The 139,504-nt window shown below is 44.4% G+C and overlaps 2 protein-coding genes and 1 pseudogene across 2 annotated transcripts in view; 1 reads left to right on the top strand and 2 right to left on the bottom strand.

Moving 5' to 3' along the window:
- Nucleotides 1-29,734: 29,734 nt before the first annotated feature.
- LOC120845911 lies at nt 29,735-45,723 on the bottom strand. Its single transcript, XM_040217474.1, has 5 exons — nt 45,619-45,723; nt 41,023-41,038; nt 33,024-33,165; nt 30,913-31,294; nt 29,735-30,165 (listed from the first exon to the last, which is right to left on the bottom strand). The coding sequence occupies exons 1-5, from the start codon at nt 45,667-45,669 to the stop codon at nt 29,887-29,889; spliced, it is 870 nt and encodes a 289-aa protein (XP_040073408.1). The 5' UTR covers nt 45,670-45,723; the 3' UTR covers nt 29,735-29,886.
- Nucleotides 45,724-61,918: 16,195 nt separating this feature from the next.
- Nucleotides 61,919-80,503, bottom strand: LOC120845912 (annotated as a pseudogene).
- A 53,648-nt stretch (nt 80,504-134,151) lies between these two features.
- LOC120843754 (fibrinogen-like protein 1) overlaps nt 134,152-139,504 on the top strand; it is a 32,659-nt gene continuing 27,306 nt past the window's right edge. The window contains exon 1 of the mRNA XM_042289717.1: nt 134,152-134,311. Within this exon, the coding sequence (XP_042145651.1) occupies nt 134,152-134,311 (160 nt within the window). The remainder of the gene's footprint in view (nt 134,312-139,504) is intronic.

Raw genomic sequence — 139,504 nt, 5'->3', positions numbered from 1 at the left:
GAGGCGATGCTTGCACTGGGACCGCATTGTCAGGCCCCAGCAGCCCCAGCAGCGGCTTGTGGTCCGTGACTGCCTCGAACTGCCGGCCCCACAGGTACTGATGGAAGCGCTGGACCCCGAAGATGAGGGCCAAGCCTTCCTTGTCGAGCTGGCTGTAGTGTTGCTCCGCCGCATGGAGACGACGAGAAGCAAACGCCACAGGGCGTTCCTGACCATCCTGACCCCGGTGCGACAGGACGGCTCCTACCCCGTACGGCGACGCATCCACGGTGAGGACCACAGGCTTGGCCGGATCGAAGTGCACAAGCACTGGAGCCTTAATGACCAGCTCCTTGCTGCGCTGGAAGGCCAAGTCTTGCTCGCTCCTCCAGGCCCACTGCTGACCGTCACGAAGCAGGCGATGCAGCGGCTCTAGATGCGTCGAAAGGTTGGGCAGGAACCTCCTGTAGTAGTTGATGATGCCGAGGTAGCTCTGAAGCTCCTTCTTGCTCTTGGGCTTCGGCGCCTTGAGCACGGCCTCAATCTTGCGGGGTGCCGGGGCCAGGCCAGCCTGGGAGATGATGTGTCCCAGGTACTCCACGCTGGGGGTCAGGAACACGCACTTGTCCAGCCTCAGCTTGAGACCAGCGTCCTGTAGTAGTGTCAGGACTTTGCGCAGGTTCTGCAGGTGGTCCCCGTCGTCGGTACCGGTAACCAGGATGTCGTCCAAGTACACCGCCACGTGCCTCATGCCCCTGAAGAGGTTTTCCATCTCTCTCTGGAAGATGGCTGGGGCTGAGGCCACGCCGAACGGTAGGCGCGTGTACTGCAAGAGCCCCATGGTAGTCGAAATGGTGACATACTTCCGGGCGGCATCCTGGAGCACCAGCTGCTGGTAGGCATCTCGAAGGTCGAGCTTGGAGAACGTCTGTCCCCCGGACAGAGCCGACCAGAGATCTTCTACCCGAGGCAGCGGGTACTTCTCGACGGTAGCGACGGGGTTGATGGTGACCTTGAAGTCCCCGCAGATCCTGACGCGGCCGTCTCGCTTGAGGACTGGAACGATTGGTGCAGCCCACTCGGAAGACTTGACGGGCACCAGGATTCCCTCTCGCTGCAGCCGTTGCAGCTCCTGGGTGACCCCGTCCTTCAGGGCAAACGGCAGCGGGCGTGGCTTGAAGAACCGAGGCCGGGCTCCCTCGGGAACGTGGATGCCGACCGTCGTGCCGGCAAAGGTGCCCACCCCCGGCTGGAACAGGGACTGGAAGTCGGTCAGGAGGCTCGGGACGTCCTTCACCACGTGCAGCGCAGCTTCTTGGTACTCCGGCAGCCGAACACCCAGCGAGTGAATCCAGTTCCGGCCCAGCAGCGTCGGCGACGACCCCTTGGTTAAGTAAAGGGGAAGGATTGCCTCCCTGTCGCCAAGGCGAACGCTGACTTGGGCCCGACCCTGGACCTGGGAAAGCTGCCCGGAGTAGCTGCGCAGCATGACGTCCGACGCCTCGATGGACACGCCAGGGAAGGTCCGCTTGAACAGCTTCCCGGGCATGACCGACACGCTAACCCCCGTGTCCAGCTCCATGGTGATGGGGTGGCCGCAGATTTCGACGGACACCAAGTATGGTGGCACAGACGAAAGTTTATTCAAATGCCACACGTCGAAGATCTGCGGCTCGTCGACCACGACGTGGACCCTGGCTGAAGAGGTACCCGGACCTGGTGCCGCTCGTCCCCGCCGCGTTTTCTTGCGACGACCACCCTGGCCGCGGGCTTGGCTGGAACCCGGGCTTGAACCAGGCTGCTGCTGCTGCTGCTGCTGGCCGCCGCTCGTCCTCCCCCCTCGGCAGACACGTGCGAGGTGCCCAGTTCTCCCGCACGTGAAACATTGTACGTGGACGAACTGGCACTGTGACGGGGAGTGGGCAGCACCGCAGCGGCTGCAGGCACCGCTCCTTGTCGCCATCTTGTGCACCGCCGCTTCCGTCGACGGTGAGCCGGCCGCACGCGCTATCTCGCTGGCGTCCTTCGCTGCTGCTTCCATTGCCAGCGCTGCCTTCACTGCGTCGTCCAGCGAGGGATCGGGGAGCTCCAGGAGTCTCGTCTGCATGGCGGAGTTGTTGATGCCGCAGACGAACCGGTCCCGGAGTAGCGAGTCCAACTGGTCGCCGAAGGCGCAGGTGCTCGCTAACCCTCGTAGCGCAGCGACGAACTGCCCGAGGGTCTCCCCGTCCTGGCGGCTCCGGTTGTTGAAGCGGAACCGCTCCATCAGCGTGGACGGCGCCGGGCTGAAGTGCGAGCGCAGCGTGGCGAGCAGCTCACCCAGCGTTTTGACGTGCGGCGTGGCCGGCTTGAGGAGGTCGAGCAGGAGGCTGAAGACGCGGGTCCCGCAGCTGGCCAAGAAGATGTCCCGTTGCTTCGCCTCGGGCGTGTCGTTCGCCCGGAAGAACACGTGGACCTGTTCTTCGTAGACTGGCCAGGCGGACTCATCTCCCTCGAACGGCTCGAGCCTCCCGTACAGCGGCATGGCGACAGGAGCGGGGTGCGGTGTTCCGACTCTCTCGGCGGCGTGGGCCGAACCGTGCACGTTGGTGGCCTCCAGTGTCACGATCTTTCTCGAACGTGGACGAAGGGGCCGAAGCACCCGCCGAGGAGAGACGACACGCAGCCTGGTTGAGAGGGTGGACGATGTCTGACCGGAGCGGCGTGCGCTCAACGGTGTTTATTGGTGTCGTGAACAATGTTGCCCGCCGAGCCTGGCGGCCGCAGACGGGCGGACTGGAGGGGGGCGCCACTAACTTGTCACAATCACTACGAGTCGGGCGAAACGTGAAAGGAACCTTGTGAGTAAAATAGTCACAGAACGTAGAGCGCGCCAGAGAAAGCTCTTCTCTGGTGGCGCTCTGGAAATAATTACTAACAAGTGAGTATAATCCTGACAGATTGAGCTCAGGGTTTTCGAAGTAGAACAAATCGGAATCGCGACGGCTGTAGTGGGATCGGTTGTGTGGGATGCTCTTGCAAAAAGTGATGATCAGGTCTTTTACGTCTTCAGATACCTTCATTGTCTGCAACGCGTGTTTTCCTCTGCCATCATTGAGCGCACGACCTTCCAGTAGTTTACCTTGCACTTTCTGCACTATTTCATTCGCGATACCGTAAAGCCCCAAAAAAAAACTGTTCGCTGAGTCTATCGTGCTTGATTTGGTCAGAGGTGTCTTGGTAAATCCACGTGCATCTCTTTTCTTGATCTGCACTTGTTCGTCTAATTTTCAGAATCATAATTTTTCATTCTATTTTGAAATTGAGTGGTTAGCTTGCGGAAATTTCCCAGCTTTTATAACGTATCAAACTGGTTTCTCTGCTTTTCGCAGGGCACTTTCAAATGACACTTCTTTTTGCAGCACGATCTCATCACCTCGAACTTTTGTGTAGTGAATAGACTTCCCGGCAACGCTCGTGTATTAACATCCTTAGAACAATAAAACAAAACGTTTTATATCAACTCGCTGTCTTCTAAATTCATGCATCATTTACCTCATTTCGCTTCTTTCTGCTCACGTTTTGTTCCCACCGGCGTGCGTTTCGGCAACGTTTGCGGCCCTTCATCTCAGGCTTTGACACTTGAGGGTTCTCACTTTCGATAAACACGCCACTGCCTGATTCACACTGCATTCTCAATTGAAGAATGTTGAACGAGCAGAACGGAAAGACAAACGTTAAAGTCGCTTGAAGAGAAGGAAGTCTGCATATGTTTTACGGAAACGTCTGCTAAATCAGTGCACGGACGCCTGTTCTACGCATACGTCGGATAAAAACGGGTGTAAGCGCAAGTTGTTCTGAAACGTCTGTTTATTTATAACATCAGCTAATGTCGCACCTCAACAGCTTCCAAAGTCTCATTTTAACGTTTACTAGTGCGGCGGCAGTAGTAAACGTTAAAAGTAAGCACATCGGCAAAAAGACGCGCTTAACCGCCCGCTAAAAACGCGGTACTGGGCAAACATTATACTTGTGGCGCCATCTCACGGCGGGAGGAGGGAGGGAAAGGAGGAAAAGGAGGGGAGGAGGAGGGAGGAGAAGGAGGGTAGGAGGAGGATGGAGGAGGAGAGAATGAGGTAGGAGGAGGAAAGGGTATGGGGGAGGAGGCGAGGATACCCTCCTCTCCGTACCCTCCGCTCCTCCTCCAAAAGAGCTGCGCTCTAATTTAGCATTAGAAGGAATTGTAAACGTCTTTCATCTTTTGACTCTGCAATCATGGCTACTTCATTTCAACTTCCTGTTGTTCACGTGTTTCCCGTTCGTGTACATTCATTTTCAGCTTGCGACTGAAACTTCGACACGTATGCCAAACGTCTGAAGTAAATGGAAGTAGTGGAGTGCCCGCAGAAGTATGTGTCCACTATTGAGGCACCGAGGAAGTTACCATTTACGATGGTTGATGCTGAGAGAGGCCCTTTTAATTAATTATGAAACTATCTAAACAAAAAAAAAGATTGGTTCAACCGGACAGAAAAAGCAATATTTCCGAAGCTTGCGTGACGGAATATGGGCAGAGCACCAGGAAGTAAATACGAGAGTAATCGGATTACTTTTGGAAGTACTAATTTTACTTGCAACCGCTGGTATTTTCCCCTTCCCTTCCTAACGGTGCCATTTGTTTTTACAAGATTTCTCCCAAGGGACCTTCGAGCGAAATTATCAACAGGATGACCTTTTACTGAATTGGTCGATTAAGAAGATAAGTGGTTTAGAGTTCGGTGCTTATAATGTAATAATTGACAGTACGAAAGGCAATTGTCTTCAATCCGGCGGAAATATCCGTTGTTTCGAACTTTCGAAGAAATCGCAAAAGCTACGGTGCTTCTTCATGTAAAGCCAATTACCTTTTTTAAAGGAGCCCTGCAATCATATTTAAGCGTCTACCTTTTTTGCGGTTTTCACGTCTCTTGGGGTTCGGGCGAGCCAGCGGGCACGGAGAGAGTAACTAAATATCAGTTCGTCATATTTTAACCGGATGACGCGGAAACCTCCATCACCTACGGCGGCGACCCGCGGTGCCGAAAGCGCGTGATATGTGACGTCTTAGGTCCTGGGCTTACTACTGGTCAGAACCGCTAAAAGCTTCTTTTTAGTCGAAATACAAAATGTAAGTGGCGCAAACCGTTTCAATTTTTTATAAAAGTAGTTTTTGTTCACTTTTTTAGATCAGAAAAGAAACTAATGCAGTTTATAAAGTACGGAAACAAGAAATGACACGTCGACATACCCGCCACCAAGTGGTGGAAAAGGCGGCGCATACTAGAAAGGTGTAGTGGGATCAGGCGCCAACGAGCGCGAGCGTACAAAGGTCCGTGATGTACGCGGCGGCGCAGCGGTCGTACGGACTGAAGGATCCGACCGGTTCCGAGCGTTCCCAAGGCCCTCGACGAGCAGCTTTGTATTGCGGTTTGGCCTTTTGGCGGCATGGCAGCGCGAGGTGGCTTCCGTTCTGAACCGATCTTTACCCCGTGTTTGCTGTGGTTTGTGGCTCATGAAGTGTCATGCCGAATTAGTGTTTAATCTCGCAGCAAATGCAATGCGAGCCGCCTTGGCTGCCCGCTGCATACGGCCTATCCAGAACATGCTTTAGTGGCGCCCTCTCGAGCCGTCGACACGGAGTGCGGCAGCCGTGAGTGCTCGCTGAGCTCACTACCCCTCCTCTAGTTCACGGCTACTCGAGCAACCAAGGATGTCATGAAGGAGGTTATTTTCTGCTTGTTTTTGTAATTCTAATTTGCCTAAAACTTTTAAAGTAAAGCGACATTCGAGAAAAGAAAGCTTTCATTAGGTTGCTCCGTTCAGTGCGCTCAGGTTCGGTGGAAACTAAAAACCAGTAAAAAAAGTCCTTGCAGGGCCCCTTTGAGTAAGCAAGTAATCTAATTGAGTACATCTGAACCAAGATATATCGCAATTGCAAGCGATTACGTTTTTCGAGTAAATCGTACAAGGCTGAGCATCGGAAACAAATGCGCATGTTCTTGTCTCCTGTGTTGTTGCGCGTACCTTTTTGTGTTCTGAAGGTATCGCGGGCTTTCAGCGTTCCTTTTACCGTGCAGCGACATACGCCGTACGCGTAACCGTTTTACAATGCTTCCGGCAACTTTAGGACGACCGGTGTTAAGACAGTATCGCAAGAGGCCAGTTGGACAGCACCGGCGCCCCAGGGCCCTTTTCGCGATGGTAAAAACTGCGAGAAAGGAACGTGGGCTTCCTCGAGAATGAACAGTGGACACTGGGAGTTCATGAAACGGTTGGCACACCAGTTTAATTATTTTGGGTGAACATGCGTCCAAGCGCATTTTTTTAGATAACTAAGATGTAAAGAGTCTCTGTGGGGACCGTGTGCCACGACTCCTATGTGTGTCTATACGCATGTAGATTTGTAAATAAATATTTCTCTCTCCTGCAAATCTCCGCCCATTGGCTGAACTATAGGGAGCTCTGGTTGTGGTGCCCGTGTGAATGGGCCCTTTATCTTTGAACCCAGTTTTCCAGAAGGTGGTGCCAGTTCCATGGGAAATGATGTATTCTTGTTTTGTGAAAGCTGCTGTGCGGCGCTTTCACCGGTACTGGCACTGCGGGTGTCGTCTCCTCGAAATGAAGGATTTTCATGCTCGTGACATCCAAAAGTTAGACAACATAATTGACAAAAAAAAGAAAAACGTATTGCTATTCCGCTTTTTTGTTTTTGAGAGTAGTGAAATGGCATGACGGTAAATCCACATAACGATCTAGCGTTTGCTGCAGTTGCGCCATAAAGCTAGAAAAGTTATGTGTACTGAGTGACTGCTTGATGAAGCCACTGACACTTCTAGAATTCATATTTTTTTATGGTCTAAGACGTCTTAGGACGGCGCCGGATAACCAAAAAAACAAAATCCATGGGAAACTCTTTTCCAAGTTGCCGATGGCTCATTCTTCATTCGTATATATGTAATCACCTTCGGCCTGAAGTACACCCTAAAGAAACCTCTACGGTTCGGAAGTTACGTTTCGGATATACTTACTGGTCAAATGTGTGAAGGTGTTTCACAGCTCCTTGGAATACACTACCTCGCTTTTATCAAAATATTATGACAGTGTTATAAATATTATTTAATGAGGAATGATGGGGGCTCGAAGCTGCGAGATCATGGTCCGCCAGTTGAAGGCGCGCGAAATTTGCCCTATCGCCTCCGCTTCGCTGTTTTTTTCACACTTCATCGGGGGGGGGGGGGGGGGGGGGGGGGGGGGTTTAAAGGGCCGATCCACTTGCCTCGACATGTTCACTCGTGGGGTCCGTTGAAAGAATTTTTTACGTCAGACATAAAAATAATCACGTGACTTCATGTGGCGACCTCAACGAGGTGCGACTGGTGGTACTTCGTAAATTGTAGAATAGAGTTGGCGAGAAGGCGGAACGGGAAAAAGTAGTTCTGAAGCAGTTGCACATATTTACCAGACTTGCGAAGCGGGGGTAGCGAAAATATATTCGTCCCCAACGTCATAAGATGATTCCTCGTGAGTCTGTGCGTGACGGAGTTGTTGCTGCAGCTGATATCGTAGAGTTTGGAAGCGTGCAAGTCGTCGAGCATGCGCCGCGAGTCAGATCACCTCTGAGTGTAGCACACCTGAAATTCATGAATAGATGGCAACATGGTAATGTAGTCAACATACCGAGGGTCGTTGGATAATATTGGGAATTGTATTAACCTCCACGACCCGTAGGAGTGTTAAAAGGGTGATATAATCAAGAATTATGAGAAGGGTTGCAGCGAAAGATCGTTGACCATCAGCTGAAGGTGCACTCAGTTCGCACTTTCGCTTCTGCTTCGTCATCTTCTCCCTAGCAATATAAGTAAAAAAGAGCTAGAGTTGTAATTCAACCTATTGATGAAACCGTCACAGGCGAATTGAATTCTACTAGAAACACAGCTTATGTACAAGTACAATATTCGTTTTCCTGTCACGGGCCGCCGCAACTTTTGGAAACGTCGCTTCGTCGCTCTTTCTTTCCCATGTTTTTTGCGATGACACGAAACTGCGCGGCAGTTTAGCAGCTGGTCCAGCTTTAGGTCCAGCTGGGCCAAATCTGTCACCTTGCACGTTGCTAGGCTACGGCCGACGCCCACGGACGCTCAAGAAATCTGAGGTAGCCTTGGAAATAATGAAATTCTGCCATAAAACGCAGCTACCAAGCTAGATCCAAGAATTTCGGTACTAGTTTTATAGCCTAAAAAGAGACGGTAGCAAAGTCGTGTGCGCTCAACTGTTGAAGGCAGGAACCTTTAAGTCTCGTTATGCTAAAGTACGTCATTCTAAGAACATCTTGAGCTGCTCCACATGAGGGCGAAGAGGAGGGCGACATAAAAATGCAAAGTAAATTTATTAGGTAAATAACAGGATACCTCTGACTAAGGTGCGTTCGCTGTACGCCAACGCACAAGCTTGTCGAAGGCAAAGCGCAAGCTTTTGGCCTTTTCTCTTTCTGAATGGTTTCAGCGATGATGGCAACTGTACAGAAGCATGCGGAAGACCATGATGGTGCGCTTTTCGAGCTGCCTGATTGGTTCCATCAGCTCGTGAGGTCGGCTGCGTCTGGTCTTAAGATAAACCGAAGTATAGCTTTGTAACTACCCACCAATCATTCCAATCAGAGGTAGGCGTAGAATTCAATTCGCCTGTGACGGTTTCATCAATAGGTTGAATTACAACTCTAACTCTTTTTTGCTTATATTGCTAGGGAGAAGATGACGAAGCAGAGGCGAAAGTGCGAACTGAGTGCACCTTCAGCTGATGGTCAACGATCTTTCGCTGCAACCCTTCTCATAATTCTTGATTAGATCACCCTTTTAACACTCCTACCGGTCGTGGAGGTTAATACACTTCCCAATATTTTCCAACAACCCTCGGTATATTGCCTACATTACCATGTTGCCATCTATTTATGAATTTTAGGTTTGCTACACTCAGAGGTGATTTCACTCGCGAGGCATGCTCGACAACTTGCTCGCTTCCAAACTCTACGGTATCAGCTGTAGCAACAACTCCGTCCCGCACAGACTCACGAGGAATCATCTTATGACGTTGGCGACGAATATATTTCCGCTACCCCGCTTCGTAAGTCCGGTAAATGTGTGAAACTGCTTCAGAACTACTTTTTCCCGTTCCGCCTTCTCCGCTATCTCTTCCACAAATTACGAAGTACCACCAGTCGCACCTCGTTGAGGTCGCCACATGAAGTCACGTGATTATTTTTATGTCTGACGTAAAAAATTCTTTCAACAGACCCCACGAGTGAACATGTCGAGGCAAGTGGATCGGCCCTTTAACCCACCCCCGAAGAAGTGTGAAAAAAACAGCGAAGCTGAGGCGATAGGGCGAATTTCGCGCACCTTCAACTGGCGGACCATGATCTCGCAGCTCCAAGCCCCCATTATTCCTCATTAAATAATATTTGTAACGCTCTCATAATATTTTGATAAAAGCGAGGTAGTGTATTCCAAGGAGCTGTGAAACAACTTCACACATTTGACTAGTAAGTATATCCGAAACGTAACTTCCGAAGCGTAGAGGTTTCTTTAGGGTGTACTTCAGTCCGGAGGTGATTACATATACGAATGAAGAATGCGCCATCGGCAACTTGGAAAAGAGTTTCCCATGGATTTTGTTTTTTTGGTTATCCAGCGCCGTCCTAAGACGTCTTAGACAATAAAAAAATATGGATTCTAGAAGTGTCAGTTGCTTCATCAAGCAGTCACTCAGTACACATAACTTTTCTAGCTTTATGGCGCAACTGCAGCAAACGCTAGATCGTGATGGGGATTTACCGTCATGCCATTTCACTACTCTCAAAAACAAAAGAAAAAGCGGAAGAGCAATACGTTTTTTGTCAATTATGTTGTCTCATTTTCTGGAAGCCACGAGCATGACAATCCTTCATTTCGAGAAGACGACTCCCGCTGTGCCAGTACCGATGGAAGCGGCGCACTGCAGCTTTCACAAAACAAGAATAAATGATGAAAATAATCCCTGGAGAAGGGGAACAAGGGGCCCCTTGTTCCCCTTCTCCAGGGATTATTTTCATCATTCTTGTCCATCTCGCTTGCACCTTTGCATTAAATTGCATTATAATCACCAAGAATAAATCATTTCCGGTGGAACTGGCGCCACCTTCTGGAAAACTGGGTTCAAGGATAAAGGCCCATTCACACGGGCACCACAACCAGAGCTCCCTGTAGTTCAGCCAGGTTTGCAGTAGTTTGCAGGAGAGAGAAATATTCCCCATTGTTTGCAGGAGAGAGAATATTTTTTTACAAATCTACATGCGTATACAAACACGTAGGAGTCGTGGCACACAGGCCACACAGAGACTCTTTACATCTTAGTTATCTAAAAAAAAGGCTCTTGGACGCATGTTCGCCCAAAATAATCAAACTGGTGTGCCCACCGTTTCATGAACTCATCTCCCAGTGTCCACTGTTCATTCTCAAGGAAGCCCACGTTCCTTTCTCGCAGTTTTTACCATCGCGAAAAGGGCCCTGGGGCGCCGGTGCTGTCCAACTGGCCTCTTGCGATACTGTCTTAACACCGGTCGTCCTAAAGTTGCCGGAAGCTTTGTAAAACGGTTACGCGTAAGGCGTACGTCGCTGCACGGTAAAAGGAACGCTGAAAGCCCGCGATACCTTCAGAACACAAAAAGGTACGCGCAACAACACAGGAGACAAGAACATGCGCATTTGTTTCCGATGCTCAGCCTTGTACGATTTACTCAAATACAGTAATCGCTTACAATTGCGATTGCTCTTGGTTCAGATGTATTGAATTCGATAACAGATTGCACAACAAATGGACACTCGTCGTTTTGCTTAGGAAGTGTCTAATACCAGGCTTCAGCTTGTGCCCAGCCTTGTCGGAGCTAGGCTACCGTATCAAGGGAAGACAAACTAGACACCGGCAGCCGAGGCAACTGCTTCCAGCCAAGGTGTCGTCTGCTAAAAGCGCCACCTTGCTCTTAGCAGACGGCAGATGGAGAAATGGCATCATCAATTGCAGGCTTCAGACGTTGGGCTGCTCAATGCGTCCATTTAGCCAGCTTTTTGTTGCCATGGTCTGACCTTATTGTGCAGAAGGATACTGTCGCGGTTAAGACAAGATTGGTTCAACCGCGTAGGTTTATTCTAACATAGCAATACAGGTGTGAATAGTGCCATGTCTGGTCGCGATCTGGTAGAGAGGGTCCTCGCTCGGAAGCGGTGGGCAGAGTCCAGGGTCACCCGGCGGCGGTGGTGATGATGATGATCTCCCAACATATACGGTGTAAGACAAAGTGCCCTTTCTCCCTTTCGGGCGAAAGGGGACCTTGTCTTACACCAAAGGGTTCGAAATGAGAACCTAATGCTGAGGGCTGATTTTCTCCTGTGCCTAATATGGTGATGTACCTTACACGACAGACATGTTTTTAGATTCGAGCATGAGCATGTTCCATTTTATTGAGAATGTGGGCCTAAAGTGTCAATGTGCTGATTTTTGTCATCTCTGTCCGCTCCGTTTTACCCTTGTGATGTACCGCAGGAACCCATGTCGTGTTTGGGTTGAGTCGTCTTTCAGGTATTGAATCATTACTTCTGAGTTGGAAATCAAGAATGGGTCATCAACTTGGAGGACAGACAAATGACGCAGAAGGTACCGCGACATTTCACCATGCCAAGATCCCTTGTCCCTAGATGTTGAAGACTTATTTTATTCAATACCACACAAAGAATTGTTTGACACCGTCAGCGAATGCATCGACTCCAATGGAGCCCTAGGTTTTCAAAACGCCTGAGGCATACCAGTTGCGTCTTTCCTAAAGCTTTTGAAGTTTTATTTGTGCTCGACGTTTTGTCACTTTTTCAGGAGAAACTTACGTACAGAAAAAACGAATATGCATCGGGTCATGCGTAGCTCCCATTTTGTGTGACATTTTTCTTTCAAAGTGTGACAGGGGCGTATTCCAGGGTTTGACGTCCTATCCGGTCGCACGCATATTCAGATACGTTGACGACTATCTTGTGCTCATGACAAAAATCCCTGACGCAAACGACATCACCATCATCAAGAACATATTCCTAGGTCAGGCCCAAGGATTGAACTTCACCCACGAGACTCCGACTAACAACAACCTCCAGTTTCTAGATACGCGACTCACCTTTCAAAATGACCACGTCCGTAGGATGTATTCATCCAGATCCAAGAAACGAATAGTCCAATATGAATCTGCACACTCAAAACTTGTCAAAAGGAGCATTGTGTCTAGTTGTTTGAGCGCTGCCCTGAAAAAGTCTTGCATTCATTCAGCAAGGGAAAGCTTTGACGCGCAAGTATCAAGGCTCAAGGCGTTAGGCTACCCCACCTCCATCCTGTCTGACGTTGTTGAATGCATGATAAAACCAAAGAGAACAAGCAAGAGAAGTGGAGAAAGAAGAAGTCGACCGGCGGTCGACCCTTATATACACCGCATCTCTCACAACTTCAAGAGAATTGCCTCTAAATACGAAGTGCCGGTTGTGCTTTCAGGCCCCGACAAGCTTAAAAAGCTCTGCCCCAATGTCAACACCCCACGCACAAAGCCTGGCAAATGCAGTGTTAGGCACGGCAACAAATACGACAACTGTTGCAGCGGGGTAGTGTATCTGGTCCCGTTCACCTGTGGGAAGGTATATGTGGGACAGTCGGGAAGATGCATCAACGTAAGGCTCAAAGAACATGCGCTATCTCTAAAATCCTCTCTGTCGGGGCATCTCGCTCTACGTGTGAGGGACTGTAGATGCGCCCCGCTACTGTCCAGCACAAGGATCCTGAAGAGGTGCCCAGATAAGCGAACTCGAGAAATCCTTGAGGCTGAAGTGATTGCGACCAAAGGAGACGCCTGCATCAGTGCTCCTTCGATGACTTTGTCATCAAAAGAATGAAAGTACATGAAATATTTTCCTTAGATTTTCTTAATTTGCTTTACCTTCCTCTTTCTTTTTTCTTAATATATTTACTCTCATTTCTTTCACTGTTACTTTAATCATGCCCACCATTTCCTATTGTTTTTACTAATTTCCTATTTTTCTTTTTTCTTTTTCAATTCTCAGTCTTTTCAGATTTTTTCACTCCTTTCTCATAAATATTTCTAGCATTTAACGTTAGGGTTCTTCATCTTCCTCATCTTCCGAATTAAAACGTCAGTTGCGAGTAAGCGCTTGTCCTGTGTTGTCTCCCTCTTGTCCTTGTCTTTTGCGCTTTTTAATTTTCGTAATGTTTAACCAACTAGGCCAACAAATCATTTTGCTACCGTCAGCTCTGTGCTGCTCGAACTGGTCACTCGTGAAGTGGTCCTATAAAGACAATCATTGGCACAAAGCAAGAGCGTAAGCAAAAATTAATATATATTTAGCCTCGGGGGGCCCTTGTAGGCCCATCTAGGCTAAATATAGCCTCGGGGCCTACAATATAGAGAATTGAAAAAGAAACGCACAGGACATGACAAGGTTAAAAAATATTAGCAGCCCCATTGCATGCTGATATACACGACTATTTTTTTTTTGTTGTAAATATTGCACCAATTGGAAACAGTTATCACACAGTTGTGAAATATAATTTTCAGTGGATGGAATATTATGTGCCTGCATTTCATTCATGAATCATTGATTAAAGAGGGAGTTTTTTTTTAATGTTTGAATAGAAGCAAACGTAGCAGTTTTAATGTTAGCATTATTGAAACAAACACATTCGGCGGCTTGTACAGCATGTTCTCGGTGATATGGTGAATAATTACGACAAACCTCACGGGCCTGTCAGTCCCGACACCCCAGGAAGCATTTTGAGCGCGGCTACCACGTCATTTAATTTGGCACTTTCCTTATATTCAGAGCATTAAGGTGGTGATTACAACTTGGTGGATTAATGTTATGTTTAGGAGGCTGCCACTTTTTTATCGTAGTACGCGGTGCCGATCTCACTCAACCCTGCAACGTCAAATAAACCCGCATTCCACTGTAATCATACTCGCTTCGCAAAGCCTCGAATTTGGCGTCGGCGCGAATCCAACCCTGCTTATCTTGTGGAGCCATTCCTTCCGTCGTGTTTTGTTCCTTGTCCCGGTGGGAATCAAGAACAGTGTCTTGCCACGTCCAGCTCGGCATCACGACCAAAGTGATCTCGACTTCGCGCCGAGGAAGCGCGCCACAAAAGCGCGCCAAGTGATGCAGTGAAATCACTGTCGATCGGAATGTCTTAAACAATTCAAAGGGTGCGTAGCTAAACAAGTTCCAAAAGTTCAGAGTGCAGTCATATTTTCCTTTTAGTAAAGTACTGAATATCGTATAACGCTTTATAGTTGCTCTGTTGAACTCGGTATTTTCCTTGGCGACGACACTCCGCCCGAGCACCCCGAAGCCAGCCTTGAGCCAGAGCGGAGCGTCGTCTGCTACAATCTTTTCTGAGCCAGAAATGGACTCGCGTTGGCTGCGGCCAATCGGAACGCGCGCGGCACGATCAATCATTGGCCGTACTTGGTAGAATACATTATACCCAGTGCTTTAGTAGGGGGGCGATTGGGGCTCCATCTCTAGAGAGATTCAAGAAGCAGACGACGGAGTCGTCGGGTTTCGACTTAAGTGCTTGCTGTGACTATTGGGAGATGGAACCACCAGCACAATTCTCAGTTACGTTGGCAGTCTGCATTGGGGAAGAGGAGGGGGGGGGGGGCGCGAAAATGTGGAGGTTGTTCTCTTTTTCTATTTTTTTCAGGAGCAGAAGTACGCCGCCTTTCTGTTTCTTTGAATGGATCAGAGTACCTCTCTTTTCAACTGACTTTTTTTGTTTCTGAATATGTTCGGTGATGGTCATAGAGTGTTTTGACAGTTGTTGTATTCTATTGTTGTTTTGTGTTGGATTTCCTGTTTGACTGATTTTTCAGCAATACCTCCTATGCAATGGCCCTTGGTCCTTAGGGCTTCTGAAATAAATGAATGAATAAATAAATAAATAAATAATTAATATTACTTGGTCAAATCATCCACCAAAAATTAGCTTTTGGTGTCAGGATGAGCCCATTATTCAGGCCTTTTGCTTCGGGAGTCTTTGTTCAGCGTTCTTACCGTAGGATATGCTGCAATCTCAGTGGCTGCGGAGTGATAAGGAGATGATTGTCAGTGATTGCAGGATGGTATTGAAGCGAAACCGACCACGGTCGCATGGCTCGATCCACTGCACTTAAACGCGGTATGAGCTAATGGGACATATGTTTTATTTCTGACTTTATTTTTCTATCGCATCGTCAGTCAGATTTTTGTTTACGCGCCATGTTTTATTCGCCACTGCCTTTGGTACTATGTTTTTGGTTACCATTTCAGTGACATAGTTTTGGGCTCAGTACCGTTGACCATCAGCTATCGCAAGCCGAAAACTTGATGTGTGTTGTGAAATTATGAAAATGAAATCAAACTATTTTGTTTTTCCGTTTAAGAAGAATGTTGGATTTATCGTGATCGATACCGTTTCAAAAGTTGCTACTTTAGTTTCCCTCTGGCACGTGACGGACACGATTCAAGCCAACGTTCTTCTTTGGTTTAGTAACGCTAGTTCACACCAGGGTGAGTAGGGTGCACGCTCGGGTCGATCACAAATAACCGTGGGGAGGGTCACCAGACACTGATGGGAGTATTTAATTTCTAGATATTATTTATAACTTATAAACAGCGTCCTGCGAATGTCCCGGCAACCACCCACGAACGGAGCGCTATAGGCAGCGCGAGTGTAATGGCGACAGCTCAGATACCCACTGTACTCGCCGATGGTCAGCATGTAATCCTCCTTCTTGGAGCCGACGTAATATTTGTCGTAGTGTGCAGTGGCGTACCAACTTGTTTTTGAGTGGGGGGGCAAACCAGACCCTCTCCCCCCCCCCCCCCCCAAATAGAAAATTCGGCGCAACTTTTGTCCAACTTTTCTAAAGATTTGGCAATGATTCGGCAAAATTACAACGTTACCAAACTTAACATTGATATTTTGTTTTTTCTAACGAAAAAAATTTTGCTTCTTCTTCTTAAAATAAATACAACTTGTAGTGCCTATTGAAAGAGTTATGACTAAATAAGGTGATATTCTAGAAGATAATTGTATCGATGTCGCTTTTGTGTGTTTACTTGTAATTTTGGTGTATGCTTCCAGAAAGTGGCGTGACAACGAGGTTGGGTAGTAGCCGGCACAGTCACGAATCACACTACGAGAGCTTTGATTTTGAGGCTTCATCAGCGCACGCCTGCAAGTGTGTTTACATCGTTAAAATAAAGGCAATCACTGCGTTCTTACTTTCTCTGGTAGTCGCCGTTTCGTGCGCGAAAACGGATGCAACGGTTGCTGAGCCTTCACCAGAAGAGATAACAATATTGTAAATATGCATGTTTTTCAATTTGAGTCACTTGGCGTCAGCTTTGCATGAAAGTGCGCGTTCCATATTCGCAACGTGCCGTTTTTAACCTTTAAAATTCCGGTTTCTGGTGTTCGGACACACACGGACGTTTAGGAAGATGGGGAGAGTTAGGAATGGTCGGATGTGCAACGTCGACCATGATAGTTCTGTGTTTAACGAATATTTTTCATCAGTGTTTATTAACGAGTGCTTGGACTCCGTCCCCACTCTCCCTGAAGAGCTTTACGAGCGCTTGCATCCTATTAACGTTAACTCCGCCGGTATTATAACATTGATTGATAAACTAAAACTTACTTCGTCCGCTGGAACCGATAACATCAACTCTAAAATTTAAAAGAAACACCAGTGTTATTTCGAGTGAGTATTTAAAACTTATCTTTATTCAGTCCTTATCTCAAAGGTGCCTTCCATCTGACCAAAAGGTGGGAAGGGTAATTCCCAGTCTTTAAACAGGGCAGCCGCTCTTCCGCATCTAATTATCGCCCTAATTCATTGACTTCAATTTCTTGCAAACTACTTGAGCATATCCTCTACTCCAATATCATGAGGCCCCTATCATCCCATTTCTTTTCTTTAAACAGCAGCACGGTTTTCAAAAAGGTACACTCTCCGGCAATATGAAAGACCCACTGGGAGCGCGTGGCCGAGGCGGTGGCTGGCGGGGGCGCTGCGAGCCCTCCGGGCAATTCCATTCTGCTTCGAGGGGAGGACGCTCACTCGGGCTCAGATAAAGCGAAACGCGCTTATCAGTTTGTGCCGATTGCCGAATGAGCGTCCTCCCCTCGAAGCAGAATGGAACTGCCCGGAGCGCTCGCAGCGCCCCCACCAGCCACCGCCTCGGCCACGCGCTCCCAGTGGGTCTTTCATATCGCCGGAGACTGTACTTTCCTGCGAAACACAACTCTACGACTTCATCCATGACTTGCACACTAACCTTGAACCTTGAACCTTGAAATGAAAAAACTGACGCAGTTTTTTTTTTTTTTTTTCCAAAGCGTTCGGCCGTGTTTTTTATCAACGCCTTCTTTCTAAGCTATCATCTTTTTGCCTCGACCAAATAACCGTTTGCATAGATTCGTGACTTTCTTTTTTCCCGTGTACAGGTCACGTCCATGATGATCATGAATCTTCCTTAATAAATGTATCTTCTGGTGTTCCCCTGGGGCTCGTACTTGGGCCCTTACTCTTTTTAATATTTATTAATGACATCCCCATTGGGATTTCTTCAAAAAACCGCTTTTTCGCCGACGACTGCGTCATCCATAACAAAGTAACTTGTGTGCAAAATAATAACCAGCTTCAGGAAGATCTAAAGAAAATTAACAATTGGTGCAAAGAGTGGATCATGTCATTAAACAAGTATAAATGCAAACTAATCCACTTCACCAAGAAAACAAACAAACACTGTCATTTAATTACTTCTTGTACTCCGATCTGATTGAGACCGCTACTGTGTATAAATACCTTGGTGTAAGACTAACATATGACCTTCCCTAAAATAACCACATTGAAGTCATTACTGCCGGTTCATCTGGAACTCTTGGACTAAGCAGACGTAACTTAAAAAGGGCTCCACCCTTTGTTCGTAAGCTAACCTTGGACACGTACGTCAGACCAAAAATAGAATATGCTTCAACCATCTGGAATACCCATCGACTGTACCTCATCAATACCCTGTAGAGGCAGTTCAGAACAGAGCTGCTCGCTTCATTTCATCCACTTATGACTTTTTTTTTCAGTGTCTCAGCGCTAAAAACTGAACTAACCATGTCCTCTTTGCAGCTTCGCAGAAAAGTCTCTCAGCTGTGCTTTATTCACAAAATCTACTACCACATTCCCGACCTCAAAACCACTTTGTTATTACCCCCCGACCGAACATCTTCTAGCCTCAACAACGTCTGCACCATCAAGCACATTTCTGACTCTACTAACGCTTTCAATTGGTCATTCCTTTCTCAAGCCATCAGCCACTGGAACAGTCCCCCATCCTCCATTGTCACCATCTTGGACCCTGCTGATTTCTCCTCTGCAGTAAAACTACACCTTTCTTGGTCCATGTGATGGTGTGCGGGGCTAGGCAGATAGGTGAAAACCCTTACGCAGAGCGCCTGCCGGGCCAGACTTGTACGTAGTTCAACTACTTTACTCAAGTTACTGTAGTTTAACTACTTTTCTGGGTAGTTTAGTAACTTTTAATTACATTTATATTCTAGTAATTCGTAGTTTACTTTAACTACTTTTCCGAGTGACTTCCACTCAAATTACAAATTACTTTCTAATTTTAGTGGTTGTTTTGCCTATCAACACAGAAAAGATGCCGGAAGGTAAGCTGATATTTGCAGAGGGGGAAGCATGCGGAGTAGAAAAGGGGGGGATGGGAAGGAAGAAAGTGATTTAGATAGTCCAAAAAACCCCAAAATTTTAACAAGCCCCTCACTGCAACAACACTGCTACGAGGCGCGGGGAGCGAACAGACACGACGCAGGAGAGGTCGAGTGACTGTGGGATTAGCTCCGAATAGTGGCGTTTCTTTGTATTCCGAAGCTCAAGGAGACTTGACGCATTTGAAGAAAGGGCTTGTCCCCGCTTCTCTCCAATGTAGGAGTTCTTGCCCACTACAGGAGGTGCACACACTGCTCCTTTTACGGTGCAGGCGATAGAACCCCTAACAACGACGCTCACGCCGGATGGGCTGCTCGTGTATCACTCGAAGCGCGTTAACCCACCCCCGCGCCTGCGTTCACGCCGCTTCGCGGTGACGGTGTGCGGTTGCTAATTACAAATCTATTGACCCACCTAGCCCCCCCACCCCCCGTACACGCCGCTTTGCGGCGTCCGGTCGGCAACCCAAGCCCCGCTGCCCCCCATGCACTTCCGTAAATAGAGTCGATACGATTTAGTTTAGCGATGTTTCGTCAACAACATTCGTTTTTTTAGTGTTAATGGTAAAAAAGAAATGTAAATATCGCCAAATGCCTCGACAAAACAAAATGTTCGAGAAAAAAAATAAAAAGAAGTAAGCCCGCCCACACCATAAATAGAACCCGGGTCTGACACGTATGAGGCAGACATCTCACCACTAAGTTACGCTACCTCTTCGGAAACTCGCATTGCATCCGCTGCCTATGTTGACGGCGGCAGCGCCTATCTCCAAGCAAGCAAACAAAACTTTATTTTGTGTAAGGGCCTACGTCCTGGTCTGGACGGCCCGTCCGGCCCATGTCTCGCGGATGGATTCCGTTAGGTTACCGTGTAGCCTTGTTCGTGGGGCAAGGCTCCACAAACCAGCCAATCCGGCGTGCGTGAGCAAAGTTGCTAGGGTTTGTATCGCCTGTGCGTTAAAAATATGCCCGCGCGGGTCGGGGGGCAGTGCCCTTGGTATTCCTTGGGCGCCGCCGGCCTGTGTCTGCTCTGCCCAGTGGCGGCCGTTTCAGGGGGGGCAAAACGCATGCCTTGCCCTTCCACTCTGAGAACTGGGGGGGAAAGTGCCCCCCTTGCCCCCCCGGTTGGTACGCCCATGGTAGTGTGCAATTATTAATTCTCGTCCCTTTCTTTTTCAATTCAATTCTCAGAACTTGTTTATTACCTTAATAATTTGTAACTGTATGAACATTTCTGTTTCCTTAAATGGCAGGTAAGAAATGAGCTCAGCAAGAAAACAAAAACGTTCCTCATCAAAGATAAAACTAACACACAAACTCGTATTGCAGTAGAAGCACAGATCAAACCAAGCTAAAGACAGTGCATTAAAACGATCAATATTTGTCGAAAATATAACGATTTATAGTTCCTTTGTTTAATTCACGATACCTTGTAATGATATGCTCCGATAGCAGAAGGAGTGTCTTTACATTTTAATGATTGTTTGCATTCACGAACAAGATGAAATGTCAAATAAAACAAATTGCGAGAGCTTCTTTTTTATGAAGAGAACCATTGCCAATAATAAACTAAGTACATATAAGCTACATTGCTTTTCATCGCAGTCAACCGACAGTATTTTTACTTTCTGGTTTTGTTCTACGCGTGGTCCTTATCCGTAAACGCCACGTATACGTTTTTTATTTCTTGGTTCGGGTGTGATTAAAAAAACGAATTGTGTTGTGTGTATTTTTAGAGAGCCTGAAGTTAGTTTGCTTCCACGGGCGACTTCACTCTCAACTGTAGCTGACTAATTTAGGCAGTGCAGTACAACCGCTAGCTTAGAGTCTTTAACATGCACCACGCTGTAGTGATGCACAAAATCCTGCCGGTAAGACGCTCATCCAGATAGAAACGGTCAGGAGTAGGGCTTCAACCCAGGATCCCTCAGTTCTGCAGCGGGAGCTTTTGCTCCAAGTGCTCCGAGCTGGTGTGCGCTGGCCCAGTCGACCACCTATCCCTGTTTTAAAATTTAAACCATTAATTTTCCTTTATTAAATATTATACATAACACTTCATTTTACAAAATGGTTACACCCTTGGGGATGATTCTAATGAGACATGTAACTTCACTTACAGATCTGTCTGACGAGAGGGACGTTATCTGTTCCCCACTAAATTTAGCTGTATAATCTACCATGTGACGTGAAGCCATGTTGTTAGGGGACAGTTAGACATCTTTCAGCGTACACTAGGTTCACAGGAGTTTGGCGGGATCCGAGACATTATTTAAAAATCAGTTCTGGGTTACCTTTTTTAACAAAGCTATTGATGAACACGATTCTTGATATGTTTGTATTTGTCTATCCATTATGAACTCGCGTCTTAAAATCCAATCTCGTAGTGTCTTTTGGATTTCTCGAAGTCGGTGTTGCGGCATTCGTTTCCGGATCGACGTTGAATCACCTGGAAGTCAATTGAAGTGTCAGCGCGAAGTGAAGCTTGTTTTCAAATTCTTTATGCTCCGCAGAATGGAACCTTGACATTTACGCCTGAAAGTAACTGCTTTCTTCACGCTCGGCTTGCGGAAGCACGCAAACATGTTGAAGCCGCCTAACAAGGGCAGCCTTGGGTCTTGGGGCGGCAATCTCGATGCATGCATATGTTCCTGAGTGACATTGCGCGGAACAATGAACACCTCCAGTGGCTTGCTGAAGGGAAAAAAATGATAACGCCGTAGCAGAGAGGCTGATGAAGAGCAGGATAATCGCGTTAAGTTAGAATTAAAAAAAAATAATAAGAACAATGACCAGCTGGAAGCAAGCTCGCAAACCAGTGCGCACACGACGAACATCTGGATAGAACGTGCAAGGCCGCCGTTTTCGCTGAAGTGTTCGCATTTCACCACCTGCGGGTTTGAAAAATGGACTCTTCGAGAATCTCAGTTTGCGCTCTCAATTTTAGGCATGTACGTTTAGGAAATACGTTTAACACAACGCGAAAAAAAGAGAATTAATTCCAGGGGCTAGGCGTTATGAAGAATGACTTGGAAGAGCTGCAGATTGCCAGGCCCTTTTTTGGATTTGGCTAAGAACATGAACATGTCGGTCGATCGAAACTAACGGAATAAAATTAATATATTTCAATCTGACTTCTCCTAGAAACGAAGCCTTTACTACAAGTTCTGATTGTTGGGCGAGTTTGTATTCTACCTATATTGAAAGTTTTCGACCCTTTCGCCGTTCGCAAATTAAAGTGAACGAATTACACTATATTATACGCTCGTGACCATGGGCATTGAAAAAAAAGGAAAGCTCGCTATTCTCCATTTCACACTAAGTCCTGGCAGAGCCGTTACTGCGATCTAATGTATCCAATCAAGCAGTGCCAAAAATGCATGGTCAGGGCGTCCGTTGTTTTTAAGTTTGCTTCCAGCGGCTAAACCAAGCACGCACAGTGAATGCTCCGTGATCCTGTGCTCTATTCTGTTCATGATTAGTTTAACCGGCGTTAACTTTCGCGGAGAGACGACGACCGCCGTGACGATGCGATTTTGGCGCTGCTTTATGGCCCCTTGGCTCCCATCATAGGATACGTTAGGAAAAAAGATGTGTATACCTCGTATGGTGCTAAATACGCCAGGAAAACACAGGGACAGAGAAGGAAGTACACAGGACGATGCGTAAGTAAGTTTACTGAAGGAAATATATAAAAATAAGAACAAAACCGCACTGGCGCCAAGATGATGAACTTTCATTGAACACTTGGAAAGCCTGCCGTCACTGTTGGGTGAGCGTAGCTTGACCGATAAAAGCCTGCTCCTTAACGGATAGGGCAACAGAAGGAGCACTGATACACACATTCGTGCCTGGGCACTTACCATGAATGCCTCATGTGTCTCGCGTTCCAATTTTTAATTTGAATGTTCCCACAATCTTGGTGCTCTTGAACTCGGCCTGGTACTCACACATATCACAATATGCAGATAAGTGGCCAGACAGGGATTGCCTGGTGGCGACAGAGTGTTCTCCGATTCTATCGTTAACGTGCACCTCCCCGTCTGGCCAACGTAAACCCTACCGCAAGACAGGGGGACCTCGTAGGTAACCCCTAAGGCACATTGCCGAACCTTGGTGGACTGACGCTTGCCGCACACCCCCTCCAATAAGGAGCAGGCTTTTATCGGTCAAGCAACGCTCACTCAAGAGTGACGGCAGGCTTTCCAGGTGGTCAATGAAAGTCCATCCTGTTTGAGCATGTGCGGTTTTATTCTTCTTTTTATACGTTTCCTCCAGTAAAGTTCAGTTGCAAGTTACGCCTCGTCTTATATACTTCGATCTCCGTCCCTGTTCTTTTTTGTGCCGTATTTACCACCATACATAAGTAACCCAACTCGCAGTCTTAGTATACGTTGTATTCGGGCCACTTCCGGCCGCCATGACAGGGAGCCGAGAACCGTTATGTTTCGCGTGTTCCGCAATTGAATCGGTCTTTTGTTACGTTTCCGCTTCCGCTGGCTTGAAGTGCCGTAATGCATCGCAATTGACTGGGCAACTTTGGTGCAGCAGACCTCCGCAAAATAAAAGATGCGGCGAGCCACGGACGTCGAATGCGAACAGCCTCTGCCACGCGAGCCTCAATTTAACGCTCAACGCTAGGAACGCTTTATTTTGAAATCAAAGATGCACACATTCGACTCGTCCGGACAACGAAGATACTTAATCGAACGAATCACACTTGAGTTCTTATGCAAATGCAGATTGAATGAAATTTAAATTAATGTTCGCCCAGATATAGCTTTTTATTTTAGCCTCAACGTAGGATTTCATAACACAAACGAACTTGGTACTGCCTAAAATATTTAACACATAAAATAGTAGTTTTTATAGTTGTTTTTTAAAATCTGGGAGCAGAATCTTTTGTTGACGTTAATTTCCGCGCGCATGCGAGCTTGTGGACAGACGGTTTATGTGGGAGTCCTGAACAAACTCAAACAAAAACTCACGGACAAACTGCAAAGAAAAGGAAAAAAAAAAGAAACGTAAATTTTGAGAGTTTGCGTTAGCGGAGGATTTCACAATGGGAGGGATCTTTTTGCATGGAACCGCACCTGGCGTACGGCTTCATTTTAATTTCAAACTGGTAAAGTTTCAAAGCTCGAGAGCAATTTATTTTTTAACGACGTAATAAGCGTTTGTGCGTGACACGAATAAAGCAAGACGTGAAGCAGCATGAGCACCATCCTTTTGATTTGATTTTACCCAAGTCGTCAAACACAACAGCACTTGCCTTTGTCTGCCCAAACAGAACAGTTCGAACAAATGCGATATTTCCCCAGGAGTGTCGCCTGATCGTGAAAAGTGGGACGCGAAACTAGTTTTCTTACCTTATCGCCTGAGTTCTATAGAATCTAAAATTGCCTTTAACGTCCTCGTCTGCACCTGTATTTACTTGAATATGGTTCGCGGGATCGCTGCGGTTGGTCGACGTTGTCACAATCACAATAACTCCACTCGTGGTCGAAAACGTGCCGCTTGATTTTTATGGGAAACGAGCGGCGCAAGCGTACTACACACTGCGACGGCTTTGTTCCAATAACGGTTACTTTACTGCTCGTCGAAAACGCACCGCTCGCTTTTCACGGGGCATGATCGAGCACGAGTGGCACAATCCTTCGCACCCTCCTTCAACCACGTCCGACAGGCGTAGAGCAGTTTTGCTTTGACCAGCTCGAACACTCACGGCGACACCGCGCAGTCGACAAAGCGATGCTGTTCTCACACCCGCTCTTCGGTGCACGAAAAACGGGTGTGAGACGTGGCCTCACGTGTACGCAAGTTTCCACTGGACCGTAAGGTGGGGCCACATAATTATCGCCACGGAGGCCAAATGGAATGAGAAGCGTTGCTTTTTCTTGGCACCATTTGGTCCAGAAAAACATATCGATCTACGGGATGTTCCGAGAAAACAATTACAGGGTTTTTTCCACCGCGAAAATAAAGTACGCATCGCCGAACCCTAATTCTTCGCCAAAGGGGGCCCCGGTAGAGGTCGGAACCAGATGTAGGGAGGCTGTAGTTAGGGTGGGCCCAACTCACATCTTGAAGAGCGTTTGCAATTTAATGGCGGCGCCTGAGGAAGAGGATTGGGAAAGGATAAGAGCCAGTGTTGCCTGCACGAGTGTAGACGCCTGCTCTGTTGCAACTCTGCAGCCCCATGCGCCTTTCCTCCTCTCGCCTCCCATTGCAAGCAACGGACGCCTTGGCGTAGCCTTTCTCGCTTCCTTCTGGCTCCGGGAATAGGTTACCGGCGTTTGAGCCGGAAGTTTCGTCATCTGAAACGAAGCGTCACGTGATCTGACGCTTCCATTTCTTCCGGTGCCGGTCGTAGTTCGTTCAGCTGCATCGAGAGCCCTTCTAAACGTGGTAGCCGTGCTATATTCGCGGTAAAGATGGTTCACTGCTCCACGGTACGTTGTTCTTACGCGAGCCATGAAGAGCATAAGATGTAGAAAACGGCACGCTGCGCCCGATTAAAGATAAGTTGCTGGCTATAACGGGGTACCCATCCCTTCACGACGTCAAGTCTACTGAGGTATCTCGGGATGATTGTGTTCTATAGAGATTTTTTTCTGCAATGCGCCGGGATAACGAAACATTTGAACCAATTTCTTTGCAAAAAAAGAAAGACAAAAAACAACAACAACAACAAAAAACGAAGTTTTGGTGGGGTCAACAGAAGCAAACCGCATTTGCGTGTCTTTCAAGGGCTCCGACTGATAGGCGTGTCTAAATCTGCCCGACTTGAATTGTCCGTTCACCTTGCAGACCGGCGCAAACGATTACGGACTAGGAGCAGTTCTTCTGCAGGAACATGACAGCGTTCTTCGTGCCGTACTGGTCTCCAGTCATACGCTAACCGGAGCGGAGTGAAACTAATCAACAACCAGAAAAGAGTGTCTGTCGACTATTTTCGCGCGTTAAAAGTTTGACATGTGCCTTGACTGCGTTTCGTTTTGCAATAAAATAGACCGCATGGCTCTCTCGTGGCTCAGAGGGCCTCAAAAACCAGCAGGACGACTCGTTCGATGGGCCCTTTCGGTCCAGCGCTACAAGTACACAATCGAGTACAAGCGCGGAGTGGCTAACCACGTTGCAGATACGTTGTCTCGTGCTCCACTTCTCAGTCATAAAATGCAAGTGGATCCCGACTTTGTGGCACTGGCCTATGCTGCGCTTATCACACCAAATTCGTGATGGGGAACCCTGGAGAGCAGAGAAGGGCTCCGGGCGGTCCAGCTGCCCAATGCACTTTGTCAAAACGGGATGCACCAGCTGTCACTAGAAAACGCTCCCGACGCCGGGAGTCCCAGATACTTGGACTCATACAAGTTGAGCAGCGACGGTATCCTGCAGCGCCACATACAAGAGGCAGATGATGGGTCCTGCGGCCCGCCATTCCGAACTGTAATACCTCGTAAACTGCGAAAGTCATTTATTATATATGCATGATCCCTCCTTGGCAGGCCAGAGCAGTGGGAGGAAACCTCACGAAAAGCTATCCCAAATTGCAACGTGGCCAGGCACGGGGCAGGATGTAATGAGGTACACATAAAAAGGGTATCGATAGTCCTCCCTAAGTGGAGGAACGGTCTTGTAACCTATGTTCCTTTAGAAAGGGAGAAACTTTCGCCCCTGAAGCAGGGGAGCAAATAGTTCCTCCGTCGCGTGCAGCTCATTATGGCGGCCCTGAATCGAGCAAATCGAGCTCAAGAAGGCTTAACGAGGACGCTACGTCTCTTGTAAGGGACGAGAGGAGCAGCAAATAAAAGCGTAACACGAGCTTTCCGCGAACTGTGTTTATTTCCGAAGCCAGATTCCCCTCGCAGGTACAGAAACTTGCGTTTCGAAGGCAGTTACACAGTCTTCTCGTCGTCAGCACTACGATGTTAAACGGAGACAACCGATACCCAGTTACTTCGCGCCCTTTACGTCTTACCTTTGCTGTTCCTCGAGTCAAAATTCCATCGTCGACCGCATATCACGGAGGAATGGAAAACCAATCCGCGAAACAAAAAGCCGCTCTCAAAAGAACAAACTCTAAGCAGCTCAACTCAAGCAGAGTAATTGCAAGTAGCTAGGCTAGGTGGCGCTAGGTACCGCCCAATTCATGTACTACAAAAATTATTTAATTTTCTTCCGCCACCATTGCACTTCGGGATCCTCTTATAAACGCATGTAGACACATTACGCATACTACAAGCATCAGGTGAACATACATTGAGCGCATACACATACATGGCACATAAAAACATGGATGCAACGGCACACTAACTCGACAACTACAGACGTGCTTTGCGTTTCCGTCTTTGATACTGGTTGTTTTGAACGCTCGGAATTTCTCGGTGACTGGCTAAGCAATAAAAAATATTCCCAGCATGTTGATTTTTTTCCAGCAATGTCGTACCTCTGAGAGTATTTTGAATGGCTCAGGAAATGAATCTCCAATTAAAAAGTAAACACTCGATCATGCCGTAATTATTTGAAAGCCAATAAATCAAGCCGCTCCAATGCGGTTCGAAGCCATGAGTTTGTTTCCCCGCACGGCGCGTCGTAGCCTGTGTTTCTATTGTAGTGTTTGTTTTTCTATTTGTGCTGTTCGCGCACGGCTGCTATTGCATTCTTAAATTGCTCTCTCTAGAGCGGATATTCACTCAGCTGGAAGTGATGCTTCACGGGCAGAGAAATCGCTTTTCGATCAACTTGAATGCAGTCAAAAGCCTTGACTTTCGTCCTTCGCAAATTAAAGTGAACGAATTACACAATGTTACAGGTTCGTGACCGTGGGCATCGAAAAGAAGGAAAGTTAGATATTCTCCTTTTCACACCAAGTCCGAGCACAGCCGTCGCTGCGATCTAATGTAGCCAATCAAGCAGTGCCACAAATGCATAGTCAAGGAAGCCCGTCTTGTTTTTAAAGTTTGCTGTCAGCGGCTAAACCAAAGACGCGCAGTAAATGCACCGTAGTCCTGCGTTCTTTTCTGCTCATGATTATTTAAAACGGAGATACCGTTCGCGGAGAGACGACGACCGCCGAGACGATGCACGTTTGGCGCTGGTTTTTTGGCCCCTCGGCTCGCATTGCAGGATACGCTAGGACATAAAAGGGGAAAATAAAGTATACGTTCTATTCGGGCCACTTCCGGCCGCCATGACAGGGAGCCGAGAACACTTCCGGTTCGGGTGTCGTTTGCATGCTTTTAAAGGGCAACACAACCTCTATGTTACGTGTGTTCAGCTATTGTTTTTTCGGAAAATATGCTTTGGACCACGGTGCTTTGGACTAATCATGTTAAATATCTCTGCGCTATACTGGGAAAAATCGTGGGAATTATTAATAAACACAGACATATTCTTCCAACAAATGTAAAGAAGCTTTATATATTTCGTTACTTTATTATCATATGTGTTACTGCAATCTTGACTGGGGAAATACATATTTCTCGAATTTAAACACATTACATTTACTGCAGAAAAAGGTGATTAGTATAATTGCAAATGTCCCCTACATACACCCAACACAGCCATTGTTTAAATCATACAAAATTCTGAATATGCGACAGGTATATGATTATCGATTAACTATGGCGTATAAATATGCGGCTTTTGGGTTCTCAGATATTGTTCTTAAACTTTCTGATTTAAAAAAGAAATCTGACTTTTATTCATGTAGACGTCACCAGCCTTGGCAGAATCCGAAGTGTAGTACCAATTAGGGTAACCAGAGAATGAGTTACACTTCGCCTGTTTTATTCAATAGCTACTTCGATAGAAATATTGATGTATTACATCTATCCAAAACACTATCCTTGAACTGTTCATTTAGCCTTGCACGTTGTCCATTATACGTAATACTCACACACTTTGTATATAGATTTTCCTGTGCCCTGTCGTAGCTGCTGAAGGGGGGACCGGTGCTTAGTCTCCGGCCTCCCTTTCACCACATGTATCTGTGGTGAAAAATAAACTCATATCGTATCGTATCGTATCGTATCTTTTAATACGTTTCCTCTTCCAATGGCTTCCTGAAGTGCCGTAATGCTTCGCAATTGACTGGGCAAGTTTGCTAGGGCAGATCTCCGCGAAATAAAAGATGTAGCGAGCCGCGGCTCTCGAGCGCGAACCGTCTCTGCCACGCGAGCTTCAATTTCACGCTCAACGATAGGTTCGCTTTATTTTGAAATCAAAGATGCACACATCCGACTCTTGTGGAAAACGAAGATACTTAATCGAATGAACCCCACTTGAGTCCTTATGCAAATGGAGATTGATTGAAACATAATTTAATAATCACCCGGACATAACTTTTTAATTTAACCCGAACGCAGGTTTTCATAACACTGAACAACTTGGTACTGCGTAAAATATTTAAAACATAAAATAGTTTTATCGTTTAAACTAGAAATTAACGTAAATCTCGTGAAATGCGAATTCTAATCTTTCTTATTGTACAAACATACTTTTTATGAAGTAGCGCCTGGCATCGCGCTTCTGGTGTTAGTTTTTGTTGAACTTTTAGGTCTACCGGAATCTGTTTTATAACTTTGTTGCTGAGTTACCACGCGAAACACGAGTTACAACACTTTGCCTTTTCATAAAAAAACACTTTTTAAATAAATAGGGCAAAATATGCATGCACCAATTTGAAACAGAAGACGTGAACACAAAATTAAACATTTCCTTCTTCCTTCTATAAATGGAGAATGCCACTTGTTTGAAAAACAACTTCAGAAGCCAAGATTGCGTAGAACCATGATTTTAATAATTCCCAAACTTACATTTTATGTTTTCTTTGTTGCAAGCTACATTTTGCGAGATAACTATTGCATCATGCACACACACACACATTTTTTTATTGGAAAAAAAGTAAAGAAAAAGAAAAATCGTAACACACGCCTAAACGGCATATCTTCGTCGCGATGTTGAGCACAGAAGCCAGCAGTATTGTCGTTGCGGACTTGGCAGCGTCGCTTTAATATGTCGAAAGCACCCGCCTGCTTCTAACGTTTACCCAACAATCCGAGACCTTCCAGAAATCGTCGTTATTTTGTCCTTTAAAGTGCCCGTCACATCTGTTGTGTAGATGTCAGATTCCGGCACGGTGATTTTTCTTAATATGCCATAAGCCTCAAATTGCACGTGCCTGTCGCCTACTACTGTCATTGCGGGGTTGACAAGGGCGAGGTAAGTCACTGGAATGACAAACACGCTGGTGTCTTTCAAGGGGGTCGCGAGCCCCATAGCAAAATATCCACTGATGGTCACTTTGCGGCGCCACACATAATCCTGAAAATAACAAGAGCAATCAATAAAGCTTGAATAATCAGTTGGTTGCGTCATTAAAAAATACGTCTGTATCTCGAACAGAACCCGGCCATTTTCAACCGGCGTTCGGTGTTACAGTAATGCGCAAGGAGGTTTTTCCCGTAAAATTGAGGTACATCAAATATGAGCTTCTTGATTTTATAAAAATACTTGGTGTACTGGAGGTCTTCCAGTCTTAGTCAAAATATGCAATGGCATAGCAACACACGCAGTGATAATATCGTTACATTTTTTTCAAGACATAGCAAACAAGAGCTTACCTATTCCGAAATATTACTTTTTCAATTAAAACTGCTTCAAACGCTTGCCTCACAACATTCATATTGATCACGCGTTACCTCTCTTACAAACAACTGGAAAACAATTTTTATTGTGAAATATTACCCAGAGCAGCTAAATCGCGTTTCGCACAGATAGCGTCAACAACAATTATTCGCTTTGATTAAAACATATTAGACTTCTATACAGGAAAGTATCAAAAAGGGAAGACTGATAATAAGGGGCTGAACAAAGTATCAGACAAACATATAAGAGGGGTAAAACAAAGCGGCTATGATGAAACAAAACAACAACCTACAAAACAACTCAGAATGTTTAGTGCAACCAATTGATATCGTCAACATTTATGATGCGGAACGTGCATTTCTACTTTCCCCGAAAATAGAAAGTTGGCAGTGGCACCATGGATAGAAATCGCAAATCACGTACTTTTTGGGTGGTGGTGGCGTACCACTCCACTTGAACGGTCCTGTTAGGAGGAACGGTGACACCCGTGGAGACCGAAAACGTCTTGAGCGTCGTTTTAGAGTCTGTCTTGGCAGTTTCTCTTTCGGTCTTAATTCCAACGCTGCCACTCACTCCTAGTGTTTCTTCGAATGTCAGACCTCCCGACAACACAAGGCCGAGGCTGAATCCTAGTTTAACCGTGTAAGATGATTTTTCTTTGCGACTGGTAGAATGCGTGACGGTATACGTTTGACTTGCATTCGCTTCATTGTCATAGAGGTTTGCGTAGAGAAGAGTGCTGATATTCTCCTTTGCTTCTGGCTCACCAATTGTTATCGGGCCGCTTTGGACACTTACCTGAAATCTTTGAAACAAAAGACATATTTAAAATAATTCAATTACAGTCATTGACAAGGTAAAAACGGCCCCATGTAGCACGTCAGAGAAACGCAGAACTTGGCACAAGCGTGGCAATCTTAGGAGCCTATAGTTTCGGCCTTGTATGGTTTTAGTTGAAGGCGTTAGTTAACGCCTGACCAATTTCCTTTGAAGTTTCTATGGCTTTTTTCTCGCTCGCCATATAATTGCTGCCCAAGTACCAGACCTGAGCCAAACGATGTGCACATATGAACCGAAGTCAAAATTCTAGCATTTATTTGAATATTTAAGCCCAAAGTTGCCAGATAAAGACCGAATAACAAGAAGTGAATCCTATATGCCTGCCAATTGTTTGGCGATTTAGAGCCAAAGATGTCAGATGACAGCCAAATTACCGACAGTAAAGCCCAACTTGTGCACTTGTTTGGAGATTTAGGGCCAAGAAATCCAGACTCTAGCCAGAGAAGGTGAAGTTTGGCTCTTCTTATACTACTTTGCGCTTGTAAAGCCCAAGTTGTCCAGACAAAAACATAATTTTGGCCTAAGGAACTGTGTTAGCTAGAGTAGGAGAGAGAGCTTCAGTTGTCCCGCCTCCAGAGCGAGCTTCCTACCCTCGACTATGCTTCGGATTTTCGTGCACCTCGAGCACGCGCACGCAGTCAAAGCACGGTGAAAGGCGTGAGGCGCTTACTGGAGGCCGCGCGCATTCGGAAGACGCGCCCTGCTATTTTCACTTTGTCGGTGACCATATACATTTTTAAACTAACGCAGCAATTAATAAACCGTCGATCAGTAATCGCGCGATTAGCTGGCCAAGAGGGAAGCGCGCACGGCAATATCACACTCTCTGGCAATACGCGGGGGGGGGGGGGGGGGTCGTTTTATCGGTATATGTTAAATTTTTAAGTCTATAACAGTCAAACGTTCTCTGAGTTACACATCTGTCTCTTCCTGCTGAGTTTCTCCATTCCAGTGGGCTTTGTTTTCCGGTAAAATGTTATCTCGCCTCATATTAGGGAGCTTTAACATATTTGTTTTTGTTGTTGGTTTCAGTGGAAAACAAAAATCAGGTGCTTCTATGTTGTGGCCGAGTCACTCGATGTGAATATCATATAGGAAAAACACGACTGCTGTTTCGCTATGTTCATAACACCGTGTTGCAAAACCGGAATAAAAAAAAATGAAAAAGGTTCGAGGACACCTAAGCATGAATTTGTTATGAGCTGTGAATGCGAAAGCATGAATGTCATTCTTCCGCTCCCTTAGTTCGTCTGCGGCGTAATGGCGTAGACGGCCACGTTTTGGAAGAGCTCGGCCGTGCGACCTCTACGGAGTCTGCCCGGGCGGGCTCTGGCTCCGCCGCCACCGCTCCCTCCCTTTACCGGCGGCCGCGCCGCTGCGAGCGCTGCGCCGCAATAGAAAGGGCTTCTCTGGTGGATTCTTTTTTAAGCTTACGCCGCACGAGAGCCAATGGGAGCCTCGTTCCTTGATGACGCGCGCCTGCCAATGGGAGCATTATCCGTCAGAAATCGACTTCAATCGGGAAAATGGATTTTAGGTGCCGTTTGGCCAACGTTAGGCGTGGTTTCAAAGCTGATGACGTCGGTTCGCTCCATAGAACAGTTAATGCTTTCGCATTAAAAATACATTATGTAGAATAAAAATTTCGTAATATACTTCCAATTGCGCGAAAGTTAAGCCTGAGTTTCAGTTACTTTGAAGTTGCGAAGAGATTTTTCATTTCCCTGCCCTTCGACCACAAATCAGTCCACTTCACTGGAGTTTTGTAGACTTTTTCAAAAACGCCAACAAACTTCTTCAACGCATCCTCGAGATTGAAGACTTTCGGGGTGGTCTCTGCAGAGAGAAGCAAAGCGAGCAAACAGGTCGAGGTGGTCAGGTTTAAATTGCTCACAAATGTGTCTTAATATAAAAATTCCATTATCAACTAAAGAACAAAAAATGAAACTCAATATTCACACCAGAAAATAATGTTGGTCAGGATGGTGAACGCTCCTGCTAAAGACAACGCGAACAGAAACGAGGACGAAGGGATACAAAGGGCAGGAGCAAGCGACTCGGCTCTGCATTTGAAACAGACCCACCATCAAGAAGGCTAGTTGACGCATAATATACCGGGTTATATTTTTTATTCGAAACAGATTTTTTTTAAAAAGCGTCTTTACTGCTACCTGAATGCCGCTTCGCTATAGGTTTCTTGAGCTTGGCGGATACTCGAGGGGCGAACAACCGTCACAGGTTGGTGAGTAACTAACTAAGCTCGTTAATTTACTTTTTAATTGGTGCAAATAAACTTATGGTTCCAATTAGAAACTTACTGAGGGTTATTGAAAACCACTGAATCAACTCTTTTTAGAACGACTTGAAGCTTGTGGGAAAGTCGGAGGCGCGCCAAAATTACCACTCGCACAGCAGGCGCAAAGCAAGCAGTGGCGGAACGCGATAACGAACTAATCATCTGCGTTCTGCCACTGCTAGCTTTGCGCCTGCTTCACGAGTGGTAACTTTGGCTCGCCCCCCGACTTTCCCACGAGCTTCAAGTCGTTCTAAAAAGAGTTGATTCAGTGGTTTTTGATGAGTTCAGTAAGTTTCTAATCGAAACCATAACTATATTTGCACTAATTAAAAGATAATTAACGAATTTTAGTTAATTACTCTCCAGACAGTGACGGTTGTTTGCCCCTCGAACGTCCGCCGAGCTTAGAAAACATATAGTGAAGACGGCAATAAGGTAGCAGTAAATACGCCTCTTTTTTTTTTTTAAGAAAAAAGACTGGAATAACAAATATCACCTGGTATAAAAATAGGAGTCCCTTTGTGTAAGCCAACCTTCAATACTTCTGCTAAAAAACGAGTTGGCACTTTTTTTTTTTTGCATTTTGATTTCGTTTTGTTATTTTTTTCCGGTACTTATTTTGTTAGCGTGGTCTCGAGTTCGGAAATAATGTCATTATACCATGTACTATTCGGCGACAGCTTAAAAAACGCACGGCGTGACTGCTTGCCCCTTGATTCGCTCTTCCGCGTTCTTATCAGCTAGCGTCGCAAATCTTATTGGTTGGAAAGCGACGTTAACGTGTTCTGCACTCGCCAAGTCATGCGTTGGTTGACAAGGACCTCAGGAATGTGCACGCTCATCCGAAATAGTAGTGCCGTGTTTGTATCTCTTTCTTTTTTTCAGAATAAACTTTGAGTTGCCAGCGGACAATTCGTTCTGTCTCTTTTTCTTTTTTACTTTTTTATTCGCACCTGGCGTATGAACATTTCTAAATACTGCACTGCATTTCGCCGTAGGTGAAAGTGCAGCCGATACTACGAGACCGAGTCCAATCAAGAAGGACCTAAAACTCAATGTCACGGTGTTTGTCTTTCTTGTCGGTACATGTTAATCCCCGCTAAACTAATAAAGCGCCGTGAATGTGCCTTGACCATGTGCTTTTTCTTACTCTTCTGTGAAGGGTAAGGATGTGTAGGGATTTGGCGGCCAAGTGTACAGCCTACTAAGCTGGCTTGTTCCTTCGTTATAGAGTCAACTCATCTTTATCTGCCTTGTGCCGTCGCCCTTTCCACCACCCGTCAAGCTCGGGTCGTGGCTGGCTCCGGGTGGTCGACTTTAGAATCACACAAGAAGTGACATCTGATGGACAAGACGTCTCAGTGCTCAAAAGGACTGTCGTCCATCACAGACGAGGGATTAGCGGCCAGGTGTACACCATACTATGTTGGCTTGTTCCTTTGAGGGAACAGAACTTAAATCTTCCTTTTGTTTCAAAATATTCTTCAAGTTTTTGTGTCCGCAAATCCCTCTAAATCCGTGTGAATATCTGTGATTCCTTTGTACTGTCGTGGGGGTTGATTAGGGCACGTACAGAGTTGGTATTGGATGTTTTGTTGCGCGAAAAAGTAATCGTCCCTTTTAGTTCGCAGCGCCATGTTTTGAACGTCAAATCAGTGTGTCCCAGCGCGAAAATCCTGCTTCTGTCATTATGCATTGCGCAACTGTTGCTTTGCGCGGGAGATGTTAAGGCTAATCCGGGATCTGACAAGATGGATCTGGTCCGAGAGTCCTTTCAGGGTGGCATTTCTTCGAAGGAAAAGGACCAGAGAGAAACTACAGCTACACTAGCGGGCATTAACGCAGGAATTAAAGACATATCACGGCATGTGTCGTATCTTGAAGAATCTCTTCGCGAGGTTACTCACTTAAAAGAGGAAGTGAAATCTCTGAATCTGACGGTTTCTAACCTCAAAACAGAGATCAAAGGCAACACCACCAGGCAACACAGAATGGAACATGTAATTGGATTCGTTCACGACTTGAACAATCGTCTTCGTAGAAATAACCTAATAACGAAAGGCCTACCTGAACAAGAACACTAAACCTGGAACGACACAGAGAAAAACGTTCACGTGTTCTTCTCAACCCATCTAAACTTCACCTCCGGTGAAATCGAGCGCGCGCACCGGATTGGGCGGCCTAGGGCTGCGACAAATAGGCCGAGAGTTATAAAATTTCTGATTTACAAATGCAAGTGCAAGGTCTTAAGCAATGCTCCCAGGTTGAAAAACCTGATTTCCCCTAAAGTCTGGATTGAAGAGGATTTTCCGCCCAGTGTGCAGCTTGCCCGCAAAAAACTTCGTGACTATGCAAAGAAAACCGAGGTACAAATAGATTCCGACTATCATACGATGAGCTTACATTGAACGATGTTGTTTACTCCTATGATGCAAACAGTGATAAGGTTATCTAAGTTTCCCGAGGCAGTAGGATAGACCACCGCCCATCACCTCAAAATAAATATAAAACAAACTCTTGCCCCACTACGCAGATTGGCCCGCTCTCTTTCCTGGTAGCCAACTTCCGCAGTCTATTGCCAAAGCAAGATGACTTGATGGCTTGTATTGACTCTTGTTTTGTTGATGTTGTTTTGGGAACGGAAACCTGGCTTGCTTCGAATATGGCGAAATCAGAGCTGTCTCTTGCTAACTCGTTTACTATTTATTGCAAAGATCGAACTGGTACCAGGGGGGGCGGAGTTATGGCAGCTGTCAGAAACACCATTCCATCCTCTTTGCTTTCCTTTCATAGCTCTCTCGAAATTTTATGGATTACCGTTAAACTATCTTTTCAGACGGGGTGTGTTACAGGCCCCCTAGCTCCTCCAGCCGACTTTATTGAAAATATGAATACAGTTATGAACGAAGTTCATTCTAAATTCCCTCACGGCCCTCTCATATTAGCTGGCGATTTTAACTACCCCGGTATTGATTGGGCTGCATGTGCAGTGTCCGATGAATGAACCCCCCCCCCCCCCCCAAAATGAGTGCCGGAAATTGTTGGAAATGGCCGACTAATTTAATATGCAGCAAATGATTACCACGCCTACTCTTGAAGATGCAGTTGTAGATTTAATTTTCACCACCCATCCCGAGCATGCATCTGTACGCGTCATCGACAAAATTAGTTATCATTGTATTATCCACTGCGCTTTTGCCCTGACTGTAAACAAACGGGACCACATTAACAAAGAAATCTTTGATTACAAGAGAGTTGACACGGAAACTTTGTATTCTGTATTAAGTGAATTTTCTCGTACATTCCTGAGTGGGTTTGATGAACGGTCTCAAAAACGACAATTGGATCCTTTTGGGATAAGTAACTGGAGGCTCAGGCTGTATATGTGCACCCACTATAAAAATCGCCCCTAGCCTGCACAATACGTGGTTTACGACAAGAATTAAACGCTACCTACAAAAAAAGAAAAAAAAGAAACGTCTGTAGATTTTTGCCGTGCTTTCACACAGTCAGCACAATTGGACCATTTATCATGCTCAATAAGTATTCTACAAAAACATAATAAAAATTTCAAGCAACGTTTTTTCGATGACGCTGTCTCAAACATGCTTCGATCTGGCGCCAAAAAGCTTTTGAACGTAATAAATCCAAAGCCAACTCCAGTATTACCTTGTATTATTTGTGACGACCGGATCAGTACAAACTTCACATCAATTAGCTGTTGGTTTTAATACTTTTTTAGCAGTGTTTTTACAGAGAAACGTGTTTCCACATCCTACTTTTATTTCCTCACTTACCGAAAATATAGTGAACGATATTGTCCTTTTTAGTTACGGAGTTGAGTGTGCCATTGTTCGCTTGCGAACTAACTCTAGCCCAGGTCCCGACGGAATATCTACTAAGCTTTTAAAATTAACCAAACACACATCTGGAGTTCTACTGCGCAGGATGTTCCAACGATCCCTCTCCAGTGGTCAACTACCTGATGACTGGAAACTCGCTCATGTCATTCCAATTTTCAAAGCCGGATATAAAAAATAAATTCAATAACTACAGACCCATATCGCTAGCTTCCGTTTCATGTAAAATCTTAGAACATATACTTTCATCAGAGATTATGACCTACTTATCTTCAAACAGCCTTATTTTTTCAAATCATCAGTGGTTTCAACGTCGTCATTCCTGTGAAACACAACTATTTGAATTGATTACTGACCTTCACATCGCTGTTCACTCCTCTTGTAATACCGATGCTATTTTTATTGATTTTGCTAAAGCTTTTGATCGGGTTCCCCATAACAGACTAATATACAATTCAGAAACTATGAATATAAACGCTTTCGTTATTCAATGGATAACTGCTTTTTTTAAAAAAACAGCTTTCAATCTGCTTTAATTAACAAGTATGTCTCCTCCCCTTTCCGGTGAAGTCTAGCGTCCCTCAGGCCTCTGTCCTCGGTCCGGTATTGTTTCTTTTATATATATATATGACCTTCACCCTAACATTCAATCTACCATACGTCTCTTCGCGGACGATTGGGTCATTTATCGGGTCATTTCTAACCCCTTGGATTTTCGCATACTCCAACGGGACCTAGACATTGTCCAGCAATGATGTACCACATGGTTAATGCAAATAAACACTAACAAAACTAAAGCTGTCACTTTTACAACGAAATTACAAACCACTCATCACGCGTACATGATTGGAGAGGACCGCATTGAAAACGTTACGTCGATTAAATACCTCGACGTCCACCCAACAGTTAACTTATCATGGAACCTTCATATTGAACATGTAATCCGCAACGCTTCCAGAACTCTTGGTTTTCTTAAACGCTCTTTATTTCAAGCCAACAAAGAAACTAAACTCCTCGCCTATACTGGCCTCGTCAGGTCACAGTTGGAATATGCATCCCTCATATGGCACCCTCATCAGCTTTACTTAACCAACCATATTGAGGCACTTCAAAATAAAGCTGCAAGATTTATAACGCGCGACTTCTCCCGTACTTCCAGTGTGTCTAACACAAAACGTAACCTCAACCTAACCCAACTGCAGTACAGAAGATGTATTGCTCGCATGTCATTTTTCCACAAGCTCTATCATAGATCATCTCCGTATAGGACCTCATTCATTCAGCCTGCTCATCGTGTTTCGTCTCGCGTTGATCACACTTTAAAGTATCGCCCATCTTTGCCCGCCCTAACTTGTTCGAGAATTCCCCTCTGGTTCTTGCCATCTCCGAATAGAACAGCCTGTCCAGAGAAATCGCGTTAATCACTTCACCCGATACGTTCATTAGTTCTATAAGTAATATGGACCAACTTATATAGTGTTGGTTTGTGTCATGTTTTCATCTAGTGTTCTTGTTATTGATTTTCACTTACCCAATTGTATTAAAATTTGTACTATCGCTACCCCCCCCCCCCCCTACGTAATGCCCGTTTGGGCCTTTAGGGTAAATAAATAAATAAATCTGTGTCACCTGTGCTTTGACTTTGCTCTGACATACGCTGAAAAAAAAGAGTACCATATAAGCAAGCTCGTTTAACATTACGTTATGTATTAATCGGGGCTGAGTAGCGTAATGTCACATCCACCTGAATCTTAATATGTTTACAAGAATTCATGATTTATCTAAATAAAAAAAAAATATTAGAAAGGTTTAGGCTCAAATACAGGCTGTGAAAGTGGTTGGAGAGCAAAGCTGTGGTATCCCCTGCAACGATTGCCCACTGCACTGCAGACCCTTTTTATGGCAAACGCCACTAAATGGTGCTACAGTCTGACGTCCCAGAGAACTACCAGTTCAGAAGAAGACAGGGCAGAGGCCACCTTAACACCGCTGCTTGAAATGTAGATGAAACGTTTAACCACCCATTCTCCAGGTGAACGCCAAAAGAACGAAGGAGTGCGAGATCTGTTCAAATGTTTCGAGTATTCTTGTAAAACAACTCGCGTCCTCCAAGATGTAATATTGTATAGTCGAAAGCCCTCGTTAAATCTCGAACTTTGTTGTCCGTGTATTATCTATGCTTTCTAGCACTGGTGACATAAGGAAGCTCAATAGGCTTGCAAAGACGGCGCGACCGGAAGTCGCTTGGGACGCAAGCGGCAGTTCATGTTTTTAAACGGTAAAAGGGTCTATACCAAATGATTGAAGAAAGAAAAGAAAATGCACTGCACCAAAACATTTTTTTTTTATATCTGAAAGACTTGGTACGCTGCCGTTACCGCGGCAGCTTATGCAACCGCAATTTTTACCGAGAAGCGTATGTGGGGACCACTACGTGTTTGTCATCGTTCGCGTGCGCCTTCATGATCTATCATGTGCATTTCACACTTCATTTGTGGTTTTCTTATTGAAAAAAAGTGTCAATAATAGATGATAAGGAGCGCTCGAACAATGATAAAACGCGGGCGATGGGTTTCTGCCAACCATACCGTCAACAGACAAAAAAAAAAAACGAAAAAAAAGAAAAGAAAAAAAAAACGATTAACGTGTTATATACAGCTTCGCTGTAAGAATCTTGTTTGGTATTTTAAAATTGCCAAGAAACTTTGAAGCTCTTTTCCGACAGCAGCAAGGTGATGCGAACTTCCATCGTCTTTGGGTATACGCGTTCACTCTAACCCCCCCCCCCCCCCCCCAAAAAAAAAGAAAAAAAAAAAATATGACCCTTTTTAGGATGTGATGAAGCTAGTAGTCAAGCTATATGTTACTGACACCTTAAGAAACAAAGGGCGTAGCGGGTTCTTAGAGTATTGTAATTGCTCAGCAGCCGATGAGGTTGCGGCATTAGAATATAAGAAGAATGGAGGAAGAATTACGTATCAAAACGCGTAAACATAAGAGGTCACGCCCAGCGTTGTTTAGGCTGTCAGTGACTAACGTGTTAAATTTTCCGCATAATAAAGTTTGCGCGAGATTTTCATTATTTTTCTTGACTGAAATAGTCGAAGGTGCGTCGTTACGTATATTGCTTCCACTCTTTACACGCATAAAAAATCGCAGTTTCATTGCGGTTGAACATTATCTGGGCGGAATCATCGCCTCATCAACTGTCACGAATAACAGATGATGAGGCGACGAATGAACAGAAAATAAAAGTTTAATTTGGCAAACTTGTTCCGAAATCAAAAATACAAAGATGTAGCGTCACAGGCGTCGAAGGTCGCCGGAGTAGCACGATCGAGCGCAAGGTTTGCGAGCTTACGAGAACGTCAAGTTGAAAAAATAAATAAAAGAGGAGTCCTTTCCTTGGAATCGAACCTTGCACCTGCGCGCGATAGCCAAGCATGGTAAAAATTCGGCAGCGCACGCGCTCACTCTGCGACGCGCGTGGCAATATGTAAATAGATTATAATAATAATATTGAAAAAAAAAACTCACCTTCACCTTTCCAAGCCTGAAATTGATAAAAAAGATAGTGTAGTGGCAACTGAATAATATATATTATATTTTACACACATGGCAGAAGTTTAACGTTTCTGCGAGTAATAATGCGCCCATATAAGTGATATATCCAGAATATAAGCTTTCTTTGTGATAATAAACTTAACAAAAATATGTGGAATGCTTTATTTTTTTAAACAAATGTTGCCTACCGTAACACATGTGCAATGTATTTGCCAAGTTGATGTTAAAGTATTCGTCATATTGTCATATTCGATTTGTCATATTCGATTTGATCAATGTTTTTTTAAACTATTTTGTGAAATAATGGTTTTGAAAGACCAGGAATGTGCGTTGTGAAATGAATGTTGCAAGGCGTCGGTTCTCCATGTTTGTTTTGTTTACTTCCTCCACCAAACAGAGCCTTTTTCAAAAGGCCACCAGGCAACATTGACTGTCGCCATTACTTGGGCACGAAACATGGAACTGAATCCGAGTCTTCGCCAAACACTGACCCAGCACTCGTTCTCGATACGGCCAGAGCTGAGTCAACGCCAAACGACAATGGAACCATCATGTTGAATACGTGCTCAGCATACGTGCCTAAATAATGGCTGTCTCGAAGAATTGGGTCATTCTCCCGAGCAAACTTTTGGTCCGAGAAAAGGATTATGTTCCGACATCATTTTAGATTTGAATATTTTGTTGATTATTAGGTGAACCATTTGTAATCTTGATAAAAATATGGCTGTGCTCCCAGATGTTTAATTTCTTTTATTAATAAACAGTATATTGCAGAATGTACCCCACTAAAATGAATAACGGCATTCTACAATATTATTTTTTTCTCTCGCGCTTATGACAAGATAAATATTGAAAATTTTGGAGTGATCTAGATCTGCAATATCATGCTATGAATATATACAGTCAGTTTTGTTTTGAGGCAAAAAAGTATTTTGGTGAGATCTGATATTTTGTAAACAAATGAAAAAAGTGGCAAATGTGTCTGAAAACCAAGAAATGTAATCACTAAGAATATTAAGTTTTTTTTATTAGCACATACACTTTATGTTACACAGTTAGATATATTTGCATAAACTAAAAAAAGTAGTATAGCGCCGGAGCAGATATACAATCACTATTTTTTTAAATCTCTATAAAACCCTGCGACAATTTGTTTTATTGACGTGGGCGGCGGGGAGAACCTGAATAATTGCACTTGGGGATCATCAAAGCTAATATTGTTGTTAAACATTTTTTTCTTCTGGGTCGTTTATTTCATATTTATAACCGTTTGACTGAGCGTGCTGACGCACAACGTAAGAACAGCTTTAACAAATCTGATTTTGATTGCCAGGGTCGCTCCTCCAAACTGTAGAGCTACAAGCCTATAAAAGTCAGCCAAGTATAAAACTGACGAACAAGGCAAACCCCGTTAACAAAGAAGACGGACACAGCAGATGGGCCCTATCTATGGTCAAAACGGAAAATAATATATTAAATATTCAATAAAGCAAGCAAACAGAAGTAAGGCGTGAAAAACAGTAAATAAATAAACTGACAGGAGAGAGGCCAAAAATTAACTGGTGAACGCAGACTAATAATGAACACCAAAACGTAAACCTTGTGAAGAAATCAGACGGATGAAAGGATTTATCAAAAACCAGACGGATGTACACCTTCAACCCGAGAAGACGGTCAAACCAAGCGTAAGGCTGTCTGCGTCAGAACGCCGGTTGATGCCTTTTTTTAGAGCGTCGGTCTCTTCTGCTTCACAGCGCCGGTTGATGTCTTCTGCTTTCAAGCGTCGGTTGTATACCGTCTGCCTAACACTCGGAAATAGGGGGAGGGGGGGGGGGGGGGGGCAGGGTGTAGTATTTACACCTCTTGTCCCATATAACGCACAAAAACTACCTTTTGACGTTCAGTCCCCTGACGTAGAAGAGACGATACCAATTTTTTGGAGCGGCTTGAGAGATGTGTGATATAACTTACCAACAGCTAATCCATGTATCAAAGACGGCAAAAAAAAAAACCCGGGCTTTTGCAGCAGGGTCAACAAAAGTGTTTGCAGCAGTGTTTTTCTGTAGTCTTTAATGGGTACATTAGCTATTTTAATAAGTTCAATCACTCCACTATGAAGCCGCTCGTGAAAGTTAGAATGGTCGGATCGACGTCAGTGGACTGAACGTCGAATAGTAGTTTTTGGGGTGCGATATATGGTACCAAGGTGTGAAAATAGTACACCCCCTTTTTTTGAAAGTGCAAAGCGTCAGTTGATACCGTCTGCTTCAGAGCGTTACTTAATACTGTTCGCTTCAGAGTGCCGGTTGATGCACTTTGCTTTAACGAGTCGTTTGATACTGTCTGCTTCAGAGCGCCGGTAGCAAGTGCGGATAAATTTTCAAGCACGGAAGCATGATTGTGTGCGTTGTTTGCGTGGTATAGCTTAGCATAAAGCGCACTTGTTTGTATTTATACGCAACAATTTAGAACCATTTACTATAGTTGAGAGGTTTCAATTTACCACAATACTCCTGCCTTTATTTAAAGGCTTGTAAAATACCCTATTAATTTCTTTAGCTTCTCGATCGTCTCTGTTTTGTTTTGAATCCAAATAAAAAATATTTTGGAGAAAAATACAAACAAATTTGTAGCGGCATCTGTTTCTAGAAATAAAGCCGAGCGCAGTATTCCCGAGTGTTTACACCATCCTTTAATTATATGCGTATCTCTGTATTACATAGTGCACTTAAAAGACAGTTAGCACTTACCGTTCTCATATGACTTTGCTTATTGATTCCGAGCGCGCACGGAACTACGTCGTTTAAGACTAGCAGTGGCGGCGCGCGCCATCGGCAGGTGCCACTGATCAATCCTTAACCCGACTGACGCGCCTCGTGGCTGACCCGTCACACGACTGACCCGTGAAGCGACTGACTCGTGACTCGACGGACTCGTGACACTACTGACATTTCGCGCAAAATTGAAAAAAATGTTTAACTGAACTCTCCGCTGCAATTGAATAGTTTTAAAACTGTTGGAAGGCATATTTATTTGGTCAATCCTCCTTGTTTCATATCAATAAATTAAAGGAAGTGGGACATTAGTTATGTGTGACACCACTGAAACTTAAAAAAAAGCGTATGAAATTGTTCCTACTTAGTCTTTGACCTATAAGATCGAAACTTTTTGGCCGAAGCGATCATCGGTTTTGGTAAGGCTGCCATGAAAGGGGGTTCAATAGTGGGCTTGGTTACGTACTGAATACCGTGGACAAAGCAGCTTATATTATTCATATCTTCGTTACACCATTGATATTTTAATAGGTTGCAGCCGTTTTTTGTTACTAATTATGAGAACATAAATACCTTGGCAACACTGAACAAAGTGCTCATTTCATAAACGATGACTCACAATTTCTACGTCTTTTTTTAAAATCAGGTTGCTAAGAAATCAGTTTGCTAGAACTAAATTAGAAGGCTTTGAAACTTGTGTGATAGTTAACAGATTCAGCCTAATTTCCGTCATTACCCACAGGAGAGATTCCAAAATCAATGTGCTCCAAATATGTGCCAACTAGAAATAATCGAAAATATTTGTTCTTATGAACCTAGAGCGTCATGTTGTCCCAACAGTGAATAAAAAATGATCACAGCGAACAATTATTAAAGCCAAAGATCAGTTGCACCAATGTTTGACTTTTCGGAAGAATGACCCAATTAGCGAAGCAGCTACGCGAATACGCTACACTTTTGAAAAGTGTCCGTTGTCCGTGACCAGAAACGGCCTTTTCCTGCGCACTGCATGATGGACGTATTGTCGCCCTATATTAAACATTAAAACGCGATACCTTAACATTCCTTCGCATGGTCTTCTTTATTGTATTCATGGTCTAATATTTGTCTCATTCTAGAATCTTATGAAAGATTCAGTGGAAGCGGGTCGTTCTATTTTATTCACTTAGGCAAGATTATTGAAACCTATGGTTGTGCGAATATTTAAGTTTAAAATCAAATCAAGTAGCGGTGCGAAAAGAATGCAATTTTATTTAAATAAGGGAAGAACGTAAAAAACGAGGACAGAGACGACATATTTTATGTTCTTCCCTTCTTTATATTTTACCCCTACCAGCACGATCTTCATTCCAAGAATGCAATTTTATTTTAAAATGTCTGCCACTGAAGTTGTGGATTACCAAATACTTTTATTTTTTCCCCAATGAAGATATGCACTCAAATGCTCGCAATAACTAAAGTATAGCAACGCTCTAACATCTTAAGCATTAAAAAAACAATAAAACGCTACTCCCCTTCGCACTCCATATCTTCCGGGCGCTACTGACCGAGTACCGAATACACTTTTTCTAGCACGTTTCGCGCACGAAGGTTTTACAATGAACTACTTAGGCGCCTTTAAGGCCGCTTTCACACTGGCGACTGAGCCGCATTCGCTAAGCGGCTGCGAACCCGGTTGCTTAAAGAAGCTGTACAAATTTACGTGCATTTGATGATGACGACCAGCGAATCCGCTTCGCGGTTGCGATTCGAACACCATTATGAATGCAGCATAAAAGTTGTTGATTCGACTTACGAAAGCTGCAGTAAAGAGAATGAAGCCATACAGCAGCATTTGGACAATCATTGTACTGCGTCCGGTCAAAGCTTGACACCCACGGCAGAAACCCCGGAGCGGCAATGAAACTCAACCGGTGCACCCACAATACATTTATAGAGACTGGAGACATTGTCTACAATTCAGATTTTACATTGTAAGGCTTAATATCATCCTTGGACCCACCCTCGTAGCCTTGCGTAACACCAAATGCGTCGTACAGAGTTTCATATTTCAGTTCAGCTCACTTAAAATCTGCCCCTGCTCAATAAATCATGAGCCGAAAGATATTAGTATATTTTTTTTTAATTCGCGCTCTCAAGATTACAAAAAAAAATATTTTAATGTAGAGGAAAAAACCACTGACGTAGACAACCGAAGCGGATATTTACACTTTTAACATTTATTTTTCGAAATATTCTTTTCGACAGTCCTTCCAGAGTAATTCTGCTCTGTTATACGAAACGAATACTTCCACCTAGAGCCCTCGCCTGGTCCAGAAAATAACAACGACATAGATGCATTTCGGCATCGCACTATTAATGAGGAAACGCTAAGAACTTTCGGCTGCTTTATGGAAATAGAAACGTGGTATAACGTTTACGCTGAGTGCAACCCTAGATATACCTATAAAATATTCCCGATGAAAGTCCGACAGTACAATAATGCAGCTTTTCCTCTTCAGGAACGTAGAGTGAAATGTAAAAAGAAAAATGAGATAGCCTTGGATGACTAGAGACCTGTATGGAAGAATAAGGCAGAAAAATGCCAAGTATCATGCCTTTATTCGGCGTCGTGATCGGCGGCTGCTTATGGATTTCAAGAAATGCAGAAACAAACTGAATGCCGACCTAAAGAAAGCGAAATGCGAATACTATGAAAAAGAACTTCTAGGTATACACAATTACCATAGAAAAGTGTGGGACACGGTAAACAAACTCACGAACAGAGAGCAGGCCCGATGTAATCTGAAAGAAATACCAATAGATGATAAGCGTGAGACTGGGAAAAAACTTGGCGATAAAATGAATATGTATTTTATTAGCACGAGTGCGTACACTGGGAGGGCTTCCAAGGTGACTGTATTGACGCAGGAAACCAAATTGGGTCGATTATACTTACTCCAACGCAGACATGTACAAATCACTCAAAAAAGGTAGTTAAGTTAAGTTACTGAGTATCGACGCCAAAAGTAATTGGAGTAGAGTAGAAATTACGCATTTGTAATAGTAATTGACTAAACTACTAACTACTGGAAAAAGTTGCGAGTTACTTTGAAGTTACTTTCGAAGTTACTTTTTTACTCGGTGGCTCCGAGGCGAGAGCGCCGGCCTACGGATCCCCAGGTGGCGGGTTCGAATCCCGACCGAGGTGCCCGCAATCTGACGGAGGCTTATTTCGGAGAAGGCGCCGTGTAACCGAGCTTTCGGTTGCACGTCAAAAGATCCCCAGGTGGTCCAAATTAATCCTCAGTCCTCCGCTGGGGCGTGCCAGAGGCCCGTCATAGGTTTGGCACGTAAAACTCCCAATTTTGACTTTTGAAGTTACTTTTTTATATCTTTGTGGTAGCAAAACAAACAGCATTTTTGATCAATGAAAAACCCTGCGAGCCTAAAATAAATGCAGTCTATTTATGGCGTGCGTTTTCGCCAAAATAGTTTATTCGCTCGCAGAAGCAATTGACTTTCAAAGTTCTTGATAAGAGAGTTTTCCCCTTTTCCTTCTAAGGACGTCCCCAGCCAAGCTAAATAGACGTTCCGCCGACGTGCTGGATGGAACGGCAGCGTTGAATTTGAGAAACAGGCTGTGTAGGGTCGGGTAAGCGAGTGACGGCATCTTAGGTGTCCATGACTAAACATATGAGGTTTGCCTCGGGTAGAGGGTCTTTTATAACAAACTTTCCTCCTTTTTTCTTTTTTCTTCGTCAAGTTGAGATTGTTATGACTGGCCCCTCTTTATTCCGACGTTGTTCTGAGAGTACGCTGAGCGAGTGCACCAGACCGTCAAGGGTTCAAGTCTCGCGCCACGACGATGAGATCATCCGGACGACTGCGCGTCCCGTTGTAGTGCTAGTGCTACGCTACTGAAAAAAAATTGTTTTGGTTTAAGCATCTCTTCCTGCGCTCGTGCGTGCCGGTGTTATGTTTTGGCTGCTCGTCGTCACCTTGGCCCAAGGACGCCTTCCCGAACAAGGGGGCCCCTTGTTCGGGAATGCCACTTTTGTCACATTCAATTGGGGCGCACCACACCGCACCGCACTGCACCGACGGACGCGTCGCGTTCACGTGGTCGTGTCGGTGCGGCTGCACTACGTTCATTTGGGACTTGGTGCGGCGCACGACACTGGCGCGTTGCTGCACCAGCTGTACCGTCGAAAGGAGACCGTGCAGCTTCGCGCACTGCGGGCCGGCGCGGCCTTGAGCTACCGCTCTCCGCCTCCTTCGGCCCCTTCTTTCCCTCGCTTAGTCTTCCTCGTCTCGGTAAACATGGCGGCTTGGGAGACTCTCGCTAGATGGCGCGCGCCGCTGCCCCACTCGCGGCGGATTTTGTTCAGTGGTCCACCCGTTTATGTTTTGCCCTTGAAGTGACCGCGCCAAGCGCGTTGCACGGCGGAATTCTTCGTGTTCACTTGGTAGTGCGTCATACGCTGCACCCGCGCGGTGGCGCGGCCATGGGGGCAGCACTTTCTCGGTGCTGCGTGCGCCCCAATTGAATGTGACATTTATCTGCCGGCGTCTTATTCATTTCTGCGCTCAAACTTTCGTGATGGGCAAAATTAGCACCATATAATTTCGAAAGTAGTTAGTAATTTGAGTAGAAGTTACCTGAAGAAAGTAGTTAAATTAAACTACTAATTACCCAAATCAAGTTGTAATTGAAAGTTACCAAGTTACTCGAAAAAGTAGTTAAACTACAGTAGTTTGAGTAGAGTAGTTGAACTACGTCCAAGTCTGCTCCAACGACACCATTTGAAATTCATAAAATAATCAGGAACCTAAAAAATGACGCCGCCGCTGGAATAGATGAAATAATAACCCTACCTATGAAGTACACTGTGACCATAGTTCAGTTCTATCGAATACAGTAAATAAGATGCTTTAGTTTGGTGATTTCCCTGACGAGCTAAAAATAGCCAGGGTTACTCCAGTGTGTAAAGGAGGTGGTAAGACAAGCATTAAAAACTACAGATCTTATTCAATTCTCCCAGTTTTTTCTAAAATATTTGAGCGTGTGATTGCTGATAGATTAACACCTTTTTTCGAGAAGCATAGTATAATAACGCAGTCCGAATACGACTTTCAAAAGCAAAAAATCGGCGGAGCTAGCGGTTCTTAACATAAAGGATAAAATAGTTGAAAATATTAAGAACAAATTATTTACTCTTGGTCTCTTCTTAGATTTAAGTAAACCTTTTGATACTGTGCAGCACAATATTTCAATTACAAAGCTTGAAATTTACGGTGTACGCGGAGTAGCTCTAAAATTATTGGAAACTATGTTGCAAATCGTTACCAATATGTACTAATAAACGGCGAATTGTAAAAAAATACTTAAAAATGCATCATGGTGTTCCTCAGGGGTCAATTTTAGGTCCATTTGTTTTTGTTATATATGTCAATAATATAACGACTATATCCGGTTCCCCCGATCTATTAATGTATGAAGACGATACCAACGTATTCTTCTCTGAGGGGACGAAAACATGCCTAGAAAGTGCTGCAAATGTCTACCTATTGAAACTATCCATTTGGTTACAAAAAGAAAATTGTTTAAAACTAGATACAAGCAAAACTAAGTATATTATTTTTAAGCCGATAAGTAAACTCGACTGCAGCCCCATGAGCTTAAAATTTGAAGACACTGTGTTTGAGCAAGTGTCTGAACAAAACTTCCTCGGTGTATGGTTTACTGAGGACCTTTCATGGAACACTCGTGTGAATAAACTCAAAGGTGAATTATCTGGTGTTACCGGAAGTATTTATCAAATACGAAACTTGCTGCCCACTTGGCTAAAACAGGCGTTGTACAATTGTGTGTTCTACTTTAAAATCAGTCACGGCATCTTAGTTTGGGGGGCGACGATCAATTCAAACTATGTCAAACTTATCACCTTGCAGAAGAGGATTCTTGGCATGTGCGAAAATTATAAAGGAGATATTAGAAACATAAGAACCCAAACACTATTCGTCAAATATAATATGCTTCAGGCAGACGAAGTACACTATTTTAGAGTCTTGCAATGAATTCACATACACAAAATATACTCCACACCAAAAGAGAGTTTGGGTCTTTACCAACTGCGAGACCCAAAGCGATATATGCCTTCAATAAGAACCAATTATGGCCGCACTACTTTGTCTTTTCAGATAACCAAATTGTTAAGCAGAACAGATATGACTATAGATTACAATAAAACAGTCTATGCCTTCAAGAAACAGTGCCATAGCTTTCTCGTGGGCAGTGGTATCAGCTTCTCAGTTGTGTAATATATAGGCTTATTATTTTTATTATGTACATATATTTGACTGCAAATGTGGCTCTGGACATATATTCGATCATTCTTCATCTAAACGAAATGGCGGCCATCAGTCCTATTTTATGCTGTCTCCTTCTTGTCTTTTTTTTTCTTTTCGTGCAAAACCTTTTTATTTTATGTTTATATTAGTGATATGATGCTTCTATGTCATACGACGTTACATTTGGTCTACGATTCGAATGATGCTTGTTGTGAATTTGCTAGTTTCTTTATTGTGCCGTTTTATTTTATTTTATATTAGAATTCATACTGTTGAATGTTGAAGTAATCGTTTCATTGTGCCTTCTTTTTTATTTTTACTGAGTATACCAATTGCTAAATGTATTCATTGCACTGTTGACGGTTGAACTGTTGGGGGGCAGGGACTCTGTCAGATTTCACGCCTTTATCTCTGCCCCCTGGGCGGAAAAACCCGCGAAACAAGTAAAGAAAAAAAAAATACGCATGTGCGGGAGAGTTGTTAGTGTGTAAATTGAAAAGGCAGAACAAAACTCTCTAAACGTCCGGGCAATGAAACCCACGACGTGAAGGTTGTGAGCCCGACACGTAACCATTCAGCCGGCGGGGAGGCGTGTGGAGCGGTGATTAATAAATACGATAGCATTTCGTTCATCAGCCGACACCGCGAAGCGTGCAAGCGGCAGAGGTGGCAGTAATGAAATTACTGTAATTGAATTACTGTAATTAAATTACATCTGAGAGTAATTTACGGCGTATCTCATTACGTTTTGATGCAGGAAATTTTGTAATGTAATGCATTACCCTACTGGCGGTAATTGGAATTAAATTCGTAATTACTTCTGTGGGGCCCAGCAGGAAGATGGACTTTGTCGACACGTGTGCGAGAGGCTTGCGGCACGAAGAGCAAGCGGCACCGGAAGCGACGTCGAGTACGACTCGTACCTTCTGAGCGAAGACGGACTTCTACGCTACATCCCCCAGGCAGACGATGACAGCGATGGATCGCCTTTCCGGATCGTGATACCTCGGAAGCTGCGCAAATCATTCATCAGGTACTTCCATGATTCAGCTTTAGTGGGGCACAGCAGCGGTAGTAATACTTACGATAAGTTATGTCGTGTTGCGACTTCGCCAGGAATCAGGCAGGACGTACTGAAGTATGCTCGCAGTTGTCCAGTGTGTCAGAAGGCGAACCCTCGCGGAGGTCAACCACCAGGATTAATGCAGCCAATCGTTAACCAGTCGCCTTGGCAGATTGTCGCATGTGATGTCATGGGACCGGTTCCACGTAGTCCTCGAGGAAATCCGTACCTACTTGTTGCGACTGACCACTTCACCAAGTGGATCGAACTGTTCCCCTTACGGAAGCTTCTTTCGCAGCGGATCTGGGACTGCCTTCTGTCCGTCTTCATCAGATTCGGCTTTCCTGCAGAGCTCATCACGGACGGTGCTTCGCACTTTCGAAGCAAGATCTTCGTCGACACCTGCGCTGCGCTTGGGATACGGCACAAGCTGACTACGCCGTATCATCCGCAAGCCAACATCACGGAGAGGATCAACCGCAACCTCAAAATGATGTTGATTTCCCACACAGCCCGCCACATAAACTGGGATGCCAAACTCGACGAGATGGCATTTGCAACGCGCACCACGGTCAACCGACCGACTGGTTTCACGCCTGCTCGTCTCAACTTTGGTAAGGAGCTAACCTTCCCGATGGAAAATTCATTTTTATACACAGATGTTGCGCAGAATGGACGCCCATACGCGCAGTTCGCCCAGGACGTCCATCACCGACTCTCGTCGGCCGTTCGTGAAGCACGAGAGAACCTCGACATCGCTCGTCTTCAACAGGCCGCCCAGTACGACAAGGGCCGCCGCAACGTGCACTTTCAGGTTGGACACTTGGTACTTCGTCGGACACATCCCCTCAGCGATGCGTCGAAAGGCTTCGCAGCATCCCTAGCCAACCGTTGGGATGGACCTGTTCGTATAACGGAAACAGTTTCTCCGCTGAGCTACCGCCTAGCACGACTGCATGGTACACAGCAGTACGGCCAAATTCATGTGTCTGAACTAAAGCGCTACTTCGAGCCAGCAGTTATTTCGCAGGTCCCGGACTTCCCAGCTCCCAGCCAGCCCTTGGACCACGGAACTACACACAGGCGGTACAACCTGCGCCCTCGGTGACTCAACAACCGTTCTATTCATATCCTTTTTTGGCTGGCTGCGTCTCTTCGCGGAGAGGGGGAGGGAGAGGATCCATCTCCTTCCCGCGGGTCTGCCCTTTGTTTTCACAAAGGGATCGTTTTGTTCGCGAGTGCCTCCGAACTTGTTTGACGTATCACAACCAGACCCGCTAATTCGTCTTTTTTCTACGTGTGTCCGTTCTGTATTTCTTACGCAGGATCGTCACTTCCACCAAGAGCGGGCCCGCCACGCTCTCCATTTTAGGCGCTTGGCGGCACGCTTCCCGCCGCGCCGCGAGCGTGTCTCCGTCGCAACCTGGACCGTGCTAGTGGAGGACCGTCCGGTGGACTGGGCGTCAGCGCTACGCTGGAGGGAACAGCCCCGGCCCGAGCGCGGCGCGCTGTTACGTTTCCGGCGGTTCGACGACGGAACGGCTGCCGAAGGAACAGACAGACTCTCTCTCTGCTGGGAGAACGATCTGTCTTTATTACAAAAGGAAGCTCGCTGTCAAGGATCCTGCATCCAATCAGGAACGGACAAAAAGAAAGAAATGCAATATCGCGCCGCACCAATTAATCTTATCGGAAGCGAAGCGTAGGCGTAGCACCGCAATTGTTACAGCTCGGCCAATGCTACCCAGTTCGGAAGTTCATCAACAGGCTGACGCCTCTTGAGTAACTGGAGACGTAGGAGCTGTCGAGGCATCCAAAATGGCGAGAGCCGATTTGCGGCCGTTTCACCTCGGCGTAGTTCGTGCTTCCTGAATGAGTAGGAAAGAGGCATGTAGCACGCTGCAGGCCTTGGTAGCCGACGACTTCCCAGAAGTACGCTCTTGGCAAGTGACCAGGCTAGAAGGCCACAGTCGCCAGGTCTTGGAAGGGTCGCTCGGGCCAGGGCGCTGAAGTGCGGACGCCGCTCTGTTCTCGGGCAAGGCTGCTGAAGCGCAGACGCCGCTGCGCTTGGGAAGCTTCGAAGAGGCAGGACTGGGGCTGAACGAAGAAGGCAGCTGGAAGGGACCCAGATATTCGGGCAGTCTGGAGTTCGGGCAGGATAGCAGCGAGCCGAAGAGCTGAAATGACTTGGTAGACGAGCGGCAGAAACGACATCGGAAGCAATCCGGCGCCACAACCTAGCAAGGCCAGAGCCTCAACATCGCAAAATCTCCAACTAAAATTTCCACAAAAAAAAAATTCTGTGGGGACTTTCTCGCAGAATTAGAGGAACACTAAGGAATGCGGCTCAGGCAATCGGCATTGGCGTGATTTTTGCCCTTCTTGTGCCGCACCGTGAAAGTAAATTGTTCGAGGGCCAGGCTCCACCTCATTAAACGACCGTTTTTGTTCGACATCTGATTAAGCCACACGAGAGGGCAGTGGTCAGTCTCGAAAATAAATGAAGATCCTTTGAGATAGTACGAGAGTTTTTCGATAGCCCATACCATACAAGCACACTCCTTCTCTACTGTGCTGTATGCCTGTTCGCGTGTTGTTAGTTTTTTGCTGGCGTATACAACAGGATGTTCCTCGTCCTTCTCGTTTACCTGACTGAGGACGATCCCAAACCACGGTTGCTCGCGTCGCACTGCACTATGAAGGTGCGCGTGTAGTCTGGTGAAGCCAGCACAGGATCGCTCGCTAAGAACTCTTTGATTTGGAGAAAGGCGTTCTTACGTTTCTCGGTCCAGCGCACGACATTTGGCTCTGTCTTGCGAAGAGCGTCTGTGAGTGGACCAGCGATATGCGCAAAGTTAGGAATGTAGTTCCGGTAATAATCAGGGACTAAACCGATGAAAGAACGCATGTCCGTCTTTGTTTTCGGTAAAGGAAAATTCTTTATGGCCATAACCTTTATTTCGGACGGGCGTCGCTTCCCTTGGCCCACAACGTGGCCCAGATACTGAACTTCAGCCTTGGCGAGATAACATTTGGCCATTTTCAAAGTTAAAGGGATCGTCCGGTCGAAACCGGAAGTACTTAAGTTGTTGCGTTCGTTACATCGAGGGAGCCTTCATATAGACAAACGTCATTTTTATTTTGGTATATGATCTCCCGTTATTAATAAAACCTTTCATGAGCCTATGTACGAAAGTGCACCCCAAATTTCGCCAGTGTCAATGGCTGACATCCGTAGGTGCTGCGTGACGTCACAAAACACAAAGGTTTGTCGGATGGTGGGGATAACAAACGTTGGTCGACGGGTGTCTTGTATTTTGTTTCGAATTATATAGTCTCCTAGGCAGTACCCTACTGAAACACGGTTCTTTTAATGCAGTTCCCAAGCACGTGCAGAAAAAGTCCCGCCTTTTAGCAGGATATTACTCGCAGACAGCCATAAGCTTCGAGCAAGCGTATGCTGTTTCGCGCAAACACAACTGCGACGGACGCCGATCGAACTAGGGCGCGCTTGCAAAGCAAATGATGCAGATTTCGCCTCTGAAGTGGCACAGCTAGATACACGAAGCGGCATCTGGGCACATATTTCGGCGGATCCACTGGATCGGTGATGAGGCTGCGGGTCGTTCCCCCAGAGGCGATGTCCGCGGGCCGAAGGCAAACGGCGAACCGTTCAAATGCATGTCGTCACTTGACTTGGACGAGCCTGGTGAATCGTAGTCACGCTCCATTTTCACACGCGGGTCAAACAGATATCGGGCTGCACGCGTGCTAAATACAAGTTCTGGTATCATTTCGAGATGGCCTAGATGTTGGTTTCGGTTTCGCTGCATAATCAAGGTCTGTTCGATTCGGCCAGGAAGTTCTGGTAGCGGCAAAAGCCCCTCAAAGAAAATGTTTGCATTTCGACGATAGGTTCGCGGCACCAGGATGATTTTACGTCGGGAGTCGCTGGCGGCAGCGCGCGGTCGGCATACCGGTCACCTCGAAGAGGAAGGCCTGACGGTAGCGTCTTGTTATCGACCGTAACTTCGGCGTCAAGTTGAAGCGAGAATCGGCAAAAATGCCGATTCTCGGCGTTTTCCACAGGCCCGTTAGCGGGCGTCCACAGATACCAGCGGACAAAGCATGCAGTATTATGCTCAGCTACGGGGACATGCGAGTGTCAACGCACTAAATCCAGACCTCTGAAATGTATCGGATCTTCAGTATGCATCCAAGAGCAACTGAAGGCGGGGACTATCATGAGGGCAATACCTTTCCTGTGTCTGTAAGTAAGAATATCAACACTGTGGATCTCCGCATAGCATCAAAAAGAAACAATTTACGTGAGCCAATATTTCAACACTCACCACAGGGAGCCAAACCTACGCGAGCAGGTGCCCAGAACGCTTTCAGAATATCATAATCAAGCAAATTCCTACCCCCGATTATGATCTCAATTCCGCATCCACCGCGGGTACGTTATTATCATAAACGAGAGGAAATACAACCTCCGTATCGGCGTTATTGTTAAACATTGCACATTTGAGCAAGAGCTGCGAAAAATGGTACCGCGAGCAGAGGCGGACGAGGAGTGTCGTCTGCTATCGCCGTCTGCTCTTGTCGTCTGCCTCTGCACGGACGCTGAACTAGTTCAGCCAGTTCAGGGGAATCGAACAGACCTAAATTGACTGGCCCGATTTGGGCGAGGAATGGGTAGACGTAGTTCAATATCGTTGGCACCAGCATCACACCTCAGCTTACAACCCTTCTGTCCGCTTAGAGCTCAGCTCGTACCTTTCTTCTGTGAGATGATTGCTGCATAAGCGAGATCTCGGTCTTGACGGGAACCCAGTCCCTACGCACGACGACGATCCACTTTGCTCGTCACTGCACGTCTCGCGGAAAAGTGCGGAACGTCATATCTTGGCTCGCATGTGCTGCCCGGTGGATATGGCACCCAACCGCGCAACAAAAATCTCACCCAACCACGAAACAAGTCGAGCACAACAACAAAAACGAAGCACGCTGAGGCGTTCACTCACAGGCAATCGACGAGACAAAAATGCTCGCTTTGTGTTTTGTGACGTCAGAGCTCCAATGTTGCCAACGAAAACCGCGTTTACGCTAGAATGTGATTGGAGCAGTATAAATTCAATTACTCACGCAGAGGGCCATATAAAATTCAGATATTGCACGTACGATGCGTTTCGAGGCAATAACAATGATATTCAATTGTTTTCTCTAATACAAAATTTGACCGGACAATCCCTTTAAACCTGCTTTCTATATTCTAGCGAATACTTCCCGTAGGTGCTGCAAGTGCTGCTCCCAGCTACTGGAAAAGATAGCCACGTCATCGAGGTAGGGAACTGCGAAAGACTCGGCACTTTTGAGCACTTCGCTCATTAGCTTGGAAAAAACAAAGGGCGCGTTGTTAAGTCCAAAAGAAAGGGCAAGCGGGCGGAACGTTCCGAGAGGGGTAATGAAAGCTGCCAGCCTACTAGCGTCCTCCGTGAGAGGCACTTGCCAATAGCCCCGCACGAGGTCTAGTGTTGACACATACCGCCCCGCCGACACTTTTTCAAGGAGTGCCTCAACTTTCGGGATGGGAAACACTTTTGTCTTAGTTATCGCGTTGAGTTTGCGGTAGTCTATGCATGGCCGCGGTTCTTTACCAGCACTCTCGACAATGAACATCGGAGAGATGTAATCACTTTCTCCAGGCTCAATTATACCCAAGTCCAGCATGTTTTGGACGGATTCATTCAACAGTTTTTCATGACGGGGTGAAATTCTGCGCACTCGTGTACAGAAAGGTTGATCAGAGGTCAACTCGATGTCATGTTGCAACAGGTTAGTTTTACCTGGACGCGGGCTAAACAAGGCCCTGTACCAGTCTAGCACCTCTCTTAATTCTTCCTTTGTTGTGCCTTCAAGCGCGCACCTTCAGTTGTCCCCGTTAATATCTCTTCTGTAGAAGGAAGCGAGCACGGGGATGGGAGTGGTGGGATTGGTATGACAACTTCTTCAGGCTCATTTAGAGCGATACTAACAACCTCGGTGCGTTCGAGAAAAGGCTTCATTAAATTACAGTGATAAATTATCACCTCATTCTGTCTGCCAGGAGACGTCACCAAGTAGTTAGTGTGTGAAATCTTTTGTTGCACCACCACCGGATCATCCCATGCCACTTCCAGCTTATTTGCTTTTGAGATCTTGAGAATAAGTACTTTGTCACATTCTTTAAATGTTCGTTTCCCAGCGTTCCTGTCGTAGTACTTTTTTGCACGCTGCTGGGCTTGTTTCATGTTCAGCTCCACTAATTCCTGCGATTCGCGCAAGCGCTTCAACAGGGTGAGCACATACGCGACGACCGTCTTGTCGACGAATTTGTCTTCCCACTTATCCTTCAACAAGGTTAACAGAGATCTCAGTGCGCGCCCGTAAACCAATTCTGCTGGAGTAAATCCAGTCGCCTCGTGTCTGACAGAGCGCAATGCGAAAAGCATTGCCGGAACAGCTGTGTCCCAATCCGCTTTCTTTTCGTGACAAAGCGCACGCAAAATGCGCTTCATTACGAAGTGAAACTTCTCCACAGAATTGCTCTGCGGATGGTACACGGAGCTGTGGTGGATGGCTATGCCACATTTCTCTAGGAAGGTTGTGGGCAGCGCAGTGTGAAGACCGAACCCTGATCACATTGGATTTCGCCTGGAAATCCCACTCTGGAAAAGACGCCTAGCAGCGCTTAACGACTGCCGTAGAGCTTAGCTCGGGTAAAACGACCGCTTCCGGGAAATTTGTTGCAGGACAAAGTAGCGTCAGCAGGTACTTGTTGCCAGCTGCAGTTGGTGGTAACGGGCCAACAAAGTTTGCCACCAACCTACGGAATGGTTCACCAATTATGGGTACCTGAACCAAAGGTGCCTTGACCTTCTCATTTGGTCGACCGGTCCTTTGGCAAACATTGCACGAACGTACCCAGTTCTCAGATTCTTTGAAGCACATCTGCCAGTAGTAGTCGTTTAGCAACCTGTTCTTGGTTTTGTTTATCCCTAAATGACCAGCCCAACTGTTACTGTGAACCAAGCCCAAAAGTGCTGTACGACACTTCTGCGGCACAACCAGCTGTTCGAAAGGGGTCTAGGAAAACTCGTCACAAGCCAACTCGTCACAGCCAACTCGTCCTAGGTAAACTCGTCAAATAGGGCAAGTCGTCATAGGGCATCTCGTACACGGGGAAGTCATAACAGAGGGCAACTGGGCACTTGTCTGCTTCGTCACAATTTACCTTTTTCGCCGATGCTGCGTTTGCAATAGACCGATCTCACCAGCTAGTTTGAGTACGCCACCGCTGCCGACATGCATCGTGGGAGCTGTAGTCTTTCTGCACGTGCGAAAACGCTGCTGGAGGTCTGCGCGAGCAGAGCACGAGGCGGCATGAGCTATCTCGTGAACTGGCGTCTGCCTCCTACGAACTACAGTTATGGCGGCGTCACGCATGCGTGGAACGCTTGGTGGGATCAGTCTATTCAGCTTCGATAACTATAACAAGTAATAATTTGCACCTAAAAAAAAAACATCTCGCAGTTGCAATTTCGGGAGTTCGTGCGTATGGCGCGTGCTTTTCTCGCTTTTCGAAGCGACAAACACGCACGTGCTGGGTTGTAAATATCGCACGCTGTGCCACCTGAGAATGGTGTATTGTCGGCGACAAGTAAAGAACGCGCACGTTAGCTTCCGCCGTGCTTTGGTTGGGCGTGCGCGCTCGTGCTATCAAGGGAGCCAACTCATTAGCCCATGACTGACTATAACGACAACTCTGAAACATGAAAATATTGGGTCTAGGAGGACTCGTCCCAAGCCAACTCGTCGTAGGGCATCTGAGTACGGTGATTTTGTCCCTGCAAAGTTTCCTATCTCTACAGACCCATTACAGAGCGTCGGAGTCTTCTCGGCTACGCGTATACGAATACCCTTCGTACAGAAGCATAAAAGATGGGAGCGCCACGCTGGGTTTTAATTCGGTCAATCATACGAAATGCGGTCGCGCTCTCTGAAGGTCCGCACATTTCGCCCCTATATATAAACGTATTCGAAGCCACTTTGAATGAAAAACCCCTTTCGAGGAGTGATAGAGAACTGAGAAGACGCCACTAAAGACTAAACCTAACTGCTACACTTCCTAGCACCCTGGTGCGGAGGTCTGCATACCACAGGGTGACCCCTGTTTTGCCACTGCGAAGTAAGTTCCCGACCTAGCAAAGCGTCCAAAAAGGGTGAAATAACGAAGGGACGTCGAAAGTAAAGACAACACCGAAAAGCCGACCACAACCACCCCCTTCAAACAAACAAAAGGAGAGGCCAAGTTTGAAACTCCGATAAGTTCGATGCAGACACTTTTCAGGTTGATGCCACCCCCCCCCCCCCTCCCACCTTCTTGAAAAAAATCTGTGACGAATTTTCCAAGAACGAGATGGTCACTGCTACCACTTTCCCTACTACCGGATCACCTAAAACGAGATGCCCTCTTTGATCAGTTCACCTATGACCAGTTTACCTATGACGACTTGGCTGTGACGAGTGGGCCTGTTCCCGTTCGAAAGAACGGCCTTGCTTGTTCCTGAATATTCGGTACAACAGACCGTCTTTCATAACAAAAGAAATTCTGCCTTTGCGTTTACATCCAATTTTTTCCCTGCACGATTGCAGTGATGCATCTTCTGCCTATTCCTTTGTTAGCGTGTGTTTTTTTTTTATCAACCTTCGCCAAAAGCTGAAAGTTTTCGCTGACTGGGCTTATCAGCTCTCGATTTGATCCAGAAGTTGCGGTCTCATTTTCGTCGAGATCTGGTTCAGACGCAGACGGAACGGCGGTGTGCTGCCCGCACTCTCAACCATGGTGGCCACAGTCGACGCAGATTATGCTCTCGAAGACGTACAATACAAACGCGACTGCACGAGCGTCATCGTAAAATGCAAAGCGTTGTGGAACAAGTAGCATCACTCCAGCCTCTCCTTAATATAGTGAAAAGCCACCTTGGACGGTTTCTCCTTGTACCGTATTCGACACGATGGAATTGCATCTACCGAGAATTGGAGCAAATTCGAGGACTAGGAAGCGGCATCAACACGCTTCTAGATGACCTGAACCTTCCAAGGATCGCCGTTGAAGACTTGGCCTTTGTTTAAGAGTTCACGTCGGGAAGTCAAATTTGATATATTAATATCATCGTATGGGCTGGCTATTACTCTTGTTCCCCATTTCCTTCATTGAGTGTGTTTAGTTCTTGGGTAATTTACTGCGTTTCCATGATATGTTTTAGATTTTGAAACCAGTGGTACAGTCCCTGGACATTCTGCAGGGTATATGTAAATGGGCGTTCTGCTCCCGACGCTAAGGTCGCTGCAACGTCCTCTACATAAGAGGTGGGAGCTGCAGTTCTGCAGGGCCCTCCTTGATGGTCCAAAAACCGGTGTTGCAAAAAGGTACCTTCAGAACTATGTTTCCTTTTATCTACAATGTGACTGATCCCTTCGCTTGTATCTCGAAGTGACTGTACTGAATATCCTGCCTGTTTTTGTACACGCTCAGAATGGTGTAATTCTAAAACCGAAATGAATCAAGTGTGCATTGAGTGACCTACTAACGTCGTGGTGAGTAGGCCGCACATCATTTGCTGAATGCCAGCGAGAGCTATCACCTCGTGTGTGTGTCTTCCACGGCGATCATCAAACAAATTCTTTCAGCTTCTCAAAACAACTTCAAGAACCGGACAACATGATTGCGGCCGCGACACATTCGAAGTTCAAGCTGACATGGCGGGCAGACAAGGAACTGGAGGCTAAAAAAGTAGACACTGGTGCAGTGCCGTATTATGCATCATTTCCCACACAAGAACGCGAGGAAATCGAGCTAAACTCGGAAGTTCAGGATCCAGTCGACGATATTTTGAACATCAGGTGGTCAGAAGCCCGTTTTCCTGTGGCTGAAGAGTTTCAGCGTTGGACGCAGAGCGAGACGGCAGACTTCTCCGCTTTCGAGAGCTCTCCGAGTATAAAAGAACGCTTCGTCGGTTTTAACACTCGACTACAGTCGTCGGCGCCCGCTGAGAGATTGTTCAGCATGGCCAGAGACACACCCTACTTCAAAAGAGGATCTCTCTCAGACAAAAGTTTTGAAGCTCAAGTGCTCCTTACTAGCTAGAGACTAGAACTTCCTGTAAGAGGGAGTTCTAGTCGGCTCTCCTTGACAGTAAGTAGCATTTTAATAAAAGTTGGTGTGAAATTAAATTGTGAATATATGAAATAGTAATTTGAAATGAATTTAATTACTTTTTCCGGTAATTTACGATTAAAATTGATTAATCTTGTGTTGCAGTAATTTGTAATGCAATTGAATTACATTTCAGAGTTCTTAAACAAAGAAATTAGTAATGTAATTTAATTTCATTACAAAAAATAGTAATTTGACCTCCTCTGCACACCACATACACAATAAATTTTGCTCTCTTTCTGTAAAACAACAACATCAAAAACCATAATATTCGCACACATCTTTTTTGTTTTCTTACTGTTTTTTTTTCTTGCTTTTCAGAATTTCCTTATATGTTGGGTAAATTAAAAAGTCACATGTTATTTAGAATTTTGTTTATTTATCTGCTTTGGGGTTTTAGTCCACCTGGCTTCAATAAACGAAATACCGAAAGTACTGCATGGAGAATTTTTAATGTTTATTGGGCCAAAGTAAAGATTGGGACTTTGTTTTCGGTCTTTATTCATTGAAGGACTGTATTAATCCTCTTGATTACGGTTCATTCATCCACTTGCTCAAAAACAAATTTAGCCAATCTCGCAGTGCGCTGCGTTAATTTTTTCTCACTGGTAGAAAGGTGATAGCTCTGAGCAACGGTTGCTGTAAACTGCCCTGAAGCTTGGACAGAGACGGAAGATCCGTTCTTTGTGATGTGTTCATGTTCAATCCCGCTTACGGGGATGTACCTCCAGGTTAGTTGATTGCCTGGCTTTTCAAACAACGCTGCAACGTTTCCCTTCAAGGTGATGTCTAATACCCACGGCACCACCTAAAAAGTAAAAAAAAAAAAGATTAAAAACAACAATATGGATAAATTCGACTGACTCGCCAGTTTAAGAACCCCGATCAAGCCACCATGGCGCAAAATGTTTGCTTGATCTTAAACTATGGTCCATTTCAACTAAAACCGGACGCAGCCGATGCGGCCAATCACGCCCCGCCAAAAGTGCACCGTCACGGCGCTCGTTGTTTTTGTAGGTACGCTAACACCGACTAAATGAATCGCACACAAAAAACAAAAAAAGAGAGGACTACGGCACAATTTCGGTACGTGATTGGTTTAGTCGGGTATAGAAAACGAACGAAGACAATCAACCTTACTCACCGGACGTGACTTACACCTATTTAACCGCTGACTACCAACGTCCTCGATTAGAATGATCACGTGGCAAGTTGTAATCACAGCTAAGTAAGCACTCGGTATTCACCAATCATGTTTAGGGCCTAGTCACCCCGAGAGACTCAAAAGGCGACTGAAATGACTTATAGCCCCTTCCCCTGGCAAATGCCGAGCGCTCCGCGCTAGCGGTCGTCGAGCGGTCGGCCTCCGTGAGGGATGAATCACGTGATCCATCCCAGTGGCACGCGCTGCGGAGCAAATCGAGCGTAACGTTCCCAACGTCACCGCTTCCAGAGCGTCTGCTCTCGCTTTCGAACAGTTTCGGTTCCCATCGCTATCTTGCCGAAAGCATGAAGTTCTGATCGGAACTTTATGCTTTGACAAAAAAAGAAAAAAAGAAAATTGATTTTTCACTACTTGATTAGCGGTGACCCCGACATTAAGACAGAATTTATTTTTCTTTACAGTTACATAGGCCCGATGAAGACAACTAGAAGTACTTGTACGAGCGATCGTCATCTCCAAATGCGACTTCCATCTGCGGAGTATTTGGCGTGTTGTCTTCTAATTATTCGAATTACATTACCGAGACCACAAAACGAACAAACGACATACCTATCTACCTCTTCATCCGAATAGGCGCGCACAACGCCTTCGACGTAACGCGATATCTTGGGCCTCTTCGCTGGCCAGGCAAACGACTCGGCAAACACTTCGCCGAGAACGGCTGCCTCGTCGTCACTCGAGCTGGAGCTAAGCTGGTATCTTCGTCGCTGTCACTGCGTTTTATTATACCTCCTGAAATTAACTGCAACGATGTCATCGCCGCAGTTTGCTCGGGCGAGTCGGTCATGACGAGGGGAACGAAAGACAGCCCACCCAGCAATCGAAACAAAAAAGCCGCGAAACTCCTTCACTCCCCCGCGGGAATGTCGATAACGAAACTGAAACGTTGCGAGTGACGACTACAGATCGTACTCCTCCGAAAAAGGCTGCGCGGAGAACTACTCCGGACCGCTCGACGCGCTCCGCCACTTTTCCACGGAGCGGTTGGAGCCGCTCGGCGAGCGCCCCACTGGCTCCAGATCTACGAGCGGCACGTGGAGAGATTGCTCTCATCGAGGGAAACAAGAATCCGCTCGGCAAGCGCGTGCCGAGCGCTCGCTATTTGCCAGAGGAAGGGGTTATTAGGGGATAGGGATAGTTTATCCGATGTTGAGAGTGTGACTCGACTCACTGCTAAGGCTCAAAAATCAAATCAAATCAAATCAAAATGCTTTATTTTTCTCCATGGCTCCTATCAACGCTGACCGCCAGCGTTAACGAAGCACTTACTGTCTTGGCACGTCGGGGGACACATCTACAAAGGCTTGGAGCAGCAGATATTGTGACAGAGACGACGAAAAGCCCTTCTTTGCGGGCGCTTCATATTTGTTTTTAGCTAGCATTTGTACGGATATTTCTGCTTTTTTATGGTGTCATCCCACAAGCCCTTCGCTGGCGTTGATATGCCTCTAGACATATCCATCTTCAACAGTCCCGATGCGTCCATAAATGTATTATTATTATTATTAATAGTATTATTATTTTTTATGTCCCTTGACCTTACGGACGAACCAAGTTCAACTTTTTTCTCCTGTCTCGGTGCGTTTGACATTAACGATATTTTTATTAATGATTTATATTGATCAGTACTACTGAAGTGAACATTTACTGTAGGGTGATTCCAAGTCAGTTCATGAAATGATGGTCCGGGTCATAATTTAGATATTTTTGTTAAAAATATATATGAAAGCCATGTTCTTGGGAGGAACATTCAGCTAGATATGAACGCCGTAACAATTTTTTTCGCTGAGATATAAAATAGAGAAGCTTGAGGCGTGGAAATTGAGAAGATTTCACAATGCTACTTTGCACAGTCGTCATTTCCTTATCGAACCTTTCACGGCACCATAACTTTTTTAATAGGTTTTACAAAAGTGATACAACACATACACAAACAATTAAAGATATCCATAAAATATGTCAATGCAAACAAAAATATCAAACATGGCACAAAAACGCGTTTTAGAGACATATTCACAATTTTTTTGCAAATAAACCATATTTCATAATACTTCACAAAACATATCAAAATGCGCGTATTTAAATATTCTTTACGAATATATAAAGATAGTATACCTACCCTTAAATATATTTTTGTTATCAACGCGGAAATGCGGCTGATTTCTCAAAATGTGGCAAGATTGGGCGTCGATATTTAAAAAACTCCATCTTTTATTTTCTTTAAACTCCCCTTGGCACTTTGCAGTGACTTGAACTAACCTGTGATGGCAAAAGATTGAGTAACATATGACCTCCAAGCGGGAAATGCTACGACAAACCTTCACTCGGAGCGAGCCGACGTCTTCGTCTTACCGGCTTTGCCGCACAGCACCAAACGTTTTGAGCGTTAGTTATGGCATGTATTTTATATTATTAAAATTCTTTTTTTATAAGCGGTGAGTATTAGTGACGTGAAAAGGAACTTTGAGCTGGAATACCATTAATTAGCTTACAATTCACAGGAATAAAACGGCCCCACTCTGCAAATTCGCTACCTATGCATCATACATAAGCTTAAAACTCTCAGTTGCGCGAACGGCCATGTATACATCTGGCCTCTCGGCATATGATGACTTTCACAGATGAGTTTCCTGGATTCCTTTGACAGGTTTTACGGTGGTCCACTTTGCTTGCTTCACCGCACGAAACTCTCGAACTCGAAGACAGTTGTGAGCACTGCGCAGAGTGGTTTGACGCGTTTTGCGAAGTGCTGAAGGCATGTAGTGCCCACCAGGAACGCAAGCGATTGTACGTGCTTCTGCCACCAATCATCCTGAAGAAAACAATATTGCGTCTGGTGTCGGAAGCGACTGCCTACATGATTGATCAAACATGAAAACTGAAGCGCAAAGGTGGTGTTTGGGCAACCCCTGATCCGTATACATGGGGAAAAAGGCGAATGCCGAAGACGTGAGGGTTGCAATTGAGTACTACACACGCGACGACCTCGCATGCTCTGTTCAAAGCCCCAACAAAAAGGACGTCGTCAAAGCCATGATCAACGACATGTTCAAAGTCGTAAAAAGGTTTATGACCCGCTCTATTAAGGCAGCTTACCAGCTGTTTAGGAAGGACCATCCCCATCCCGAACTAGGCATCTCCAAATTTTATTCCCTACGGCCAAAACGGGTAAAAAAAAAAAAAGTCCCGAGCACGAGGTGTGCACATGCATATATTGCGTCAATTATCAGTTGCTTTTAACGGCAATAACAAATGCCCCAAAGAAGACATTTACTGAAGACGACCCCAAGCTCATCTACCTCTTCTGCGCTCCACAGAACGATTGCTTTCTGCGCCGTTGCGAAAAGTGCCCAAAAACGCAGAGCATCTCGCTGCAGTCGCTTCATCTCGACGAAGACGAAGAGATCTGTTTCGCGTTATGGGACGCTGGCGAACTCGTCAAAAAGGTTATGGACACTTCTGCCTTTCTGGGGCAATAGGAGAGCGAAAAGTATATGAGGCATTCTTACATCCTTGACCTTGAACGAAGCCTGATACATGACACAAGAACCGCCTTACCACCCAAGGCAGTGATGTTCCACTTCGATTTTTATGAAAAATGGACAGTACTCTTTCCAACCGAAGTGCAGAGTTTTCATTGAAAAAAAACTCAAGTGTCTTTCTTCACAAGTGTGGTTACGTCCACGCAAGGCACGCAAAGCTTTGCCGTTGTCACCGATGGCACACGACACATGACACAGCTCACGCTCTTCTAGCCACATAGACCATAAAAGAGTATGTTAATGTTCATTTCTCAGTCTTTTTTGAAATAACTCTTGTATCAGACGGAGCGGCGGCGCATTTCAAGAATCGCTTCCAATTCCACGAATCGTCTCGGAAGCCGCACTCTTCGGCAAGATGGATCTTTTCAGCCACTGGACACGGAGAAAGCGCTTGTGATGAAGTAGGTGGAAGAACCAACGCTCACCAAGTTGAGATCTTCGCTCAACTCAACGATTGCCACCGCTAAAGACTTTGTGGAAGTGCTATGTAAAAAAGTAACAAACGTCTGCATGTTCCACCTGTCTGTGGAACGGGTTCGAGAGTTTCGTGCGGTAAAGCAAGCAGAGTGGACCACCATAAAACCTGTGAGAGGAATCCAGGCTTCTCATCTGTGGAAGTCATCATATGCCGAGAGGCCGGATGTATACATGGCCACTCGCATAACTGAGAGTATTAAGCTTATCTATGCATAGTTAACGAATTCGCACAGTGGGGCCGTTTTGTTCCTGTGAATTGTAAGCTAATTAATGGTATTCCAGCTCAAAGTCCATTTTAGCGTCACTAATACTCAGCCCTTATGAAAAAAAGAATTTTAATAATATAAAATACATGCCATAACTAACGCTCAAAACGTTTGGTGCTGTGCGGCAAAGCCGCCTTGACGAAGACGTCGACTCGCTCCGTGAAGGTTTGTCGTAGCTTTTCCCGCTTGGAGCTCATATGTTACTCAATCTTTTGCCATCAAAGGTTAGTTCAAGTCACTGTAAAGTGCCACGGGGAGTTAAAAAAAATAAAAGATGAAGTTGTTTTAAATATGGACGCCCAATCTTGCCACATTTTGAGAAATCAGCCGCATTTCCGCGTTAATAACAAAAAGACAATTAAGGGTGGGCATATAATTTTTACGTATCTGTAAAGAATATTTAAATACCCGTATTTTGATATGTTTTGTGAACTATTATGAAAGATGGTTTATTTGAAAAAAAATTGTGAATATGTCTCTAAAACGCGTTTTTATGCCATTTTTGATATTTTTGCTTGCATAGAAATATTGTATTGATATTTTTAATTTTTTATCTATGTGTTGTATAACGTTTGTAAAACATATTAAAAACGTTTTGGTGCCGTGAAAGGTTCGATAAGGAAATGACGACTGTGCAAATTAGCATTGTGAAATCTTCTCAATTTCCACGCCTCAAGCTTCTCTATTTTATATCTCAGCGAAAACAATTGTTACGGCGTTCATATCTAGCTGAATGTTCCTCGCAAAAACATGGCTTTCATAAAATTTTTAACAAAAATATCTAAATTATGACCCGGACCATCATTGCATGAATTGACGTGGAATCACCCTGTAGTCTTCTAGTATCTTAACTTTTTCTTTCTTGACCGACTATGTTACTAATTCTACCAGGCACGTACCCCCCCCCCCCCCCGAAATCTTCCATTTTGCTGGGACCTCCTCTCCCCCCTTCCCCTCATACAACATTTTGTCATGGGTGCCCCCCCCCCCCCCCCCCCCCCGAAACAAAATCCAGCTACGTGCCTGAATTCTACCTAAAAGGGTTTAGTCACACAAGCTCTTGTCGGCTTTGATGAACCAGAGTGCTTCGTGATGAATATAGCTCTCGAAAATAAATGTGTATTGTATTATTACTCTTATTATTAGTAATAATACTATCCTTAGTAGTTGTGGTGGTAGTAGTACTAGTAGTAGAAGTTGTAGTTGTCGTAGTTGAACAAGCAGGTATTTGAACCCCATTTTACTAACGCTTGCGCTGCGAAACTCGGGTACTTTGGGCACAAACCCACCCCTGCCAGTTTTGATCTGGATGGGTCGTGTATGGGAGCGCACGGCCAGTTGAGCGCGCGACACGAGAGCGCACAACCAGTTGAGCGAACACCGCACAAATGTGTGGTGTGCGCGCGGCTCCACATGTCGACAGAAGAAAATTGTGCGACTTTTCGGATCGGAGGGTTTGCTTTTATCGATTGATTGAATATGTCTTTCATAAAAAAAAAAATAAATCAGGTACGACTCTTTCTAACCAATTCTTCACTCACATCGAAGAGAGGAAGGGGCCGAGGAGTGGGGGTGGCGTACACGGGTACAGGGAATGTCTCCAGTTGGGTGGAGCAGCGAGTCTAAGATTTCTTCGCGGTGCTGCGGTGCGCCTCTCGACTATACTAGAAATAGTTTATTTTTTGCTATATTTGGTCGATTCTTGGCAGTATTTAAGCTCCGATCTATTAGGTGGCTATTTAGACGTCTCTCACATAATTGTAAATACTATTGTGACGTCCATGATTGTAATGAAGAAAGCTCACCGCTAAAAAACTCAGCAAAAAACTCATCGAAGGAAAATTGAGGGCAATTTTATTGGATGCCGAGCTTTCCAGGCTTTTGACGGATACAGAGAAACCTTAATACTGTCATTTGTGACAATATGAATGGTTGACATATGACACTTGGCACGAGAGCTCCTTTCCCAAAATTGATCTTAAAAACCCCAGAATACGGGGAAGCATATATTTGGTATATTCTTGGCAGTATTTATGATGCTTCTTTCCTTTTGAACGTTTTAAAATAATTTAAAATAAAATTAGTGAGGTCGGTGGTGAACTTTATCAATTCAAATCAAAGAGCTAATGAAGCTAGATGGCTGCAATGCTTTTTTTCTGCTGAAATGGGCAAAACAAATATTCATGTTTTCTTCTTTTTTTCTGCTGTCAGCTTTTTGCAACACTTCTTGGTTTGCCACAAGCAAAAATTTCGTCGACTCATTTCGCAATGTCTTTCCTGAATGCCGCGGCGAAAATCCGCGCCAATTTCACGTAAAACACGCGATGTCCGAACAAGAGGTCGGTCGGGTCGGGCCACTCGCGCTGGGCTGGTGGTGCGCTCTCGTGACGGGCGCTCTAATGACACGCGAGATAATTTCAATGCGTTCTCGTGTCGCGTGCGCTAAGGTCGTGGCGCTCTAATGTCGGCGCTCTTGTGTCGTGCGCTCTAATGTTGTGCAGCCGTCGTGAATCACTACTACGTGATGAATGTTAAAAATTCGAGGCAAGCGGTTGTACTGTACTAGCTAAATTTCTCTTTACAGCTGAGACACCTACGCCTACATAGGCTAACTTAAGGGCTTACACAAAATGATTTCCCTCGTTGCGTGCGCAAGCCAGAACCGCAGAGGTGTTAAGGTATGTTGGTTGGTATCTGGAACTAGCGGATTTAACTGTCGCGGTGACCGTGAAGAAAATATAAATAAATAATGAACATATAAAAAAGGGAATGTACACGCATATAGCTCATTTTGGGGGAAAAATTTCCAACTCTAAGAATTTTTTTTTTTTTTAAATAAGCTCAGAGAGTTTGGCCTTATATTTAAATTTGACAACTTTAGAGGCTGGTAGAATGATAATTTATTTTCCGTAATAAAACTGGACACAGCCCGACGCCTTTTTGACCATCTAAAATGCAAAAAGAAAGCAATCAGAAGAAACAAAACCTTTAAGACCTTGCCTTTTCAGATCCTTGACGTAGGAGCTCCTCCTCAGAAGCATCAACATTTTTTTTTTTAAATGCTGCCTTGCTCCAGTGATCGCTCATTGCTCTTGTTACGTCAAAAGTCGCTCACACAAAACGAAGCCTTCGGGCTGTGCTATTACGCATGGAACCATACAGGAGAAGTAAAGCCCCAGGAGTAATATGAAATCTCTGGCTCTTTTTAATTTGACCGATGCAAGTATTTGATTTGAAGATAAATTATTTTAAAATGAGATTTATGCAAATGCGCTGTACCTCAAAAAGAAGCAAAAAATCAAACTAATAAAAGGTACCAAAATACGACAAATCAGGCTCGGTCTCTCAAGCTGCCGCACCATACTATGGGCCACTACTCTCTGTTTATATATCCCAGTTATGATCTCCATCTTGGTGGCTCCTTCTCCATCCCCCAATGTACCTCCGAAAAGGATGACTCGCCTGCTTCCTGCTCGTGACTACCGCAGGGTCTAGCAGCTCCTTAGTCGCTGATTCTTCACTTAGCTTGCGATTACGTAGACGCGCTATTAACTTTTAAACAGCGCTAGTTAGTCACGATGGTGAATACGGCTGATTGAGTTCAGTTCCGATTAACTGAAATATGTTGGCGAAGTAAAAGACGCACTGAGAACGTTAACACAAATCCCGGGGAATAATGAACGCCACAGAAATAGTCACGTCCTTCAGATAGTCATGGCTTTAGCAAATTAAAATGCAGTTGTGAAGTCATTAGCTCTGCACCCGTACCTGTAACTTCACACCGAAACATGGCAGTGGTCCCTCTGCACTCGAGAACCAGCAATTATGTCGGGAAATATTAGTGACGCGAATAGGACCCACAGATTATCCACGTTGAATGCATTCCCACTGCGCATTCGCATTCAGTCGAATTTTTTTTTTTTTTTATAATGCTGATTTTGGACTAACGTTTCTTTTTCTTTTTTTTTTTTACGTTGAGAGTTGTGCGATGCTTGAGTTTAGCTACCCAGTATGGTTAAACTGTATCTCTCCAAATTTTCTTAAGCTTTCTGCACGTAGGTTAATCATTTGTGCTCTGATTGGCTGTGTCTTTAATAACCATAGTAAGAGGAAAGTAAAATATTTATTTACATTTTTTTTTTCTGCAGACACCGGTAACTTAGAAATCTCTGCATATCTGTCATCCTTCTCGGCGGACTCCTCTTGGAGTCTAGTGCCCTTGCACGACATGTGTGGCAGCCTCTTCATGGTCTGCTGGAACCACTTTTTGGGAGTGTTTAATTCCCATTGCTTTCTGCTTATCAGTGACCGCAAAATAACGTCCTGGAATGGGATTTGTAATGACACCCAACAAGTGATAACCACTGGGAGCCCGGTCGGGCCATACCCATGCCTGATCGAAGGTCTGACTGGTCGCACGATGTGTGACAAAGACGGCCATACCCGACCAGGTGCCGGTCAATCATAGCGTCGTGCGCATTCGCGTGAAGGCGTGATCCGCCAGCGTCTCATCGGACTCCGCTGTCTTCTTGGCAGGCTCTACGACCAGTCAAAAGTTTGGTCGCGCATAAATATGGCTTGATCGGGCCTCCAGTGCCTATCATCTGTTGGGTGGAATAAAACAAAATTACCTACGAGGACACTATTTTTGGCCATTAATAAAATGGAAGCAGCTGTTCGAGCCTGGGTGTCAGGTGCTCCCAAAAAGTGGCTCCGGCAGGGCGTGGAAAGGCTGCCACAGAGGTGGAGCAAGAGAAATCGCGGCTAGACGGGGAAGTCTGTCGAGAGGATGGACATATTATTGGGCACATACCAGTAAGTGACCGGTATCTGCAGCAAAGCAAATTATAAATTGTTAATCAATATAGTTCGCCCCTTGTACACGCTTCGTAAACAAACAAAATATTAACCGGTCAGTAACGTAAAATACGATAATACATCCAGGAGGATTAAGTTCGAACATGGCGTCTTATGACATAATTACCCCAAAACTCCTTTTTTTTTCCTTTGCTTTTATTCGGAAAAAATGCCGTTGTGCAAATTTTATAGCGATCACTTCTTAGAAGGGTGGTCCAATAAACAATGCAGCTAGACCTATAGCGTGTTCGCATTGTAACATTTAAACGGTTGGTTCATTATAGATGTCGAATTGTACGCACCACTTTGGCTTCGTTGACAAACCACTTGGCTTCAATGGTGGATAAAGGGGGTATTTCTACCTCTTGTTTAATCCATTGCTTCGTTGTGCGTGTTTCGACCGTTGTGGATCCAGTACTCGACTTCACTGATGTTGAAAATTCTGAGCTGAATTGATATACCAGTGGAACGTTTACACTGAACGTGAGTTTAGCAGTGAACTCTAGTCCCTTGTCTACGGTCCAGATGTACTCGTCTTCGTGCTCTACTTGCTCTGATATCTGAGCCTTACCTACCTCAACAGTCTGGTTGTTGTGAAAAATCTGTACATAAACAGCAGAAATCTGTAGCGACTGTACTTGAGCCTTGCCGTAAGTCACCGGGCCGACTTCAATCGTCACAGGTGGGTTCCTGCATTGAAGAATAGGCGCATTTCTCGGCAGCTTGATCCCTTTAGGGACATGGTTATACTTTTTTTATTATTCTAGTGAAGGTTGATCTCTATAGCAAAGTCAAAGCAATTAAGTATTATTCCAAATTATTTATCATTGACTATATTATCCTTTATGACGTGAAAGGATTCATACATTTTTTTTCAAGCAACAGAAAAGAACACCCGCAGTACGATGCAGATTACATGGTAAAAACTGCGTCCTTCAGTTTATTCTGCTGGTGTTGCCTAAAGCTTTCATCGCCACGCAGCCTGCGCTACAAAAACTGAAGCCAAATATTGTTTAGAGCACAATTGTGATCGCGGTTGAGATCTTGGGATGATTAATACCGACATACAATTTTAGTTTGTAGCTCATAGCGATGCAGTGAAAGCCTACATTCACTGTCAGCTTGAGAAGCGCGGGCCGTGGTTTATGATCACGATTCTTGCTTCGTGATTTGCCCTTCGGCGTTCTTATCGGCTAATGCTGAAATCTCATTGGCTGTAGCGCGATATTGGGATGCTGCGAGCTCGTTACGCTCAGCGTTTCTTATACTGTCAGTTACAATACTGCTTCCTGTGACTTTTCTTGAACGCGTTGCAAGCACCGTACACATGAGCTGACTGTAGAAAGTTTTAGTACTGCGTATATGAGAAAAAGCAAGTGCTGTGCGTTTGCGTTAGGGTCGCAAGATCCACACTGCCCATACTCTATACCACGGGTGGCCAAACTGTCGTTTGTAAGCCGCCTCTGGCTCTTTGCGGGACTAAGTGCGGCTCGCGGCTCCCTGGTAAGAGTGCCCTTCTTCCCTTCCTGTGTCCCTAGGACAAACAAAGTTCTAAAATAGAAAGAAAAACTCAGTCTTTGCAGCTTTGTACTACACTACGCACATACAGCTGCACAAACTTTTTGACACACCGATGTGTCCGGTGTCCATGTTTCCTTTATTGTTCGAGAAAGAATTTCGAACCGTATACGCATAACGGTGTGAGGAGTGTCTGGCGAAGGACTATGCCAGGCGCACGTGCCGCGCACGTGCCGCGAGAGTACAAACACGGAATGGGAAAGACGACGAGGACGGACCGGGGGAACGTGCAGTTAGGTTCTGGGATTTAGGACGGACAGTAAAGGTTCCATCCTAACAACGGACATCAGGAGACAGTGGCTGGATAACGAACCATACATTTATTTTTGCCTAGCGGTTGAGAAACATTATGATGCCTGGTGTTATTTGTTGTAGTCGACGATTATACTTGTCCTCTTTGAAAAGGACTGTTCTCTCCATATTGTTCCTTGTTAAAAGTAAGCCCCCTCCCCCCCCCCCCCCCCGCCCCTCCACACACACACACCCCTCCTTTTGTTTTTTTCTTGTCGGCTCTCTAAACTTTTGTAGTTTTATCCGCGGTTTTAACCTAATTCCACTCTGGCCACCCCTGCTTTACACTCACGCAACGCCACGAGCTTTACATACGTACACTCACTATCCATGGTTGCTTGCAGCGGTTCTTTGCGTTCCCGTCTCGTTGGCATCATCGCACGCGGGACGGCGCGGGACTTAGATTGGCTGGACCAAATACTGGTTTCAGATTGCTTGCAGCAGTTTGCATGAAAACATCTAGATGGCGCTGCATGTGCTTGCGTATGCACCGCATGCAATGGTAAAACAAAATGGCTAGGTGGCGTAAGCTACCGCCCGACCCAAAGGGCTCAGGCGTATTCATCCATCCATCCATCCTATGAGTTTGCATTCCGCTGTACTAAAAGCGCTGGTTTGACGCGCTCAGCAGCGTTTCGCTGAGGGCTTGCGTGCTCGTACTCAATGCGAACGTAAGGGTCTTTGCGCTACTCTCAAACTCAGTGTCCTCGACTAGTACACAGATTAGAGCCACAATTTAAAAGTAGACTTCAGTTATAAGCAAACACAAACAATAGCTGCTAGGTCGCAAGGCAATAGTGTGGTGTACTGCAAGATTCAATCAGTAATGAATAATGTAAAATTTGACACCAAAATACGATACAAATCGACTGGTCAATTGAATAACGGCGAAGAACCGATGCAGTCTTTCTTAGAAGGAATTTGGGAAGTTAATGTTTGTTTGTGGGTTTCAACGTCGTATCTCCAAGACCTCCGGCTAGCGGTGAGCGATTTACACTGCGCTTGACTTTATTCGATCAAAGTATTTTTACTTGCGAAATCAAAGATTAATTGCAGGGTTTCGTGGCTTACGCCTATTGCCTTGGACGAAATAAACTGGGAATGCAGTCACTGCGCGGGCCGATTAAATTTTTGATACCGGAAAATTCTGCACAGCCGTTCTCTTTTAGCAGTAATAAAAAGCGGTTGCCGTTGAATCTTGTTACGCCAATAATTTTATTATTTAATGACTGGACGTTCGTTATTCGAGCCAGAAATGTAGTATATAACATACTTAAAAAGGTCTTGTTCGGGATGGGGGCCTCGTGTTTTGTTATCACCAAAGACATCATAAGTTACCAGCCTTTCATTGTTAGTGCAATTTAGCAGGAGGAATTTGTAAACGATATCTTCGAGATCAATGAGACGGCCGCCGCCTAGAAAGAAAAGAAGTATATTGCACTTTTAGACTTCCAGGGCCCAAGAGTGGGAAGGCTGCTAAATGTGCGGAAAGTTCGACTTTTGAAACAAAGTAAAAAGGTAAATAAATTTTTTAGAGTACAAATCTTAGGCGCCTGTTTCCAACTTGAGTGGCGTCGCCTTCGCCGTCGGCGTCGGCGTAACCGCGCGCTGGATTATGGGTAAATTTGCTCGCTCAATATAGCTGACAAATTTCCCAATAAATTTAGCGGAAAACTTTCCTTGCCAAATTTAGCGAAAAAACTTTCACCACTAAATTTAACGGGAAAGTCTTTCCGCTAAATTAAGCGAAAACACTTTCCCGCGAAGTTGAGCGGAAAAAATTTCCCCGCTAAAACTAGCGGAAAAAATTCCCCGCTAAATTTAGCAAACAAAATTCCCCGCTAAAATTAGCGGAAAAAATTACCCGCCAAATTTAGGGGACACAATTCCCCGCCAAATTTAGCGGACAAAATTCCCCGATAAATTTAGTGAAAAATTTCCCCGCCAAATTTAGTGGAAAATTTTCCCCGTCAAACTTAGCGGAAGATTTTCCCCGCTAAATTTAGCGGATACTTTTCCCCTAAATGGGAGGTAAGGAGGAGGGGCATACCCTCTTTGTATCTTTCTCTCCTCCTCCTCAAGAGCTGCGCTCTAATTCGGCGTTACAGCAGATTGTAAACGTCTTTCATTTTTTTAGAACCTGAAAAGAAGCCCCGTAGTCCTCAAAGCGGCAATTGAAAATCAACAAACATAGAAGGTTTTTTTTAAGTTAAAAAGTTGGCTTCAGCAAAATTTCGGATGCCACGAAAAACCGAAGTCTGAGTTTGCTGCGCAGATAAGCAGCGACTGCACAGGGACACCAGACGTAACAATTTCTTCTATTACTTCTTAAGTCAAGATAATTGAAAACTTTCCCGTTAACATTCAGTTCTCCGCCACTAGCCTCCTACTATTGATTTCTTCAGTGCCCATGGCCTAGACATATGGTTCCAATTTTTAACTTACTGAGCGTCATCGAAAACCACTATACCAACTCTTTTTAGATCGACTTGAGGCTCGTGGCGAACTCAGGGGCGCGCCACAGTTTCTACTCGTCAAGCGGGCACCAAGCTAGCAGCGGCGGAACGCGATAATGATATGATCATCCGCCGAAGCCAGTGGCCGGGACGGTCTAATTGATTAACGCATCGCCCCGCATAGGCGGAGGTTGCGGGTTCTATCCCCACTCCTGGCCCAATTTTTTGCCAGCTCTCTTTCCCCTTTGCTTCCCCTAACATTAATGCAATAAATTAAATCATCACTCTCTCCCCTCTGCGTTAACAACATTACTACGGCTGCACTTGTCAATCTTCACTCTATATACCAGGAAATTCTGTATATATATATATATATATATATATATATATATCTGCTGGTTGCATATATTCATATATATGCAACCAGCCTCTGCCGCGTTGCGCGAGAAAAGCAGGCAGAGCTTGGTTGCACTATTTCTCTGCCGGGTGCGGTGCCGTCGGGGCTGACAAGCGATTGCAAACCGAAACCTAAAAACCCGTCGAATTTGTGCGGTTCTTCAGAAAGCCGTAAAATGCTTCGCGTGCCTTCTATCGTTCTGCACTTTGTTGATATAGTGTTTTTCGAGGGTGCTGAGCAATTTTCTAATTGAAACCATGCCCTTAAATAAGATATCAAAAAAGTTAATTACGTGAAAATATTTAACAATCTAATTACCCAGGAGTTCAATAATCTTCCTAAGTAGGCACCTGGCCCACGACCAAAACGACATCAGCTTTTTTTGTTGCGACGCGTAGTTTTCGCAATATCGAGTTTGCCCACTTTTCGTGAAACACCCTGTATACATTTTCATTTTCAGACTTTAACTCTCACCCAACCAGGCAGATATCTGTCGAATATGTTTACTTTCAACCCTGTATATAGGGTGTTTTCTTATGCTTAACACATTTGTTTAAAAATAGCCGCTTGTGGAGGTGAGTTATATGGCCAGGGGGCATAATACGTATAGGGGCTAATCGTAACGATCAGTCGGCTAATTAATTAAAAATCGTTAATTAACTTTTTAATTAATTAAAATATACATGTAGTTCCAATTAGAAATTTGCTCAGCGTCATCGAAAACCACTAAATCAGTCATTTTCAGAAATACTTTGAGCACGTGAGAAGCGTAGTAGTGCACTAAAGTTACCACTGGTGGAGCAGGTATAAGGCTGGGGCTAGATAAAACACGGAAATATTGCGCGGGCGCCTTACCGCAACCGCTAGCGTATCAATATATATATATATATATAACCGCCAAATCTATTGAAATGTTGAACCTTAACTCTGCCCCTTGCGTTGATGGCATATCATCACCAAGGTTTTTGTCTGTAACCAAAGAAATTGTTATAGTTTTCGTAATTTTAGCTCGCTTATACCAGGCATCTCTTTTAACCTCTGATATTCCTTCTGACTGGAAACATGGGAACGCCATACATTTGCTAAAATATGGTTGCCGAGATCTTCTATCGAACTTCATACATATATCCCTTACCAGCATACCTTGTAAAATTGTAAAGCACATATTATTTACTCTCACGTAATAAACTTCCTAGTTCAAAATAACCTGCTCCATCCAAGTCAGCATGGTTTCCGAAAAAACCTGAGGCAACTTTCAACTTTTTTTTTTGCATCTGACCTCCATAAAACTTTCAACAAGTCGCTTTTTACCCGTGCCACTTTCATAGATGTTTCCAAGGCTTTGGACACTGTACCTCATCAGCGTTTACTACTGAAACTTTCCCAACTTAATATTGAAGACAGTATAATCGACTGGATACCTTCAGTACTAATGAATCGTCAGAAATCTCTTAGTATTAACAATGCTCATTTTCTACCCCTGCCAGTTTAATTATGAGTCCCACACGGAAGTGTTTTAGGTACCTTACTTTTTATAAAATTGTAATATACATCAACGATCTGATGTATTCTGTTACTTCATCCATATGCCTTTTCGCCAATGATTGTGTGATTTACCGCTTTATTATCATTTCTGAAGGATTGTTTCAGTTGCAATCTGATCTTTACATTTTTTTCCGCTTGATGCAAAGCCTGCCAGATGAGTATTAACTATTTCAAAACCAGTCATCTCATTTATTCAATAAGTCGGTCCTGCAATGCATAATATTTATTGAACTCGTCCTGCATAGAAAATATGGCCTCTTACAAATACCTTGGAATAACTATTACAGAAGACGTAACGTTGAATTTGGATATTGCGACCGTGCTAAAGAAGGCAGCTTACAACTCACCGCATATAAAGCACTTGTTCGCTCACACTTCGTATACGGAAGCATAACTTGGAACCCTCATAAAGCCTACTTTATTAACAATTTTGAATCCTTACAAAACAAAGCGGCCCGATTCATTCTTCACAACTACTCATTCCTCACGAGCGTGTCACAAGTGAAATCTAACCAACTCTTTCGGCTTTATCTACACGCAGAAAACTACCTTGGCTGTGCTTCTTTCATAACATGTACGATAATCTTCCTCAACTAAGATTCACTTATTGTCATCCTCCTTCCTATCTATATCTTCGGTATGGCTATCCTCTCAAACTTTAACACTTACAATCCTGAACTAACCGGCACAAAATTTCCTCACCTTCGCCAAGCATCAAATAGTGGAATTAACTGACTGACATTGTAGTAACGATACGAACCTTTATTCGTTCCGCGTATAGTTGCAAAGCCTTTTTTTGATATTTAGTATCCTGTGTCTTTTTTATTGTTTGCCTTAAATTGTTCATTGTCATATGTTTTAGTAATCTACATCATCAGCAACTGATAGAATTTTACCTCGAAAACAAAATCCTCAAGTGAATGGGGGAGGTAATGTATCAAGTTTTTTAATAGCTGCGAACAATACTAAAATATAGAAAAATAAACATAAAACAATTCACAGTAAGCTATTTCTCTTTCAAAAAATTTCTTGTTAGAGCTCTTCACAAACATTGGTAGTTCGAAAACCAGTTGCGTGGCAGTAATGAATGATAACATATCTGTAAAGTGCGTGTCTGAATAGTGTGTACTTACATTGTTGGATGGGGATCTGTATAAAAGAGGAAGCACGCTGAGGTGAAAATTTGAACGCCGGACAGGGACATCGCTTGATTTTAGAACAAAACAGCATATTCTATAAGCTAATCACTTTTACAGTTCAAGCCGGAAGTTGAAACATATCGTCACATTTGTGTGTCTCTGTGGGTTTGGTAGAATGAGCGCAGTGTTTTTTTTATGTTGAACACTATGCTTTTAGATCAAATAGTAAACTGGCGCAGAGCTTTAGCGTTACTCCATTACGAACTTTCATGCCAGAATATTATCTTTATTCGATAAACAGGGTGTTTTATTTATTTCGAACTGATTAATTAGATCAAATTGTAAAATAAACACAAAGGGGCTTTTTGCAGGTGAGTTACACGGCCAGGGGGGAGGCATTATTTAGGCTTCTAATTTTCCACGCAAGTCGGATGATGACCTAAAATGTCTTAATTACCATTTTAAGATGGTGTCACTAAGCATATGGTTACAATTAAAATATTAATGGGCGTCATCGAAAACTAATAAATGAGTTTATTTTAGAGCGACTCGAAGCGCGTGGCAAACTCGGGAATGCACCAAAGTTACTCCACTCGTGCAGAAAGCTCAAATCTAGCGGCGGGGAAGCGCGGATGATTATGAAACGAGGCTTCTCTGTTCAGAGGTATTTGAAGAATATTAACTATAATTAAAACCATAAAATACACCACTAAAATTTAGCTGATACTAGTTTTTTCATGAGCATGAACACTTGCGGTTTTGAAGTTGGTAAGTACTGTTTAATTGTAAAGTTGATAGCTACGACTATGTCTGTGATGACCATCAGTTGTGTGCGGCATGCAGCAAACTTTGCTACCGGAAGCGTCAGACAAGTATCAAATTCCTGTTATAGCCGTGGCGGCATTTCGTACATTTTGTTACGCCAATATCCTGTTCGTTGTAACGAGAACAGATTGTTCAGAACTGCAATCTCACTGTATAGAAATGGTCAAGCCGCGTAACCTCTTAACAAAGACAGTTAAAAGATACTCTCCACAAAAGGTGGCAAAATCGTTTTTTTCAGCAGCTGGTGTACACTATTTACTAAGTTTTGCACTCACCAACGCGAGAAGAAGGAGGTGAAGCTGAAGGCTATGCGCCATGTTGCTTGTTCACAAAATTATGGACTTCGAGGGTGCTTTCTTCCCTTTGGGTACCTTACATGCTTCGATGTAACGACCTTTTATGCCGGGAAAAGCTTTGAAATATACGACAGCGAACATAAAAAAAATACAGGGCGTGAAAGAAATGTATTATATAAGAAAAGGTTGTAGCTTCCTTCCGACACGAAGATGTTAAACTAGACGCCACAATACATTTCTTTAAAAAAACATCTGGTGCACCCGCCGTCTGCTTAAGACATTGTGAAATTTCGATGTACGGCACGCAAGATTATCCCGAAATCGAAGACGAAGTTAACGTTGGTTTAACCCTTCGTGATTTTAGAACGCAGAGAAGGCAGTAGGAAAGCAAGACAGAGTATATAATTGCCATTTGTGTTCGCTTTATTTTTTATTTCTTGTGTAGGTTATGAGGTTTTAAAGATAAGTGATAATAAAACCTGCCGCTTCCAGGAAATACGATGTGTGTCACTAGGCACATGCATGCATCGGAACAGCCCTACGATTCCCCTTGCCGCGAGGTCTGCTGGGATTCTCTGGAGAGGTCTACTGAGTATTCTCTTCACACCACACTTTCAAAGAGAAGTCACACTTACAGGCTGCTCAGCCGGCAATCTTGACGGGGTGGAATACACGTTGCGAAATCACAGGAAAAGCTCGCCGTCAACTCGGGATTGGCAGCCACCGGCTCAGTTATGGCCGCCTGTGGTTACCCCTTATTTATTTGTTTATTGAACACACCGTCAGGGCCCGAAGTCATTATAGAGGGGGAGAGCAGGTACCAAAAGATGAAAGGAAAAAATGAAAGACGTTTACAACACTCTGTAACACGGCATTAGAGCGCGGCTCTTAAGGAGGAGGAAAGAAGGGTACTGAGGGGAGGGTATACCCTTCCTCCCTCCTCATCCTCCCTGCTAGTCCTCCCCTCCTCCCTCTTTCACCTACTCCTCCATCCTCCTCCTCCCCCATCCCCCTCCCCCCTCCCGCGCGGTGCATTACACGAAACGTCCCATAATGCAACGGGCGCGTGACCGCGGTGCATTATGGGACGTTTCCCATCATGCACCACGAGGTTACGCCGACGGCGACGCCGACGCGTCACGCCGACGCGCTCACAGATGGCGACAAACTTTCCAGCTATCATAGAAGAATGGATAGTTGGGCGAGTTGGCGCGAAAAAAAGACGAGGACGAAGAAGAAATGCACGTGACGAGTGCAGTGCACGTCACGTGCGCGTATTTATGCAGCGTTCAGTCTGAATCAGTATACATGACGATCTTCGCAATTACGTGTGCACGAGAGCGCGTGAGGTGGGGGGGGGAAGGGGGGAGGGCACTGGGTGGGTCCTTGCGCTCGCGCCGTTATGACTTTCGCTGTGGTGCCTGTTTGGTGTAAAATGGATTATTAGCGGCGAGATGTTTGGGTGTTGCCCTCCCATGGTTAACTCTCGTGACGTCATTACCTTCTGAACAACAACTTTGGTGGTGTTTGTAATTAGCATGGTGGAAGCTGGAAATCAATGCGCTTTAAACCAACACAGACAACACCGTCAAAAATCGAAGTTCTTACATTACTCTTATTTCTGTCGATGAGAAATCCTTTGCCCAGGTCAGAGTCAGCATTCGGCCAATCGTGGAAGGCCGACCACTGCGACACTCTCGATCACTCAGGTCGCCAGTAGGCTGTACGAGGCACTGATCGGCGACCTATGGCCGATCACTTAACTGTTTCAATCTTATTTTCGCATTTCACGGTTTAGAGGTTGTTTTCAACCTGTTAAACATATAATCGTATATAGTTCAAATTCATTACATTTGTTTAACTTTTACTATTTTTTGTTTTGATCAACTCTGTTTTAGTCCTATTAGTCTAACAATTTTTGTAGACGAACTTCATGGTGTAATTAATATAGTTTCATCTCGATACCCCACGCTTCCTTTATCTCTGCTTGGCGATTTTAACATTCCGAACACGTATATCATGAAACACTGAACCGCCCAGTATACGCCCCGTCTCCTCTTTAGCCAATAAATTCTTGAACTTGTGCTGTGTATTTTCCTGTACACAGCTTATTAAGCAACCTACAAGGACAACACAATCTGTCGCGAACACCCTTGATCTTGTTTTGACATCCGAGATTAGTTACTGGCCTGGCTTAAGCGATCACTGTTTGCTTACTTTCCAGATTAGCTTGTCGCGACCAAAGAATCTTAAAAAAATATTTGTACTATACAAAAGCAAATTTTGAAGCAATTAATTATGAACTGTCCATTTTTCTTGATAATGTTTGAATGGTTTGGATAATCGCACTGTACGAAGAAATTGGGACATTTTTTGAGGCTAAAGTGAATGATTTAACGAATAAATCCATTCCCATTTTCACCATCATATCTAATAGTGATGTTCCGTGGTATAGCCGTAACCTAAAACGTTTATCAAACAAAAAGAAGCGCTTATATAGATCAGCTAAACTATCTGGTAACGGTGCCCACTGGACGGCTTACGAGCATGCCTCCGACGAATATGTAGCTGCACTAAAAATGCTAGGGAAGAATTTCTTCAAAGCACTTTGCCATCAATGTTAATAAACGGCATTATAAAAATTTGGTGTGTTATACAACCAACAGATGAGGACACGATCAATTTAGTTGACAGCATTGGAAACGTAATTCCTTCTAGCCAGTGTGCAGTGGTGCTGAATGAAATGTTTTCATGCAACTTTTCTGTAACTTCAGGTGTCCCGATACCCGATACTCATGGCTTTGACTGCCTTGTCATGTCTCCCATACTCATTGAACCTACTGGTGTAGAGAGCCTCATTAGGTCACTTAAACCTTCTTCGTCTCCTGGATGCGATTCAATTAATCCCAAGTTTTTGAAAAGTGCAAGTGTCTATTCTTCTGTTATATGTTCTAAGATTTTTCAGCAGTCGCTTGACAACGGTTATGTTCTTGGTAAATGGAAGGTCGGGAAGTGATTCCATTCCATAAATCAGGTAGCAAGTCTTCTCCTTCCAATTACCGACCCATTTCACTAACCAGCATTCCTTGTAAACTTCTTAAACACATTCTGTTTTCGCATCTCGTTACATTTCTTGAATCAAACTGATTTTTCACACCTTCACAGCATGGCTTCCGCAAAACTTACTCCTCTGAAACTCAGTTGGTATCCTTTACGCATAAACTAAACCTCATTCTTGACCATTCCTCATTTGCCGATTGCACTTTTTTAGATTTCTCTAAGGCATTTGACAAGGTATGCCGGAAACATTTACTATATAAACTACATCAACTTAACCTTGATCACAAACATCTCGCATGAATCGAATGTTTTCTTCTGAACCATTCAGTTTGTTTCAGCTAACAACTCTAACTCGCAGCCAACTGGTGTTCCCTCCGGTGTGCCACAGGGTTCTGTTCTTGGTCCTTTTTCCTTATGTACATAAACGATCTACCTTTTTTGCGTTTCTTCTAAGATTCTCTACTTTGCCGATGACTGCGTGGTATTTCGTGAAATAGCTTGTGAAGAGGATATAACTAACCTTTAGTCGGACATTAATGCCATCTCTGAAAGGTGCAAACCGTGATATATGGACCTAAACGTTAATGAATGCAAATATATGCGGGTATCTAGAAAAGCATATAGTAAAACATATAAAATATCGCAACAGAAAGACAAGGACAAGAAGTATACAGGACAGGCGCTGTATACTTCTTGTCCTTGTCTTTCTGTTGCGCTATTTTAGATGTTTTACTAAGATGAACCAACTAGCCCAACAACGTACCCTACTAAAAGCAAATAGTTTTCCCACCTACTTTCTAAATCAGCGTGCCCTTGATTCCGCCACTACTTACTGTTGCGACCGAGGAGTTCCTGAGGCAGCCTCAGGCAGGGCCAGGCGAAGACACGGATCGCAAACTGACTCCAGGAAGGAACATCAGCCGGAGACGGGAGGGTCTCTCACGATTAACTCTGTTTAATTACATATATACAGAAGTTTCTACATCGTCGGAGAGCACAGAATGGGCAGCGAAAATGTCCTTATATAATAAAATTGGTGTTCTGGAGCTGCCGTGCCATTGGTTGGTTCGTGCCGCATTCCAAAGTTGGCCTCGACGTCAGCCTCTTCCTCTCGGCCCCGATGCTCGGTCGTTGTTCTTCTCTGAATTGAGGGCGACTAGGAGGGTCTCGCGTATGGTAGACACAACAGACTGTCCATCTGTTCAGGGTCGGATTCTGCCTGGCGTTCTCGTAGAATGCAGACGCCTCCGTGGAATGCAGACGCCGTAGACAGAACACGCCGGCGGCAACGTTCTCGGGGAAGGCATACGCAAGGCAGGCGCCGTAGACAAAGCACACCGACGGGAACGTCGGTTCTGATGCCCTTGAGCCCAAGAGAAACGCTTCTCCGGTTTCGGTCGAACGTGCGAAAAGGGTTCGGATCGCACGCCAACCTTCTCGACGTTCGCTTGGTCGTCGTCCGCACCGGAATGCAAGGTCGATTTTCACAAACACAGGGAGATCGAGACGGGTCATAACAGCACCAACAACGGCTCAGACGGGTGGTTTCCGATTTAAACAAGACGGTCGGACGGGCTCAAAGAGAGGGCGAAGGAAGAGACGCGGCCCCGGCCAAGGCCGATCGCAACATTTCAAATACCTTGGTATTCATATCACAGCCGATCTCACCTGTACCGATCACATCTATGTTATTAACAACGCTAACAGAATGCATGGATACATCCAACGTAACTTCACAAAAGCCCCTTCGTCCATAAAACTTTTGTTATATAAAACACTAATCCGTTCAAAACTTGAATATGCTTCATCTGTGTGGGATCCTTACCAAGAAAACTTAATAGGTTCACTTGAAACGGTTCAAAATAGTTCAGTTCGTTTTATCCTATCTAACTATAACAGAACTGCCAGCATAAGCTCAATGAAATCTAGCCTCAACCTACCAACTTTAGCATATCACCATAAATTATTTCGACTATGTCTATTTCACAAGCTCTTTCATCACCCCTATCTGCGCCACGATCTTATTTTACCTCCCCAGTATACCTCATCCAGGTTGGATCATGCTTTTAAGGTTGGAATTCCACTCTGAAAAACTAACGCTTTCTTCAGTCCTTTTTCCCACGCACATCAGGTGAGTGGAATCGCTTTCCCGCACCTACGGCAGCCATCGAAGACCACAATCTTTTCAAGAACGCCTTAGCTATTATTGTATGATTAGGAGCCTCTTATATGTCTATACTGGTAGCTGCGCAATGTTGCACTATCTTATGAAATGTAATCCACTCCACTCTCTAATGCCTCAGGCCTTCAGGGTAAATAAATAAACAAACAAATAAATAAATAAATAAACAAGAAAACGTTTCTTTCTTAGAACGGCCCGGCTAAAAATAGAATTATTTCTTCTCCTTTTTCAACACCAGCCACTTCCTTCACCTTTTCTTTCTCGTTGTATATAAACCCGTCCTTTGTGAGTTAGCGCCTATCCTATCCACTTCTTAGTCTGTTCTTGTCTTAGCATTATATGTAATTTAGCATGTATAGCCAACTAGCACGCCAGAATATTTTATTAAAATGATAGCTGTGAAGGCTATACGTATCGTAAGTTTTATACAGAGGAATTTTCAACAGGCTTCAAGACACCACATAGAATCAAGCCATACCCCTGTCACCCTGATACCTTCGCTTATTTATGTTTGTCAAAAACCATTGACAAATGGAATTGTTTGCCGATACATGTGTTCAAGGAAAATATTTAGTCTGTCCTCCGGCGCAGAGCCGTATATGTAGAGAGTTTGGCCATTCTTTGGGAAGTATAGGAGACAAATGAGGAGGCTCCATTGGCTGAAAGCGGGCTGGGCGTGTTCCAGGGCGTCTTCAGAATTTCGAATGTGACCAACCAGAAGCCGGAAATAATACCCTTGCGGTGGTCGCGAGAAACAAACCTGATAACTGCATTAGAGTAACTCTCAATGACTGCAAATATGGTACACGTGATGTTTCAATCACGATCTTCCAAAATGATGGTGGAGGAGTGCGACTAGCGGAACGATCGACATAATCCGTACGCCAAGCACCGAGGGCCGGGAATCTGCCGTCCGAGCGGTCACACTCTGTCCGAGCAAAACAGATTTGAGCGGCGCATTCGTCTCTTACATCTTTCTGCGTGATCATGATCAAAACAACACGTGCGCCCTATTTTCAACCACGAAGAGTTACTACATTTCACTCTTACGCGCTTATTAAAACCATTTACGAACATATACCTTCGATCAGAACTGTTTCTCGCTACCACCGCTAGGGGATTCTTTTCGGCTTCTGGTTGGTCAAGAGAGCATGCCAAGCCCTCTTTCCGAGTCGTGACGCATGCCCTGGCTCTGCCCGCACCTCCCATTGACCAAACTCTCTACATATACGGCTCTGCTCCGGTGGTCAGTGGTGTTTTTCATATTATACTACAGTCTTCATAGATATAGAGTGAATATTTATATTACACGTGTAGCTAAAAAATACGGTCAACACTCCACAATAGTGCGTCACGGCGATGCAAGTTTTTCTAAAAGTAAAAATGCTCCGTTTAGATGTAGGTGTTAATGGCAAACTACAATCAAAAGGCTACATTTTATGCTGAAATGTGACCTGGGCTCTTGACAGCGTAGCCATTAGTCACGAGACGTTCGTTGACGTGGAACATCTCACCTTCCACTACGTTACCAGTAGGCTTCAGACATAAGCATGGCAGACGTATTCTACAAGCCATTTATTGATACGTGGATTGCACCTATCTAATTGCGCATCGGTGTATGTTGTCAACTTTGGCGATGGGAACCAAAAACCATAATCATATTACAAAGCTTGTTCACTTTGTTTTGTTAGCTGAAGGGCATGCTGCCTTGTTTTAAATATTGTCTGGACCTCCAGATAGCTCTTATATGATATACTAGAGTAAAATGGCAGAAGAAAGGCAGAAACACCATGAATCATACCCAGGGTCTTTTGTTTTCGGCTAAAATCCCGATATTTCCAATTTTTGCACCCGAAACGAGTTTGATAAAAACCCGGCTAACCCGATTTTTACGAGAAAACCCACTTTCCTTGGAGCCGAAAACCACCTGAAAGTCTGGAAATTAGTAGACATTCTAAAATCACTTTTACATGTTTCCCCAAAGTTGCTAGTTCGAAGAACACATATATTTTCTCGTTTGCGTTACCACCGACACATTTTCGCTTCAGACGAGCCTAAATTGTACCTGGAGGCTGGAAGCATTCCGTGGAAGCTCAGTACTGACCCTGTGATCATTTGGCATCAGGCTATTGCGCGATACCCTAGCTAACAAATATCGCGGCGGCAATGTTTGAAGTTATAAAAGGGCCTGCGCTATTTCAAGAGGAAATTAAATTTTTTTATAACGGATTTGAATTGCTCTTTTGCCACCATGACCTCAGGTCATTCGTGGGGAAATAAAAACTGGGCAGTACGGTGTGGGTGAAATGCTTAAAAGTGGTGCCTGAGCCGGGCCGTAAGCCATCCATATAGACTTCATGTAGAAGTAAAAACAAAAATGTGGGAGACAAGAAATATTATGTGAGCTCAAACACTATGCTTCTGCGTATTATTTGTAGATTGTTTAAATTTTTTAGTCTTAGTAAAAATACTAACACACTCAAACCGACAAGCTATAGTTAATTTTATGTGAACTATCTGATTTTGTTTCTAAATATAACCTGCCAAGACACGAATTCCGGAATGACTCCTTGAAAAGCCCGATTTTCCCCGGATTTTCAGGTGTAAGAATAGCCGCCCGAGTTCTACTCCCCCATTTTTCAAAAATAGGAAACGCGAAAATAAAGGCCCTCAACACACCCTATTGAGATCGCGCCAAGTAACTTTGCGCCGGTTTGCGAGAGTGGAGGAAAAGAACATGAATATATATGGACAAAAGTTATAAATCATCAGCAGTGATGCGCAAAGCCTGTTTCAATATTGTTATCACTTCGGCAGCGTCACCGAAGCATGACGATACTGTTATCTACTGTTTGTTTGTTTTATTAACTGTTTTTACCATTGGCCCGTGGCAGCGCTATATATACTTCCACGCCTACCCGGATCAAAGCGTTCTTACCCTGGTAGCCTGCCTGCCTGTTTGTTCTTCGCGGTTCTGTCCTACCGCGAGATGACAAAGTGACAACAAATATTAAGATAGTTTTTAATCTGGGGGGAGGAATATATATAAAAAAATGAAGATAAAAAGCAATGACGACAATAATCCCTGGAGAAGGAGAACAAGAGGGACAAATGTCACAAATGCAAATGTCAAAAGAAGAAAAATGTGGAGAATAACATAAAGGACGATTTCCACAAGAAAAAAGTTTTGCGCAACGTTTATGAACTGCGCAAAATATAATTGTTGAAAGATTTCGTTGTCAGACAAAAAAATCCTTCATGCGCTTGAAGCACGTCAGTTTCTTTGAAATAACAATGGTCTATTACGTACACTCCCTCGCGGATTGCTGTTATGAAAACTGTATTTTCTAAGCTGGCCCTTTCGATGTCTGGCTCTACGATTCTACTTTAATCAATCGGCTGTTTGCGCGATTAAGCAATGTATATTTTAATCCGGTGCCGGTAATGTTTTCACTTGCTTGATTTTATCAGGCATTTTCCCCCACAATCTCACCAGAATTCGCCAGATGACATGGTGTACTAACTGGCATGCAAACCTTTCCTAAATGCCACCAAATGAAAAAAAAAAAAGTTTTTGGTCATACTTTTATTCTTTGGCAACACAGAACTATATTCTGTTTTACCTCTTGTTCCCCTTTTCCGGGGATTATTATCGTCATTGTTGTCCAGCTCGCTTGCACCTTTGCACTTAATTGCATTATAATTTCGTTTTCAATAATCTTTTTTTTTTCATATTTCTGCCAGACAGCGAAGGATTGGAACGATCTGTCCACCAACGCCGTGCTCCACTCCAACCCCGCCCCTTTCAAGGGATTCATCAAAGAAATGTTTTGATGTTTCGTACTAACCTCATGTAATACCCCTTATTTGGGGCATTTGAGGTTTAATAAATAAACAAAATAAATAAAAATTAAAAACACAATAAATTTTATGCCAACGCTATGATGGTTCACAATAGCACCGCGGTACACCCTAAGCAGTAAGAACTCGAATGGGATGGAACCGGAGACAGCGGAATGCAAGCCTGGTGCGATAGCCGCTGCGCCACACCTCTTTTGTTTTCTTTATTGTGAGAAAAACACACATCAGGACTGAAAGATACACCACGTGCCCACGCTTAGGGCCGTTTTCAGTGTTAAAACTCCTTCATGTCTATTAAAGCATCTAACGGACCGATCCACTCGGGTGAGGTCTGACTACGTTCCAATACATTGTGGATCTGTAGCACAAGTTCTACTAAAATAAGTATGCCAAGTTAGGGCGTACTTCAACACGCCATACAGCAATAAGTGATATTCACAGTCTATACAAGCCTAAGGCCATAAACAAATCGTATGAAACATTTACACCCGTTTCTACAGGGAGAAAGCGGATGGCGCAATGATCAATGCACACGTATTTTTTGAGCGTGTGCTGTAAAACATCCTTCAAAATATAGCATCCCAACAATGCAAGAACGCGTGTTCAATTGTTTGTGGCAGCCGGCACAGCAGGCAATGTGCGTTGTTCAGGCTTATGTCGCGGCTGGTTTCTTGTCAGGCTTCTTTTAAACCTCTAAAGATTAATGATCTGGTGATGTCTTGGAGGTTCCTTGCGGTTTTTTTGGCGTCTCGTAGGAAGACTAAAAGCTCGACCGTGTTTGGGCTATAGCAGGGTTGGTAGATGGAAAAGTGACTCCGACACAAAACTGGTATTCAAATTTCACCAGATTTGACGAAATTGTCTTCAAAACTTTTACTTACAATTCTTATCCAGAGCAAAATTTTGGGAGAAAAAAAAGTAAATTAATTCAGTCAGGTTTAGGTACATATACACATTTCTCAAAGTGCTCGATGTGACCAAGTCACTGTGAAACAAATCGGACCAGTGGACTGTGGATATCACAAAGGAAAAAAAAACCCAAGACTAAAGACAAACACGACAGATCCATGGAAATGTCTGGCCTATAATCTCAGATTTTCAATGTCTCACCTATCAAACTACACATACACCTTTTAGTGTATATGTCGCTTTCATCCGCGCTCTCGGACATTTTGTAATTCTTAATATTCACCATCTCGTTTGCTACCTTACTTTCAGTTCATTAATGCTTTAATGCACGTTGCAATGTCTTCTGAGAAGAAGAAAAATATTTTGCGCAACGCTTACGAACTGCGCAAAATATAATTGTTGAAATTTTCGTTGTCTGACAAAAATCCTTCATGCGCTTGGAACACGTCAGTTTCTATGAAATAACAATGGTCCATTATGTACACTTCTCCGCTGATTGCTGTTATGAAAACTGTATATTCTGATCTGGCCCTTTCGATGTCTGGCTCTACGGTTCTGCTTTAATCAATCGGCTGTTTGCGCGATTAAGCAATGCCTATTTTAGTCTGGCGCCGGTAGTGGTCTCAGTTGCTTGATTCCATCACGCATTTTCTCCCACATTTTACCAGATTTCGCCAGATGACATGGTCTACTAACTGGGAAGCGAACGTTTACATAGTGCCATCAAAAAAAAATTTGGTCATACTTTTGTGCTTTGGCAAAACTGTGCAATGGTCTTTTGCAGATTCAGAATAAGAGTACAAGCCTCCCTCCAACAATACCCTCTGCTTGCTACGATTGCTGGCTTCTTTTTCTCCAACGTGCCCGCTGCTAATTTGGAAAGTGTAGAGGGCTTTGTGGGAGGAAGTTCACCTGCGAGTCACAAACTGCTGCAGACTCTAGTAGTCTCGCGAGCGTCGCCTTTCCAAGCTATAAATCCATGTTGTCAATTTGGTTTAAACAGCCTTTCCGCCTCCATCACCTCTCGCGGCATCAATGTACACCACTCACCAGACTTTTACGGAACACGCGAACTGCGGTTTATACCATGGTAGTGGTATTCCGGTTGCAGCTGAGCTACGGTTGCGTGACGTAGCTGACGTGGCCCTAAAGAAACCATCCCGAATTCACAAAGATTGTGAATGGCACGGACAAGAAGGAGGAGATGAACGCAGCGCTGTGCTGTGTTCATATCCTCTGTTCCCATATTCTTCACGATCTCGTTTTAATAATCGTCTACCAGCTGGTCCAATAATCAGCACTTGTCAACAAACTATGCTACAATTAATTGCTATACATTTACACTGTGCTTATAGTTAAATCCTACACTCGTTTATTAGTGATAAAAAACAACTAGGGTGCAAGATAGCTAGTACATTCTAAACAAGATTAATTTATTCAAGACTTATTTTCTAAATGATGACACAAACGCAGAGAAGTTTCAAACACAGCTGAGATTTAGTGGACCGAAAAATTCATACGCGTCCCAAAGAGGAAACGTGGGGGAACACTCAAAGGCACTCTTTACAATTCATCGTTTCCTTGCCACAACTTTAAAAAGGTAGTTGCTTCGTCGAGCTTATAGCATTATACTGTTCACAACCCCTAACAAACCCAAGGACAATGAACGCAAAGGAGCAATCAACTAATGTCTGGGTAAATTTGATTGAACAAACAACAAAGAACGCCCTTGATATTTCCACCAAGGAAATAAAAAATATCATGCGCAACATCATGATTCCAAAAACAGATGGATATCACGTAGGTTTCCAAAATAACTGTATGCAAAGAATCAATTTCAGAACAAAAGGAAGGCATTCAACAGTTTTCTAGGTTTCCTCATTGTTATTGATTTTTTCAGTATATACACTTATGGGTATTTTCTTTAGTCAAAGCTATTTCACTAATGTTCCATAAGGGCACACAGTTATTACATGAGATCATTCGTTTTAGCACAGCTGAATACAGATCGTTAATGCAGGTGTTCGTCCTAAACGTTTAATAAAAATAAGAATCGGCACTTGTAAATGTGAAAATTTATAAAATAATTGAGTGCCGTTTATAGTTTTTCACTGAAATAGCTTTGAAGAAAAGATATTACCACAGGTTTAAAATGAAAGAATCAATTACAATAATAAAGCATGGAAATGTGTTTGAAAGCATGGAAATGCGTTTTGTTCTTGGAAGCTTGAGGTTGTCAATGATTATTTTTTATTCCGTAGGTTATAGGCTCAAGGCCTGTTTTTGTTTTTAAAGCAGTATTTTTTATCATGTTTCCACAGGGGTTAGTAGGTTCCTTCTTTTTATCCTCTGCCCCAGGGCATGTTAGGGGTTGTCTCGAGTTGTGGACAGTACAAGATAAAATGACCGCGCGATGACAAAAAAATCCTGGTGGTCGTGCCTCGACGAAAGAAGGTGAACTAGCAGCAACAGATCGTATGAGGACTAGCGTGCCGTGGCCGCTGCTATGCGATCCAGCTTGTTGTTTCTCCGTGTTGAGCAGTACTCGAATCAGGTTCACATTTACGTGTTTCTAATTACTACACATTCTTGTCGCTGCATTCATTATATTGGCCAGTGTTCTTTGTGCCTGTCAAATAATATTGTCAAATGCCTCAACAGGCTCACATAATGGTAACTATAAACAAGCGCACAGGCAGCATATGTACAGCAACGGTGTGCAGTTCTCCACCAAGATCACACTGTGACAGATATCCCGCCACTAAAATCTCGTCTGCGTTCCCTCATTGCTAGTTAAATTTCTTATGTCGCAAAGTGCAATTAAAATCTTTTGGTTGTCCGTTGGTCATTTCAGCCTCTATCGACTACGACAAGTAGAAGGCTGTAGGGTCCGTGAACAAATTCAATTTGTGAAATGGCTGTGATCAGAAGTGTACTTGTGGAAGGAGATTTTTAAAGTTTTTCAGTCTCTTCTTTTGTTTGTCGCCAAGTTAGGAGATCCGTTTCTAGCGTTTCTTCGAAAGTCAATCTTCAAGACAATGTCAAAACTGTTACAAGTTCAAGCAAGCGAAATTCACAAAATGAGGTAACTGTTTCCTCATTTGTTAACAAAAACACTTAACGTTTATTCACGTTTCATTTGAGGACACTGCCATGACAGAATATATAAGCAACTGCTGCTGAAATTCAAGTGGCTTGGGGTTTTTAAAAGTTTACACATTTAGGCATTTTTTCAGTTATTTTCTTCATCATGAATATATTCTTGGACCACAACATTACTTAAACAGAAGATGGAGTGGTTCTCGAAAAGGACGAGTTAGAGGCGAATTTTATAGTATTATTATCTCGTGAACTTGAATACCACATTCGGTTTGCTTGAAGATGTAACTAAAGGCGAAAAAACACTGAACTCCGTCCAGTCGTTACGTCTTAGTAGGATCTTTCGGCCGCCATCCGTGTGTCGCTCGTGTGGGCACCGCGTGCAATTCCAAGCTTGCCAGGTACATTCCTTCGCACTGACCCCAGTCGTGACGTCGTGTTCTGACCTCTTTAAATTTAACAAAAGTGCGCGTGCATAGTTTTGAGATACGCAAGAGCGGAGACTCCAAAAACTCTTAATATGACGGCAGCCACTGTGCGCCATAATGAAAAATAAACTCGACATTCTTGATTCGGAATGTGGAATAAAGGCGATTTTAGTGTTTTTCCTCAAATAAAGAACCGCTTTAGTTTTCCTTTAATAGCAAACTGCACCGTTGTAGAGGAACTTACATTGCCCCAGGCTTCCATTGTTATTGACTGTGCAATGACAGTGCAGCCAACAACTTCCAATCCTAAAGTGAAGTAGCGACATCTGGTGTCGGAGATTTAACTCTATGAAAAGTGTTGAATAGTGAGAAATAGTCATGTTCCAAGCCCAAGGAGCAGTGTCTGGCTTTCGCTGGCATAATGCTCTTTCTGTAGTAGCCCCTCATGGGGGGGGGGGGGGGGGGGGTTGAACGGGCTGGCGGTGATTTATTTTGTAAGGCTATAGTTGGCATCACTTCTGGGCTGGCATGCCATTTCTGTATCATCCAAGAAAAGCTGTTTGCCTCCAGTAATGTTATAGGTTCACGGTGGTAAGAGGAGCAGAAGTATTGCATTATAACTTTCTATTTGAGGAAAAAAATCTTATTTTAAGGCAGCAACCATCGCACATTGTACTGGTTGGGCAGTTCAAATGTTTTTGTTCAGGTGCCGTACTTTCCGAATTTCAAATGCTCTTAAAAGACTCCTTGATGTTTTTGAAACAAGATTCCATTTTCTAGTTAACTTACCTATCGAGATTCGCAGGCACATTCCATTGTTACGTGCACATTATACTTTTTCATGCGGTCATATTAAAGTGTTTTAAGGGCGGCAATATTTTTTTTCCTGCTTTCGTAGCCCGGTAAAAACGCTTGTTCTGAGCCGGTGACATCATAATATGCTATTACCATATATTCACCCTGCTTTGTTTTGCCTTGGTCTAATGTGGGTCATGTGGGAATTTTTGTGATAACATTTTGGCGGTCATTGTGTTCAGGCTTAGGCGAGACGGAACTTGAGTAAGTCACGCCACGTTACCCTGTGCCTTTTTAGGCTTAGTTCGTACGATTTTTGAATCAGCCGAAGTCCTATATAGGACTTCGGCTGATTCAAAAATCATACGAACTATGCCTCAAAAGGCACAGGGTAACGTGGCGTTTGGCTCAATAAACAGCTAAGCTTTTAAAAAAAATGTGTGCTATTCCCGCAGAATGTGATAGCTGTTCAATAAAAAAAAAAATTGAGATCTAATTTATGTCGTGCATGCATGAGTAGGCCGGGACAACACGAGGACACATTAGACTGGAATTTCACCAAAAGAAAAATTGAACGGGTTTTCGTCTTACCGGGGCTCTGAGCTGGACACTTGGCGAAAACGCCCGCGATGAATTCGGCGGCGGTGATTAGCCGGTGCCGGGCTTGACCTTGACTCCGCGCAATCAGAGCGGTCGAATCCTTCGTCGACTTTTTCGCCAAATGTCCAGATTAGGGACCCGGGGGATGCCAGGATACACCCTGTCTCTGTCATGATTTGCGATACAGGGGAAAAAAGGAGAAAAATAACAGATTTTTGGCGGTGCGAAGAGAATATGGAGGAGTCGCCAGTAGCGTTCGAAGCAAGCGGACGAGCCGGTAGCGTTGGCTACTATTTTCTCGGGTTGTCAAGCTCGGGTCGGCTGTGTCCCGTTCCTGAATTCCTCGATTCCACCAGGTCTGAACCGGTCGGCTAAGTCCCGTCCTTGAAATCGACTCCGCCCGGCTTGGATCACCGCGCTCGGCATCGACGCCTTGGTCCGAAGGGTACCAGCGGGCCGGTCATTATGCTCCCACGATCCGATTACCGACGATCCACCCGCTACATGCCATCGTGACTATGCAGAGTGACGACTATTTTTGTTGACCGTGTATATCTTTATTTCCAAAAGCAAGATTAATTTCATTCATACGAAGCTTTTGTTCCCCCCTGTCGTTTCTGCTCTTCTTTTTACAGTAAAGTACGTTTTGAGTTCTCACACTGGCTCCGTTTCCTATAATTCTCTGTCACCGTCCCGAACAAAACCGACAGTAACATAAAAGTTACTCATTTATAAGTGGAACATTGTTCCCCAGATAGGTTAATCATTTATAAGTGGAACATTGTTCCCATAAAACCTATCGTTTTTAAGTGGAACATTGGTCGATTCCGAATGTCATAACAATATGCGGAACAGTGCTCCGTGTATGTTTCGGCGTATCTGGAACGACGTTCTACTGATATTTGGGGAACATTTTGCCAAAAGGATCCGCTTAAGAAGCGGATCTTACGTGGAACCGTATTAAGAGTGTAAGAACCACTGACCAGCACATTTGGTGCGCCTTGCAACTGTTTATTTCCAAACGTGTATACTTGAAATCGAGCACGCGGATGCAGTTTCGCGAAATGTTTTGTCCCTTTTTCGCTACTTTGTAGTGAAAATGTTTTAAAAATTGAACAAGAACGGCTGCCGCGTATTTCTTACGTCTTATATCGTATGTTCGTGGTCGGCGCATTGCATTGCGAGCTTGCAACCTATCGTATTCTCCCATATATTTCGTTCAAATTATTGCTTATCGCGATTAACCTACTTGTCGCCAGGGTTTTTATGGCGTTTTCAGCGTTTTCACTTTCAGCAGGCGGCTTTTGAAAAAAATGTAGAGACCATCCAGTTCACGTGAAAATGGAGGACCAGCGAAGCTGTTATCTTTACGACAACATTAAGACGACTATATGACATTTATACGATTTACATATTATTGCAATGAAGACACGTACACGACTTCGTTGTTTAATTGGCGTTATTTAATTCTTAGTGACTAAAGCGTTTATTGACTTATGGTCACTATGAAAAACCGCCTTTGGCTGTATTTTGACTTCGGATACGTTCTTGCTAAACGTGAGGTGGATCGACGTTCTGTTGTTCGTCGTGGCTGTACGTATACGCAATGGTATACAACTATTTTATGTTTTACTGCGATTTTGGTTCTTTTTCAGCAATGCTGATAAAGAGCCAAAGTCTCTTTATCAACATCGCCCAAGCGAAAAACAAGAGGGTTAGATGGGCACGTTCTGCCCTCAGCCTCCTTAACTTGCACTCGTAGCTGAGATAAGTCGGTGACCGTGGATCGGAACAAGGGATAAGTACCTGGTCATCTAAGAATTTCAAGGAAGGCTGAACCACGGGGGTCGCCCCCTTTTTTATTTATACTTCCCTTGACCAATCGGAACGAAGGAACGCCGTTCAAAAGGGAGTCTTTTGGTAACACCATGGAGACATTATTTTCCAGATCATAGCACGTAACAGCTTCATGTAAATACCCTTGATTTCTGGTGATCCCATTAAAGGCATTCCCGTGATTGCGGACAGCAAGAACCTAAGTCCAATCAAGCATTTCGCGCATCCTCTATTAAGCAGAGGATGCGCAAAATGTTTGATTTTGTAACAATATACGGCGTTGAATGGGAGCTATCTTAGGACTGAGCATGTGCGAGGTAGTCTTTAGGCCTTCATTGATGATAACTTCAATCGGTAGAAAGCTCCAAGTTCTTTGAATAAAAACAATACTTCCCGATCTTTCTTCTTTTTTTTTCTTTTTTTTTTGCAGGCGTTGCGGAGGGTTTAGATAGGTTAGAGCTGGCTTCCACGTCTGCAGAACAGATGTGCCGTAATTCCCACCGGCAAGCGACGATTCGCCCTATGCTATCAGAAAGACTGCATTCCGATGTAGGTATAGAAAGACACTGCGTTTCACGAAGAAAACTGTTTCGTTCCTTCAAAATAATTAAGATTCTGATATCGAGTAGGGCAAAATAAAGGCGCAAGCGAAATGGAGTTGTCGTCGCCGATGTTCCTTTACTCTGCACCCACAGTGTAGCGTCGCCTGTTTGCCGCTGCAGGAATCAAGATTTGAACTAGTACAGAGATGAACCTAAACAAGAGATATGTGCAAACGTGAGGTTAGATAAAACAGACATAACAATCCCGTTTAGTAAAAGGCCCTGCAAGCATATTTAAGCATCTACCTTTTTTGCGGTTGCTACGTCTCTTGGAGTACGGGCAAGCCAGCGGTCACGGAGAGAGTAAGTAAATAGCAGTGCGTAATATTATACCGGACGGCGTGGCAAACTCCTCCACCGACGAGGGCGACCCACGTTGCCGAAAGCGCGCAATATGTGACGTCTTTGGTCCTGGGCTTACTACTGGTCAGGGCCGCTAAAAGCTTCTTTTTAGTCGAAATACAAAATATAAGTGCCGTGGACCGTTTCAATTATTTATAAAAGTAGATTTTCTTCAGTATTTTGGATTAGAAAACAAACAAATGCACTGTATATAGTACGGAAACAAGAAAGGACCCGTCGACATAGCCGCCACCAAGCGGTGGAAAAGGCGGCGCATACTACGAAGGTGTAGTGGGATCAGGCCCCGACGAACGGCGAGCGTATAAAGGTCCCGGATGTACGCGGCGGCGCTGCGGTCGTATGGACTGGAAGATACGACAGGTTCCGAGCGCTCCGAGGGCCTTCGGCGAGCAGCTTTGCCTTGCGGTTTGGCCCCTTGGCTGTATGGCCGCGCGAAGTGGCTCCCGTTCTGAACTGATCGTTACCCCGTGTTTGCTGTCGTTTGTGGTCAATGAAGTGTCATGCCGAATTGGTGTTTAATCGCGAAGCAAATGCAATGTCAGGCGCCCTGGCTGCCCTCTTCATACAGCCTACCCAGCACATGCTTAGTGGCGCCCTCTCGAGCCGTCGGCACGGAGTGCGACAGCCGTAAGCGCTCGCTGAGCTCACTATAGGTTACAGCCACTCTGGCGACCAAGGACGTCATGAAGGAGGTTATTTTTTGCTTGTTTATGTAATTTTAATTTGCTTATAACTTTAAAAAAAAGCGAAATTCGAGAAAAGAAGAGTTTCATTACGTTACTACGTTCAGTGCGCTCAGGTTTGGTGCAAATTAAGAGCCAGTAAAAAACTCCTTGCAGGGCCCCTTTAAGTGGAGTTGAGAGTAAAGAGACACGTTATATAAGAGGTTATTGGGTGCGAACTAAAACTCCACGAAAGTGTACACACGTACGGCGAGGACACGTCGTTTAAATTCTCGTCTTATAAACTTTTAATCAATATGTATACAAACAAGCTCCAACCAATGTTTTATTACGTCGTCTAAGGCTAATATTTTGAGTTCTCCATACCTGCGTTTAAACCTTCATTAGAATGTGTCTCGTACTTCTTTAAGAGGTGTTGTTCTTAAAACTTATTTACTGATGCAAAATCACGTGCTTGCATATTGCTGACACACAATTTGTGCCGGGTTGCGTTTGATCTCCTTTTTTATATAAAGGTTGTTCTAAAGTTTTACAGATAATAAGATCCGAATAGCAACAAAAATGCGTTCTATGGAGGCGAGGTATATCACCAGAAGCCAATATTATTGAGGATTAATTGTCACTGTAGGTTGAATCATAAAAGAGAATGGCTAATAAACGTTTTAATGAGCGAAAATAAACACCTGGTTCCAATTGGAAACTTGCTTAGCATCGTCTAAACCCCGACATGAGTCAATTGTATAAATACATACAGCACGTGGAAAGCGCGGAGATGCACTAAATTTACCACTCGTGCAACCGGCGCAAGGCTGTCGATGCGAAAGCACGGATGATACTTTGAATAAATACGACTATTATATTATCACTGAGGTCGCCCAGGTTAATGGGCGACCTCAGTGATAATATATCACTGAGGTTGCCCTCAGCGATATATTATGATATGATCAAGCACAGGCTCGTGGGCTTTTAGGGCGATAAGGCGCCCTAAAAGGCCACGAGCCTGTGCCAGAGTGGATAACCAATACTTGATGTGCTAACCAAAATGCGAAGGTTTCAATTTTCGCCATCAAAGAAATGTAGGTAATAATTGAACAAATAACTGAGGTTGGAAGAAGCACCTGTGTGTACTGCTTCCAATGCACCAATGTTAAAAAAGTAGGTAACTCCGAAGTGTTCCGGCCTAAGGGTTTTCGCATCGCTGGATTGAGTCCCGGTCGAAGCGGCCTCAATCTGACAGAGCATTATTGCGGGGCAGCCACTAAGTTACCGAGATTTCGGTTGCACGACCAAACGTTCCCAGGTGGCCGCTGGGGTGCGCCAGATGCCATTTCTTTGTTTCGCACAGAATACCCCGAAATTTGACATTGACGCCGTTCTGGCTCATGTCGCAACTGGGTTCTTGTATGGCTTCTTTAAAACCTCTATAGATTATGATTAGGTATGCTGCGTAATAGGTTTTTTACGGTTTCTTTGGTTTCTCGAAGAACGAGTAAAGCTTGGGTTTTAGGGCTATAGCAGCGTTGCCGGAGGGGAACGTGATCGTGACACAAAATTGGAATCCAAATTTCTCAAAATTTCTACGAACTCTTCTTCAAAACTCTTATTCAGAATTATTATTCAGAACAGTTATTTTAGTAAAGAAACGTATATAAGTTCAGTCCGTTTTAGGTATATATACACACTTCTAAACGTGCTCAACGACAAGAAGCTACGGTTAAACAAATCGGGCCCGTGGACTGTGGACGTCACAAAAACAAACACCCCAAGACTTCCGGAAAAAAATAAAACGACAAATACACTGAAATGATTAATTTTTTAGTCTCACGTTTTATATGTATCACTTTTGAAACCAGACATACACCTTTCAGTGTATGTGTCGTTTTTATCCGCACTCTCGGCGTTTTCGGATTGCCTAATATTCACCAGCTCGTTTGCGCCCTCACTTTCAGCCTGTTAATGCCACAATGCATGATGAAATGTCATCTGAAAGAAAGAAAAAGATTTTTCGTAACGTGTATGAACTGCGCAAAATAGCGTTGTCTAAATCTTTGGTTGTCAGACGAAAAATCCTTCATGCGCTTGAAACATGTAAGTCTCACCGAAAGGACAATGGTTCATTATGTATACTCCCTGGCAGATGGCTGTTATGAAAACTATATTTCCTGCTTTGGCCTCTCTAATGTGTGGCTCTATGGTTCTACTTCAATTGATCGGCTGCTTGCACAATTAAGTGAGGTCTACTTTAGTGCGGTGGCGATAGTGTTTTCAGTTGTTTTATGTCATCAGGCATTTTCCCCTAGACCTCACCTAGTTTTGCCAGGTGACATGGTCCACTAACCAGGACATAAATGTCTCCAGAATGCCACCTAATAAAAGAAAATATTTGTCAAAAATTTTAACATTTGGCAACGCTGGCTATGACGTAATGCAGGTTCAGAGTAAGAGTACAAGCCCCCTCCAACAAGACCCTCTGCTTCCTATGATTGGTGATTTCTTTTCTACAACGTTCCCTCTTGCTAAGTAGAAAAAGTGGCGGGCTTTGTGATAGGAATCTCGCCTGAGACTCACAAACTGCTACATACTGTAGTAGACTCGGCACTGTAACCTTTCGAAGGTCGAAATTCACGTTTGTCGAGCTGAAAGAAACAGCCTTTCGGCCTACGTCGTCTCTTGCAGCATCAGTGTACACCACTCACCAGAAGTTTACGGAGCACGCAAGCTGCGGTTTATATCATGGTAGCGGTATCCTGGTTGCAACAGAGCAACGGAGCAGTCGTAAGGTTGTTGGCCCGGACCTCGATGGGAACCCTGGGTGTGTCTACCGAAGGGGGGGGGGGGGGGGGACAGTGGAACGATGCTGGTTGCTGAAGGGCTGGCTGTAGGTGGCGAGGACTCAGGAGAGGGACGACCAGAGTGCTTAATGTTTGATTAAAAACAAAAAAGCTTCACTTCAACTTTCCCTGAGTACACGATACAGTCTAAAACTGGGAATAACTGGCCTCACGGGCTTACGATGGCGAGACACGAAGTCAAGTGTCCTAGCGCGCACGGTCAGGGCAACGGCTAAGTAGCCGGCGAACAAAGGCTGCCGCGTACGGCAGGTAACAAGGCAAACCGCGGGAACAGAACAGTCAGGGGCTCGCAAGCCCGCTCAAACTCGGTGCTCACACGCTTGGTCAGGGTTTAAGACACTGCGCTGGAACCAGCCCTGTCCAATAAGGCTTTGATTCGAAACCCCTTGGGTACAGGCCCCAACGCAGTCTCGACCAATCGCACCAGAGGTCATTGCTGTTGCCGAGGGGACAAGTAAGATCGGGCCCTGGGGATGAAAGTCTAAGCCCTGATATGTCTATGTTCCAAGGAAGATCAAGCGGTTCTCAATTTCGGCGAGAGTCGTCGAAACGTGCCTCACTAGAAAACATTCCTCACCACGGAGTGCGGGCAGGAGCCTCAACGCAAACGAAAGGCGCGCCCGTCACATTTGGGCGACCTGAAAGGCGTTTCGTGGAGAATCCCACGAAGCTGGGTCCGCGCCGGCGCGTATACTCCAGCTGCGCCCGGTGACTTTCAAGTCAAAGCCAGGAAACATTGGAACATGACCCGAAGTTGTGGACTAAGTCGCTCGAGCTCGAGGATCGGCCGAATTTACGAAATGTCGCGGCAGCCGCTGACAGCGGCGCTCCGGTGCCCCCAGCGCCCGCGTACATTTGTTCGCCCGGAGGCCCCCCGCCCCGGGTGAGAGGCCCTCCGGCAATGACCCGCCGCGAGAGAGGCACAGCTCCGCCTGTGGCGGAGAAGTACAACGCATTGGGATGATAAACACATTGTTTAAAATAATACGCCGTCTCGGCGGCGCGCAAAAATGCGACCACCTCTACAAACGGTTTCGTGATGTGGCTGACGTAGCACTGAACAAACCATTCCGAAGAGCCAGGTCAAAGAGCCGTTGTTCCACTTCCTCTTTTGGATAACGCTGCTATGAGAAAAGATACAGTTCGCCTGTTTCGTGTGTTTGTTGAGCACTGTGCTTAATTTACACATCGCTTCCAAGTCGTACCAGGGCAAAATGCTCATGACTCTAGGACCTCAGCTTCACTCGCACATAACGTGAAGCAAACTGTATACACCAACTCGAGGCTCAAACGTCGCGCCGCTGACATAGCGCCGCTGTCGGCACGGCAAGCGAAAACGCTTCACTTTGCGCCTTTCTCATTTCTGCGCACGCACGATGCCCATACATGATGGGGGAAAACGCGGACATTTATGTAAACAGCAAAGTGGCTGTCATTTTTGTTTTGTTTTTTAAGATTGTTTTGAAAGAAAGCACTTCTTTCAAGCTAAGAAAATGATCATATAATCCATTTTTATGGTCCGAGTTTGACCCTACAAATGCAATTTTAATCTCCTTCGAAACAAGCCATATTTCCCCCAAGTTCGCAATATTCAAGACGGAATCCTTATTCTCTTGCCTTTATCGATGGTGGTCCTGCAGCGCCATCACACGAGACATACACGAGAAAACATTTCAGCATTTGTGGTACAAACAGTTGTAAAAGACAAGGCATTCCCGTCATTATTGGACTTTCCAAAAAGTTAGTTTTTGCCCAGTTTCGTCCTGGTTTGAAGTTTTCGCATTTTATGTAATATAACCTTTTCTAATGGATATCTAGTTCGGAGGCAATAAACAGGATATGCTATTAATGCACGTTTTCTTACGAAAGATACTGTAAAAACCTCCGAGCTCATATTTTTTCGTCGTTGTGCCAATGAATAACATCCTAACTCTGTAATGATATTAGTGACACTCTCAAAACAGAGGTACCGTGTTAAGACGAAACGAGCTGCACGATGCATAATTCTCTCTAGTGCAACAATAGGGTGTTTCTGTGAAGGGTCCCAGATGGTTCAGGCGCACTCCAATACGGGTCGTACATAGTTAAGATAGGCAAGCTCCTTTGTGGTTTTAGGGAACTTCTTTTTTTTTAAATTTCGGTTCAAGATTTAAGTGCTCGGTCCGCCTTTATTACAACATCGTCAATATGAACGTTCCAGGTGCAGTCAGCTGATAGCATGGCGCTAAGATATTTACCTGCTTAAGTCATGGGTACAACTTTCTGATTCAACTTATAAAAAGTTGAAGTTTTGTGTGTGAATCTCATCGTCCGTCATATACGTGTAGATGTCACGATCCTCTGAAAGCAATCGTACATTCGAATTCAAACCATCATTATTATATTTTACAATATAAAAACGGACGGCCCTGAACAGAGCCTTGCGGTTGGCCAGATGTAAATTCAATGAAATGACAACTTCCACCCTTCAAAGTAACACATTGACCAAGTGATGATTGTTATGCTTTTATAGATTTAAGCATGAAGGTGTTTGGGTATATTAGGTCTATGATACTATGCCAAATGTGTTTTTTTTTTAACCTACGAACACATAATCAATCTGTCTACGTACGTCAACATTCGCAACCAAATTGTGATTTAGCTCTGTGAGTTGTGTAGTGCAGAAATATCCATTTCGAAACTTGTGGTGGGACTCAAAAATTGTTTTATCGCTGTTAAGGTGATTCAGGATCTTGTAGTATAAAACATGCTCCAATAATTTACAACATATGAGACGTTAGTGAAATCGGCGTGTAATTTGTAATTACACATACGGCCCTTTTCTCATGCACAGGCATCACGTGTGCCACTTTCCAGTCGTCTCGCAAAGAAGCATCATTCAGCGACTGGTTATATATTACAAAAAGGTATGGAGCAATTGCGTCTGCATAGCGTTTCTGTATTCTCGTTGATATACCATATGGACATAATGGTTTAGTTTCATCAAGATTTTTTAGAGGTCAGAACACACCTCCTACACCAAGTTCAGTTGGTGTATTACGCTAAGGAGTTTGAGCATCTATGATAGGTTTCATTATCTGTAGCTTAAAAACTGACTGAAAATATTTATGGGACGCTTCTGCTTTTTGCTGATCACCGGTAATTGTTTTGTTGCTAACAACGACATCTGCTTTACCTAGCGGATCATCACCGCAGCGCCCGATATATTCCCAAAATTATGTTTAATAGTTTATATCCCCTCCTATAGCCGTTGTAAGTAAGCATCGTTTAATGCTAGAGCATTGACTGTCTCATTGAGCGAAGCTGGTCAAGCAGGCGAAAACGACAACTGAATTGCTTTGGCTGGGCGTTTTTTGTAGAGGCGAAAGGCCACCTAAATTCCCAATGGCTGGGAAAACTTTCTCAGGGAGGTTGAAGAAAGTGAATGAATGACTTTTAATGACTTTGGGTAGGAATCGAACCCGGGCCTCTGGGGTGCGGGGCGAGCACTCCACGGCGGCCCTTTTTTTGTTTGTCTCTGTTGCGTGTTATGACATTTGTACAATGGAGATATACAAAGGAGGGGTTAAAAAAATGAAAGCCGTTTACAATTTCCTGTAACGCCGGTTGGAGCGCAGCTCTTGAGGAAGAGGATGGAAGGGTACTGAGGGATAGGTGGCTCCTTGAGGTCACGTGACCTCAGGAGGGAGGGTCTAGTGACGTCAGGGGGTCACGTGACCTCGGGGGGGGGGGGGTCACGTGACCTTGGGGGGGTTAACGTGACCTCGCGGTTACGCCGACGCCTCTCAAGCCGGAAACGGGCCCCTAAGAGCTGCGCTCTAAAACGCGTCAGCCGTAACTTGGCTACCGTGGCTTCAATAGAATTCTTTCAGACACACCAAACCATCAAGAATGAGCAACTAATATGTTTGTTCGGGCTGTGCGCGGAACACTTTCTCATATGGAGGAAACACTTTCAAAATAATTTTCGCGCACCGAGCGGACTGTTCCACCAGCGTGATACTCTTGTTTTTCATAGACTGTGAAGACCGAGCAGTAGTACCATGTCATAAGGTACACCATTTACTTTCTCTATTGATAAAAATTGTATGCCCTTGGCAGTTATCAGGAAATCTTTCTTGAGTGTGCGCTGGAGTATATCCCACAAATACACAGCGTCCCAGCAGTAAATAAGTACCTGTTCTACAGTTTTTGGCTTGCTTAAAAAACAATGTGTTCGCCATGGGACGAATATTCCTTTTTTCTCTAACTATGGCTTTACGGGTAGGACGCCACAAGGAAGTTTAAAAAAAAGGATTTAGTATTTTGCTTTACCGGCATGTTCTTCACTCTTTTTAAGACATCAAGGCCGGGCCGTTCGCCTTATAGGAAACGATAAAGCGGCACAGGCAGCAGAACATCACCTAATAGCGCGATACAATTTTTCTGTGACACGGAACTAAGATTCCTTCCGTGACACGGCCTAAGAAAGCAGAGTGTTGTATTTGCTGGACAAAAACATCGGAATATGTAGAAGTTGAGTCTGGTGTCCCCCAGGGCTGTGCTGGGTCCTCCGCTTTTTCTGCACAATATAAAGAATATCATCATTGAAATAGATTAAAATATAAGGTTATTTGTAGACGGTTGCACTATTCATAAATCAATGACCAATTTAGCTATGTTTTATATTTAGAACGTCATATATAAAAAAACGCATGTGTTACCTGGAAGATGAAATTAGATGTAAAAAAAATACGTACACGTCAAATTTACGCAGAAAAAAAAATGCGGTTAATTCCGGCTGCGCATATTAAATATAAAATAACTAAAGTTAGCTCAAGTGTGAAGTAACGCGCACTCGGTGAGATCAGGTGCGCGTGCGGTGTACTGGATCTTTATACAACCGCGTTCGCAACCGCTTTGCGAACGCTGATCCGCTTCCAGAGTGAATTAGCGGTTAGGGCGGACTTCAACATGCCATACAGCCATACGTGATATCCACAATCTATACAAGTCTAAGGGCATAAACAAATCGTATTAACATCTACACCCTTCTCTACAGGGAAAAAGCGGATGGCGCAATGGTCAGTGGACAGTCGTCGTCACATGTGAGATTAAAGGTTTAACCTTTAATCTCTTATGCATGGTGCATGGTGCACCACGCATAAGAGATTACCCCCTATTAAACGACACATACACCTTTTAGTGTATATGTCGCTTTCACCCGCACTCTCGGACATTTTGTAATGCTTAATATTCACCATCTCGTTTGCTACCTTACTTTCAGTTCATAAATGGCACAATGCACGTTGCAATGTCTTCGGAAAAGAAGAAAAATATTTTGCGCAACGTTTATGAACTGCGCAAAATATAACTTTTGAATCATTTCGTTGTCAGACGAAAAATCCTTCATGCGCTTGAAACATGTCAGTTTCTATGAAATAACAATGGTCCATTATGTACACTCCCTCGCGGATTGCTGTTATGAAAACTGTATTTTCTGATCTGGCCCTTTCGATGTCTGGCTCTACGGTTCTACTTTAATCAATCGGCTGTTTGCGCGATTAAGCAATGCCTATTTTAGTCTGGTGCCGGTAATGTTTTCACTTGCTTGATTTCATCAGGCATTTTTCCCACATCTCACTAGATTTCGCCAGATGACATGTTCTACTAACTCGCATGCGAACGTTTCCTGAATGCCACCAAATAAAAAAAGTGTTGGCCATTGTTAAGTAACGAAGGATTTTATTAGAAATAAGTGAGATTTGTTTTAGAGAAGTCTATCTTTCTACCGTTACGTCGGCATTTTGTTTTTTATCTGCCTATGTTTGTGTCTGCATTTTTGGGCGTCTTCCGCCCCCACGCACGGGGGTCTTTGTGCAGCCGCGGGGCTGGGTGGGGAAGAGTCGGACCCCGGTCGTTAACAAACGGATTGGGTTTCGGTTTGGGGCGCTGGAACACCCGTCTTGGGCTTCTGTCCGCCCTTGTGGCTTTTAAGCGAGCATGCTTGTGTCCGGTGTATTTCGCCGCTTAGTGTAGAAACTTCGCTTTTAATCGACGCAATAACTTAACTTAATGGCGCCAGCCAGACGGCGAAGAAAGCATGTAGTGACTCTACAAAGAAGTTGGGTTTGACCGTTAAGGCGTCGGAAGGGCATCACGTTGACAGCTCGCTGATCAGTGGGTAAGAGTGTACCACGTGACAATGGGCAAGTTTGAAGTGACTGGTCCGTCTCTGGATGGAGAGGAGGCCCCTACAAGTATAGAAAAGGGCTGCCGAGACGATTATCGGGGGATTAGGCATTTGAGATCAGGCAGATTCGGCTCTTGAGACTGGGGGACTAAAGTATAGGTTTTAATTTGGGGAGTTTTGTAATGTAAATTACTGTTGACTTGTCGTTTTGTTTTGAAATAAACGTGGCCACACTGTTCATCGTAAATCAACCAACGTCGTAATGTGTCCAGCGGGATCGAACAACTTTTAGTGTTTTGTTTCTTATTCGACTTCTCGGGGGACTTGCATCGGGCGAACATCATCATCGGTCGTCACCATCTTGACCGGCCCCCCTCTCCCTCGGAAAGTTGACTGCCATACCTTTATTTTCTCTCAACAATGTTGCAGGTTCAGAATAAGAGTACAAGCGTCCCGCCAACAATAATACAATCTGCTTGCTATGATTGCTGGTTTCTTTTTCTCCAACGTGCCAGCGGCTAATGTGGAAAGAGTAGAAAGCTTTGTGGGAAAAACTTCACCAGCGAGTCACAAACTGCTACAGACGCTAGTAGTCTCGGAAGCGTCGCCTCTCCAGGCTGTAAATCCATATTGTCAACTTGGTTTAAACAGCCTTTCGGCCTCCGTCGCCTCCTAGCGGCATCAATGCACACAACTCACCAGACTTTTACGGAACACGCGAACTGCGGTTTATACCATGGTAGCGGTATTCCGGTTGCAGCTGATCCACGGTTGCGTGACGTAGCTGACGTGGCCCTAAAGAAACCATCCCGAATTCACAAAGATTGTGAATGGCACGGACAAGAAGGAGAAGATTAACACAGCGCGGTGTTGTGTTCATATTCTCTGTTCCCATATTCTTTATGATCTCTTTTTAATAACTGCCTACAAACTGGTCCAATAATCAGCACTTGTCAACAAAGCATGCTGCTATTTATTACTATGCATTAACATTGTGCTTATAGTTAAATCCTACAGTCATTTATTAGTGAAAGAACGAGGGTGCAAGCTAGCTAGTACAGGCTCAACAAGATTAACTTATTCAAGACGGGTTTTTGAGTGATGGCACAAATGCTGAGAAGTGTTGAAAATACCTCGGGTTTAGTGGACAAAAAATGAATGGGCGTTCCAAAAGAAAAAAAAAACGTGGTCGAAGACTTAAAGACACCCTTTACAATTTCTCTTTTGGATACCACAACTTTAAAAAAGGAGTTGCTTCGTCGATTTTATAGCGTTATGCTGTTCACAACCCCTAACAAACCCAAAGACAATGAACGCAAAAAGGCAATCACCTAATGGCTGGGTAACTGATTAAACAAACAACAAAGAATTCCCTTCGGCTTTTCACCGAGGAAATAAAAAATGTCATGCTCAACATGATGATTTCAAAAACAGACGGACATCACCCCTGTTTCTAAAATGACTGTATGCAAAGAAACTTCTTCCATTCGATTGCAAAACACAAGGAAGGCATTCAACAGTTCTCTAGGTTTCATCATTGTTATTGTTCTTTTTTTTTAGTATACACTTGTGGTCATTATCTTTAGTCAAAACTATTTCAGAAGCGTTTCTTAATGGCACACAGTTATTACATGAGATCATGTATTTTGGCACAGCTGAATACAGATCTTTATTTTCTGCAACGTTTTTACTCAGTTGAATCGGTCTTTAATGCAGGGTTTTGTCATAAACATTTAATAAAATAAGAATCGGCATTTGGAAATGTGTAAATTTATTAAATACTTGTGTGCATTTTATAGTTCTTTACTGAAATAGATTTGAAGAAAGAAATGATTACACGTTTAAACTGAAAGAATCAATAACAATAATAAAGCATAGAAATGTGTTGAATAAAACTTCGGCTATGTTTAGGCTTTATGTCGTTCTGTTCTTGGAAGCTTGAGGTTGTGTATGATGATTTTTATTCCGTAGGTTATAGGCTCAAGGCCTTTTTTTTGTATTTTAAATCAGTATTTTTTATCAGATTTACAGAAAGGTCGGTAGGTTGCTTCTTTTTATCCTCTGCCCCAGGCCATGTTAGGGGTTGTCTCGAGTTGTGGACAGTGCAAGCTGAAATAACCGCGCGATGACCAAAAGATTCTGGTGGTTGTGCCTCGACGAAAGATGGTGAACTAGCAGCAACAGATGGTATAAGGACTAGCGTGCCATGGCCGCTGCCACGCGACCCAGCTTGTTGTTTGTCCGTGTTTAGCTGTGCTGAAATGTCGTCCACGGTTGCGTGTTTCTACCTACTGCCCATGCTTGTCGTTGCTTCCACTACATCAGCCTGTGTTTTTGTCCCTGTCAAATAATATTGTCAAATGCCTCAACAGGCTCACATAATGGTAACAATAAACGAGCCCACAGGCAGCACATGTACAGCAACGGTGTGCAGTTCTCCGTCATGAAAAGACTGATTCAGATATCCCGCCACTCTCGTTGCTAGTTAAATTGTTTGTGTCGCGCAGTGCCATTAAATTCTTTTGGTTGTCGATTGGTCATTTCAGCCTCTCTGGACTGCAACAGTATAGTAAAAGGCTGTAGGGACAGGATCAAATTTAATTTGTGAAATCGCTGTGATCAGAAGTGTACTTGTGGAAGGAGATTCTTCGAGTTTTTCTGCCTCTTCTATTGTTTGTCGCCAAGTTAGGAGACCCTTTTCTCCATTAAGATTCAACTGTGCCGCATTATCATATAAATTTACAGTAATGAGTTTCTTCTAAAGTCAATCTTGAAGGCAATGTCAAAATTGTTACAAGTTCAAGCAAGCGAAATTCACAAAATGAGGTAACTGTTTCCTCATTTGTTAACAAAAACACTTAACGTTTATTCACATTTCATTTGAGGACACTGCCATGACAGAATATATAAGCAACTGCTGCTGAAATTCATGTGGCTTGGGGTTTTAAAAAGTTTACACATTTAGGCATTTTTTCAGTTGTTTTCTTCATCACGAATATATTCTTGGACCAGAACATTACTTAAACAGAAGATGGAGTGGTTCTCGAAAAGGACGAGTTAGAGGCGAATTTTATAGTATTATTATCCCGGGAACTTGAATACCACATTCGGTTTGCTTGAAGATGTAACTAAAGGCGAAAAAACACTGAACTCCGTCCAGTCGTTACGTCATAGTAGGATCTTTCGGCCGCCATCCGTGTGTCGCTCGTGTGGGCAACGCGTGCAATTCTAAGCTTGCCAGGTACATTCCTTCGCACTGACCCCAGTCGTGACGTCGTGTTCTGACCTCTTTAAAAATAGCAAAAGTGCGTGTGCATAGTTTTGAGATACGCGAGAGCGGAGATTCTAAAATCTCGTAATATGACTGCAGCCTCTGTGCGCCAGAATGAAAAATAAACTCGACATTCCTGATCCGGAATGTGGAATAAAAGCTATTTAAGTGTTTTTCCTCAAATAAAGAACCGCTTTAGTTTTCCTTTAATAGCAAACTGCACCGTTGTAGAGGAACTTACATTGCCCCAGGCTTCCATTGTTATTGACTGTGCAATGACAGTGCAGCCAACAACTTCCAATCCTAAAGTGAAGTAGCGACATCTGGTGTCGGAGATTTAACTCTATGAAAAGTGTTGAATAGTGAGAAATAGTCATGTTCCAAGCCCAAGGAGCAGTGTCTGGCTTTCGCTGGCATAATGCTTTTTCTGTAGTAACCCCCTATGGCATGAACGGGTTGGCGGTGTTCTATTTTGTAAGGCTACAATTCGCATCACTTCTGGGCTGGCATGCTGTTTTTGTATCATCCAAGAAAAACTGTTTTCCTGCAGTAATGTTATAGTCCCTCGGTGTTACGAGGAGCAGAAGGATTGCGTTATAACTTTCTATTTGAAAAAAAAACATTTTTTAAGGCAGTAGTTATTGCACATTGTAGCGATTGTGTGCTTCAAATGTTTTTGTTCAGGTGCCAACGTTTTCAAATGTGATATGCTCTTAAAAGGCTCCTTTAGGTTTCTAAAACAAGACTTTAATTTCTTGTAAACTCACCTATTGCAGGCACATTCCACTATTAGGAGCACCTTATATGTTTTCATGCAGTAATATCAAAGTGTTTAAAGTGCGACATTATTTTTTCTCCTGGTTTTGTAGTTTGATAGAAACATTTGTTGTAATCTGGGGACATCAGGAGGTGATATTAACTCAAATTCAACCTGTTTTATTTCCCTTGGTCTCATGAGTGAATTTTTCTGACAACCGCGTGCTATTGTTGAGGCCTAGGGCTTACGGAAATTGAATAAGCCAAGTCGTCAAAGAGGATCGCGTCATTCAGAGACAAAACGAACTACGGCGCATGAGGCACAGGACATGACGACTGGCTCAATAAAAACCTAAGCTTTTAAAAAACAATCTGTTGTTCCTGCAGAATCTGCTAGCTGCTGTATTCAAAACGTTTAGTTGATATTCTAATTTACTTAATGCTTGCATGAGTAGGCCGGGATAGGAAGAGGACACACAGGAGTGCTATTGCATCTAGCCACACTAAACTGAAGAATGTATACGACCCGAGGCTTTAATCTGAACGCTTGGCAAAAACGCCCGCGAAGAGTTTGGCGACAGTGATTTGCCGGTGCCGTGATTGACCTTGGCGCTGACCAGTCACAGCGGTAGAATTGTTTGCCGACATTTTTGCCAAATGTGACACGACGTGTCCAGGGCACGTCTTGTCACATAAAAGCTACCCGTTTATAAGTGCAACATGGTTCCATATAAAGTCTAAACTTTTATATGTGAAAAATTCTTCCTCATAAAAACAATCGTAGATAAGTGAAACATCGTTACATTCAGAGTGGCATAAAATATGCGGAACAATGTTCCGCATATTTTCTGCGCATCTGAACGCCTTTTCACCACGAATAAGTGGAGCTTTTTTGCAAAAACGTTTCTGTTACTAATTGGATCTTATGTGGAACAATATTTAGAGTGTTAGAACCGCTGTCCAGGATGTTTGGTACGCCTTGCAACATTTTAATTCCAAACGTAAATACTTGAAATCTAGCAAGCGAATGCACTTTCGTTAAAATTTTGTCTTTTTTCTCTCTACTTCCGTGTGGAGAAATTTTTTTAATAGAGCGTCTTATGTCGAGTGTTCGTCATCGACAGACTGGTTTGCGAGCGTGCACACAAATGGTCATGTGTCATATATTGCGTTCAAATCATTACTTATCGCGATGATCCTGCTTGTTGCCAGCCTCTATTATGACGTTGTCGGCGTTTCTAATTTCAGCAGGCGGGGTTTAAAAAAATCCATGATTCCCGGTGCACTTATAAATGCTTTCGAATGATCGCGGACAGGAAGCACGGAAGTCATGATCCCAGATGATAAACGACGCGCAAAATGCTGGGAATTCTCGTAACAGTCTGTGGCGCTGAATGGGAGCTATTTTAGGACTGAGTTCCATGTGCGAAGCGGCCTTTAGGCCTTTACTGGCGAAAGCATCAATCGGTAGAAAGATCAAAGTTCTTGTAATAAAAACAGCATCCCCAATGTTTTTTTTGTTGTTTTTTTTTGCAAACGTTGCCAAGGGTTTCAATCGGTTACAGCTGGCTTCCACGTCTGCAGAACAGACGTGCCGGAATTCCCGCCGGCCAGCGACGATTTGCCCTATGCTAGCAGAAATACTGCTTTCCGATGTCGGTTTCTAAAGATGTCGGTGACGTTTTACAAACTACCTTCTGTGTTGCTTCGCAATAATTAAAATTTTGTATCTCGAGTACGGAAAAAAAGGCGCGAGCGAAATGGAGTTTGGGTCGCCGATGTTCCTTTACTCTGCAGCCGCAGTGTAGCGCCGCTTGTTTGCCGCTGAAGGGATGAAGATTTTAAGCCATTACAGAGATGGTACCTAAGCAAGAGATGTGAGCGAACGTGGGGTTGGATGAAACCGACATAACAATCCTGTTCTTTAAGTGGAGTTGAGATTAAACAGACACGTCGCCTAAGAGGTTAAAGGGCGCGAACTAAAACAGGACGAAAAAATCAACTTCCACCAGCTCGCCTGCGCACTCACTGTTTTTTCATGTATACCAAATAGCCCCAACTTGAATTTTATTACGTCGTCTAATACGTATCTTTTAGTTCTTCGTACCTGCGCTTAAAGTTTTCAATAAAATGTGACTCCCACTCCTCTTAGATATTTCACAAACCTTGTTCACTGATGCAAAATCAGGTGCTTGCATATCTCTGACACGCAATTTGTATCGGGTTGCGTTGATTCTCCTTCTTTATATACAGGTTGTTATAAATGTTTACAATTAATAAAAGTCGAACAGCAACACAAATCCGTTCTATGGAGGTGAGGTATATTTCACCAGAAGCCAATATTACAGAGGACTAATCGTCACTATAGGTCGAACAATAAAAGGAAATAGCTAATTAACGTTTTAATTAGCGAAATTAAAATCTGGATCCAATCTGAAACTAGCTCAGCATCATTGGAACCATTAAATCAATTAATTGTAACAATACATATTGCACGTAGAACTCGCGGAGATGCACTAAATTTACCACTCGTACAACAAGCACAAGGCTGGGGGTGGGCAAACGCGAATGGTACCTTTAATCAACATGATTTTTATATAATTACTGGGGTCACCTAGGTGTCCCCGAAAAAGACGTCCTAAAAGCACACGAGCATATGCAGGAGTGTGTAACAACGCTTCACGCACTAACCCAAATGCCAAGGTTTTAACTTTCGCCAACAAAGGACTGGAGGTATTGGTTTAACACCACAGGTTTCGGACGAGCGACCTGTGTGTACTGCTGATATTGCACTAATAAAAAAGACCTAGGGGATTGCGAGATTTTTCGGCCTAAGGATCCTCACTTGGCGGGTTTGATCCCGGCCGAGGTGCCCTCAATTTTACGGACCACCATTGCGGGGAAGCCACTGTCTCACCGAAATTTCGGTTGCACGATAAAACAATCCCAGGTGGCCGCTGGGGTGCGCCAGCTGTCGTTTTTGTGTTTCGCACAGAATATCCCGAAGTTTGACATTGACGCAGTTCTGGCTCATCTCGCCACTGGGTTCTTGTATGGCTTCTTTTAAACCTCTATAGATTATGATTAGGTATGCTGTGTAATAGGGTGTTTACGGTTTCTTCGGTTTCTCGTAGAACGACTAAAGCTTGACCGTTTTAGGGCTATAGCAGCATTGCCAGATGGGAACGTGATCGTGACACAAAAATTAGAATCTAAATTTCTCAAAATTTCTACGAACTCTTCTTCAAAACTCTGATTCAAAACTATTATTCAGAACAGTTATTTTACTAAAGAAACGTATATAAGTTCAGTCAGTTTTAGGTACACATACACAGTTCTAAACGTGCTCAACGACAGCAAGCTACGGTCAAACAAATCGGGCCCGTGGACTGTGGACGTCACAATGACGAACACCCCAAGACTTCCGGGGACAAAAACGACAAATACACTGAAGAGTTTGATCTTTTAGTCTCACAATTTAAATGTATCACTTCTGAAACCAGACATACACCTTTTAGTGTATGTGTCGTTTTTATCCGCACTCTCGGGGTTTTCGGATTGCTTAATATTCACCAACTCGTTTGCGCCCTTACTTTCAGTCTATTAATGCCACAATGCATGATGAAATGTCATCTGAAAGAAAAAGATTTTTCGTAACGTGTATGGACTGCGCAAAATAGCGTTGTCGAAATCATTGGTTGTCGGACGAAAAATCCTTCTTGCGCTTGAAACATGTAAGTCTCACTGAAATGACAATGGTTCATTATGTATACTCTCTGGCAGATGGCTGTTATGAAAACTAGATTTTTTGATCTGGCCTCTTTTATGTGTGGCTCTATGGTTCTACTTCAATCGATCGGCTGCTTGCGCCATTAAGTGATGTCTACTTCAGTGCGGTGGCAGTAGTCTTTTCAGTTGCTTTATGTCATCAGGCATTTTCCCCCAGACCTCACCTAGTTTTGCCAGGTGACATGGCCCACTAACCAAAACACAAACGTCTCCAGAATGCCACCAAATAAAAAAAAAATATATATATTTTAGTAAGGTACGTTGTTGGGCTAGTTGGTTCATCTTAGTAAAACATATAAAATAGCGCAACAGAAACAAGGACAAGAAGTAAACAGCGCCTGTCCTGTTTACTTCTTGTCCTTGTTCTGTTGCGCTATTTTATATGATATATATATTTGTCAAGGATGTTAATATGTGGCAACGCTGGCTATGACGTGATGCAGGCTTGGGCCATTAAACGATGTCTACTTTAATGCGGTGGCGTTAGTGATTTCAGTTGCTTGATGTCATCAGTCATTTTCCCTTAGATTTCACCAAATTTCGCCAGGTAACATGTTCCACCAACCAGAACACAAACATCTCCAGAATGCCGCAAAACTAAAGTAACAATTGGTGAAGAATTTTATTATCTGGCAACACTGGGCTGTGCCGCATTGAATATTTAGCACAAAAGTACAAGCTCCCCTCCAACGAGACCCTCGGCTCGCTATGATTGGTTGATTATTTTTCTCTAAATGTTTCTTGAGCTCACACAGAAAAGTAGAGGGCTTTGTGAGAGGTACTTCTCCTGTGATTCCCAAGCTGCTACAGACTGTAGTAGTCTCGGGATTGTCGCTTTTCCAAAGTATGAATCCATGTTTGTCGAGTTGGAGGAAACAGCCTTTCGGCCTGCATCGTCTCTCTCGGAACCAGTGCACACCTCTTATCAGAATCAGAATCAGAATCAGTTTATTTTTGTCACAGCGCTTTTACACACATGTGACAAGGGGGGCCAGGAAAAAAAGCTGCAAGTTTGCAGCTTGACGGGTTCCTGCCCCCCAAAAAACACAGGGCAGAGCGGCACTGTCATCAAAAACACACACAAAAAACAGTGAAAATAACTGATGTAACATGATATTTAGCAATATATTAAGCATCGTCTCAATACACATTGAGATAGATAGATATAACAAACATAAGGCAAAGAATCTATTTATTACCGGCAAGTTTAAGTTTTATGGACATTTAACGAAAGTTTACCAACACTCATCTCCAGACACGAAAGAAAAACACAATAAAGATAACTTATATAAGATATCGCATAAAATAAGTGTCATTGGAAATAGGTTGCGCTTCAAAAACAAACTGAAGTAGAAAATATACCAAACATATGACAAACATTTTCACTCAATATAAGAAAGCCTCAGTTCTATGGGCATTTAATGAAGGTGAATCAACTTCTTGGGAATATAAGGTGTTCAACAGTGACGGTAATCTGTAACTCAACCTCTGGAAGCCAAAATTAGTTCTAGATGATGGGATTCTCCATGGACGCCAATGGCGTGAGGAATATAATGATACATTATTTTCAAGTTTAGCGAGGTCAAAAATTACTGTAATATGTTCTCTTAAGGCACGATGATATGTGACCGTTAATCTATTAGAGTACATGTTAGATACGTCAAGTATTTTATGCTTTGCAAATAAAGGAAGAGAACTATGGTCACGTGGGACATTTTCAATTATCCTTATTGCTTTTTTTGCATTAACCTCAACCTGTCAAAGTTACTTTTTGTTGTTGTCCCCCATACCAGATGGCAATAACAAAGAATTGAGTGAAAAAGGGAATTATATACTAATTTTTTTATAGTTACAGGAAATACATTTCTATATTTGTTCATTATCCCTACTACTTTACAAAGTTTTTTATTTATGTAGGATACATGGGGATTCCACGACATGTGTTCTGAGAACACAACGCCGAGGGTCTTCACGCTGTCAACGCATTCTACTATATTTGGCCCAAAGTACAAATCTCTGGACAATGTGATCCGTGATCCTGGACATTTAAAAAGGACTGCTTTTGTTTTGGACGGGTTTATTGATAGAGAATTAATGGCGACCCAGTGTGTTAACTTGCGTAAAAAATAGTTTCCTTTGGAAGTGAGTAGGTCTTCTCTTGAGTCAGAAAAAAAGATGCTGGTGTCATCTGCATACATAATCAGCCTGGCGGAAGATTCTATCTTTGTAATATCATTGACGTAAATAATAAACAACAGGGGACCTAATATGCTTCCCTGGGGAACCCCAGACGAAATACGCTGCATGTTGGATGACGAGTTTCCAATCTGAACATATTGGTGGCGATATTCTAGGTAGGACGCAAGAAGTGATAAAGGTATACCACGTATACCATAACATTTTAACTTGTCAAGAAGAGTCTGGTGGTTTATCCGATCGAACGCTTTGCTAAAGTCTATGAATATCCCTAAAGTTAAAAGTTTATTCTCAAAATTTTCTAATATTAATTCTTTCTGTACTAGTAAAGCTGTTTCTGTGGACCTATGTTTTCTAAAGCCGAATTGTGATTCCGACAACAAAGAGTATTTCCCCAGAAAATTGAAAAGTCGAGAGCACATAATTTTTTCAATGGGCTTTGAAAATATAGGAAGGATGGAAATTGGACGGTAGTTACTCAGATCATTCCTATCCCCACCTTTATAAAGAACAGAAACCTTAGCAATCTGCATCCTCTTCGGGAAGATACCGGATGATAATATAAGATTATACAAATGAGTTAAGCACGGAAGTATCAAATCCAAGACAAATTTCACAGGTCCGATTTGGAGATCCTCGCAGTCATGACTACGGCTATTTTTTATGTTCATAAATGTGGAGAAAACTTCGCCTTCATTGGTAGGATTTAAAAAAATGGTTTCATTGCAGGTGGTAAAATTACTTATGGCTGTACTGTTATAAGTACTGCTTCCCACACTGACAAAGTAGTCATTAAATTTATTGCTAAGTTCGGTACCGGATACTTCCCTATTATTAATGGTCATGCTTTCAATACCGGCCTGGTTCGGGTTCCGCATTAGGGAGTTCAAACGCTTCCACATAATTTCGGGCTGCCTAAAACAAGACTCATCAAATTTGGCAGAAAAATAACGTTGTTTTGCACGTTTTAACTGCGTATTGACGAAGTTTCTAAATTTTTTGAATTCACGCAACTTTACTTCGTCTCGAGTTTTAAGAAAGGAATCATACAAAAAATTTCTTTTTTTAATTTGTTTCAAAAGCTGTTTACTGATCCAGGGCTTTCGAGACTTTTTGTTAACATAAATTGTTTTGTATGGAAACGCTGTGCAGTAGGCACGTTTTAACTCGTTTAAGAAAAGGTCATAGCATTCGTTGACATCATTAGACCGTAGCACATGACTCCAATCAATATTGATAATATTTTCTCTAAATATGTTATGCGTTTCACAACTTATGTCTTGTAATATTAAAGGAGGTCTTATGGTCTCTTTTAGTGGGATATCTTGGTTAACAAACATGAATATGGGAAGGTGATCACTGAGCCCATAACTAAGAACACCAGCAGTGATATTGCTCTCATCATGGTTGGTCACAAAAAGATCGATCAATGTTGATGATGAGCTTGTAATTCGTGTCGGTGGTAAAATCACATTACAAAAGCTATTAGACGTCAATAAAACAATCAATTCATCTTTGAGGCGAGAGTCTTCTAACATATTTATATTGAAATCGCCACCGAGGAACAACTGACATCTTTCATCATTGACAGAATGAAATAAATTTTCTAAGAAGCTAATAAAGGCCGCAACGTTTCCAGTAGGTGGGCGGTATAAAACTGAGTATATATCACGGTTTTTTCTTATACAAAGTGCTTCGTAGTCCGGCGTCACAATAGAATAATCGCTGAGCAGCTCAAATCCCGAAACACTAGTCTGCAATGACACACCGCCACCACGACCGTAACCCCGATTAAGGACAAAATGACTGTAACCCGGTAGAACAAAAAAAGCGTCATCATCTCTGTACCACGTTTCGGTGAGCATGACCACATCAAAAATGGTATCTAGTGACTCGAAAAGCAACGTGAGTTCGTCACCTTTTAATCTGGCTGATTGCACATTTAGGTGAAATAAGCTTAATGATTTACTAGTCCGCTGTTTTAAATATCGGTTTAGGACTTCTATTGTCACCGTTCCAAGATTTCCAGCCATATGGGAAAAAAAATAAAAAGATTGAAGTTTTCATGAAAGTAGCTTTCGGCTAGCAGATCTTATCAAGATCTCTTTCATCGGAAATTGTAACGATGGGGGCATTGTCTGCCTTGCGAGCAAGAATCTTGGCATTTCGCACCCAAACGTATCGCCATTGCATCTCACGCTTTCGTGACGTTGCCATTCCAAGTAGTCTTTTCAGGGTGGGGCATAAATGCTCGTTTACGTAAACAGGCGTTGCATCTGGAAGACCTAGGTCCCGGCATGTAATCTTTCTTTTCTTTGCCTTATCGAGAACAGCGTCTCGTTTTTGCCGCCTTTGAAATTGGACTATGACGTTACTTTTCGTCACCTCCCTAGTCGGAACGCGGTGGCAAGTTTCGATGTCGGTCAAGGTAATTTGCTCTCCGATTAGGTTCCCGATTTGAAATATTAGATCCGTGATGCTTTCCGTCTCGGTCTTTGGAATTCCCTTTACCTCAAGATTGTGGCGCCTCGAATATTGTTCACACTGGAGAAGTCTTTCTTCATTTTCTTTTAATGATTTCGCCACCTGATCATATTTTTCACCGAGTTCCGTGTTTGCCCTTCGGAGGGCGGCGTTCTCGACTATAACAGACTCAATCTTTTCCTTGAATTCTTCAAAGTCCTTATTGATGAAGTTCATCCCATCGTTTATTCCCTTCAGCTCTGTATGAATGTCTCGAAGTTCATTGCGGAGATCCCTTTCTAATGTTTCTCTCATTATCCTACATTCTTTTTTAAATTCTTCTTTCAGTTCAGTCATTAATTTTGTCATATCTTTCGCCATGACAAGACCCGAAGAAAGACAGACACACGTAAACAATACCGTTAAAAGCAAGCAAGGCAGCAGCAGCAGCAGCAGCAACAATAGTACAAGTCAAAAAGAGAAGTACAGTTACTAACCTGCAGAAATTTACAAGTCTTTTAGATGATGCCGTTTGCCACCGCCGCTGCTGCCAAGTGAAAACGCAGAGGAGATGATCCCGTGCTTTTGTAGGGTCCCGCTGGTGGTGTCGACGCTGGTGGACCAATCAGCCGGACTGTCGTTGTCTGCAGTGGCGCTGTGGTCAGGCCGCGGATGATAGGGCTGAGCGTGCAGGCTTGAGAATGTGCCGATGCAGCGAAAACTGCTCCCGCACTGGCGATGCTGCCGTGATCTGCAGAAATTTGCAAGTCTTTTAGATGATGCCGTTTATGATGCCGTCAAACGTTTACGGAACCCGCGAACTTCGGGTTATCCTGTGGTAGCAGCCTGCTGTTTGTAGGTGAGCAACGGCTTTGTGACGTAGCTGGCGTAGCACTGAACAAACCATCCCGAAGTGCTACATCAAGAGGCCATTTTGTTCTGCTTTGTCTATTGAATAACGCTGCCATGAGAAAGACATACAGTTCGCGTGCTTCGTGTGTTTGCTGAGCTCTGTACATAATTTCCACGTCGCTTCCAAGTCGTACCAGGGCAGGGTGTAAGATAGACAGGTGGGGAAACGGCCCATAGAAACCTACCGCAGCGCCGTGACCGGATTGTGTACTCGTCTGCTTGCGAGTACCCCCGATTTGCGACAGATGGGGCTGCGGCGAGAAGAAAAAAATTGGAATCGAATTTGCAAGGAACTCTATGGGAGAGTGCGCAAAATACACCGAGAGCACGACAGTCCTCCATTGAAAATCCACGAGAAATCATCTACTTCAGTTTAGCCGGTCGCCACCGTTCGCTCACCCGGAATGAGAGTTCGTGGTGCTCCACATAGATGGCGCCACAGAAAAAGTGAAAACCGAGGGGTACACAATCCGGGCGCTCATTTGGCTTTCGTTTCCCCACCTGTCTATCTTACACCCTGCACCAGGGCAACATGCTCATGGCTGTAGAACCTCGGCTTCACTCGCACATAACGTGAAGCAAACTGTACACACCAACTCGAGGCTCAGACGTCTCGCCGCTGATATAGCGCTGCTGTCGGCGCGGCAAGCGGAAACGCTTCATTTTGCGCCTTTCTCATTTCTGCGCACGCGCAATGCCCACGCATGATGTGGGAAAACGCGGGCTTTTATGTAAGCAGCAAGGCGGCTGTCATTCCCTTCCCTTTTTAACACTGTTTCAGAAGTAAACACTCCTTTCATGCCAAGAAAATTATCGTATAATTCATTTTTATGGTCCGAGTTTGACCCTACAAATGCAATTTTAATCGCCTTTGAAACGAGCCATACTACGTTATAGTTTGCAATATTCAAGCCGGTATCCTTATTTTTTGTTCCTTATTCATGGTGGTCCTGCAGCGCATTCAGGCATTATTACAAGGGACAATAAACAGGCGATACATTTCAGCATCTGCGGCACAAGCAATTTGTTAAGACAAGTCATTCGTGTCCCTAAAGGATTTTACAAAAACGAATTTTCGCCCAGTTTCGTTCTGGTACGAAGTTACCTTTTTATGCATCTGATCTTTTCTTTTTGGATATATAGTTTCGTGGTGAAAATAGGATAAATAATTAATGCGTGTTGTAGTATGATAGATACTGTATAAAAGCTTCAATGGCTAATGTTTTCGTCGTTGTGCCAATGGTCGTACATAGTAAGGTAGGGTGAGCTCCTTAAGAGTTCTGGCGGACTTTGTTACAAAGTTCAATTGCTCTTCCTGCCTTCATTGCAAAGTCGTCAATATGAAATTTCTAGGTGCAGTCAGCTGATGACGTGACAGTTAGATATTTAACTGCTTGGGTCTTTGGTACAACCTCAGTTTTCAGCTTATAAGAAGTTTCAATTTTCTTTTACGGGAAGAACTAACAAGGACACATCTTACAGCGAAACTGTATATAACTCTTTGGTCAGATATGTCGTGCCGGCTTTCTCAAGGAAAAGAAAAAATCCTTCAGCGATTGAAGCGATAGTGATAAGGCGCTCCTGATTACAATGCGAAGCACAATTCATCACCGCATCCGCTTCTCGGTAAAGATTACTGTTGCGCAAGCTGGCTCGGTGACGGCTGATTGCGACGTTGGGTGTAAGTCACTAGCCTTTCATACGTGAAAAAACTTTGGTGCAGTGCATTTCCTTTTTTTTTTTATTCAATCTTTTGGTATAGTCCAGCTGGCCAATGTTGAAGGTGATACCACAGCTTCGCTGGCCCATCACGTTCGCAGCGTGGAATGGAGGCCCGACGTTTTTTTTACTTTGTCCTCCGTGTTCCAGTTTTTGCTCCATTGCTCTATTCGATTCTGGTCAGCCTGTAAGCCTGTGGGACTTGTATCGTCTGCTATACATCTGTAAACGACACAATCATCTTCAAACAATCATACTTTCGAAATCAGGCCATAATAAATGTCATTAGCAACTATAAAATTCACAACGGTTCCAAAAATAGAGCCTTGAGGAACGCCAGATGTAACCACAATAAAGTTAGGTTGTCATCATTCAAAGTTACACATAAACGAGATGGTGATAGATATGCTTTTATCTACTTAAGTATGACGGCGTTAAGGTTTAGGAGCTTTAATCTGTCTAATAACACTGAGAGTGATAGTGTGTCAAATGCTTTTTTTTTAAATCTAAAACAGACAGTCAATCTGTCTGCCTCCTTCAATATCCGTAACCAAATCGTGAGTTAGCTCGGTCAGTTATGTAGTGGAGGAATACCACTTTCGAAACCCCTCTAATTACTAAAAAAAAATGGTGAAAGATAAAGTGATTTATGATGTTTGAGTATAAAATATGGCTCAGTATTTCACAATATATTAGACATTAGTGAAAACGGTCTGTAATTTACAAGTTGTCGCTTAGAGGGCCTAATAGATAAATTATAAATTACAGGCCGTTTTCACTAACATCTAATATATTGTGAAATACTGAACCCTATTCTATTCTTGTGCACAGGCACCATGTGCGCCGATTTTCGGTCGTCTGGAAAAAAAGCATTATTTGACGATTTATTAGATATTGTAAAAGAGCATGGTGCAGTTGCGTCTGCACAACGTTTTATTATTCTCGTAGAGATCCCATCTGGGCCTAATGCTTCAGCTTCATCAATAATTTTTAGAAGCCGCAACAACCCTCCTACGCCAAGTAAAATTGGTGAAATCACGCTGAACGAGTTCGAGCATCTATCATAGGTTACATTATCACTAAGCATAAAAACTGACTCAAAATATGTATTGAAGGCTTCTGTTTTTTTTTTTTTTTTATCATCGGGAATTGTTCCGTTACTAACCACGACAACTGCTATACCTCGCTGATCATTGCCGCAGCGCCTCATATTTCCAAAACCGTTTGTTTGTAATTTTTATCCCGTCCTTCAGCCGTTGTAATTAATCTTCTTTTGCTTGCCTTGCTGTAATCATATACTGAAACGTGACTTCTTTTAGCTTATCTATGTTTTATGCCGAGCTGTTTTTTTTATACCGCGCGCACACACGCTTTCGCTTATTTTTCAAACAGAGCAGGCTACGGGTGATTCACGGTTTCTTTTTCTTTTTTTTTTAGATCCGATGAGTTTGTGCAAGGAATGTATATTTTTGTTAAAGTGAGAAGTATCTGTTTAAATAAAATCACTGCACCATACATACTCACTGTTTCCGCTAGACTCTCAAACGAGATGCAATGATAATGTAGCTCGCAACACATCCCTTCATAATCTCCCCTTTCGTAAAACAGCACCTTTCTATTTGTACTAACCTTTTTTGCCGGAAATCCGGAAGCCAAGGGTCGAAACAACAGCACTGGGGTCATTAATACCAGGAATGACATAGGTTTTTTTTAACAGTTAGGTAATTACAAAAGAACAAGTCAAGTGTGTTTGAGTTGAGTGCAGGTCAAAAAACGTGTTGCGTAAAAGCAAAGCTGTCCACCATGCACTTAAGGTCAAGTTTCAACCGACTCATTGTTCTTCTTATACAGTGTTCATGGCTCCGTGTCTTACCTGGTAGATAAAAATCTCCACTAACCATGACACGATCATTAAAAACTGCTAGATACTAGGTTGTGAAGCACATCATTAGTATAAAGATCAGAGTTAGAGGGTGTGTAGAACAATCCCTCAATGAAATGATTATTATCATGCAAAGCAACACTATACCACAGGAATTAAACAGTATTCCCTAGGACATGTAGTTGATAGCTTCCAAGGAGATACGCACCAATATAACCCCCCCCCCTTTCTTTTTGTGAAAGCTCCTCTCCCTCTTTTTTATAGGCGTTAAATGAGCTAGGGAATAAAATAACTCGTAATCTGATATAGAACCATCTAACAATGACTGTTCCAAGGACTATATCAGCTTGCACAGAGGTAATCAATCCTGACAAATCTTCTAATTTATTCTTTGCACTTGTGCAGTTCAATACCATCACTATTACATTTCAATACACAATACCATCACTATTACGCTTCAAAGCGACAACTTCCTCGTTTTCAGTATCCAAAGTGAACAGGCTACTATTGATTAAAAGTTTCTGATAAGTTACATATTCCATATTGTTTCGATCCTACTTTTAGTTTTCCCGTATGCCCAAAGATGACGGCGATTTCCCGTACTTCCATAAAGTAGTCATCAGAAGAAAAAAAAACAGTGCCTTTTAGCTTGTACGCGCTCCGCATGACTTCAGTTTTTGCGTTACGAAAAGGAAATCCTATAAGTACATGCCGAGTTTTTCCTTCTCGTTTCCCAAGGCGATATTTTTTTTTGAATGGAAGATACCTTTACACTTAGTCATTTTTCAAAAAAAAAAAAAGCCTATGATCAGGTTTTTGTTTTGGCTGAGCGTGGGTATCAAACACGCCCTAATCCGGTACGTACACTATTAGATTAGTTTGTTTGTTGTTATTATCTAAGCTATCAATTCTGGCGCTCAAATTCAAGCTTTGGTTACTGACCCAAGCAGCACAGTGTTGGCCAAGCATTGGCCGATGGCTGGCAATGGTCCTTTGGCCAGTGGCCAGACAGCGGCCAGCCGTTGGCCGATGACCGGCCTTTCTCTGGCCATTGGCTAATGGCCACTGGCCATCAGCCATCGGCCAAACATTGGCCGATGAATGACCACTCTTTGGCCATTGGCCACAAGACCATCCCCAGCCATTGGCCATTGCTTGGCCAAAATCCATGCTGCTTGGGAACAAAATCCAAAATTATTTCTACTTTATTTCAATAGATGAGAGCCTCACATTAGTTTGCGTAATTTACAGCTCTAATATCTTTTTGATAGTGTTTAGGCTCACTTCAGGGCCTCTTGGCAATCGAGGATGGCCTTCATCTACTTTTTGTAGGAGAACCGGGATTTTTCTCTGCATCACCGCTGAGTAAAATGATAAGCATACAGAGCAAATAAAAACAGTCAGTAACAAACTCACAAAACCATCCCGGGCGGGCTGCACCACAAGGCAAACATAATTGCTTTTTACTCTAGAATACCAATGTTTTTTTACCAATCTGGAATCCGCGCATATAAGAGCGTGGCCGCGTGCCTTAGGTGCTATCTTGAGACGTCGAAGGCAGCTTCGATCGATGTCGATGATAATCGCACTTCGCGTGGAAACACCAGTGGAACCAACAAAGACATAGTTTAATATGTATAAGCCGAGAATATAATTCTATCAAATGCATGAAGACCTATATAAATTTCTTTTGAACTCAGTGACTCCTACGAGTACTACACCAATTCATGTTTAAAACAAAGTCGCGCGCGCCTCGCGGCACAAACGGCGCCCGCGCCTGCGCGATAGCGTGTAGGCAGAAAACCACGGTGTCCTATGCAAAAAAAGAAAAAAAATTGGAGGCGTTGTTGACACAGTGTGGTTTCGCGGTCTTCACGTTTCATGCCTGGTTATCAATGAATGTGCGTTACCAAAGAGATGTCTGACTATCTGAGTGGCCCAAGTGGGGCAGAAAAAGTGCGAGACAAAGCGAAGTTCTGCCTAAATAGTGCTACGCCTGGCGACCCGTGCTGCGTGCACGCCACAGAATGGACCCTATCGAGTCGAAGGTAGCCAGGCGTCACTATCGTGGACATCACATTGTATCTTTTGCTTACGCCGAGTCAAGTTATCCCGGAAACCCTGAAGATCTCCACGTCCTTGGAGGCTTACAATTTGTTTCAGGTAAGCATAGCGGCAGTGTAGAGTGCTTGCCAAATTCAGCTGGTGCCAGTCGAGCGCAACTTCGAGTCAGGGACTCAGACTGGGGACGAGGAATGCGTTATTTTATTCCGTGCTACGAAGTGGGATTTGTAATATCTACGTCCAAAAATAGCAAATCTAGCCAAGTGTGCGCGGCATTTCGTACATCTGGGGCTATAATTTTTCTGTTACCCGGCCCGCGTTTCGTGGTCGCTGTAACCCCTACCGCTGGGAATTACGTCTTTGGTCTTCGTTTTGTTTGTTTTTTCCCCTTAATTTCTTCCAGGTTTGAAACAGCACTTGCTGTACCGCTGCGAGTTTTACACGCACAAGCGCGGTCCTTGATCTTGACTTGCATTTCTTTTTTTGTATTTACGTTTCTCGGAGCCATTTGAGTCGGGAACGTTCTGCATTTAGCGCCCATCTGTAGGGTTGAAGTGCCCCCAGCGATTCAAAACAATTTGGTAGTTCATGCAGCTTTTCATTCTCAGAGATATTGCTTACTTGATCGCGCATTGCGCTCCTGGTGCACTGTACAGACCGTGATTCTCAGTCTGCCAAGTTTAGGGTGACCAAAGTCACCAGGCTTGATCTGTAATGAACCGTAAAAATCGACGCCTGCACGTATCAATCTAAACTTTTCGTGAAAGGTGTATTTCACACGTCGGTTTTTCTTGTAAAATTACAAAGCGTAGCTCTCTTGCTGTAAAAACTAGGGCCAAGAAACTTGTCTGGATCTACGGTGAGCGACCACGCAGACGACAGGGGTCCAGTAGCGGGGTGTGTTTGGCGTTCGCAGTGATAGATGGTGCTACCTCCTTATTGCGACAGCTCTCGATTACCGTGGTTTATTAAAGTGAACACACTCTTTTTCAAATACACCTTTGGCTAAAATATAAACGCAAAAAATAAGAGCAAAACTAAAAAAAAAAAAAACGCGTCTGCATAACAACGGCACGTTTGCTGCCACCGGATTCCGTCTGCGTGTCGCCTGCTTTCATTCGCTGGCCGGGTACACCTTCGAATGCTGCTCCCGACGCCATCTATCAATGCAAACGCCAAACACACCCCGCCACTCAACCTGGTCTCTTGCGTAACCACCCGCTTTAGACCCCGGCAAGTTTCTTGGCTTTATTTTTTAGAGAAAGACAGCTACGCTTTGTAATTTTACAAGAAAAATCCGACCTGTGAAATACAAAGTTCGACGTGAGCACGTTGGTGAAGTTAAATATAAACAGAAAACATGAACATAGTGACGGACAGAACACCTTTGACGAAACGTTTAGATTGCTACGTGCAGGCGTCGATTTTTACGGTCCATTTTAGGTCCAGCCTGGTGACTTGGGTCACCTTACATTTCTCCTACAGCTGAAAGGCTGTGATCAATATTTTTCAAGCTGCCGAAAAGTGTGCTTGTGTGAAGGACCCACTGAGGTGGCATTCTGTGCACGTAGTTAAAATAAAGAACCAACGTTATATGTGCGGTGCGTCATGCAACACACAAACCCTGCACATGTGCATACTACGCAGGCACAACACGCTTGCCAAACACTTGCCAGTGCACGGCTGGTCTCGATATTTTCCTCAAACATAGGCTGCCATAGCCAGTATGGACATTGCAAAATAACTGGTAATCTAAAAATATTATACTATTTGTAAAGATTTCGTCAAAAACACATGTATTGGTCTTGCACTGTTTTCAAGACCACGCGGAGGACGTCAGACGCAGGCAGCCTGACGGACACGACGCGCGCTTCTTTCGTGCAAATGTGAGACCGTCGAAAAGGGCAACTGGCCTGCTTCATAATGCTTGGGTGTGCTTCGACAACCCGTTAGGAAGGGCACACTTTGGCCATTGCACATCTAAAAGTGGCTATGTTGGGTGTGATAGTAAATAGATACAAAACATACCAGCGATGGAGCATACCTATTTCGTGGCACTCTTGGTCCATGCACAAGGTTGGGAGGTGAATGACGAGGGCTCTTGAGACATTCTTGAAGTGTGCTCAACACTAAAGAATACTGCTGCAATGTATATCTAAACCTCACCCAGAATGGAAAAAAAAAAGTATTGTTTATTTATATCTGATGCTTGGGATCAATGTTAACAGTGCTAAGGTTGCGAAGTGATTTAATTCACATGGTTGCCTCTTAATTTTTAGTGCTATCACTTTTTTTTAAAGATAGAGCATTACAACTTCTGAGTAGAGCTCTGAATAAACACGGTTTACGGAGAATATCCACTCATGATTAAGAAATAAATTGAAAGAGCAAAGAAGGACGTGGCTGTGCGATGCTAAATATCCAGGTATTCCACCACTATCCACAAAAAAAGTGTGGATAGGGGTCAGGTGGAAATATGGCGTACTGCTGGTGCGCACTGATTCTGATCCGAGCTTCCAGATTAGAAGGCGATGTTTAACGTCGTGAATGCCAACCAATACTTGCGTAATAGGTAATAATAATAAAAAATAAATGTCATAATTCAACAATTCTGACGGGACTATGCAAACCATAGTACACTGCGTACTCAACGAGATCAAGCAATTTAAAATGAATCGGACCAGTATACTATAACCGTACTAATGAAAAAAAAAACACCTAGGGCAACGGGCAAAAACGACGGACACTGAAAGGTTTCACCCTTTAGTATCACATTTTAAATGCCTCATCATTTAGCGACACATACACCCTTTAGTCTATGTGTTATTTTACCAGCACTCTCGAGGTGTTTGTAATGCTTAATATTCACCAACTCGTTTGCGACCTTATTTTCAGTTAATAATGTACTATGCATGTTGCACTGTCGTCTGAAAAAAAGAAAGTGGTTTTGCGAAATCTTTATAAACTCCGCAAAATATCATTGTTGAAAGATTTGGTTGTCCGAAAAAAATCCTCGAAACCCTTGAAACATGTAATTTTGGATAAAGTAACAATGGGCCATTGTGTATACTCCCTGGCTGATTGATGTTATGACAACTGTATTTCCGAATCTAGCCTCTTCGATGTCTGGTTCTTCGGTTCTACTTCAATCGATAGGCGGCTTGCGCCATTAAGCGATGCCTGTTTTAATGCTGTGCCCGTGATGTTTTCAGTTGCTTGATGTCTTTGGGCATTTTCCCCCAGATATCACTAGATTTTGAAGGTGACATGGTCCACTAACCAGGAAACAAACATCTACAAAATGCCACAAAATAAAAAAAAAAACACAAATAAATGTCAATGACATTATCATTTGGTGACACTGGGGTATGGGCTGTTGCAGATTTAGCATAACAGTACAATCCCCCCAATAACGAGACCCTCTGATCACTAAGTTTTGCGTTTTTTTTTTCTTTCTACATCGTTGCCTCTGCTAAAGTAGAAAGGGTAGAGGGCTTTGTGGGAGGAATTTCTTGTGCGATTCACGAACTGCTACAGACTCTAATAGGCTAGGGATTGTCCTGACATTTTAAGGCATCAAAGGTGTACACAACTCACCAGACGTTTACAAAACACGCGAACTGCGGTTTATACTGTGGTAGCGGTGTCGTGGTTGTAGTTAAGCAAAGGCTTTGTGACGTAGCTGAAGTAGCACTCAACAAACCATCCTGAAGTGCTAGGTCAAAGAGCCGCTGTTCCGCGTCCTCTAACAGATAACGCTGCCATGAGAAAAACATACATTTCGCGTGCTTCGTATAAGTTCGGAGAGCTTTGTGCATGTTTTCCACATCGCTTCCAAGTTGTACCAGGGCAACATGCTCATAGCTGTATCGCCTCGGTTTCGCTCGCAGATAACGTCAAATAAACTGTATACACCAACTCGAGTGTCACACGTCGCGCCGCTGATATAATGTAGCTGTCGGCAGGGCGAGCGCACATGCTTCATTCGCGCGAATCTGATTTCTGTGCACGCACACCGAAATGCTGCGGCAATCCAAGGCAGCAATCTGGGCTCCGCACACGCGCAGTACGGAACTCGCAACGATAACGCAGACTGCTTGCGTTGGGTCGTATACAAAATGCTGAAACTCACTTCTAAACGCAAGCACTAAACCTTTGCGTTGGTGTCGCGGCCATACGATCCACTGTTTAGCATAGTTCGGTACGACTTGCAAAAGGTTAATTCCAAACGTACATACTTGAAATAGAGCACACGAATGCACTTTGGCGAAAAGTTATATCCCTTTTTTCTTTACTCAGTAGCGGTGAAATTTTAGAAATAGAGTAAGAACGACTGCCGTGCATTTATATCGAATGTTTGTTGTCGGCACACTGGTTTGCGATTGCGCCCAAGTGGACATCTGTCATATATTTCGTTCAAACCATTACTTATCGCGATTGTCCTGCTTGTTGCCAGCCTCTATAATGACGTTGTCGGCGTTTTTAGCTTCAGCAGGGGCTTTTCAAAAAGTCCTAGACTTCTGGTGCTCCCATCAAAGCTTTGTTGTTACCAGAGACGCAGGTAACGAAATACCGATCGCTCGTTTCGCCAACGGTAGGGGCGCGCATGAATACTAGAGTAACTGTCTAGGCTCTGCTTGCGGAGCATATACAGTTACTCTAATGAATACTAGCGACGACATCGACTCTTGTACTCCCCGGTATCGCACCGGTTTTGTACAGGAGTTTGCTGGATCTCTATGAAAGGGACCCTCCAGCGATATTTGGGCTTTTGCCTTTTTTATATTATTACCTCATAATGGCTTTGGGCTACTCAGAAGACAAGTGCCACAAGCTATTAGCGCGTCATATTTTAATTAGGTAACAAAAAACCGCTGAGCGTCTTGTGGCGCCACAGTGTGTGGAAAACGCGCGGCTGATGGCGTTATTGGTATACCATTTCAGGATTGGCAATATTGGCTTAAGCCGTGCGATTTTTATTATGCAAATAAACCATCGTCATTCCTTAATTTTTTTTTTTTTTTTTTTGAGGTGAGAAAATTAGATTAGGGGGAAAAGTTGTTTTAAATGTGCAAAAACAAGCGAAAAAAAAAAAAATTACACGCCCGCTTTGCTGTGGCGGAATCAGTCAACCCAGCGAACTGGAGCGCGGCGCACTAGCGTATTAAAAGTGTACGGAAACGAAATTTTATGCTCATTTTATTGCTTAGGTATAAATATACCCCGTAGCATCAGCACCAAACGACACGCCGCTGCCCTGTCTTTCGTCTTTAAACGCAAGAAATGCATTTCTAAAATGAATAAAATGATTTTCCCTTCGCATCTGGTGATTGGGGTGCCGAAGCTTTGTTCGGGGATCGTGACCTGTTGCTCCTCCCGCAGTGGCGCCACCCTCGGCAGGACACTGCACTCCCTAGCCGTCAACGCAATCACGTTGCCTCGCGCGGCCCTCGATAATTGTTTTGGTACCGCCTAGTTGTTTCCGTGTGTATTCATCACGTTTGCGTGCAGGATGCCGCGCTATTGCGTGGCAGAGGGCTGCGGCAGCAGCGTGTTGAACTGCGAGACGCCGACACGCGGGTTTCCGAACGATGAGAAATTCCGAAGCGTGTGGATTCGTCTTGCGCGCCCGTTGTTTTCTGGGGCGCCGTACAAAATCGATCGCCTGTACGGTGACCATTTTCTCGATGAGGACTACGAAGGGCGACCAATTGTTTTCAGGAGCCTAGGTCTTCCTACAAAGAATCTTTGGTTGCTACCAGGGGTCGTGCCGACTATTGTTTATTCCAAGAAAACTAGAAGAGCTAAGCGAACAACGCAAAATCGAACCAAACTGGTAAGAGAGCACACTGTTAATAAAACTGGCGCATACCTCCAAGTTGGGCAATCATTATTAAATGCGAGGCATTTCTTGGCGTTCAGATTTTGCGGGCGCACGGTCGGTCTGTCGGACGGTTCGTACGGTTCTAGCCGGATGGCTAGAACCGTACGATGGACCTCTCAGTTTTGACTGTAACAAAAGTTTTGACTGTAACAACTGTAACTGTAACAAGAGAGGAAAGAAGCCCCAACCCACATTGACGCTGTGATAAAATTGCATACCACGAAGGACTTTAGGCGCAATTATTTGCCGCTTACCGATTGACTGGGCCCGAGTTGGAAATAAAACGCTTACGCGGATTTTACTTTGGATTCCCGCGTCGCATCGTAGTAACGTCTTGAATGTTAAGGCCCCGCTTCAACCACTCGGTGCTCCTTAAACTTCGAACACCAGCAAACACACGGCCACCATTAAAACGGCGCAAAGGCCATTCCTCAGATGAAGATATTGGTCAAAATGGCTAGACTGAATATCGGAAAAAGTCTGTTACGCACAGAAATAGCGCTTCGATCCTGCGCTTTTCTTTTGGGCGGGACTGGTCTAGGCGTTGGCAAAGAACACACAGAAACAACGATCACCGTGACGATGTCCTTTGGCGCGGCTTGATTAGTTTCTTTGGATCCTAGCTTCGGCTGCGTTCGGACTTCAAGGGAAGCGGATTATAGACCGTTTTTTTGTGTTGCGGTTCCCATATGACGTACTTCGATTAGGCGACACATTTATTTTTTCAGCAGAAATATAATAAACAAGTAAAGCCATGAAAAAAAAAAAAACAACTATCGGCACGTACAGCTTGCATTCTAGCGACTTCCAATAGGCAAATAAAGTGATCTGCTATTTTGCTCAAAATCAGCTGCTTCGAAGTCAACATGGCTTACGTCACGAAAAAAAAAGTGGTCTATATTTTTGCAAAAATCACCTTCTGCGCGCTTTCATCTGAGTCAGCTGGGCTGTGGTAGGCCTTCTGAGCATGCGCTGTAGCTCTCTTGTGCGGTACATGAGACGCTGCGCATGCGTCCACAGTTCCGTGACTCCGCACTTATCATCCGGGTGATAAGCCCTTGACAGGTGTATAGACCTTTCCAACACTCGCGCTCTGGGCGCTGACATCTTTGTCTACTGGCCTGTGGAACGCGTTCTGAGAGTGCGCAGTATCTTCCACGATGCGTTTTAAGATCACAGCCGGTGCGCACTCGGAGCCGCTGCCTTGTCTACAGTTGAAAACGTTAGTAATCCGCTGAAACTTTCCATTGTGTCGTAACAATACGTACATGAGCAAACGGTATTCTTCAAGTAGATTTTTTTTTTAGATCTGACTTGTGTGCATTTTATTTATTACTATTTAACTCCGCAAGCTATATAAGACGCGAGAAACCGGGCCAAAGAGCGTTGGTTACGACTTATGAGAACCTCCGATCCGCTGACTAAAGATCTCAACATGTTCGTAGCAGCACTCTTTCTGCCGGTTGTAGCCGGGAAGCTCTTTATGGAAAGCAGCCTTCATAGCTTTCCGAAAATAACTGAAAGAAGCGGATATGTAAAAACCTGCAATATGAGCAAACGTAAGACAATTTTTTTTAAATTTAACCACGTAGAACGAACAGTGTTTAATCGGCAGCTCTGCGGTTGGTTCTAGCGTCACGTCGGGCATTATGTCTCCGGTAGCACACATTATAGCGCCGATATCGGCGTCGGATTTGAAAGATTGGGCGAGTATCTAGCGGACTGAACGTTTTTCTTTCATGATGACTTTCGTTTTTGCAGTCGAGGATTGCGCTGTGATCATACTCCGTTCACCTTCAAGCTGAGACTACAACCAGAGTTACAATCGCAAGCAAGAACGCGCTCCTGGCTTTGAGACATGGGTTTCTAGCGCGAGAACTCGGGCAGAGCCTTTCAAATCTATGGTCTCCTGCTCTCATACTTCCGGCACTGGCTGCAGTCTCCACTAAAGTGTGAACAGAATATATACACCATTCACCCTTAAGCTGAGACTAGAAGCTTTGCCTTCAGCGCTATCTCGCTGGCTTCCACAGTGCTTTGGTTGCGCAAGTCTGCGTGTTCACATTTGTGTTAGTAAGGGGAGAAAGCTCGCGCTGAATACCGAGCTTCTAGCCCACGCTTGAGGGGCCCTGCAATCCTATTCGACCGTCTACATTTTTTGCGGTTTCTACGTCTCTTCTGGTTCGTGCAACCTAGCGGGCACGGAGAGATGAACTAAATATCAGTGCGTCATATTTTAACCGGACGACGTGAAAGCCTCCTCCACCTATATGCAGTGACGGACGCAGGTATGTCTTGAGGGGGGGGGGGGGGGGAGGGGGGGGTGCTGGTCAACGTATCATATGTTTAGGACCTGCCAACCCCTTTCCAGTTTCCACGCCCAAAATGTTTACAGATGCAGAATTCAAGAGGGGGGTCAGGACATCGGGACCCCCCCTCTGAATCCACCCCTCCCTATATCAGGGCACCCCGTGGTATTGAACGCGCGCGGCATGTGACGACATCGTGACGTTGTTGGTATACGCCTCGCAAGTGGGCTCATTTTCGTCTTCTGCGCATGAGAAAGGAAGTAGTGGTGACGTCATTACGCCGAGCCCTGATTGGCTGATCGCGACCCCCTATCTGAACGTCGTCTGCTCCTTTGCAACGTCGTCTGCTCGCAACGTCGTCTGCGTCTGTCTTACCTTTCCTGCGACTTTAGAAAGTGCAAGTCTTTACGAGCGAGCTCGACTTCGCCTTTCAGAGAGGGCAGACGAAATAACTCGAGCGGTACGTTGTTTTTGTCTAACAACTAGCAGACGCGCATCAAGGAGGGAAATCAAAGGACTCACTGGCGAGGTGTCCCGAGGCGCCGAGGTTTGTTTGCTAAGAACCGAGAGCGAGCGTGTTAGTGTCCGCAAGTTCCCTCCCAAATACTTTTTCCCTCCTTTAGTGTGCAGCGAGGCCCCGCATTCTTTAACGGCGTCGGCGGGTTGGCGCAGTTAACGTCGTTTGCTTTACGTCTGCTAGTCAAAGCGATGGCTGCTTTACCTTTCCTGCGTCTGTCGGAGATTCACCGCTTTTTCACCGGCGAGAGTCACCGTTGCTCGGGAAACAAAGAGATAACAAAAGGAAGAAATTGACCTCTTAATCTAAAATTGAGGTCAGCGATCAAGGTATAATACGAGAAGGGTGCACAAGGGTCGCGCGGGCATATTCCATTCAGAACACCAGCCGGTCGTGGGCAGACGGTCGCCGAGTCGGGGAGTGCCCGCTAGGCCTAACTGTCGAGGCCGAGCTCGCTTGTTCGCGTTCAGTGGAATCGTGACCGTTGGAGGTTTTCCTGGGGGGTTGTGGATTCAGCGTTCTTGTTCGTCGTGGTCTGTTTCAAGTACTTGTCACTTTTTTCTTGCTGCTTGAAGTCGGGACGCGTGAGAAGCGCACGTAGAAAAATAAACGTCCGTGGGTCGTCGCGACCGCGACGCTGTCGGCCATGCTGATTTGATCGTAAGATGTACGTAAGACAGCTTCGGAGCTGTCGTAGGATTTCGTCGTAACCTGCGCAAAACGTACGAAAATTTCGTTTCGTGAATAGGAATTTGTTCTTAAGTTTTGTCTTATGCACATTCTTGGCGTAAGATCGTTTCGTGAATCTGGCCTCTGCACTTCCGAAAGTCGCAGGAAAGGTAAGACAGACGCAGACGACGTTGCGAGCAGACGACGTTGCGAAGGAGCAGACGACGCTCAGATAGGGGGGCGCGATCAGCCAATCAGGGCTCGGCGTTCCGACGTCACCGCTACCCCCTGCGCAAGAAGCAGACGAACTTGCCCTCCGGATTGGTGGGCTCATGCCTTACGACTGGTCAGGACCGCTAAAAACTTTTTTTTAGTAGAAATATAAAATGTAAGTGGCCGGAACCATTTCAAGTATTTATAAAACTAGTTTTTGTTCAGTATTTTAGATAAGAAAAGAAACAAATGTAGTTTAGAAAGTACGGAAACAAGAAATGACATGCCGACATACTCGCCACCAAGCGGTGAAAGAGGCGGCGCAAGCGCCCGTCGTATGATTCCGAAGCACGCTCGCTTCGGGATATCGGAGGCCATGCTTGGCGGATCCTAGCAGACGACGCAGAACACCGGCGGCACATTTTGTAAAAACCGAAAGTACGAATTCGTCTCCTCGCAAAAGCACGATGAGTGTCTGTTGGGACGCAGCGTATGGGAAGAAGTCACATGAGAGTCTCAAACTCAACTCGTTTTTATTTCCTAGTTCTGCCCCGTTCCGGGGCACCTTTCTATCCTCGGCCTCACATCCTTCCTCTGTCTTCCACCCCATTCCTACATTCCTCAGTCACCGTGATCCGCCGGTAAACACTTTACCGCGGGCAAGGGAAATTGTCCGGCGCGGAAAAAGGGGAGACAGAGGACCAAGGACGTCTAGAGGAGGTTATCTTTTTGCTTGTTTTTGTCATTTTGAGGTGCGTATAACTTTTCAAAAACAGCGAATTTCTAGAAAATAAAAGGTTTACTGAGTTACTACGTTCCATGGGCTAAACTTTATGCAAATTAAAAAGCCCATTTCAGGGTGAACTCGTACAGACCGGTCGAATACTCGCCTTCTGTGCGCTGCCATCTTTATTTATTGCGCTGTGGAACGCCATCTGAGCATGTACTGTAGCTCTCTTGTGCGGTACATCACACGCTGCACATACGTCCACAGCCCCGTGACTCCGCGTGTAAGCCCCGGATGATAACCGCTGGAAAGGTCTATAAACCTTTCCAATACTCGCCGTCTGGGGGCTGACAATTTTGTCTACTGGGCTGTGGAACCCCTTCCGAGTACGCGCTGTAGCTCTCTTGTGCGGTACAGCAGACGCTGCACATACATCCACAGCCCCGTGACTCCGCATGTAAGGCCGGGATGATAAGCGCTGGAAAGGTCTATAGACCTTTCCAATACTCGCCGTCTGGGCGCTGACATTTTGGTCTACAGGGATGTGGAACCCCTTCCGAGCACGACCTGTAGCTCTCCTGTGCGGTACATGAGACGCTGCCCATGCGTCCACAGCCCCGTGACTCCGCATGTAAGACCCGGATGATAACCGCTAGAAAGGTCTATAGACCATTCCAATACTCGCCGTCTCGGCGCTGACATTTTTGTCTGCTGGGCTGTGGAACCCCTTCCGAGTACGCGCTGTAGCTCTCTTGTGCGGTACAGCAGACGCTGCACATACGTCCACAGCCCCGTGTCTCCGCATGTAAGGCCCGGATGATAGGCGCTGGAAAGGTCTATAGACCTTTCCAATACTCGCCGTCTGGGCGCTGACATTTTTGTCTGCAGGGATGTGGAACCTCTTCCGAGCACGACCTGTAGCTCTCCTGTGCGGTACATGAGACGCTACCCATTCGTCCACAGCCCCGTGACTCCGCATGTAAGGCCCGGATGATAACCACTGGAAAGGTCTATAGACCTTTCCAATACTCGGCGTCTGGGCGCTGACATTTTTGTCTGCTGGGCTGTGGAACCCCTAACGAGCACAAACTGTAGCTCTCCTGTGCGGTACATCAGACGCTGCGCATGCGTCCACAGCCCCGTGACTCCGCATGTAAGGCCCGGATGATAACCGCTGGAAAGGTCTATAGACCTTTCCAATGTTCGCCGTCTGGGCACTGACATTTTTGTCTGCTGGGCTGTGGAACCCTTTCCGAGTACGCGCTGTAGCTCTCTTGTGCGCTACATCAGACGCTGCACATACGTCCACAGCCCCGTGACTCCGCAATTAAGGCCCGGAAGATAAGCGCTGGAAAGGTCTATAGACCTTTCCAACACTCGCCGACTGGGCGCTGATATTTTTGTCTACTGGGCTGTGGAACCCCTTCCGAGCACGAGCTGTAGCTCTCTTGTGCGGTACATCAGACGCTGCACATACGTCCACAGCCCCGTGATTCCGTACGTAAGGCCCGGATGATAAGAGCTGGAAAGGTCTATGGACCTTTCCGATACTCACCGTCTGGGCGCTGACATTTTTGTCTGCTGGGCAGTGGAACCCCTTCCGATCACGAACTGCAGCTCTCTTGTGCGGTACATCAGACGCTGCGCATGCGTCCACAGCCATGTGACTCCCCATTTAAGGCCCGGATGATAAGCGCTGGAAAGGTCTATAAACCTCTCTCCAATATTCACCGTCTGGGAGCTGACGTTTTTGTCTGCTGGGCAGCAGAACCCCTTCCAAGTACGCGCTGTAGCTCTCTTGTGCGGTACATCAGACGCTGCGCATGCGTCCACAGCCCCGTGACTCCGCATTATAAACCTTTCCAATACTCGCCGTCTGAGCGTTGACATTTTTGTCTGCCGGGCAGTGGAGCCCCTTCCGAGTACGCGCTGTAGCTCTCTTGTGCGGTACATCAGACGCTGCGCATGCGTCCACAGCCCCGTGACTCCGCATTTAAGGCCCGGATGATAAGCGCTGGAAAGGTCTATAGACCTTTCCAATACTCGCCGTCTGGGCGCTAAGATTTTTGTCTCCTGGGCTGTGGAACGTCTTCCGAGCACACGCTGTAGCTCTCTTGTGCGGTACATCAGACGCTGCGCATGCGTCCACAGCCCCGTGACTCCCCATTTAAGGCCCGGATGATAAGCGCTGGAAAGGTCTATAGACCTCTCCAATATTCACCGTCTGGGAGCTGACGTTTTTGTCTGCTGGGCAGCGGAACATCTTCCAAGTACGCGCTGTAGCTCTCTTGTGCGGTACATCAGACGCTGCGCATGC

This window comes from Ixodes scapularis, unplaced genomic scaffold, assembly GCF_016920785.2.
Source record: "Ixodes scapularis isolate PalLabHiFi unplaced genomic scaffold, ASM1692078v2 PGA_scaffold13__105_contigs__length_92229423, whole genome shotgun sequence".
Classification (NCBI taxonomy): Eukaryota; Metazoa; Arthropoda; class Arachnida; order Ixodida; family Ixodidae; genus Ixodes; species Ixodes scapularis.
The sequence above is the reverse complement of the archived record's forward strand: the minus strand, read 5'-3'. Positions and strand labels throughout refer to the sequence as shown.

Excerpts from the sequence above, each read along its gene's own strand:
- LOC120845911 (XM_040217474.1), bottom strand. The coding sequence starts at position 45,669 with ATGATTGTCCAAATGCTGCTGTATGGCTTCATTCTCTTTACTGCAGCT. Across the intron at positions 31,295-33,023 it reads AATCTCTTCGCAACTTCAAA|ATTTCAGGTAAGTGTCCAAA; the intron begins GTAACTGAAACT and ends TTTGTTTCAAAG. Across the intron at positions 30,166-30,912 it reads ACGCCACCACCACCCAAAAA|GATTATGTGTGGCGCCGCAA; the intron begins GTACGTGATTTG and ends TGTTATTTTCAG.